This window comes from Apodemus sylvaticus, chromosome 8 (assembly GCF_947179515.1).
Source record: "Apodemus sylvaticus chromosome 8, mApoSyl1.1, whole genome shotgun sequence".
NCBI lineage: Eukaryota > Metazoa > Chordata > Mammalia > Rodentia > Muridae > Apodemus > Apodemus sylvaticus.
Genome location: NC_067479.1, coordinates 42549942 through 42694120, shown reverse-complemented (window position 1 = coordinate 42694120; position 144179 = coordinate 42549942). Strand labels below are relative to the sequence as shown.

The 144179-nt window shown below is 35.4% G+C and overlaps 1 protein-coding gene across 3 annotated transcripts; it reads left to right on the top strand.

Annotated features, from left to right (window-relative positions):
- The first annotated feature begins 37956 nt into the window (after positions 1–37956).
- On the top strand, positions 37957–132223 carry Pcdh17 (protocadherin 17). 3 transcript variants are annotated; one of them, XM_052190852.1, is made up of 5 exons: positions 37957–38471; positions 39519–43048; positions 72199–72257; positions 72391–72563; positions 127449–132223. In XM_052190852.1, exons 2-5 carry the CDS (start codon positions 40484–40486, stop codon positions 128129–128131), a joined length of 3480 nt encoding a protein of 1159 aa, XP_052046812.1. In that variant the 5' UTR covers positions 37957–38471; positions 39519–40483; the 3' UTR covers positions 128132–132223. The 3 variants fall into 3 exon arrangements, with proteins under 3 accessions (XP_052046812.1, XP_052046811.1, XP_052046810.1); XM_052190851.1 differs by having other exon boundaries at positions 39367–43048; XM_052190850.1 differs by having other exon boundaries at positions 37957–43048.
- Positions 132224–144179: the final 11956 nt, after the last annotated feature.

Sequence of the window (144179 nt, the reverse complement as noted above, 5' to 3'; positions counted from 1 at the left end):
CACAGAGGCTCACCTCTGGGTGTATCTACAAAGGCATTTAAAGGGGAGCACTGCTTAAGGGGAGAAAAGCTGCTTCTAAAGAGAGGGAGGGTCATCCCCTGGGCTGAATGTCTAGACTAAGTAAACAGTTTTCTAGAACAAGAAATACAAATGACTAGGAGACAATTTCAAAATGTTCAGCGTTCTTTGCCTTCAGGGAAATGCAGATTAATAGTAGTTTAAAATTCTGGGGTTTACTTCTTTTCCTTTTTCCCTTGCCAACAGAGTTGGTTTCAAATGAACATCACAATTGTAACATTTTATAATATTATATAATATGCCCTGCATGATGACTATTAAACTAACAGATCTCCAGTGCCATCATCATCATAATAATAATAACTAATAATAATGTGTCAAAATGCTGAAAAACTTTAATATAAATATATACAATGTTTTCTGACAATTGAAATGAATTAAGAAAAAAAATAAGTAATGGCTATATGACAAGCTATAAGACAGAAACGCTTGGAGTCCATTGGTAACCACTAAATTCTGCTATGTCAATAAACGCCATAGGAACATAAGCAAACTGGGAAATAACAGACAAGAAGTACAAGCTACTGTGGTGAGTAAACACTGGGGAGAGTAAAGCCTGTCTCCATAATGTAAACCACCTCCACAGGGGTGTCACAAATGTGGGAATGCGTACCTATAGAGAAAAGCGGATCAGTGCCCACAGAAGTAACTAATTGTATAGATACAGGTCTTTTCTATCCATTCAAAATAATTATTTAAGTGATTCAAAACTACATTTTTAAAAGTGAAATAAAGTGAATTACCTATCAGATAAAGGATCTTATAAGTTTGAACCTGTTATATGGCAGATTGAAAAACTCAATGTTCTTTTCACATGAGTATTTTCATTATAGTGTAGTTACTATACATTTATGCTTACAAAGAACATCTAAATAGCACCCTAAAAAAATATGAGCCTAAGTTAAATAAAAACAAAAAAAGCTAAAAATAAAACTAAAAATGTGAAAAGAAAAAAATGCCTAAAGCAGGACATGGAGCTAACACCTAACGAAGCTTCCAGTTCTGGGAATGGATTATATCTAATTGAGGTGTTAGCCAAGGGGCACCAGAGGTACCTCCTCCCACTCCCCCACCAAAAAAAAAAATTAAAAAAAGATACACGAGATACTGCCAAGTAAACTGGTTTTGCTTTCCAAAACCTGACAGTAAGATAAGGCCTTACTGCTAAATACACCACCTACATAACTCATTGAACATGGAAAATTCAATCAGGTGCCTGCCTAGAGTCTACACCACCTGCTGTTTCCTGTTCAGGGTACTGGCAATTCCTCTGAACTTACAAAAATAAAAGAAAGAAAGAAAAAGAAAAGAAAAGAAAACTAATGGCTATATGACAGGAAAGGAAAGAAAAAGAAAGGAAAGAAAAGATAAAAAAAGAAAAGAAAAAAGAAAAGAAAAGAAAAGAAAAGTAAACAACAAGCCTACTACAAACACTTATATCTACCACATGACCTGTCTGCAAGATCAGCCAATGCAATAGCAGACCAAAGCTTGTGGGATTAACCAACCAAATCTGATTGGATTTCAGATCTATTCAGTGAAATGAAACCCATCCTCGGCAGAGGTCAGTCAGCCAGGAACTCAATCAAAAGGAACTTAGCAATAAAGAGACTCCTAAAGGACATTCTGTTATATCCATAGGTGAGCATCTTACTCAACAAGCATCAGAGAATCTTCTTCCTGTAGTAGATAGGAACTAATACAGGTATCAACAACTACCCAATATGTAGAGAGAAACTTGGAACAATCCATCCAGAAAACTGTGCAGGAAAGGAGACAAAAAGATAAGAGACAAGATGAGATCAAGTTAACAAGGGTTTTTCTAAGCACAGGAAAATGCACATATGAGTTTACAGACTATAACAGCATGTACAGGGTCTGCATAGACTGGAAACTAATGGGGTCCCAGTACTGTAGAAGGGAGGTAAACTCAAGTCTGTATCCCCAACTCAGAAGCAATCTTAAATTGAAAACTAGCTGCAAATGAAAGATTAGTGCCCCAGGCCAGGAGTCTCAATAAATATGCAAACTTCTACATTCTAGATTTTGGATATGATCATATAAAGATGAAGAATCAAGTTTTGCCACCTAAAAATATTTACTTTCTTAAAACTTTATTAATACTTTTTGTAAACTATGTAAAATGATAGGAGAAAAACATGTTCATTTATAGAACTGCATATCAGTCAGGCCAGATCCTGCAGAGGGAATTGCTTAGCATGACCTCATAAACTATTCTCATTTAAGTTCAGACTCCATGCACAGTAGTAGTAAATTAGAAAAACAAAATAAATTCAATGGCATTTTGGGAGGTTTCTGTGTCTACAAATACTTTGCCTGGGCTTTTTTACTCTTTAGGTTTCTATCATCCAGCTCACTGACAGATATAACGTGGCTTTTGGTTACATAATCCTATGACATTTCTGCGTGTGAGAACTTGTGTGTGTCTGTGTTGAGATGTAATTCTTGAACTTTGTCATTCGCTTTATTCCTTCTGCTCATTTGCTTCTTGTGTCCTACTCTGGTAGTTATTTTTTTAATTTTATCTAATTTTATTTTATTATTATTGCATTTGGATACCAGTTTGTACTTTAATGGCAGAGGAAAAATAAGTATATAGATTTAGGTAAGTTAGGTTATGTGGATAATCTAGTTGGATTTGGTAAAGTAGAAATCATAATCAGAATATATCATTTTAAGATTATCTTTTTCAATAAAAATGTATTTCACAGAAAAAAATGAGGTTAATGCAGCCAGAAGAGAACCTATGCTGAAAACATGATTCAATAAAAATAACAAAAAGAAAATGGATGGAATATAAGAACTATCATTATATTTATATTCTTTGTATTTAGAAGGCACTACTGTAGGATCAAATATGTTAAAAACTGTGAAATGAATGAAATACTCTAATTAAATTAATGTTCACTCTTTTAACATTAACAATTAATTTTTACATAATCTGAACTGTGAATCGAAATAAAAAACTATACTCTATTCATACTCTATTTAGTTGACTTATACTGTTCTGCTTATTAGTGGAATAGGTGGTAGAGGCAGAGAGAGCACCTGGGGACAAAACTTATAAATTATATGATAAAATTTGTAAATAATATTATTTGTTAATAATATTATTAAACAAATATTAAGTGGTTTAAATTAAGTTAAAGATTCTCACCATTAAGTTATGTGTTTTTACAAAACTAAAAGTGGTGCATAAATCTGCTACAGAGGCAAATCTCTTAAAATACTACTTGAGTTAAAGTTCAGCTGACTTCTACTTTTAAATTCTGAAAAAGCAGGTAACTTTTGCCACATGAAAACAATAAGTCTGATAGGGTTTTGATTTTTCCTTATATACTATGAATATCTCCATGGTATAGTCTCTGCTCTCATAGTTAATCCAGAACACTGGATTCAAACCATGGTTCTCTATCAGTAATAATTTTATCTTTTACTATTCATCACTAAAGGGTGATGGTTTGTAAGTGTGTGTGTGTGTGTGTGTTTGTGTGTGTGTGTGTGTGATGTGTTTGTGAGTATGTGTATATGTGTGTGATCTTTATTTGAATAAGTTATAGCATGAGAAATGGGAAAGGAATATTGGAGACTAATAGTGCTAAATAAATATCACTTGTTATAACTATGTTTCTTTTAACACTCTGATCAATACTCAGGTACCTTTGAGCTACCAAGTGTCTGTCTCTCAGGCTTTACATTTATGTAGAGATAGAGTGTTTCCAAAAATAGGCATAGAATTAGACCTTTTGTTGTCTGCAAATTTGTATGGAATCATCTACACTGTGTTTACAAGATCAACTTATCAGCTAAAATATAAATTTACAAATTTACTCTTGAAAAGCATGACCTTCATTTTTCAACCAAGAGGTAAAAATAATCAATCAATATGCAAAGGGAAATACTGTGAAAATTAATGGAAGTACAGAAATGTTACTTTAAAATGTACCTCAAGCCTGTCCATATTTTATGGAAGCTCTCTCTTCTTCCAAACAAATGGACTAAAATTAAGTGTAAAAGCAAACACAGATGGACTGTTGTATCAGTTACAAAATAAATCACACTATACACAACACTATTGGGCTAAAACACGTTTAGAGTATCTTCTGGAGAAGATGGTGTATTAATGACTTTTTGTTTCATTTTCTTAGATTTAAGAACTTTGAAGTCCCTATAAAACATTTGCTCTCAATTATGTGCAAATATCAAATACCACAGTATATGTGCTGTAGTTTATCTTTATTAAATTTTATTTCTGGAGCACGGTGTAGCTGAAATCTCTTTTAAAGAAATGCTACAATAACAATTTGTTCTTTAACTACAACAGGGAAATCATAATTCTCAAGATAAATGGTTATATGGCTGGCACTGCAGTTAGTGGTTTTCCAAAAAACCTATCAAATATCCTAATACCTCCAAACAACAAAAGAACAACCAAAACAACAAAAGCTGGCTAAGAACTGAAACTCAAAGTAATCTCATTTATGTACAAATGCTATCATCCCCTGTAGTCTGCCGATGCTGGAGTTTAAGAAGCTCTGGGGCTGTCACTGTTGTAAAGTGGATGAACTGACTCAAAGCAGACTTTCTGTGCTGATTCTGCACTGCTGAATGGGGAACGGCTAGGATAAACACCATGAAGGCACAGCAGTATTTTAGTAGACAGAGTATTAATCAACCACCAGGGAACTCACCCTATATGAGACCCCCTGAGGATTCCGAATGTATTTTCAGTAGTACAATCCTAATGCCTCTGGCAGTCACAGGGTTTGGGCATGTTAAACTCAACTGCAAGTTTCATTGAGTGAGAGGAAGGGTGCTTTAAGTGAATGTGGCAATGCATAGCTGTTAGGAAGGTGTGGGCTCTCTTGGGCTTTCATACATTTATTTTATCTGACAGAATCCTTGTTATGTCAAGGGTTTTAAGGAGAGGATAAGAAGGAAATGCCTACTTCTGACAGTTCTAGAAGTGCATATTTGCAAACAGAACTTGAAATAAATGAAGAACAACCAAAGGATACAACAGTGTTCATACTACTTTGTGATAAATTGGCTTTGAACTCTATGTAATATTAGGTGACCATTATGACTGTTTTTTTTTTTTTTACTTTTATCCTCTTTTGAATTCCTTAAAAAACAAACCCTATCTTGTCATCATTTAAACTTCTGCTTCTTCACAGTCCTTCTACTATAGATGTCTTTTTCAAAATATATTGATTAAAATCTGTCTACTGAAATAAAATGCAAATCTCACAACTTGAATATTTGGCATCTCGTGCCCACCATGACTTACTGAGCAACCAAACACAGAGCAATTACTACTATCTCCTTCCTAAGCCTGGCTTTTGTTTCTCCATTTTAATCTGGTTTAGGCTTTGGAGAAAGGCGACAAGAAGGAAAAGCAGGAGAGGAAAACCTGAAAATAAAGAGGCGTCTCATTTATAAAGAAAGAAATTGCAAATAAATGAAACTATGCAAAAGAAAGTGCCTACAGGTTTGATTCTTTCCAAACCCTGCTTTCTAAAGGCTTCATAGTAAATAGGTAAAAACCAATGTACTCATAGTGAATAAGTAATTAAAAGAATATACATGTGAATTATTTTCAGGAACAAACACCTTTGCATATATGAAAAATAATAAATTAAACATAGAAATTGTTGTATGAATACTTAATGATGCAGTATCTCCTGATTAAAATAAAATCATCAATTTTAAATAAAGTTAACAATTTTGTTTGTGCAGAGGAATGTGAAAGGATTTTGGTTTGTTTATATTATCTACTGTATTGAATTCAGCTCTGAATATATAGATAGTTCTTTAACCCTTTACAGATATATTCTAAATTATAAAACATGTGAATGGGTCTTTCAGCATTGCTTTTATGGGTTATTATAGATCAAATTAGCAAGATTACCTCTAAAGAAAAGAAATGAAGCTGCTGAAGACATAGCATCAAATTATCTTTAATTCCTATTATTTTGTTCTATTTCTTTTATATGAACATGTATTGTAAGTTTAATAATTAGAAATATTTCTTGAGATGCATCCAACAACTGATGGAAACAGGTGGAGAAAACTGCAGCCACACATTAGGAATTCTGGGGAAGATGAGAAGAAAGGCTTGAAGGGGCCAGAGTGGTCAAGGCCACCACAAGATAACCAACAAAATCTAGGTCCACAGAGATGATACCAACTCCTTCCTAAACATTCTCCATTTTAATCTGTTTTAGGCTTTGGAGAAAGAGGGAAAGCAGGAAAAGCAGGAGAGGAAAATTTGGCAATGAAGAGGCTTCTCGTTTATGAAGAAAGCAATTTCAAGTGAATGAAAGTATGCAGAAGTGTAACTGCCTACATGGGGGCAATCAGGGAGTCACCATGGACCTGATAAGGCCCTCTGCATAGATGCTGCAATTGTGTAGATGGGTCTTTCTTAAATCCTAACAGAGGAAGCAAGGGCTGTCTCTGATGCTACTGCCTATTTTTGGAAGACTTTCCTCCCACAGGGTTTCCTCTTCCAGCTTTAACACGCAGGGAGGTGCTTAGCCTCATTGTAACTTAATATGCCAGGTTTGGTTGCTATCACTGACAGCCTGCCCTTTTCTGAAGGGAAAGGAAGAGGAGTGGATGGGCTGGGCTGGAGACTGGAGACGGCTGGAAGGAAAGAAGGGAGGAGAGCTGTGATTAGGGTGTAATATATGAAAAAATAAACAAAAAATATCTAAAAAAAACTTTTTCTTAAATCATTTGTCCAGTTTTCATCCAAAACCATTGATGCTTCGATGGAACTTTTCATCTTATTCTTTCTTTCCTTTTTTTTTTCTTTCTTTCTTTCTTTTTTTTTTTTTTTGGTTATTTTATTTACTTACATTTCAAATGTCCCCCTTCCTGGTTTCCCTTCCACAAACCCCCCATCCCTCTTCCCCTTTGCCTCTATGAGGGTGCTCCCCCACCCCATCCCACCCCACCCAACCCCATCCCTATCCCCACTGCTGTACCATCCCCTTACACTGAGTATCAACAAGCCTCCACAGGACCAAGGGCCTTCTCTCCCATTGATGCCCAACAAGGCCATCCTCTGCTAGAGCCATGGGTCCCTCCATGTGTACTCTTTGCTTGATGGTTTAGTCCCTGGGAGCTCTGTGGGGTCTGGTGTGTTGATATTGTTCTTCCTATGGGGTTGCAAAGCCCTTCAGCTTCTTCAGTCCTTTCCCTAACTCTTCCCGGACTCTGTCCAATGGTTGGCTGTGAGTATCCACATCTGTATTGGTCAGGCTCTGGCAGAGTGTCTCAGGAGAGTCAGAGCAGGCTCCTGTCAGCAAATTCTACTTGGCATCGACAACAGTATCTGGGTTTGGTATCACAGGTGGGATCGATCCCAAGGTGTGGCGGAGTCTGAATAGCCTCTCCTTCATTCTCTGCTACACATTTTGTCTCTCCACTTCCTGTAGATAGGAATAATTCTGGATTAAATTTTTTGAAATGGTGTTCTTATTACTTAATGACACTCTATTTTTTTAATTTTCTCAATTACCATCTTTATGTTTTCAAAGATACATCTCATACAAAAATGAGCATCTTCCTTACTAGTAAGACAAGTATGGACATGGTTGTTGTTACACTTGATTTTTTGAAGAAAGATTAATTGGGACTTATGTCAGACATTATTACAAAGGCATAAGATTGTGTGTACGTGTTTGAAAATAATACCAGTGCATTTGATAGTTTTGCACACTGAAAGACTGCTATCAACACTTAGTTTTCCTTCATGAGTCGTCTACTGGAGTTAACTATGCCACTCACCTTCTCTTTTCTGTATTTTCATTTCCTTCCTTTACTCCCCAGATCCCTTCCTTCTTCCACTCTCACTTTCCTTGTTTCCATCTTTATTTCTTAAATCCATAATTATTTTTGACCCAAATACCAAGAAATCTTTTAAAACTTCACTTTCAAGATCACCAAACCCCAGGGTGTAAGTACTGTCTTTAGTCACAGGACTACCTGGGTTTTAAACATAGAATTTTATTACAAAATAATGTGTCATTTTAAGAAAATTACCCAAATTCATATTTACTAATTTCTATAGTATCCTTACTTACAAACTAGAATAAGAGAATAAACTCGTGGATTTTGTGCTATGTAGAACAGTTCCTTAGTCACTCAACTCCTTGGTAAGATGGATAGCAATTCAAATAATAGCAGCTCCATCTTATGAAGAATTAGTACTAATGTACTAATATATATTCAGTTTATTCATTGATTTTTCTATGTTAAAAACTGAAATGATTTTATTTTCTTTCTTTGATATTGTCTATAAATACATCTGGTTCTCTCTTGATATAAAATATTATATATATGATGTATATTTACATGTATATGTACATATAATGTATATGTGTATGTAGATGTATATCCATATAATGTATAATATATGTATATATATAATAAATCAGGAAGAACATAATAAAACATTCTAACAATAGCATTTCATACTGAATTTCTTCACATTTAATAGGATATATGATATATGCTAATAATAGAATATTTTATTTTGTTCTTCCTGAAGTATTAATCAATGTTTTCTTTCTTTCAGTTTTTCTGTTCTCTATGTACTTGATAATCATTGTTTTTGTTTCTGCACATACATGCAAAAAATTCATTGTTTCTCTACTATAAAATATAATATTATAAAAGATACCAGAAGGGCAAGGGCTCAGTGAATAAATGACTTACTATGTGATCTCTCTCTCTCTCTCTCTCTCTCTCTCTCTCACACACACACACACACACAACACACACACACACACACACACACACACACACACACACACACATATACTACACCCACACACAAACATACATACGTGAGTAAATTTTAAAAAAAAAAATTAACCCACAAAAATATTACACATTTTGTAATAAACTGCCATGCTTTTTAAAACCCAGGTAGTCATGTGGGTTATTTTTTTTTAATTTAGCATATGGCTTTTTTATTTATGTAATTCTGCATCCACAGAGACCTTTTTCATTATATGTATAGTTGACAGTCAGTTAAGGTCAAGGTAAGAGACTTCTGTGCACAGTGCCTGTGAGCACAGCACAGTCACCAAGCAAACAAAACTTTACTCTTCCACTGAAGCGCTTCAGCGAAATTCTTAGCACCATTGCTAAGAATGTTTTTGGTTGTGAGCCTAGCCTTAAATGGCTGAGCCATCTCTCCATCTCCAGATTGGGGTGATATCCCATGGGCTTGCCCTTCTCTAAGGAGAATGGGAAGGGGTGATGGGGGAAAGGATTTGTAAGGTTGGAACTGGGAGGAAAGGAGGGAGGGGGCAGCACTAATGGAGATGGAAAGTGAATAAAAATAAATTACTGAAGAAAAATTAAGATTCATAGACTTGAAGAAAGGAAGGAAGGAAGACAGAAAGAAAAGAGAGAAAGAAAGAAAGAAAGAAAGAAAGAAAGAAAGAAAGAAAGAAAGAAAGAAAGAAAGAAAGAAAGAAAGAAAGAAAGAAAGAAAGAAAGAAAGAAAGAAAGAAAGAAAGAAAGAAATTTCTTTTCCTGGTTTCTAAATTAGCTTTTAGCACTTCCCATGTACTATACACTTGAGAAGTGGCTTGTAGTTCAAACTCTAAGTGCTCCTTTGTGCGTTTTCGGCAAATGGGTGAGAGGAGGGTGAACAAATCTGCCTCAGATGTTTTAATTAAAATGCTTTAATGACTTAGCTTTGAATGTTCTGTTGCATACAGTTATGGATATGAACCTAGAACTTATCTGTAAGCACTTGGGAAGGATTTTTTTTGTTTGTTTGCTCAATCTCCTAAGTCTAAATTGAGGCTTTTTTTCTATAATAAAGGATTCCTTGAGCAACAATTTTAGCACGCTCTATGCCACTTTTTCATTATTACAGATGTCGTCATTATTTGGGGATAACTAGTTTCAGTTATCAGTAAATAAAGCTATCTATGTTAATTTACTTAAAACAATGTGTTCACATAGAGAGAGAATACATGGCAAATTTTGTGTTATAAATTTTTCATCATCTGTAATTTACATGTGATGCAGCAAATATAAGTCCCTAAAATTATTATCCTTATGTTAAAAAACAAACAAAAACTTCGTTGAATTGTGAATTAACTTCATATTTCATGATGGTTGCTTGTACTATCGTAACATGGAGAATTATACAACTTGTGTAAATTTATTATGATAAATCAGAAAGCAGATTAAAATTGCAAGTATATGTCAATATTTATATTAAAAAACAAAAAGCTTTCCTCTGTTAGTCCAGAAAGAAACCTAACAAAACATAACATAGGGCTTAAAATATCTGCACTGATGATAGTAAAACTGATCATGACCAAAAATTAAGACTTAAAATAGCTTTATAAGTTTGATGTTGAATTAAATAAATTGAAGTTGAAGTTAGATTGAATATTATGTTCAGTAGTTGTAACCTATGAACACATGAATATTATGGAATGCAGAGACAATTTGCTTCAGTTTTTAGGAAATTCCAATTTGTCTGTGTACTTTTGTTCAGAAGATAGAAAAGAAATGGGAAAAAAGTCTTATTAACTAGGATCAGAGACTTATTGATTGCTTGCTTAATATTTAAACTGTTCTTACATGTACTTTGGATTAGTTCCCAATGTTGATAGGGTTATTTCTATGAATGACACCTAAACATCATAAATAATGAATTATGATTTTAGAAAGAACTGCACTATCAACATTTTTATTTGTTATTCATACAAATTATGCTAATCATTACCATAGTATATCTTAAGATATTTAATTTGAAGTTCCTTAGTATTAGGCAATAATTTTCAGATATTAACTTATGTACTAGGATATGTCATTTACAAGATAAGTGATATATAATATATAGTTAGGAAGGTTGGTTTAAATTCATAGCATTAGCATGTATTTTACATATTATTAATATTTTTATTTATTTGATGCCATTAACTTTGTGATGATTCAAAAGTGAAGAATAGACACTTTTATCTTTATCAATTTATATGACCCTAACTTACACATATTATTAAGTATTTCTCGCAAATCCTGTTTTGGCTCAATTCCAACAAACTTAGATCTATCCCTGCTACCTGGGCTGGCTTTATAATTCTTCTCATCTATATATTGGACACTGAAATAACTAGAGAGTAAGAAGTTCCTCTCAACATTCTAACTAACAAGTAGAACTGAGGAAGCTATTCACAAAGGAGTAGAGTACCCTAATTCTATTCTTATCTAATGCCCTTTGTACCACAATCTGATAGACACTGTAGTATACACAGGAATATAATGAGCATCTTTGCATCATAAATCTTAAGTTTGAGGATAGAGAAAAGTCAAATAAAACACTAATAAAAATTGTAGTGTGAAATATATATAATAAATAATTATAAGTATATTATCTATCTTGACTAAGAAAGAATATTTGTTCTATAGTAGTAGAGAAGATTCTACTACAGAATTTGGAGAGATGTTTTCAGTGGGCTTTAAAGTGATCTGAAGGGATATCATCTAAGAATGTGCTTATCAAAGTACTGGTATGCTCTTGACAGGTCAGGGTGACATCACAAAGTCATGTTAACTAAGATGGAAAATATAAAGCATGTTTAAGAAATGCCAGTGCTTTGTTCAGGCTCAAAAGAGATGTGCAATGCAGTTTATCATCTAATCAAGGTTTATTTTACCTTTTGATTCTTCATCAATCTCACCATTAGAGAGGCAAAAGCTATATAGATGCACATATTTCTTCTGAATGCAATGAAACAGCCTTCTAAAGTTAATTTACACTTATTACAATCAGTCTAAATGCAAGATCTACATTGGTAAATTACCTAATGTTCAAGACAAACTTCCATGCTGGAGAAAGATGTGATAGAGATATCTCTTTCATTCACAAATTGCAAAATTTCCTGTAAGATACAAAAAAATGGAATGATGTAAAATATCACACATAATATAGAAACTTTCCCCAATATCTGCTGTTTTAATGAAGGTCAGAATTTATTCACAGCATCTTTTTCTCTACCATACCTTCACCATTACCTAAGAGAGGATAAGAGAGGATACAAACAGGAGGTTAAGACAAGAATCAACCATCTTACTATGAGAAGTGTGTGTGTGTGTGTGTGTGTGTGTGTGTGTGTGTGTGTGTGTGTGATTTATGTGTTCTATATGACAGAGATTGCCTCTGAATATCTTCCTCTATTGGTATCCCACTCATTTGGGGGACATTTTCTGTTACTTAATTGGAACACAATGATTAGCCAGACAAACCAGCTGGTTAGTGAGTCCCTGGCATCCACCTGTCTCCACACTCTCCTACCCTCCTGCCCAAAGCTGAAGTCTCGGATGTGCACCGTCATATTTAACTTTTCATGTGCCTGCTGGGGATCTGAAGTCAAGTCCTCATGCTTTTATAATATGTACTCCATCTACTGAGCTATTTCTTAACATCCTTCCTACTGTTATTTATATAATGAGTAGAATCATGGCACCAATTAAAGATGGGGTCCTACAGGAATCTTCAAGGTGTTCAAATCCCGGGGTATACTATTTACAAAGTACCAATTATTTAAACAACTTTCATAGCAAATATATCAAACTTGTCTTTTATGGTATTTTTCCTATGCAATGAGGTCTTCTTATGAAAACATGCAATTAGTTGTTCATTATAGTGAATAGATGTAGATGATTTTTGTATATTAAGCCCTGTAAGTATGGACAAAGGTTTGATTCATTTCCTTTGTATTCATCTGTGAATTCAACCAGAATCTGTATAGATCGACCTTTACCACAGTATTTCATAGCCAAGCTGTTAGAGTCTATTTTTGTCTGGTATTTGATACTACAACGTTCTTGGTCTCTTTGCTGTGAATCAGTCATAACTAGAGCACCCATGTTGTAATTTTGTAAGGCAATATAATATACCCCTTTTTAATAATTATTCACTCTATTGTTTGTCCCCCATGGACAGTCAATACTAATACAGTTTGTACCAGACCAAAAAAGAAAAAAAAAAGAAAAAAATTAAACTTTTTGCAATGTCTGTGTATTATACATAGACTCTGGATAATGATTTGTAGATAAACTATAATTTAGGATTTAGTCATTGGATGAGAACCTTTATTGGTAAAAGTGAATGAATTTAGAGAGTTCTTTGAGAACAACATGGACCAAACATAAGTAGGCAAAGATCAGAAACTATAAACAGTACTTGATTTCATGCCAAATACCAGTCTTAGCTTAGGAGAGGTTCCTGAGGAAGGGGTATTTGTTTAGAAGCATTCAGAATCAATTATGGATGTAAGCTGGTAGCTGTGTTCTGCTTTGCTCAAAACAGCTCTGTCTTGTACACCAACGCCCACTCTTTTATTTTGCTTAAGCTACTTCCTTAGGAATTGTACATCAGTTTAACTGTTTATACCATGTTCTCTTTTGATTTTCTCATGAATCACCATTTTATGACTTTAGCTCCTTGACTATTGAGACAAGCCAGGTGGCAAAAACTGCTGAATTCTGCTTCCTGCTAGAACTGGAACATGGCCTAAAAATCCAAACTATCCTTGTTAACTGCAAACACAAACAGTAAACTTAGCTAGGTAGGATCTTGCCCTGAGATCACCACTCCCTAAATCTCTTTATCTCATTCCTTAATATTAGCTGCCTCTGTTCTTTCACATTCTTGAAGCCCATCATACAATTCATATTACATCCTTATATTTTGCATAGTTGAGAAATCTAGTAAAGAACAGTTCTTATACTGATTAATATGCTCTTGAACTCACATTTTCAGAATTCTTTCCCACAGCCTTCATGGCTATCCTGAAGGTCACAGTATTACCATTTTGTCAAGGAATACCAGACACTTTCTTGCTTTCTGGAATGATGCTGTTTCTTATTATCATGGAGTCATTAAACTTGGCAGAGTAAACATTCCTGAATAAGAAACTCAAAGTAAAAAATTTACATTATTATACGAATAAGCCTTATGCCTCCAGCTGCTATCAGCACACTAGAAGACACATGTCCTACTGGCTGGCTCTACTCCAGGGCAGGAACTATGCTACACTGTTGCTTCAGTTGCCAGTCCAGACCTGGCAAGTTCAAAGACAAACTGCATTACATCTAAGTTCTCTCTTCACAGTGAAATTAGGGGAGTGTTGATAGTGTTACACTTTATTTCTATTTTGTTAACTTTCAATGAAGAAGGATAAAACAGGAAAATAATACAATTTTGTTCCTTTAATCTAATTTTGCATTCCTGATAATCCAAAATTTTATTTTGGAGAATTCAGGAAGGGCAGACTCAAAACTCATATAAGCATGAATTACACTGTACACATCATGAAGGAGTTAAAATTACTATTCACAGGTTACACTGTGTTTAAAAAATATAAAGGTATATAACTACTTTATTCAATATGCTTTTAAATTCAGGAATATATCTCATTAAGGGCAATTAAACACCAAATCAATAATTATCATAAAAACCTTGGTTATAATACAAGTAACTAAGCCATATTTTTCCTTAGGAAATATACTTAGGAACCTTAAAAATTAAAACAGCATTGGTATTCTTTGCCTTGCTTATTTTTCTGTAGAGAGCCTATCAGTTAAAATGATGAATTTTAACCTTTTCCACTTCTCCCAGACAAGATGTAATTCATATTCTTCAGGCTTTTTGGAGCTGGCTCCTCATACTGATGAAGAAATTATTGTTTTTGTAATGTTTACTAAGGTGGAGTTACTGAACTTTCCTCAAGGACATTTACTTTACTTTTAATATGCAAAACTTTGAGAATCCTTTGGAAAAAGATTGGTGAGAAGAAAAACACATTAAATTATGGAGCAAATTGTGTAGTTTAATGAATTTGAATTAAGTCATAATATATTATATTCAATACAATGCATGTGATGAATAGGAAATAAAAAGGTCATGGTGTCTAAGAATAGTAGGATCACGAACTTGAATAATAATGGATCAAAATGTCCTGCATAAAATTGTCTTTTTTTCCTCTGTGTCCCAATTTTGTTCTTTTCAAAGAGATTATTCTCAAAACTATTCAATAAACTCTATTTATTCAACTGACTTTTTAGTCATCTGTGTCTCCCAGAAAGTACAGCATTATGCTATATGTTGAAATCTGCTATTTTCAGAAATAATTAGTTAAATAATAATGCTCTGAACATTAATTATCTGGAAATACACACAAAAGCCTGTAATTAAGAACAGCTTCTTGACTTTTTTTTTTTTACAGTGACAGGCATTGAAAGATACTTCTTAGAAAATGTTGACTCATCTGGAATGAAGTACAGCTATGAGGTGGCTATCCATGAACAAAGATATGTGTACAGTTTGTATGCTGAAGTAAGTCCATGCGATTTTTTGTAATGTCTGGTCTAAGAGGTGGAGGGAGAAATATTCCGACTGTGTTTGAATGTGAAGTGCCCCGTATATGCTTCTATGTTTGAATGATCGGTCCCCAGCTTCCTACAGTGGCTATAGGATATGTGGAAGTTTTAGGAGCTAGAGTGTTACTGGAGAAAGTGGATCTCTACTGAGGATGTAAATGTGTATAGAATGTGCCCACTTTCTATTTACAAGTGATTCTTGACTATGGATATAGCCTGGTCACCAGTCTCCCCTTCCTGCTGCCATTTGCATCACATGATAGACTGTCTCTTCTCCATTTTTCATATAAATTCATCCCTATTTCTTTCAAGTTGTTTCTTGTTAGACATTCTGTCAAAACACTAAAAGCAGTAACAGATAAAATCTTTAAAACATCTCTACCCTAGGGATTGAGTGTTTGTTATATATTTTAATTGAACCAAATGATACTGTTTGTATTATTTTCCTAAATCATCCTATTACCTCTATTACACTGTATTATTAGTGATAAAAACTAAACGTTGTTTAAAAATAACCATAGTCATAAGACATAAATAATAAATTAAATATGACTTACCAGTGAAAATTATAACTCCTAAAAATCAGTTGAGAAATTTTAAATTATTCCAACTTAAATATTAAATATTCACTATTTATGGTCAGAATATGAAAAGAGCTATGATTGAAAAACAGGATCAAAGACCCTTTTCTCCTTGCTATTGGCAAAATATGTTCATTAATTTTACAAATGAACATAAAATTTTCAATAAAATTTCCTCTCATGGTGTAAACATTAACTTTCATAAGAAATATTTATAATAGTTTATATTAGAACCTCATTAAATTTTAATTTCAATCATTTTGTCACAGATGTTTCAGAGCTAGTGATTCAAGAGAAAGACATTTTAAAAGTTTAATAGTCTTTAGGAAGTCATCCTTGAGCCAAGAGCATGTCTAGGTACACCAGGCAAGCTTCTGTTCTTTACCCATTGCACTTAACAATGTCTGTCTTTAATATGCTAGCATGTAAATGCCAGGTATAGGAGACTGCTAAAACTTATCTTTGTTTAAATATTTGGTATTTGTAAATAATGTAGCTCATGATTTGAACACCTTGAAGATTCCTGTAGGACCCCATCCTTAATTGTCCATGATTCTAATCATTATATAAATAACAGTAGGAAGGATGTTAAGAAATAGCTCAGTAGATGGAGTACATATAATAAAAGCATGAGGACTTGACTTCAGATCCCCAGCAGGCACATGAAAAGTTAAATATGACGATGCACATCCGAGACTTCAGCTTTGGGCAGGAGGGTAGGAGAGTGTGGAGACAGGTAGATGCCAGGGGCTCACTAACCAGCTGGTTTGTCTGGCTTTGTGTTCCAGTTAAGTAACAGAAAATGTCCCCCAAATGAGTGGGATACCAATAGAGGAAGATATGCAAAGGCAATCTCTGTCATATAGAACACATAAATGACACACATACAAACACAGAAAGACACACACACAATCAAAATCCCAACTCAGTTCTTCATAGAGTTAGAAAGAGCAATTCTCAAATTCATCTGGAATAGCAAAAACCCAGGATAGCTAAAACTATTCTCCACAACAAAATTCTGGGGGAATCAGTATCCCTGACCTCAAGCAATACTACAGAGCAATAGTTTCAAAAAATGCATGGTATTGGTACAGTGACAGGCAGGCGGATCAATGGAACAGGATTGAAGATCCAGAAATGAACCCACACACCTATGGCCACTTGATCCTCAACAAAGGGGCTAAAAACATCCAATAGAAAAAAGATAGCCTTTTCAACAAATGGTGCTGGTTTAACTGGAGGGCAGCAAGCAGAAGAATGCGAATTGATCCATCATTATCTCCTTGTACTAATCTCAACTCTAAATGGATCAAGGACCTCCACATAAAGCCAGACACTCTGAAGCTAATAGAAAAGAAACTGGGGAAGACCCTTGAGGACATCGGTTCAGGGAGAAAGTTCCTGAACAGAACACCAATAGCGTATGCTCTAAGATGAAGAATTGACAAATGGGACTTCATAAAATTACAAAGTTTCTGTAAGGCAAAGGACACCATCAAAAGGACAAATCAGCAACCAACAAACTGGGAAAAGATCCAATATATACAAAGAACTCAAGAAGTTAGACCCCAGAAAACCAAATAACCTTATTAAAAAATGGGGTACAGAGTTAAACAAAGAATTTTCACCTGAAGAACTTCAGATGGCTGAGAAGCATCTTAAAACATGCTCAACTTCATTAGTCATTAGGGAAATGCAAATCAAAACAACCCTGAGATTTCACCTTACACCAGTCAGAATGGCTAAGATTAAAAATTCAGGAGACAGCAGGTGTTGGAGAGGGTGTGGAGAAAGAGGAACACTCCTCCACTGCTGGTGGGGTTGCAAACTGGTACAACCACTCTGGAAATCAGTCTGGAGGTTCCTCAGAAAACTGGGCAAGTCACTTCCAAAAGATCCTGCTATACCACTCCTGGGCATAAATCCAGAGGATTCCCCACCATGTAATAAGGATGTGTGCTCCACTATGTTCACAGCAGCCCTATTTATAATAGCCAGAAGCTGGAAAGAACCCAGGTATCCCTCAAAGGAAGAATGGATGCAAAAATGTGGTATATATACACAATGGAGTACTATTCAGCCATTAGAAACCATGAATTCATGAAATTCTTAGACAAATGCATGGAGCTGGAGAACATCATACTAAGTGAAGTAACCCAGTCTCAAAAGATCAATCATGGTATGCACTCACTAATAAGTGGATATTAACCTAGAAAACTGGAATACCCAAAACATAATCCACACATTAAATGAGATACAAGAAGAACAGAGGAGTGGTCCCTGGTTCTGGAAAGACTCAGTGTAGCAGTATAGGGCAAAACCAGAACAGGGAAGTGAGAAGGGGTGGATGGGAGAACGGGGGGAGGGAAGGGGGCTTATGTGACTTTCGTTGAGTGGGGGGCCTGAAAAGGGGAAATCATTTGAAATGTAAATAAAAAATATATCGAATTAAAAAAAGAGGTCCTATAATAAAAAAAGAATAAATGATAATGTTTATAGATGGTTTTATGACTTAGTAAATGAGCTGTCATAGGTTCCCTTCCAATTTTAAAATTTATCTCATTAACCCTGACTATTTGGCTTGGTTTTCAGTACCAGGAGGTCTCCCTTTTCTAAGTCGGAATAGAATTGTTACCCACTGATAAAGATAGTATTCACCTATCATCAAAGGAATTTCTCATTGCAGCATATGAAAACCACTACAAAGTAAGCAAACAATCAAACACCACAGCCCAACACAATGTAGCATTATGGCACTTTTTCCTAATGAATACATCAAAAAAAAAAAAACCACTCTGGAATCTTTGGATCAGGAAATATTTCAAAAGATGGGGTGAAGGACTTTAAGAACCAGTTGGCCGAGAAGTTTGCTGTGAGATTGTGCTTCTAAGTAACATCAGAAGCTCTGCTCCTAATATTTTGCCGAAAAAAAAAAATGTGAGCTGAGCAAGGATGGCACCAACGAATATGTCAAACCATAGAGAAAATACCCTTGAGGCCTCAGCCCTACACAAATAACTTTAGACAATGGAAGAAAGGCAGGACAAACATAGCAATTAGTTGTCTAGCACCACATGGGCAGCCCTGAAAATATATATGCAACTAACATATTGAACAAGCTAAATTTAGGAATATGTGTGTGTGTGTGTGCGTGTGTGTGTGTGTGTGTATGTGTATTTATATGCATGATTTATAATAAGTAGTGAAAAAGAGGTCATACCATGAATTTTAAGGAAAGTGGGAGATTTAAATGGAAGTAATGGGAGAGATTATAATTAAATAATACTATTATAATTTATATTAATATATTTTTATTAATTATTTCACTATATTAATTTGTATAATCTCAAAAAGCTTTTAGAAGACATTTTGATATGATTATAGACAGCACATTTTAGCCAAATGGAGTCTACAGATGATTCAATGATGAGCAAATTAATCACAAAATGTTGCAATTTTTAGAGCTTAATATTTTTTTGTTCATAGAGTAATCAAGTACTTCTAAAGTTTATTTCTATTGCTTCTATGTTCATTCATTTAGCTCACCTGCATAGTGCGTACTGGAATGAAGTCAAAGGCATGATGACATCCATTCTCAGGCCAATTAGTTTTATTCTGTTCACAGACCATAACCCTAACCTAAGGTAAATTGTACTAAAAGTAAGTGTCTTCTATTATAAGACAGCCAGGACTTGAATATATGCGAGTCTTTCATCACAACTAAAGAGAATCTCCCTACTTGCATGTGTTTAGATCTACTGACTACAGTATCAAAGCACATTTTACATAAATGCAATACATTATTATAAAATAAACTTTATTGGTACATGGCATTATTTTTTCTCATATTATGTTTGTTTTAGAAGGATTAGTTCACTGCTATCAAAAGCAGTCTGAATCCTTTTAAAATTTGTATAAATTCTTTTATTCACAGAAATAAGTGGCAGTGTTTAACTACAGGTATGTTATCTTAATCCAGAGTTCTTACAAAGTCCTTTTAACATACATCTTATTCTCTACAAATCCACAAATGAAATTATTGTTTAAACTCCTAGGTCAACATCTTTTTAGCCTTGAATTTGATGGATGGTCTCTTGCTACCTCCATGGTGTGAGTTAGGTTTGTGATTCCCACTGGGTGTGGAGCCTTTAGAACTGTACGTACACCTTTCACCATTAGCTAGACCCTAAAAGTGCGACTGCACATGTAAAAACACCTTATAAATCATCACAATTAACAGCCTTCAAACTGTCCATCCAAAGCAACTGGCTTGACACGCCATCTGTTATTTTTCCTTCAAAACCCTCTAGTCTGTTTATCTAAGGCAGCCATTAACATTTAAAATGGTGTTCCTTTTTAAGATGTGTGATGGGCTGATGCAGTAAAGCTTTTGTTTTAATTATCAACAATTTCAATGCTGCAATATAATTTTTGTGGTACTCAGGGCCCTTTACAAATCAAAAGGAATCCAACTAAAACAGTAATTAATGTCAAATGACTAGTCACAAAAGGCCCCATTTAATTAAAAAGTTCTAATCTTTGATTACACCTCATCATATATTCTACTGATTGCAAACTCTTGTCTGAAAAAAAAGGAATAATATTGGGGACATTGTCTATTATCTCTCTAAAATGACACCTGAATATTACATGAAATGGCTCTGCTGTACTTAGAAGCTGAAAAATCATCCTAAATCTTATTTTTATTATTTATTCATTTGGCATTAAATTTAGAAACATCTGATGTATAAAATATAAAATAAAATTCACTAAAAATTAAGACTATTACTTAGAATATTGTTTTACTGTATTTCTTACAGTTGAATTTAAAGAATAATTGTACACTTACAAAATTGATAAAAATCAGTCAGAGAAAATGCATTCTCAGGCCAATTCATCATGAATATCTTGGGCTTATAATTAGAATTAATTATATGTGGCATAAGCCTTTAATCCTAGCACCCAGCACCTAGAACCCTGAGGCCAGTCTGGCCTACAGAGCAAGCAAGTACCAAGGCAACCAGAGTTACTCAGAGAAACCCTGTTTTGAGAAGAACAAACAACAACAACAATAATAATAATAATAATGATAATGATAATAATAGTAATAATTTTAAACATGACTTTTTGTTTTCAATCCTACTACTTGAGAGGCAAAAGCAGAAAGATCTCCAAGCTTGAGGCCAGCCTGGGTTCCAGGACAACCAAAGCTCCACAGAAACAACCTGTTTAGAAAATCAAACAAACTAGATAGACAGACAGACAGATAGACAGACAGACAGATAGGTATATAAATAGAATAACACATTTTCTTTAACTCTCATACTCTAATTTGTGTAGATTCTACAGCATATGGAAGCCACTATTGAGTTCCATTGTACTTATTTTATGTTATCATAAGAGTTTAATATTTAATTGCAGGAATATTAAGCTTAGCCATCAATACTCTCTTATTCTCTTAGGTTGTAAAACAAAGGTATACTCTTAAATGGACATGAAAACAGAAACTTGTATTTCTTGAAGTTTATACAGTCACGTGATGTTCTCTATTTCAGTGGATAGGATCTGATATGTTGCAATACCATGATATGATGCAATACCATGATATTATGCAATAACATGACAATCAAATGTAAATGCTACTAAAAGGAGAGTTAAAAGATCTTGTTAATTCAGTGTAGCATATTTTAGAATTATTCTTATCCATAACTGACAGATTTTAGCCTTATCTCAGTCATTGTTCAACTGTAACCTGTGTTAATCTGATCAATCTGATATATAGTATGTCCAACAAAAAGAATAAAGCACTTATTTAAGAAAAAACTAAACAAGAAATTTGGCAACATGCATTCAGAGCCTGCTGCTTCCTATGTGTGGCACTTTATCATGTACACCATTTTCCTTAATATTTCAAACATATCATTCATTGGATCATGATTTCAATGAAAAACTTAAGCAGCATATTTATAACAAAATATCGGTACAATAGAATATGTTAATATTGTGATTATACTGACTTAAACTCTATGAAGTGTAACTGAAACATTTTAACAGCAAATGTTTTTGCTTTTTATAATTTAATATTGCATAGATTGGTTTTAATACTAAGATAAAGGTAATGAATACAAGAAAAAACTGAAGGAGCTTAAGGAGTTTTTGACCCCATAGAAGAACAACAATATCAACCATCCAGACCTCCCCCCCTCCTGAGCTCCTAAGGACTAAACCACCAACTAATGAGTACACATGGAAGGACTCATGGCTCCAGTCTAATATGTAGCAGAGGATAACCACATGGGGCATCAATGGGAGAAGAGGCTCTTGGTCCTGTGAAAGCTTGATGCACCAGTGTAGGTGAATGCCAGGGTGGAGATAATGGAGTGGTTGGTTGGGTGTAGGAACAGCCTCATAGAAGCATAGGGTGGGAGCGTGGAATGGGGGGGGGGGGGGACTCTATGGGGGCTGGGTGGGTGTGGCGGGATCTAGGAAAGGGGATAACATTTGAAATGTAAAGAAAGAAAATATCTAATAAAAAAAGAAAAAATAATATTTTCTTCAGTCTTTCCTTTACACTAAGAAACATGGTTGATTATATGAGACAGCACATCTTCAAGAGTAGCATCAAGTCACTTATATATAGGACTTAGTTGTATAAAGCACTGTGCTAAAATAGGTAGAACTATTCAGTAACAAATGGAATTAACATCATGAGGATAATTGAAATAATAAAACATGTTAAGAAGAATATCATGAAATGTTCCCAACTTTTGTTTAATCATCAAAGGCATTTAAATTTTGTTATTTCATCTAGCTATGTCCTTGTATTGAATATATCCTTTTGTCATTAATACCTGACAAAGCAATAACAAAAATTTTGTATGAGGAGAGGTTTTATGGGGGTTCACCAATTGAGTTTTTGCAATTCAACAAAGACATGATGGCTAAAGCTGACTGAGAATATGGCAACAAGAACGTATGATATTTGCCTAAGAATTTCATGAATTCATTGTTTGTAACAGCTGAATAGTACTCCATTATGTAAATGTACCACATTATCTGTATCCATTCCTCTGTTGAGGGGCATCTGGGGTCTTTCCAGCTTCTCACTATTATAATAAATAAGACTGCTAGGAACATAGTGGAGCATGTGTCCTTATTACATTTTGAAGCATCTTCTGGGTATACGCCCAGGAGTGGTATAGCTGGGTCCTCAGGTAGTACTATGTCCAATTTTCTGTGGAACTAGAAAATATCATTCTGAGTGAGGTAACCCAGTCACAAAAGAACACACATGATATGCACTTGCTTATAAGTGGATATTAACCCCAAATCTCTGAATACCCAAGATACAATTCACAGACCATGCAAAGCTCAAGAAGGAGGACTAAAGTGTGGATACTTTGGTCCTTCTTAGAAGGGGGATCAAAATACACGTGGCTCACAGTCAATGGACTGAGAATAGGGTCCCCAATGGAAGAGCTAGAGAAAGGACCCAAAGAACTGAAGATGTTTGCAGCCCCACAAGAGGAACAAGAATATGTACCAACAAGTACCCACAGAGCACCCAGGGATTAAACCACCAACCAAAGAGTACACATGGAGGGACTCATGGCTCTAGCTACATATGTAGCAGAGGATGGCCTTTTCAGACATCAGTGAGAGGAGAGGCCATTGGTCCTGTGAAGGCTTGATGCCCCAGTGTAGGGGAATTCCAGGCCAGGAAAGTGGGAAGGAGGGTTGTTAAGTTGGGGAATGGGGATGGGATAGGGCATTTTTTGGAGGGGAAACGAGGAAAAGGAATAACATTTGAAATGTAAATAAGGCAAATATAATAATAATGATGATGATAATTAATAATAATAATAATAATAATAATAATAAAGAATTAAACATTTTCTACATCCCAGCTTGAAGCTATTGCAACCCTTAAGGCCACTATACCATCAAGAAGTACCTCTTGGTGATCCACTTTCTGTGAGGTTCCCAGCTCCTATTTCTTTCCATAACTTCTAAATAATTCCACCATTCTGGTACAAATTTTCAAACACATGAGATTGTGGATGACAGGCACTTCACAGCAAACAATGACTGTCCTTTGTAGTTGTACTGGCTGGTTTTGTGTCAACTTAACCCAAGTTAGAGTCATCAGAGAGGAAGAAACTTCACTTAAGGAGATGCCTCCATGGGATCCAGCTGGAAGACTTTTTCTCAATTAGTGATCAATAGGGATGGGCCCTGCCCACTGCATGTGGTGCTAGCACTGGGCAGTGGTTCTGAGTTCTCTAAGAAAGCAGGCTGAAAAAGCCACACAGAGCAAGGCAATAAGAAGCACCCTTCTTGGTCTCTGCACTGGCTCCTGAGTCCAGGTTCTTGCCCTGCTTGAGTTCCTGTCCTGACTTCCTTCAATGACAGAATATTATGTGAAAGTATAATCTGAATCAATCCTTTTCTTCCACTTTGATTTTAGGTTATGGTGCTTTGTCCGAACAATAGAAACCCTAACAGATTAGCATTTTGAAATGTATAATTCTTAGGTATTACACTCAATTTTCATCTACAGTTGTCTCTACAATTTTTAAATGTTTCCATGTTTTCTCTTTATTGTTATAAATGCCATTATACCTATTTAATAAATATGCATTTTGACATAGCCATTTAATTTCTTCCTTATAAATTTCATGAGAATACTTCTTCTAAATGCATAAATAGGTTTTCAGTTTTTAAAATTAAATATTTAAAAGTAAGACATTTCCAATAATATATATATATATATATATATATATATATATATATATATATATATATACACAAGTAAAGGAGCTAGTTAGATGTGGCAGTATGTCTATTGTCATATTTTAAGTCCTTCATTTCCATTCTAAAGAACAAGGTTCTGGCACAAAATGACATGATGGGTGTCTCACTATGGAGAAAAAGTAACATAACTTAATGTGGTTTGGTGGGCTATTACTTCTAATAAAAAGGAATGCTTAGTGTCAGGTATGATACATATGCCTTTAATCTCAGCCTTCAGGCGTAAAAGACAGGCAGATCTTTCTGTGTTCAAGAGCAATCTGGTCTATAGATGGAGTTCCAACATGGACCATATATTGACACTCTGTCAAAGAAAGCGTAAGCTATGAATGAAACACATTTTGAAAATATAATATTAATAATTTATAGCAATACATTCCAATTATATGACTAATATAAATTATTAACATTTATTTTGCATCCTAAATAATCAGGAATTGAAAAATTATAATGTATAACAACATTATCCAAAAAAATATTTTAACTTTACATTTTTAATTAAATATGACTTCTAAAACATTTCTCTCTACAAACTACAGAAAAAAACCAGTGTTCATCCATATTTTTCAATAAGTAGAATGTTTGTTACCTAGACTAATTTTGATCATGTATCTATTATGCAGTCAGAAACATGTGAATGTTAGCTGTATATGCATTGAGTAACTATTAAAATAATGTACTAAAATTACCTTTAATACCATCAGAGAAACCTGCTGCACAACACATAGAAATGCCCTGCCCATAATGAAAAGGCATGTCAATTTCTCCTGCCAAAATCATGCAATTGGCAGCAGAACATTACTGCTAATTGGTATGTTCGTTTCTCCAAGAAGTGAGAATTCTAACCTTATATTTGACAGATGTTTGTGTAAAATGTCATGTGATATTTTCAGAGTGTGCCTTTGCTCTTTATAATTTTGTTTCTGTTGTCACACACTAAGAAGGAAACAGCAAAACAAAACAAAATTGTTAGGTATTTACAATTAAACATACATATCAGAAATAAGACAGTTTCAAATACATAAAGTAATGGATGGATCAGTAAAAATATTAACCCACAAAGCATATTTCTAAACATTTAAAACACTTGTGTTTTAATGATTATCAAGATAATCAAGATCAACCACTGTAAGTAAATTGTAAAGAGAAAGCTAAGTAGTAGAGAACTCACTGATCTTTCCTGCAGCCTGGGTCTGTCCTCAGTGCTGAAAACAAAATAAACAAATAAATATTTAATATATAAATTACTGCATCTTTTACATTGTAACTTTTATGAGGATATATTTACAGCTCTTTTATGCTTGCTGTACCTGTATTTGTAATGATATAGCTATAAATGATTAATAAAATAGTTGTTTATATTTTTTGAAAATTTCCCTATTATCAGATCTTCACAAATGTGGATTGGAAAAAATGATATTTTGTTAGCATCTCTGAGAAGTGAAAAAAATATTTTTTGAGGAGTTAGTTGTCTTTAAAATTAGACAGAAGCCTATGAAATCACTATTACTCTGAACAGCTCACCTATATGTTTTCCCAAGATCATTAGAAAAATGTGGATCCTATTGTGAATGCCAGGGACTTTTAAGCTGGCAATGCTTCTCCAAGAGGCAAAGACCATTCTATAAATACTCCAACAGTAGGCATGAGAAGCTCTCTCTTTTGCATTATTGTTTTGGGTTGTCCAAGGGACTCCCAAAACATTATCAGCTATTGCTTCTGTTCTTGGTTATACTTGGGACAAGAAAAGTAAATGCCTATTGTTGAAGAAATGATGTACTTCAAACTCAGGGCGCCTGGGCCTCTGAGATGGAACTGAGATGGATATGGATGGCCTTGCTGAGGAGGAGCATTTGTCACAGTACTGCAAGGCACAATGCAAGCTTCCAAATGCGAGAAGCAATCAACAGTTCTACCCAGCTATGATTCCTATGAACTACACCAACGACCAGCATGCCACTCTAATCCTAAAGGTTCAAGGGAGCAGTGACCGGCAGCTGAGTAACTGTATTTAAGAGCTGATCAACAGGAAGGAAATCATGCTTGGTATGGAAACCTAGCCAACTCAACAGAGCTAGTGAAGTCATGAAATTTAGAAGAGAACCTCCATCCACATGCTACAAGACATGCTAAACCCAGCTGAACACCTGGCAGATAGCTTTCAATTTGACATATATGAAGATACCTGTGACAATGAATTTTTTTGGACTAAAATTCTTTTACAAGAAAAACATTGTGTAAACCGGGGGAGGTGGCACACGCCTGTAATCCCAGCACTCTGGGAGGCAGAGGCAGGCGGATTTCTGAGTTCGAGGCCAGCCTGGTCTACATAGTGAGTTCCAGGACAGCCAGGGCTACACAGAGAAACCCTGTCTCGAAAAAACCAAATCCTAATGATCCTAGGAAACTCATGAGGTATTAGACATCACAAACCAAGAAAACGCATCAATTTGTTGTATCTACAGAAATAAATATGGGAAGTTTAACAAATAACATCTTGGTCATGTTAAGCCACAACATGCTAAATCATAGTTTACACATAAATTAATTAATTCATTTATTTCTCATTACTTGCTTTCCCAACACTGTGTTTAGAGAAACATTATTCATAGGTTTATACCAAGCATGCTATTTTTCTACTCAAGGTGATGGTTTATTTACTCTCCATCTAATTGTTGGAAACAAGAAAAAGTAGGAAAAAGCAATCAGTTACTTGTGGAACTCTATAATTTCAGGGATCCAAAAAAGCTTCAGTAAAATAAAGAATTCCCTTTCCCCTACCTGTGCTGCCTTGTCTGGCGTCAGTGAGAGAGGGTGCAACTAGTCCTGCTGCAACTTGATGTACCAGGACAGGTTGGCACACATGCAAGGGTCTTCCTTTGTCTGACAAGGAGAACAAGTGACAGGGGGCGTGGGGGAAGGCAGTGAGAGGGTGGAACTGTGAGGAACGGAGGAAGGAGCCTACACTCAGGCTATAAAGGGAATACATCAAATTAATTGGGGTGGGGAGAGCAGGATGAACAAGCCATGAGGGATTAATCCAGTTAGCAGCATAGTTCTGACTTGGTCTTCATTTGTTGATGGAGGGTGACACAGAAGTCTATAATAAATAAACCGTTTCTTCTTTAAGCTTGTTTTGACCAGGGTTTTATCACACAAATTGGAGCCTAGAGTGCATACCCCACACCACCCTTGCCCCCTCCCCACCCCCCATGCCCCAGAGTGCACTCTTCTATTTGCTGCAGTACAAAGTGAAAGGCTCCTCTTTCACTGTGCCAATCCCCTTAGTGAATACATCTCTTTTCCCACATAGCCCGAATTCAGCATTTAGGTTCCTAATGCCCCTTTTCTCTTCATACAGTATGTTTGACTTTCTTTTTTTGTCTCATTTATCTTTTTCATTAATGATCTGCATAGGCATTATCAGTAATAGATGATATAGAGTCGAACTGATGCTGTCTTGAAATGTCTTCCACGAAAAAGGAAGGAGAAAAAATATAAATTTGTCAATTCATCCTTGGAAAAGTTTTAGAAAGGATAGAAAGCATACACATTCTTTTGCAAAATATCAGATGAATGGCCTCTAGTGCACCTGCTAATGAAACCTTTTGAGCTGGGCCTTCATATTTTACATTGTTTGTAGCATTACTCTCATTCAGGTTCCCATTAGAAAGTAGCATTAGTCTATGCTTAGAGCATTCAACGTCTTTTCCATTCCAAAGTTTCAAATCAACAGTTCTACCCAGCTATGATTACTATGAATTACACCAACGACCAGCATGCCACTCAAATCCTAAAGGTTCAAGGGAGGTTCTGAACCCCCGCCTAAAATAAACCCAAAAACAAAGAACAAAGAAAGAAAGAAGGAGAGAGAGAGAGAAAGAAAGAAAGAAAGAAAGAAAGAAAGAAAGAAAGAAAGAAAGAAAGGAAGGAAGGAAGGAAGGAAGGAAGGAAGGAAGGAAGGAAGGAAGGAAGGAAGGAAGGAAGGAAAGGAAGGAAGGAAGGAAGGAAGGAAGGAAGGAAGGAAGGAAGGAAAGAAAGAAAGAAAGAAAGAAAGAAAGAAAGAAAGAAAGAAAGAAAGAAAGAAAGAAAGAAAGAAAGAAAGAAAGAAAGAAAACTAACAGTAACATGATCATTTTTCTTTGCAGAGATATTTCATTTCCTGGCACTAAGTTCAATATGAATAACTTTTCTTTTGTCTGAAATAAATACCTGACTACCATGACCAAGACATTATAGGTAAGTTTATTTTGACTTAAACTTCTAGAAGTGTGAATTCACCCTCATAGGAAAGCAGAGCAATAAGAGGGAGGCATCGTGTCTGGAGCAGAGAGCTGGGAAACCTTATCTTCACCCACAGACACAAAGCAGAGAATCAACTGGAAGCAAAACCCCACTCCCACTGACCATCTTTCTCCAGTGTGGCTGCACCAGCTCTCCCAAAAACATTATCATTAAGGGACCAAGGGTTCAAATGCCCAAGCCAATGAGAGAAATTTCTCAATAAAACCCTCCACACTGGCTTTAATTTTCAGAAAGATTTATTTCTATTTCTATGTTAATTCCACCTCATTCTGACTTTTATAACCTATTTTCTGCAATGATGCATTTAACTGTACATCTTCACAAAGCAAGATTACAGCCTTCATATTTTGGTCAGATTTATCCAAAAACAAGGACACAGGCCTCTGCCATACTTTCTAAAACTACCAGGAAAATGCTCATCTTATTCGCTAAATACCAACTTCATTCCTTTCTTCTTTTTCTCTTTATAATTTCATATGTCTGTTGTCCCTCATATTCCCAGGGAAGTGTTTCTAGGGATTTAAGACTTTACACATATGCTTCCATTTGTAATCTTTATATCTATAAACTTAAACTGCCATTCTTCAAGCATGTCACCGATAATGTTATCATACTAATGGCCAGTTTTCTTTTCTTTTTGTAGCAAGGTGTGAGATGAGAAACAAAGAGTGGATATATATATTATCATATATTCAGTTTGAAATGTGGGGAAAGACTTGGATTTGATTGATGTTACATAATCTTTTCTTTATGTATAGATTGGTTTAAAGTGAAGTACTTAGGTTTCCATTTTTAAAAATTAAAAGAAGTTAATTATATTTTATGTATGTAGGTGTTCTGGGTGTATATATGTTTGTGTATCATGTGTATACATGTGTTCCCACAGGAGGCCAGAAAAGGACATTAGCCCCTGGAACTGGAATTATAGAGAGTTCTGAGCCACCATGTGGGTTCTGAGATATGAACCCCAGTCCTCTGGAGGAGAAGCCACTGTTCTTGACATCTGACCCATCTCTCTAGTTCCTTTCCTACTTACCTTGGCATCTGACCCATCTCTCTAGTTCCTTTCCTACTTACCTTAATCCGTTTGGTGTGAATTACTTTTAAAAAATTTAAAGGGCCTCATAATATGGAGACTATGTGTTAAAATGACTTCCATCTACTGAGATTTTTATGACCAATTTGGTAAATTATTTTAAAAATTAGGGACATTATGACAATGCCTTAACTGTGTTTTCACATTCAAACCCCTACAAAATGTGTATGTGGAATTTTAATCACTCAGTAGATTCCTATATGAACCCGCCAGTTAAGAATCCAGCTACATATCTCAGACTAGTGGTCATCTACATTTGTTCAAATGTCGAAACACAAAATAAATTTCTGTTGTTGAATATTTTTAATCCTAATCTGGGGTTTTTATTCTGCCTTTAAACATTTGGTTCCCAGATAAAACACACACAACCTTCATATTTATAATAAACCTTATTTAGCGCAAGAGCTGGGCAGATCCTCTATGCTATTATGTCTCTTTCCAGTCAATAATCCCATTATATAATTTGCCATGTTTCATCTGGGTTGCTCTTACTCCAATTAGTCAGCCCAAATGCTTGTTGTTTTAAGGTTTTTATCCCATGGCATCTTTTCCTTTTTTCACCTTTTCTTCCTTCGTGGTCTCCTCAGACCCCAAACCCAAGTAACCAAGACACTGCCTTTCTCTCTTCTGTCCATTAATTGGCTGTAGGCATCTTTATTCACCAATCCCAGACAATTTGAGGGACAAGGTTGCATAGATTCACTTGGGCATGTCACTGGTGTATGTACAGACTCTCTTATCCCTGAAGGCAACCAGGTCTTGGGGGCCAATATTTAGCATTACAACATAAGCAAAAGATCAAATCTCAACGAACTTCTAAATTTGATTGATTATATTCTCATCTGGGTACTCTTGTCTGTTCACCTCAGCTAGCAGCGCCCTGCATTACTAACTAAATAGAATCATGGGGTCATTCTTTCACCAGTGTGAGGAAGAAAGGTCTCTATCTCTTAACAGTCATGCTGATGCAACTACTACCTCTAAGTAGTAAGTGGAAAGCCTGCACACTAGGCAAGCTCTTACTTCACTCATGTATGTCACATAGCTGCTAATTTATTATATTCCCTACTGCTGAGGACGCTTCTGGTCCTAAGTATTGGAAAATAAAAAAAGGAATTTGTAATTCTTTGATTCATGCTTCATCTAGAGATGTGCATTGTACAAACTTTCTTCTCTTAGGACTTTGATATCAGTAGGGCAAAGATGCTACTTACTACTTATTTATTTATGCAGCCAACACTCGCCTAAAAGCCATGGTAATCTTCCTGCCGCCACCCACTTGAGGAAAGTAGGTAAAAGCCAACACAATGATTTAACGATAGTTTTAGATAATTTCCCAATTATGCTCACCAAGTATATGTGTTTCTTACAGAGTTTGTGAAACAGTTGCATAATCTAAATCATACATCTCTATCCAAATTTATTAGGAAGGGGTTCTGTAGCATCCATGGTTTCCTGAATAGGTCATTGTCACAAACATGTTTAATTACCACTGTTCTTATTGATGTGCTTTCAAAAGATTATTAATTCATTTTTGTACAATGGTCCAAGCTGTATAATAAATGTCAAAGTCTTTGATTATCATTGACTTCTCTGCTTGCTGTGCCTTCAGGAGAGGAAAAATAGATCACCCAGGCTCACTTAACTATAGTCAATATATTATTTCTAAATTTAATTTGAATTGTTTTGAGAAGAATGACCAATACAACTTTCTTCAATAAGTTTATGTTCAAACGTACAAATCTTTCTTGATTAATACTTAAATAGCAGTGTCACATACTAAGATTCTAAGCACCATTTGGATGACAGATAAAGATATCTCACTCACTTTTTTAAAATCAGAATTGGACTTAAACTCTTCAGTGCTTAATTAAAATTGGAAGTCATTCCATTTCTATCAGTATGGGTAATTTGTGGATGGATCATGCCCTTTTCCCTAGGTATTACCAACTTTTCTCATTCATAAAGGTGGGCAATCTTCAAGTATCTGAGTTCAGAAGCTCCAAAAAAAATCAATTCCACCAAGTGAATTTTAATAATGTTTCATTTCATTGATTTTTTAATTTAATATAATTTCAAAAATATCACTCAGAAAAACTCAGAGTATTTTCCTGACTGTGGACAGGGAGAAGCTGGTATAGAGGTGTTTTATTTGAAGCAAAAGTATGCTGTGTCCAGAGTAGCAGACAAAAGCTATTTGACAACAATTGGTTTATAACTGAAATGTTTCCAGCCTTTTTAAAGATGAGAGGAAATAATATGCATAGCTCACTGAAAGAGGAATTTACATAAGGAGGCCATAATTACCCAAGTAAGACCTTGTCACAGAAACTTGGGAAGGTTAACGATCATAATGATAATTAAAATGCAGAGGATTTGTAGAACACTTATTTGTTTTCTTGAGAGCTCAGCTTCTTCTAGCACATTCTTCTCATTGATCTCAGTATGATAGCTATATAACAAGCAGGTTAACTATCTTAGAATAATGGCTAGAAACGTGTGAACCGTTAGAACCACTCCTGATCATAAGCATCTGGTGTCAGTCTCACCTGAAAGGTGGGACCTCCTGTGACACAGCATTTTGAAACATCTTTTCAGGTCACCACTGTAATACTGACTCTGAGGAAAGAGTGCCACCTACTGAATCGAATTTCTCGGGTCCCCTCCGAGGGCTCATTTCCCAGCCTCAGTCAGCACTGCCCTAACATGTTTAACTCTAAAAAATAATGAGATTGCAGCACGGTGCGTGAAATCAAAATATATTTTTTCCCGGTGTCAACCAATTTAATGATCTAGCAGGAACATCTATAAATTAACTATTTCACTCATCAGTTCTGCATTTCACAATGCAATATACAAATATTAAATAAATCTAATTTTCCTAATGAAGTAAATTTTCCAAATACCCGAATGTCTATCAAACTGACCACAAGGGGGTGCTCGTATGTAACTTCTTATGGGGCAGGAGTGTTGAGATTGTGGAATTAATAGAGCGTGCTCTTTTCGGCTGGCAAGCCAAAATAAATAAATTAATATAATATTAATATGCATTTTAAAATGTAGCTTATTTTATCAGCATAAACATATCCACATTCACCTGTATTCACTTGCACATTCATAGACACACACACACACACACACACACACCACATAACTATTTCATACTAAAGAGCATTTAATTGTAAATTTTGAATAGAGAAATTTGATCATAAAATTTTAAATTAGTCTCTAAAATTCAGAATATTTCTCCTAAGATGCATTAGAGTACTTCAGTTGATCACTAATTACAAATTTATCAATATTTCTTTTTGTGTATAAATTTTAGAATTTATTGAAAATATACAGATGTTGGTTTTAAGTTTACTTCATTCATTTTGAGAGTTGTGCATGAATTCCTCACAGGTTTAGTTTTCATGTCTTTATTGAGTTAACCCTGTAGCTCCATTGTTAACATTGTACTAAGGGGAATACATATACCAGAATATGCTATCATATCGTAACATACACTAAAAGAAATATTATTTTAAAAAATTTAAATAGAGAATTTTCTGAATATTGTTTTATCATAATTTTAATAAAAATGAGACAAGTTTCATATTTAATATGCATTACTAATTTTATATATTTTAGGCACTTAGAATGTATTGTGTATGAGAGAATATTTTTAAAATATTTAAATTATAAAACATTTTTCTTGAAGCATAAAATTTACACTTAATTTACATTGCTCAATCTAATTTATATTCATCATCAAGGAAGGAGAAAGACTTGGGAGTAGTGTGGTTCCATCACTGGTTAAAAGACAATGCTTTGATTAAAGTCAGCCAAGAGTCAACAATAGCCTAAGATGGGAGCCATAGATGTCTTTGAAAAAGTAGAGGCACTAGCTATAAACACAATACTTCATGCTTTTGAGATTTCGGATTTGATATGGTTTTGGTTTCCTAGTACTTAGGCCTTATGCTATTCAATTTGGTTTGAAATGCTTCATACAAAAATCAATGTATAAAACCAGCTAGTGAAATGACAAAGACAGAAATATAAAAAGGATTTTTTTAATCATGTAAGTAACGGCTGTACAGAAAATAGCAGCTTCTTTTCCTTAAGAGTTACATATTATTAAATTTAAGATAACGTAACAGGATAAATTACAGGAGACTTATATAACAGTGATCCTGGCTTCAGGAATAAACTCTTGAAACTATATCTCTAACATGCATTTATGCATTCTTAAAGAGTGTCTCTGAGCCGAAATTACATGAATTATATAAAATTCCATGAAATCCTATTTTAAGATTCTTCCTTAATACTGTGAAGTCAATTATGAGACTGACATAGCAGTATTCGATCCTCTTTATTAGCCTGTAAAATTAACATGCAATACTTAAATTCCAACGCATCAATCAATTTACCTTTAAACTCAACTTGCCCACCATATTTTATTAATTAATCAAATGTTAAATCTTTTACAATACTTGTTCTCAGTGAGTGGTCCCACATAGATTCTAACCAAGCACACTTGATCTTCAGATGGTCAGAATAAATGAATTTACATAGAGAAGGGTAACATGTTGGGTTAGAATTGAATCTGGTTTGAAATTAGAAGTGCTAGTTCTCAACCCAGCTGTTCTTGAAACCTCTGATATTGCTTTAGTATATGCAGGTCAGGACAGACTTCTGAGCTCCTTAGCTTGGTGGCATATGTGACACAGCCTTCCCATGATACAAAGCCCTGATGCTGATGGACTACCTAATACATTTACATTGTCTTTTCTGTTACGATAGGGATCAATAGTTTTAAGATAATGAATAAGAAAATTTTAAATAAATATAATGTGAACACAAAATTTACTTGGAAGAAAGAGAAATATAGACTTTGAAAACCTTTAACGATTATTTTAAAGTTAAATATGGTTGTCACAACTGATTGGAAAGAAGCAAAACAACTGGAACTAAGCTATAAAAAACGGGTATAAATCATCGTTACAATTCGTTTCTTAGAATCCATGTCAGTATTCAACAACCAACAACCATGTTTGACACCACAGCAACATGAAATATAAGAAACATACTTGTGTTCTTTTTATTCTTGGCAGATGCCCTAAAGCATCCACTGCGTACACACAGTTCTTTCAGTAAACACTAGGGGGCGGTGTGACATAGTTACTCTGGGGAGGGGGCTTCTCAGCAAATATATGCTTCTGAGGATATATTTTTCATGTCATCAAGTCCTTTCTTAGGCATTGTGTTTCCAATGTCCCTTCAACTGCACAGCATTATGTTGAATTAAGCCTAATCAATACACCCCAGCCTTCTTTGGAATTGTTTTATTGTTTTGTTTTTGTACTATGGTGAAAGTCAAAGACATCTAATTACTATGCAGTTAAAATAAGTTTAAAATGGTCGTTTTTAAAAGGCAATTCACAATGTTTCTGAAGATCTATCTAAGAGCTACAGCTCTTGTTTAGCTTTGCAAAGTGCTGGTGTTTATCCTTAGAATTGAGAAAGTGTGATAGAGAGAAATAAAAAATAAAAATTGATAAATGAGTATGTGATTGTGTGTTTGCTATTCCTTAAGGCAGTTTCTGATTATCAAAATTACAAGCATCAAGTTCCAATGTACACGCACTGGACCAATAGTGCTAACCAGACAGACATAAAGAAAGCTATGGCTGTACAAGGTTATGTGGTTAAAGACAGCATAGCAAAGCAGTCTTTATTTTGGCAAGGCTGAGTCCTCTGTGGAGTAAAAACATATATGCTAATCAACCTACTTAGAAAAGACAAGAAAGGAACATTTTAGATTTTGAAGGTCTGACTACAAAGATCTTCTCTTTGAATTTTTGAGCTGTTGGTCTCTCAAGGGAGTGGTAAATGTGGAATGAGACCAGACTGCAAAATCGGACTATAGGTTATCTCCTTGAAGCCCTGGGAAATTAATAGCTCCTTTATCTGAATCTTTAAGCAATTATCCCCAAAACAATATTCAGAGCTTTCTTGTAATTGGTCTGGATTTGATTTTCTTTGAAATTCTGAATGATTCATGTTACATATTTTTATATTAGTCATTCACAATTTATAAATGGCAACTTAACTTCAGTATTTGTGAATTACAATCAATAGTGTAGCAATCAAAATACTCACCTTCTCTATTTCAACGGATTGTTTTCCTTTGTCCCTCTTAATGGTTTTCCAGAACTGCAAGATCAGAAGCAAAACTGCCCGTGACTTGTGGATATTTGTGAAAGCAGTTCAGGCAAAAGCAAGCTTTGAGATTCTAAAGTTGGAGATGAGAAATTGGGGGGGGGGGAGAGGAGAGAGAGAGAGAGAGAGAGAGAGAGAGAGAGAGAGAGAGAGAGAGAGGAGAGAGGAGAGAGAGACTATTTAAATAGGCATCACTGAATCTATGATTTTCTTCTGATATAAGTTCTTGCCTAAGTTCAGCTTCTATGCATAGGAGAGTTTATAGATATTATCAAAGCTATTTGACATAAAACAATATCTAATTGCTATTTGGAACTTCAGTAAAATGAACAGAGGTGAACTAGACACCAAAGCTAGGGACACTGAGGGACATGGGATTACCTTGAATGTGGGCTGTGATAGGAGATGGTTAAAAGGTAGAATTCTAAATATCGTTCAACCAGATTTCAGTTTCACGGAGCTGCAAAACATGTCTTAAGAGAGGCTTGTTCCCTCCTTCGAGACACTGCCTCGCTCTCCACACGGCGTCTGCTTTTCTTCTGAAACACTTTCATAATCAAGTGACTTTCCTTGCATGGGTGCCTGGGGACAGCGGGGATTTCTCTGAGGATGAAGAAAGTTACATATTGATTACTGTTGCTTGAGGCGGCGTGTTTGCTCCAGAGCTAGGCTAGCACAGACAGCTCTCCAACACTGCACTTTACTGGCATTAGCTGAAATATACATTGCACCGTGAGAAAACGTGTACACACACACACACACACACACATACAGACACACAGATACACAGACACACACACACATTCTCTCTCTCTTTCTCTCCCTCTCTTCCCCCCCTCTCTCGGGCACGCGCACGCATGCGCGCGCTCGCACCCACTCCACACCTCCTTCACCAGAGTGCACGAGGAGTCAGAAAACCCGCAACTCCCTTGGCCCCGTGTTTGTGTGTGTGTGTGTGTGTGTGTGTAAGCTGACTGACAATGTGTGTTGGCGTGTGGACAAGAACGCACCAGGAAGACCGCAGTTGCCTCTCTCTGCAAAGTACACCCTGATCCCCACGCCTGGCTTTCCATCTCATCCCCCACAGGGAACCAAATCACTGTCAAACTTTTCTCTTTCTAGAGGAAGCGAGCCGAGCTGCTTTCCCCCCGCTCCGTAGCTAAGGACCCGGGCGACCTCGGCTCAGCCCTGGGCACCGTGGCGGAGACTTAGCGCGGGCTCTGCGGGCCCTGATGCTCTCGCGTCGGACTCGGCTAGTCAATGACTCTAAGGCGCTGGGGCCGCTGGCCCCGCCCCCTCCTGCCTTTCTCCGCCTCCCATTGGGCGTGGGCCGAGAAGGCAGGGTCTGGCTCCGCACGCCGATTGGCTGGCAGAGAATCAGTATCAATGTTTAAGCGGCGGCGTGAGGTGAATAGAGTCAGTCAGCAAGAGACGCTGGGGAGAGAATCCGGACTGCCAGCCCGGCGGCTGCCGCAGCGGAGGAGGGCGGCTCGGAGACGCTACTCCAACTGTTGAATTGAATTTTCACCTTCCATTTCCTCCGTGTCTTGGCTGGCGGAGATGGATTTATTCGGTTTGAAACCTGCACGTCTTTCTCAGGCTTTGGGGTGATCCCGACAGGCACCGCACCAGACTGAAAGAGACCACTCGTGACAGAAAAAAAAAGGAGGAATTAAAAAAAAAAAAAACCCTCCACAACAGACTGCACAATTAGCTATGCACACCGATGCTGGACTTTGTGAACAGAGACCGTTGGGAGGAAAATCTTGAACTATGATCCTGGGCTAAGCTGTGAATCATTACTGGAAACGTGCCCCCACCCCTAAGACTGAGAGATTTAGGGGCATCTCACGCCTAAGCAAGTGGAAAGGTTTTTTAAAAACAAATAAATATCCGTTAAGCAAAGCAGACGCCTTGTTTTGCAGAGCCTCGGACTCCGGCCGAAAGAGGTAGAGTAAAAGTGCTCCTGGATTCAGTTTTGCTTTCCTCCCCCCACGCTCTTTTTCTCGTTTCCTCCCCCCACCCTCCCGACGTGAATCCGGCTTTTTTTTTGTTTTTTGTTTTTTGTTTTTTTGTTTTTTGTTTTTTTGTTTTTCCTATTGAGTGAGTCAGAGAAAGCCTTAAGAAGCCTCAACTCAGGTCTGTGTAGGGAGGACCGTGAGGGGAGAGTGAATACGATTCGTTCCGCTGCTTCTGACTCATCCCGCAGATCAGAACACCTGCATTTCTGGATGTGTCATCCCCGTATACCGAGGCTCCAGGAGAAGCGGAAATAATGTGTAGATCAAGCCGAGCCTAACCTCCCCTCGGAGGTGGAGGTAGTTTCCCCGGGTGGGCGCCCTGGCAGAACCGCTGTGTCTGCAGCTCCTCACCCTCTGCCTTTCCCAAGTCGACCAGAGACAGTGAGAGCCAGACTGCAGAATGCATCACGCCAAGCCTTGATGTATTCCATCCACCCTAGTCCCCCAATTTAAAATAATAATAATTATAATAAGGGGAAAGCCTACACTGTATTCTCTTCAAATATTCACCACTCTTGTTCCTCGCCAAGGTTTCCCTTTCTAGATGAAAAGGATTGGGCGGCTGGGCCACTGGAAGGAGGTGCTGAATAGAAGAATAGAGAGCCACTTGACAGCCCAGCCCTGTGAATGCAGAGACTGTTTCCCTTCTAGCGAGAGACAGGGCGAGTGAGTGAGTGTGTGTGTGTGTGTGTGTGTGTGTGTGTGTGTGTGCTCGGACTGGGAGGGTAGCTCCCTCCTCCTTTCTAGTCTGCCCTCCCCCCTCCCCCTTCAAATCTGCACGTCTAACCATGAGTTGCCTGTTGATTTCCTTTCGCCTGGCAAGAGAAGCAAACTGAAATTAAACTGCAGGGAGAGAAGTCTTTGCTTGCAGCAAGAGGATGGGATGGTAGTGCGGCTCCCGGCTTGGCGTAGAGACACCAGAGTGTTCTACGAACAGAGGCGGAGATAGATCTCTATATTTCCTCCTCCCAATAGGCTCTCGGCGCAAATGCTGATCAGGCTGTGGCTTTCTTGATTTTGGGGGAGAACCTTCTCCGACGAAGAGAGGGAGGAGCTTGGAAGGGGGAGGAAACTACAAATCGGGACACTTCTTTTTTCCGCTGCATTTCCTCTCCTCCCTCTGGCTGCTCGGAAAGAAGAGAGAAAAAGAAGAGAGAGAGAGAAAGAGAGAAATACTTGGCTCGGAGATGCAGTCCGCTGCCGCCGCCGCCGCCGCCGCCGCCTAAGCCAGCAATGCAAGATTAGATCTTTAAATGCAGCAATACACTGCCTGAAAGCCGACCATCCTGCAAAACGAGCAGACATTTCTCCTCCGTGCGCCAGAGCAGCCTCAAATATACATATGTATCTGTGACTCTTTCTTCGTCCCTACTCATTCCCATCAATCTCATCACCGAATACGAGTAACTAAAGGATTCCACTTTCTGATCTGCCTGGAGACACACCTCCCGAAGCCCTCCCCCACTCGATTCGAAGAGTATTCTGTAGGCTGCCTGAGGGAGTGGATTTTGCAGCGCCTAGCGGGAGTGAGGAAAACCTACCAATTCTTCGGCTCATTATCATCCCTTCCAGACTCGATTTCCTTTTTATCGCCAGCCTCATCACGCAAGTTTGAACCTCCTGAAGTCCAGGCGGGAGAGACAAAGCCTTGGGCTTGCCCTCAGCCGCAGGGAGTCGCCGCCTTGCTCCGAGCTGCTGCAGCTTCGCTACGCGGCTGCATCTCTCCCAGTGCGAATGCTGTAGATCAACAGGTTCGGGCAACTTGAGCGGAATAAGGAGAGACTGCCTGGTGCCGCAGCCCGGGTGCGGAGGCAAGGAAAGACTCACAGACTTGTGGCTCGCCCGGAGCTCTTACGCTCCGCCCCGGTTCCAGACTGGCGCGCACCCACCAGCTAGCACCTCCAGTCCGGCTGCTCCTCTTCCCACCCCACCGGTCTGGGATGTACCTTTCCATCTGTTGCTGCTTTCTTTTGTGGGCCCCTGCCCTGACACTCAAAAACCTCAATTACTCAGTGCCAGAGGAGCAAGGGGCCGGCACGGTAATAGGAAACATCGGCAAGGATGCCCGACTGCAGCCTGGGCTTCCGCCGGCTGAGCGCGGTAGCGGCAGCGGGAGGAGCAAGTCCGGCAGCTACCGGGTGCTGGAGAACTCCGCACCGCATCTGCTGGACGTGGACGCCGATAGCGGGCTCCTCTACACCAAACAGCGCATCGACCGTGAGTCCTTATGCCGCCACAATGCCAAGTGCCAGCTATCCCTAGAGGTGTTCGTTAACGACAAGGAGATTTGCATGATCAAGGTAGAGATCCAGGACATCAACGACAATGCTCCCTCTTTCCCCTCGGATCAGATAGAAATGGACATCTCAGAGAACGCGGCACCCGGCACCCGCTTCCCCCTTACGAGCGCACACGACCCAGACGCTGGCGAGAACGGGCTCCGCACCTATCTGCTCACCCGCGATGATCATGGCCTCTTTGCACTGGACGTCAAGTCCCGCGGCGATGGCACCAAGTTCCCAGAGCTGGTCATCCAAAAGGCACTGGACCGCGAGCTGCAGAACCACCACACTCTGGTGCTGACTGCCCTGGATGGCGGTGAGCCTCCACGCTCCGCCACCATGCAGATCAATGTGAAGGTGATCGATTCCAATGACAACAGTCCAGTCTTCGAGGCTCCATCATACTTGGTGGAACTGCCCGAGAACGCTCCGCTGGGTACCGTGGTCATCGATCTGAACGCCACCGATGCCGATGAAGGTCCCAACGGAGAAGTCCTCTACTCCTTCAGCAGCTATGTGCCCGACCGCGTGCGGGAGCTCTTCTCCATTGACCCTAAAACTGGCCTGATCCGTGTTAAGGGCAACCTGGACTATGAGGAGAATGGCATGCTGGAGATCGACGTGCAGGCCAGAGACCTAGGACCTAACCCGATTCCAGCCCACTGCAAGGTCACAGTCAAGCTTATCGACCGCAACGACAACGCGCCGTCCATTGGTTTCGTCTCCGTGCGCCAGGGGGCGCTGAGTGAGGCCGCCCCGCCTGGCACAGTCATCGCCCTAGTTCGGGTCACTGACCGGGACTCAGGCAAGAATGGGCAGCTTCAGTGTCGGGTTCTAGGTGGAGGAGGGACTGGAGGTGGAGGTGGCCTGGGGGGTCCCGGTTCCGTCCCCTTCAAGCTTGAAGAGAACTATGACAACTTCTACACCGTGGTGACTGACCGTCCGCTGGACCGTGAGACACAAGATGAGTACAATGTGACAATTGTGGCCCGGGACGGGGGTTCCCCTCCACTCAACTCCACCAAGTCGTTCGCTGTCAAGATTCTGGATGAGAATGACAACCCGCCTCGGTTCACCAAAGGACTGTACGTGCTCCAGGTACACGAGAACAATATTCCAGGAGAATACCTCGGGTCAGTGCTCGCCCAGGATCCCGATCTGGGACAAAATGGGACAGTGTCATACTCCATTCTTCCTTCACACATCGGTGACGTGTCCATCTACACATATGTGTCCGTGAACCCCACTAACGGGGCCATATATGCCCTGCGCTCCTTTAACTATGAACAAACGAAGGCTTTTGAATTCAAAGTGCTGGCTAAGGACTCAGGGGCGCCCGCGCACTTGGAGAGCAACGCCACGGTGAGGGTGACGGTGTTAGACGTGAATGACAACGCTCCAGTGATTGTGCTTCCCACTCTACAGAACGACACCGCTGAGCTGCAGGTCCCGCGCAATGCTGGCCTGGGGTACCTGGTAAGCACCGTGCGCGCCCTGGACAGTGACTTTGGAGAGAGCGGGCGCCTCACGTATGAGATCGTGGATGGCAATGACGACCACCTGTTTGAGATCGATCCGTCCAGCGGCGAGATCCGCACGCTGCACCCCTTCTGGGAAGATGTGACCCCCGTGGTGGAGCTTGTGGTGAAGGTGACGGATCACGGCAAGCCCACCCTGTCCGCCGTGGCCAAACTTATCATTCGCTCAGTGAGCGGTTCTCTGCCTGAAGGGGTACCGCGAGTGAATGGTGAGCAGCACCACTGGGACATGTCGCTGCCTCTCATAGTGACACTGAGTACGATTTCTATCATCCTCCTAGCGGCCATGATCACCATCGCTGTCAAGTGTAAACGGGAAAACAAGGAGATTCGCACTTACAACTGCCGCATCGCCGAGTACAGCCACCCTCAGCTAGGCGGGGGGAAGGGCAAGAAGAAGAAAATCAACAAAAACGATATCATGCTGGTGCAGAGCGAGGTGGAGGAGAGGAACGCCATGAACGTCATGAACGTGGTGAGCAGTCCCTCCCTGGCCACCTCCCCTATGTACTTCGACTACCAAACCCGCCTGCCCCTCAGCTCGCCCCGGTCAGAGGTGATGTATCTTAAGCCAGCCTCCAACAACCTGACTGTCCCGCAGGGGCACGCAGGCTGCCACACCAGCTTCACTGGACAAGGGACTAATTCGAGCGAGACCCCTGCCACTCGGATGTCCATAATTCAGGTAGGAGACTTTTGGAGTAAAGGGGACTTTACTTAAACGCTCTTGCTTGTGCTGTCTTGAGACCTTTGGTTAAGGGAAAGGCAGATGGCCAGCAACAATGTGTGTGGGGTGGGGAATAGTTAACTGAACCAGTTTGGTTCACATCTTTGACCCTGTGTGCTCACCATTTCCTGTTCAGAATCCCTCCCCCTCCCGTGTAAATAGCTAAAACACATGCTATACCTCTGTTGCATTTTTAAACATTTATTTTTTACATTTTGAAATAATAGCAACAGTCAATATTTAAACTTTATTCTATCTGAAGGACTATATTTCTTTCCAAAACAGGATCCCCAGAGTAGAACAAAAAGGAAAAAAAAAAGTTAATTTCCTTTAATGAGTTTTCTTCCATTTTAACATTTTTATGGTAATATGAAATTTACATTCCAAATCGGAGCTAACTTCTTTAGTATGGAAAAGTCATAAGGTCAGGACTCTAAAGCTGTGAATCAATTTAAACAAAATTTCACCCTCTGATAAATTAGTTTTGTATTTTGAAAGTGTTCTAGGCACATGAACCCCATTTATTCCTTAACTAAACTTTCAGCTGAAACTGTGGAAGTGTGATTCACATTCTAATGTGCTTTGTACAAGTTAGACACAGTGGCCAGGAAAGGAAAAAAAAATCTTTGAAAAGAAGTTCATTAGCTCCAGGTTTTCCTGTGAGCTTCCTGTAGTCACTAAGGGACGAAAAGCCTACACAAAGTGTCACAAGGCCATGTTTTATGCTATTGATGACAGGGAATTAAATTGCAGTGAATCCACATGTTTTTTCTTGAACAGGGTGTATTTCAGGGTATCTACAAATATTACTAAGCATAAGATGGAAACCAAACCATTGCCCACAGCATAAGCATTGATTCTTGCAAAGATGACTGTGCTGTAATGATCAAGTCACCTTATTGTTCTTTTATTCACTACTGTTCTGTCACAGGGAAAATATAATTCTTGGTTATCATAATATTTAGAACACATGTTGTTATAAATTCCTCTTGATGAGCGGGCATTGAAGTTTGCAGCTGAGCATAACCGAAAGTTACACTTGAGGGGGGAGTTTAGTTTGAGGTAAATGAAAAGCCATTGGCCATGCTACTGTGCTTTGAGAAACTTATCTCAGTAAAGTTGCTATTGTTTAGATGGAGTGTTGAAGCCCCATAGACCTGCTAATATAAAACACCCATGTCCTAACACTAAGCAGAAAACATTTTCTGTGGCAGCATATTGTCCATAGGAGCAATGTAATTTACTATGAAAGTATAAAATTCCATATTTATAGCATTCACTGTATATGAGTAATCATGTAATCACGGATTTAAAGTTTATAAGGAACATGAAAGAAATCCTCAACTCTAAAAACTCAGCTTCTAAAAATGTCTTCGTGTAATTGCATGAAACTGGTATTTATAATCACTAATATCTCTAAAGAGGGCATAATGATTAAATGTTTGTTTGTAGATGTGATGTAGTCATTTTGGAATTGCAAATATTTTGTACACCTGTCCTATATTTATGCCACTGACAAGGTTGTCACAAAAGACTAATACGTAAGCGTCTACTTTAAGGGTTGTGAATTTAATTTTCATCTAGGTTCCAGCATAAAAAAATTATAAAATCAATTTATAAAAGCAAATCTGTCTTCTTAGACAAGTGAAGAGCACTCTTGAATAAAATATGCAAAACTTTGGAAGGATGTAGTGCTTATACTATGTTAATCATATTGTCCTGAAAGCTGGTCATTGGTTGTAAATCACAGTGGTGGGTCCTCACTAATAGTGAAACCCAAGCCAAGAAAAATCACATTCTACCCCAAATTCCCACAGTTAAAGTAGTAAGTGAAAGACTGGCTTTGTATATTTTTTTTACATCAAAAAAAAAAATGTAACCCATTCCACCGAAGTACAAAATGGACTTTGGATTACGTTTGTAATTTTACCAAAGTATCTCAATTCCCTGTGCTACTTCTATCTTTACATATTCTCAACCTACGCAGTCAATGGTTTCCCATCTTCCTTCAGCCCTTTAAAAGTTGGATTCAAAAAAAAAAAAAGATGGGTTATAGAATCCAATAAATTAATAATATCCTTTGAAATATACCATATTTAGTTGCTGCCCCCTTCTCTTTCCCTCAACAATTGGGTGGCAATGCATACTGTGCTCCTGTGGGATGAAGAAAGTCTGTAGGAATTCCATGATCTTGACTCAAGCTCATTTCTTAGCATTTGCATCATTCAGCCTGCCACACAAATATGCTGCTAATTTCATGTCTCCTTCTTCGTATGTCACAAAGTCAAACTGGGTTCACACCTAGTAACTCTGCCTCCTCTTTACTGTTCAACTTCTTGCACAGTGTTTTGAAAGTACAAAGTATATCTTTATAAATGGGTTAAGAATTTTTCCTAAGTGTGTTGTAATACCCGTGTGCAATAAGGAGATATGAGACATAGGAACTTTGATGCTGTGTGGTTCACATTATAGCTAAAATTAAAAGTGGTTACAGTCTGAGAATGTTTCGATCACAGGCCCCAAGGTTCATGCTTCAAGTTTTTGTTTCATCTCAGGTGTATACTTATTAACATAGATCTGTAAAAATATTTTATTTTTGTTAAACCCTGATAATCAGGCTATTAAGTGTTTAGACAATAGATGTGTGACTGGAATATCAATAATTGCACAAGAATTATACTACTGTTTTGAAGTTACAATTACTATATTTTATTTATTTTAAGGTATAGACACAGAAACAGAAGGTAAGAATAGAAACAGATTTTGAAGTATCACATGAACGTATAAGAACACTTTTCATCAGAGACATGTATTATTTTGTGTGGTGATGTAAACTATAACATGTATGTAATTCTGAAGGATAACTGTCAATTGTGGCTTTCTAAGATCAAGTTCACACTTGTAGTATCAGTAGGAAAGGGAAGGCAGATCAGTCAGAACTTCAAAGTCACTCTTGTTTAGAGTGGCCAGCCTGAGATACATGAGCCCCTGTCTCAAGAAAACAAAACAGCAAATTAAGTTAAATCTCAGCCAACTTCTCAACAGGTGTTCTTCATGAATGCTCACTGAGAAGAAGTCCTGGGACTCCCTGATGACAGGACTTCTTGATTTTGATTTGCTTTGTTTATTTTTCAAAATACCTGTATTCTCCCACAGTACCTATTCTCCCACAGTACCTACTGTAGTTTTAATATGTCCTGATTGATGAAAGTGCATTGACCCAACAAAAAGATTTCCTAAAATAAAGTTCAAAAAATACATATATTTTACAAATCTGCTTTAAAAAAGCATCTTTATTCACTTCGAAGTCTTGATGAAAAACAATAAAATTCTCTTTAAATAAGTTCATGAGGTTTATAACATAAATTTGCCAAATACAAGTCAAGCACGTTCTTGTAAATATAAATGAAGTTACTAAGGATATGGTGGGTACCTAGAGCAAACAAAACACAGATGAGATTGAACTGTAGAGGAGTAAGATATCATGTACAAAGAGTGAAATGTATTTAAAAAGAAAGAAAGCTGAAGTGTCTTTAATAATGGTGTTATCCGCTATATGTCTTTATTCTCATTTCTCTAACACAGGAGTTTCTTGACTCTACATAGCTGTTCAAATGAGTTCCCAAGACCTCAAATGATTGCTCAATAGTCTATAGTCCTTTAAATTAATAATTTCAACCACAGGTGTAGAGTATAAATACACTTTGGAGTCACTGCAAGTTGTGGAGGTATTTTGCTACGCTGTTTATGCTAAAAAGATGCCACTTGATTGGTCTCATGCACTCATCTTCCTTCACAAAAGCCTTTACTTATGAGGATTATGTTGAATTGAGCAAGAAAGGGATGACCCTGATGTCTCCTGTGGCGCTCTGCCCTTTGCTTTTCTTTTTATCTTTGCAAAGATTATACAAAACATAGGAGGATTCATTTCTACTTTAGTGTAATGACTATACACTATCAACTTTTATTTTAGTGTGGATTGAAATTACTTGAAGTATTACACAATCAAAATTCTGGTGGAGGTTCTAAATTTATTTTTTAAAGTTCCAAACTTATTGTTCCTATTAAAATAATAATATTATTGATAGTTAGATGTGCTTTTGTGGAGCACATCTGATGTAAGCTTGTGAGCATTTCTTTATTTGATATCGAAGGAAAAAATACTATAAAATTAAAAGCCACAGAATTTTATTTTTAATATAGGTGACAAGTAAATTCTTAATGGTTTATGAAGTTTCTTATCCACTAGCCTCCCAATTTCAGTAAAATTTCCAATATGACAGCCAGGTCTTGATCATCCTCACATTGATATGAAAATTATTTAGGTTTCTGAATATAGAAACAATGCAATTTTTAAAATTTTACTTCACCTGTATGAAAGAGTTATAGTATTTCAATACAAAATATGATATTTTCATTTACATCAAGGATTTTTAAACCACATTCTCAGCATCTTTTTTTATAAAAAATTGTATGTGATCAGATAAAAAATGTCCTAAAATTCTTATCTCAAACACTTAAACTTAGTTACAAAATAGTTTTCCTTAAACATAAAATAACCACTGCTTACATCGACAGAAAGTTCTGTCTAGGAAGTCAGTGTTATAATAGATGTGTATCATTCACATTCACACAATGCCTAGAAATAGCTTTATATGTAAATTTAAAATAATTACCTAAAATAACCCCCAAATGTTATCTCAGCTAAAGAATTACAGAGTTTACATATTTAATGAGAAGACATTCAATATTTGGGGTGAAGTTTTACTGCTGTGTTTAAGTGCTGTATCTTACTATAGTATGAGACATCACTATTGTCCAGAATGAGATCTCAAATTTCTCACTGTGAGTGCTGCTTATATAATATAATGTAACAGAGAAGCATACAGAAGCATAGGTGTAAACACTAAGAAAAATAGCTTAAGATTTCTAAAAGAATAGTAGAAATGTACTTGCAATCAGTAAAGTTGGCTCTGCCTATGCTTATTAGAATATAAAGAAATAAACTTTTTGGAAAATGTAGTTACGTAGTCACCTGTATATTGATCTATAAATATGAATATTTTCAGTACCAAATATGTACGTAAATGTACAAGCCCAGATATCCCATTTTACAAATTTCAACTCACAGCAAGCCACTTTTTGAAGAAAAACAGAATTTCCTTTGAAACTATATTAAACATTATAATGTACACCTTACACGGATTAAGGAAAATAAAAACAAATGTTAAGCAAACATTTGGTACTTCGGGGACTGGTGGGAGGGCTGGAAACAGTAAAAACATATGGTGTAAGGTTGATGATGAAAGAGCAAGAGGAGGAAGCTTCTACAGCTGGGCTCAGGCCTGTGAGGAAATGAAACTTAACTCCCTGATGCAGAGAAGTCTTGCAATACACTCAATAGTGGGTACATTCTTACAAATGCACTCACTAATTACTATATTAGTCATTGCTCTAGAATGTATTCCCCTAGGCAATATGTCTGTTTAATAAATCCCACAGGGCATTACCTTAAAGTCATATTTTAGTAAAGCATTAGTGAAGTGATTTCTTTGGATTAAATTCCTTCAACCAATGATGTATAATTGTTAGAGAAGAACACACAGTTCATTTTTTTTTTTTTACTTATCATTTTGAAGATAGCGTGACTTCTGCCACCCACTCACAAGACACTTTCGAAGTTCATCAGACCTACACTAATCTATTGTCAGCCTACTTTAGTAAAGGAGACTTTGACATGAATTCCCCTCAATGGCAGCATACAGTATTTTACAGCAAGTCATAGCTTTCACCGCTAGCTTTGACAGTGATGTATTGCTATCCTTTGGTCTCTGGAAATAAATCATCTATAATAAAGAAGTCCTTAATGGCATCAACATTCTCGCTGTGACTAAGCAGAAATATGCTCCTGCTTCATTGCTACTGCAGAGGAATCAGCTCAGTATTTTTAAGTGTAGTATAAAGGAAAAACTCATAGCAATATATAAATGCAAGTTGTGATTTTATGGGAGGCACGTTTCACTTACATGTATTTTGATAGACTATGAAATTGGTTTTCAGGCAGTGCTTGAGAGAATCTGTTGGCATACATGTGACACAGTATTGTTTGTCTCTTCTGGTCATAGTGACATTCTGATTACTGGTATTTGTAGGCCTTGAACTGGATCTATTCCAGGCAATTTTATTGTAGTGAAATGATTCTTACTGGGTCATTGCACATCTAGCATAACTATGCTGAAGACAATTGGCAGGTTCGCATTTATTTATTCAAAAAATAAGGCAGTTAAACAGTATAATTATGAGAAAATGAATCATGACAATAAAAGATTATTTGAGTTAGCAAGCTTTGTGATCCAATGATAAATACAGGTTGGAGAAATGAAACTTTATATGTAACTAATCTACATGAATATATGTTGGTTTGATTAGAGGAATGAAATATATTAAAACACTTAAATAGTGTTAGAAATTCATTTTACTCAGTCATTTTAAGATATTTCAATATCCATGTTATCTTATTTTCTTTATATTCTAATTCTCAGAAGTAGTCTCATCCACCATATTAATGCTATAGGAAATTGGCATGCCAAAGATAATATAATTTCAAAGATCCTACTTTGTCTCAAAATATACTCTGCCTAAACAACATTTAATTCTTTTTAAATTTGTAATGTTTATTGATTTTTAATTACTGAAACACATTAAAGGGATCATTTAAATGACAATTTCTTGTTTACTTCCTTTATCAGCTAAAAGCAGTCTTTGTTGGGTTTAAAAGCCAAAGCTGTTAAAATGAATTTCAAGTTTGACAGTACACATTTACAATTGTTGGGTGGGCATTTACTGCTATTTGCAAACATCAGTTTTGTGCTTATAAATTATGTTAATACATATGTAGATGATAATTTTACATTTTGAAAGGTCCCTGTGCTATTTTAGAGGCGTTAACACGTAGAGGCAACTGAACCTGAGAACTGACTGAATAACTCCCATCCTTACATATCTTTGATGTTTTATACATATTTCTTTCATTTTTATATTTATACATCTTAAAACATAGCTTATATATAAGACATAAAACATGCATTCATAGTATTTCCTAATGAACTCTTAATAGTGATATGAATACATAAATTTTTAGTATCTTTCAGTGAAATTCAGCCCAAAGTTAAAGTTTGATTATATCCTAAATTTTGCGCTTTTTTGTTTGTATACATGTACAAAATGAAAACATACTGTTATTTTACATTTAAAAGGTTTCAGGGATTAAAAGGATTACAGTCTTTTACATTTCCAAACCTATATTGTTTAAAGGAAATTCCTAAATCTACTTTTCCATGGTAAATATTCTCATCTATTTTCAAGTCTTGACACGATAAGATCTAACTTTGTTTTCAAATCGCAGTCCTAAATATCACCTTTGCTAGAACTGTTTAGTTTTCATACACTACACTAAGATTATTGTATGATTGAATAATCTACATGTTATTTTATTTTTTTCTGCAGTAGAAAAGTTGGATGTAGAGTTGAGTTTCTTACAGAAAATGAATAATTTAACTACACGTACAAATTGGCACTGTGTGCTTTTTACCGGCACTTTTATTTCAGCAGATGACATAAGATAACAAGAAGAAAGTAGAATATTTAAGAAAGCAGTTACCTATAAAATTATCAACAATTTACTAAAATAAATATTTTCACTTCCCCATATTAGAAGAGAAGGGAACTGTTTTTTATTAAAGGAGATATTTTCTAACTCAAACCTGACATTCCTTAATGGTACATATTTTCAAAACTATTAATCACACAAATCTTCAGACAACTTTTTAAATGGGTTGCTTTGATTGTTATAGTTAGATTGTGAAACATAGAATAAAATATTATCTAAATTCTAGTGGTCTCTTTCACGGGACTCTTTCTCTGGACATACTTGTCTTGCTGTCTAGTCTATCTTGCAATTTTTCATGTATTTTAGGAACATTTTCCCAAGATAAGTAATTTGCACCAACAACAAACATAAGAGGAATCATAACACACCTGAAAAATGGTAAATCAACCGTCTATCTTTTTATCATTTTTATTGTGGCTGATTGAATGGTCACAAAGAAAATCATCACATAGATTCAAGCGAAAGTATTTGGTTTCTTAGCTTTATTATTACTTGAATTTTTACATAGCCTTAAGTTTTTGTAATAACTGCCACCATTTTTTTGTAAGCCACCCTCATAAAGAAATCTGACTTTATTTTTAAAGTCTGTGATTAAAGAACTCAAGTTTGGATATACTTATAAAATTGAGTTTCACTGCACTTAAGAAACATGAAATTCCTCTGCAAAAGCAGAAAACAGTCAAAGTAGTCTATGGAGTTATCTCATAGTAATACGTAGGATTGTTGAGGGCAGATATATATGAAAATAGCATACAGTTCAGTATCAATTCATAGACTGACGTAAACATCTCTAACCTTGCATATTATGATACCACATCATGGTTAGTAATTATTAGCTGTGCTTAAGTTTTGATCTTTGGAGGAAATCTATTATTTTTCCATAGATGATAATAAGTTTGGAAAGAAGACAACGATCCTTTTAAGCAAACCAACACACAATACAATTTTTGAAAGTTACTACCTGAGGTCTGTTCTGAGATGTCGTCTAGATTCCAAATGCCTAAGTAGTGAAAAACAAGAAAAAATATGAAGAATACACTTAATAATTTCTCTTCTGATTTTGAGCAATAGACTTTCCATAATTTTTTTGTATAATGAAGACTATTACACAGTAATTTGGGTTAGACTGCATGCCCAGTTCCCCATCTCAAAACCCAATTTGTTACCACCTGTGGCTATTTCTATTAAAAAAAAAAAAGAAACATAATTACTATGAGTCTCAGCAGTCTTAGAGTAAATTTTTGCAATTACAATACCTCCCTTGGGCAGAAGTGTGAAAATGGTAGATTAATTCCTGCCAGGATTTTTCTCTTCCTTGTGCGTTGTTAGGTTTGGTGTCTCCTTATTAGAGAGTGTTTGCTCTGGGTAAAGGTTATGTCAGTGTTTCTGTAGTAAATCTTCAGAAATAAAGATCCACAAATCAGCCATTAAATTTTGCTGTAGGCACAAAACTGACATGTAACAACTCACCGAAGGCGTGGATAATATTTTCCATTACTGTCCTCCGTGGCCTGAGTTAAGTTTGAAGTAAAACAGTAAGAATATTCTGTTGCTGTGAGAAACAGGAAAAACAGCTATCTAAGTAAGTAGAAGCTGTAGGAATAATTCTATTTTCTGCTTGGTCCCAAAGCATAAGCATTTAAAAGACAGATAATAAAGATTAGGACGCGAGAATGAACAACTTCTCCTTTCAGTCCATCTCTTTTCTGTTGAAGTGGTGGTGCTATGTAAATGCTCTTCTTGATGAATAGCTAATCGATCTACACACAGCAAGTAGATTCTTTCGATTCTTTCAGTTTTCAACAGTGTTAAACATCTGGATGAGTGATTCAACTATATAATATTAAGATTCAGTTAATTTATCTTGTCTGCATTAAAATAGTTGAAGATAAGTAGCACATCTCTATTTGTATAGTTTATACTTGGTACCTTTTAGACCAGAGCATTAAGAATTCCTGTTTTTTTTTGTTTTTTTTTTTCTGATATGCTGCAAGTTCATAGAGAAAATACATGCTCAAGGACTGCAGTTTTTATTAGCATCAAGCTTTCTCAGTATTACTCCATACTATATATAGTTTACATTCATACACATGCATATGTATATAGCATTCAAAGAGACAATACTGTTGATTGTCATTTATTTAAATGCTTTTTATTTTTTACTGTGACTGACACAGTATTACAATTATGTCATTCAGTTGTCACATACATTTTACAAAGCTGTCTCATCCAATTTTAAGAAATCAATAATTTGCCACAATCATTTTGTTAATATTTTGAGATGCTTACATGAAAGTACTTCCTTAAATAATTTTTAATAAGATGAAGCAATGGTTAACATATAAATATCTGTTTCTATTTGTTGAGGTATAGTTTTAAGGTTTATTACATTGGTAAATGCTATTGGTCATATGATAATATTGATAGAAAATTATATTGCCAATATAAAATATATATAAAATAAGCTCACACATTTGTTCACAAAATTCAGAATCTGTTTAGGCTATGTAGGTGCTAATGTAACTTTTGTTTCTACACTAAAAGAAAGCATTTTGAGGGATATCATGCTGCCTAATTCCCTACTAATATTTAATATATAGTCAACCCACAGTTATTTGATTCAAAATCATTAATCTAATGAATAAATAGTAAAAACTTAAAATTAAATTAGCTACTTTTATGCTATTTTGAAACAAGTATTATCTACCTGAATTTTATTTGCAAGATTCATTCATTTCTAAGGATAGAGGGGCTTTACAGAACAAAAGTTGCAAGAAAATAAAAATTTTAAAACATATTAAAAGTTCATTCAGGGATGAAGGTGAATTTTGGTGGTATAACAGTTTTGTACTATGCAAGTCCCTGGGTATCACCCCTAAGAATGAAGAAAAAAATGTCATGCATTTCTACTTAACCAGAGCATGCAGGATATAAAGTAAATAAATAATCTATAAAGGAACAGAAATTATAATTTTTAAATGTTTATGATTCATTTACCTTTTATGGAAAACACACACTTCTTGAAAGATTAAATTTAATAGTGTTGAATACTGCATGAGATGAGCCTTCAGATAGTGAACTGTCCCTGCTGGTCTCTGTGTCCCCACTCATTGTAAACAATGTGATTGTAGTCTATCTATTAGCTTACATTTTCACATTGGTGTTCTGAAAGAGAGGCACACTGACAGCTGAATGTGGACCATGCAGCTATGGTATATGTGGTAGCAACCAGACGAATGCTTTGTTTGTTTGATGGGCACTGAAGTAGGTGTTCTGTCAAACACTACTGACCAGACACTGGGCCTGTCATAAACTCTTGATGTTTTACTCATTCCTCTCCTCTACATCTTTTCCTTGAGACATTTACGTGTATGTGTATGCTCTTTTTGAAACACTATTGCCAAAGCATTTTCTTTATCTGTAAATTCTAAATGATGTTAAGAGCCTTGAAGATTTTGCAAGAACACAAGTTTTCAAGCATTTGTGAATCATTTCACAAGATCTATAATTTCAATTTTTTTCATTTGCTTAACAACAGTGAAGACTTTTTCAAATGTTTGAAATGTGTCTTTTAAAACACTTATGAGGAGCACACCTGTGATCTCATTACTTGGAAGTCATAGACAAGCAGAGCACAAAAGTAAGCTAGGCTGAATTATGTAATCAGAGTATGTCTCAGGAAGTCAATGCTTGGACATATCCTTCATTGGTACAGCAGATTCCTACTGTGTCCAAGACCTGACGTCCAATTCCTAACATAATGGAAAAAAGTAGATAATAGTGAGATATATTTGAGGAAGCATTGCTTTTATCTTATCCTGAACTCTCAAAAATCACTTTTATCTATGCCATGTTGGTCCTTTTTTTTCTTTGTCTTTCCAGTGGAAAGTATGTGTTAATGTATATATTAAAGTTACTTGTATATTTATTCTTCAGGAGTGAGTTCTACTTAAAAGTCAGATATATGTGGTGAGAAAACTTGGTGATATATATGGGCAAATTAACTGAATTAGGTTTATATCTAGGACTCACATAGTTGACTTTTCAGTGTAGTGACAAACACATATTGATTGCATTAAATAGCTTCATGTATTTTGTTTTGAAATTAAACTTGAGTAGACAAGAAAATTTGGATTATTAGCTAAAATAAACAATTTCTTCAATTATTTTAAGTTATAGAAATGAGTATATATTTTAAAAATAAACACGTTGATTTTTTTGTATGAAAGAAATAAAAAGAAACTTTGCAATATGAGTCCTTTGTTTTGTCTTTCAGTGGCAGAAATGTCCACTAAAAGATACAGTGAAGAAACCCCCCTCACCTGCCACATCTAAAATATTAAACAGTGTTATTCAATCGTGGTTCTTAGTAAACGTTTCTGTTTACAGCTCTGCATCTTGCAACTAGACCAGCATATTTACTTGTCACATAACAAAAGAAAGTTCATTTAAAATTTAGTTAAATATTCCTCTTGGTTTTTTTTTTAACTTGAAATTTCCCATTGAGTTTTAGTATGCATAAGTTTGATGTTTTGATAAATATTTAGTATGCTATGGCAGAAATAAAATTTCCAAGGAGATATCCATTATTTAGAATATTGCAGTTTGGGTTTAGGATTTCAGGATGGAGAATGGCAGGTTGAAGGTGGGAGAAGGAAAGGGCCGCTGGGTCCGTGTGCCCCTGGAAAGCACATTGGTTTAGAAAGTGGAGTATCATTTCACTTGGTTAATTGCAATAACCCATCATCTTGTTAGGAAATTAAGCTACAATCAACATGGTACATGAAAGCATTGAACATCCAATCTATAGCTTCCATTTCACCCATCTCCTCTCAGGAAATGTCATTAGAAATTTGAGCCTATGACCTTTAGCTTCCATTTTTGACTAGAGAGTCAAAGCTGGTGTTTTCACATTGAGTGTTTTAAGATAATTTGGTGAGTGCTCTACTCTGCACATTTCTAACCTAATTATTCTTTTAAAAAAAAGAAAAGAAAGGAAAAGGAAGAAAAACTAACTAAAATCAAGCTTAATGGGCTGGTGTGTACTTGACAAAGAGAACACAGTTGTTCAATCTTGAGTCTGGTGAAAAGCAGCTGATTTTCTACATCATTAAGGTTTCTATAAACTAGGAGCACTGCCCAAGTTGCTACTTTATGACAGGCCTCTGTTTCTTATTAATTACTCTCGGCCTCCATGGCATCCTAAATTTATGCTTAAGATACCTAATTACGATACTTCTGGAGAACCCCGCTATACCACACCCAGAGGATTCCCCAGCATGTAATAAAGATACATGCTCCACTATGTTCATAGCAGCCCTATTTATAATAGCCAGAAGCTGGAAAGAACCCAGATGTCCCTCAACAGAGGAATGGATACAGAAAATGTGGTTTATATACACAATGGAGTACTATTCAGCCATTAGAAACAATGAATTCATGAAATTCTTAGACAAATGGATGGAACTGGAGAACATCGTCCTAAGTAAATTAACCCAGTCTGAAAAGAACACTTGTGGTATCCACTGGAATACCCAAGACACAATTCACATATCAAATGACGCCCAAGAAGAAGGAAGGAGTGGCCCCCAGTTCTGGAAAGGCTCAGTGTAGCAGTGTAGGGGAATACCAGGACAGGGAAGTGGGAAGGGATGGATTGGGGAAAAGGGGAAGGGAAGAGGGCTTATGGGACTTTCAGGGAGTGGGGACCCAGAAAAAGGGAAATCATTTGAAATGTAAATAACGAATATATCAAATTTTAAAAAAGATATCTAACTACACTGAAATTGCATGCTAAAGTCCACGGAAAAGAATGGGGTACATATTTAGTTCACGTTTTTGTGAGTGTTTTAAACAACTTTGGCAGTTTTTTGCCAACATAAGCATGATAGTAGAGAAACATTCTAGAATTCTTTTGTATGTTCACTTAGAAGAGAGGAGCATGATAAAAAAAAAAAAATAGGGGCTTAGCACAAGAAGTGAATTATGCAAATCGGTGAAAATTTCTTGTCAACATCCATGCACTCTTCTGCTCAGTGAAGTTCATGTATCTTGGAAAAGACTCATGATTAGACAGGTGTTTCTTCAGCCCATGAGATCACGTTTCTGAAATATTTATATAGTGGCTAACCAGATGTACACAGTTTAACCTTGTAATCCTATTTCACAGCCTTTCTAAATACTTAGAAACTTGTTAAGTTAGAGGCTGATTGTTTTGGCAGCCTATTCCCATTAATAGGATTCAGATATTCCTTATTTACAAGCCTGTGCTGTTAATATAATCCAGTACATTAAATCACATGGAAACGGGAGATTCTATCCAAGGGCTAATTGACATGGAAGCTTTTTCTAAAGCTTTTTAATTTGGTTTTTATTGACTGCATAATATCAAGAAAACACAGTACAAATGAAAGATATAAATGTTTGGATGCTATGCTGCTACCATTTTAGTGTGAAGTAGTTATTGCTCACATATCTTGTTCTCCTATCATAATCTTGATATAAGCCACATAAGACTAGGCATCTACTCTTTAAAATATTCCTCTCAGCGTCCTCTCAATTGCGAAGCTTACTGTCAGTTGACATGTGGAAATATTTTAAAAGCACTCATCTGGGTTTTTTTAAATGAATAGAGGCGATGCAGAGTAATGTAATAATGTGTCATGATTTTCATTATGCTTATTTATTGGTTCTGCAATAATGGAAAACAAGCTTATTGTTATGCTTTTAGCTTGAGCTATTATGCACTGTGGTTCTCATGCTCCATTTTGTATTTGTGCTATCCTGTCCCCTCAAGAAAATGTGTATCAGGATTCTTAAACTTAATTAGATTACAGAATGAGCTTCGTTCTTTTCTGGATTTTCTATATTAAATGTACAGCACTTATAAACTGATTATCCTTGGAACAACACATGAACTTGCAGGGAGAGGAAAACCTTATTTTTCAGCCTGTAAATGCCAAGTCCAAAAATCTCTATTTTGAAGAAAAGTAAGGTGAATGTATAAATTTTGGTGTTTTATTTTAGGGAAAATTATATAAATTGTGTTGTGAATTTTTTCCTAAAGATGTCTAATATACTTCTAAGAAACTAACAAACTAAACAAACGAACAAACAAAAAGGAATGACTGGTTTGTAAATCCACTGAGGATTGTGAAGAAGTGGGGATGAGACCTATATATTATGGGGTTTCAGGCTCCAGCTTTCTGGAGGATGATATATCTCTTCTGCTCAGAATTTCTGCTTCCAGAGCTACATAGTTCAGTCTCAGGTGCTAACAGTCTTACATGCTTAGATTTCAGCTACTTTGTCATCGGACTTGGTTCTATAATTACTCTCAAGGAATTAACCTCCTACTTGTGATTCCAAGACTGTCTTCCTTCTCTGCCCAGGATTTGATTGAGATTTTTGAAAGTTTTCTATCCAAAGAAAGTTTCTTTAGGGAACAAAATGTTACCTTTCACAAAGCCCAGATATGAAAACTCCATGAAATAATTTTCTGAGGATTCATGACATGATTGTTGACTGAAAATAGAACATATTTCATTTATATTTTTAATTACCTATAATTTACCTATCAGACATGGTCATTGCTAATCTTTCATTGTATAAACCTACAATTTATTTTCAGTTACAAAAATCCAAATGACTCAAGTATAAGCATATTAAATTTTTTGTAAATTGTATTGATTGTGTTTATTTTGAATTGGTATTTTCCCTGTTGAGAGATTAATACATTCATTATTGAGATGCTATACCAGTCCTTTCTGGGATGAAAACATGCATAGCTATTCTTCCAAATACACAAAATGTAAAGGAGTTTTAGTGCTTACTTATGGGCCTAATGAAAAGATTTAGGCAAGGAATTTACATTGATCATGTGTATGTATATAACTTCTTTTTAAATACATGATCTAAACATATTAAACTGTGTTTCTCTTATAGTTATGAGTATTCCAGACACATCTTTCAATGTTGATAATGCAGTTTAATGTTGTTTCTAAAAGGGGGAATTCTGGGTCAGTAAACGGATATAATTCACTTCATCAGTTACTCTCCATAGACAGATTGTTTACAATGAAGGTCTATTCCCATGATTCCTGCTTAAAATATAACAGACAAACCTTCTCAGTCCAGACATAGGTGCTTTCTTGCTTTTGATTTATTTTTCTGTTTTCTTGTAGAATATATCAACATTTTTATTCTTATGGTAGATATAGCAGTTGAAATTAAATATGATAACTCATCGTAAAACACATATTTAATATTAACTACATACTAAATTAAATATTTACACGTATCATTCTGGTTCTTCTTCAAAATGACAAAGCCTTTTGGAGCACCTAAACCTCAAGAAAGTATTTTGTAGACATCATTGATTCATACAAACCTGATTTTCCAGTTTTCAAATTTTAGCATCATGTAAGAAAGAATCAATAGTGCATCATATAAGAATTTTATTTCAGAATATTCATGATGATTGAATTAATTTTACTAAAATAATGTATTGGCTTTCAAGTTGTCATTTTACATTCTCTAAGTTATGCTTTGTCTTTTGTTTTGTTTTTAAGTAGACATCTTAAGAAAGTTGGTTTTTTTTTTTTTTTAGAATACGTTGCTAAATTTGGATTCCAGATATTTTCAGTTTTTAAAATTAACAAATGAAATTTTTAAGTGAAAGGATGTGCATTTTCTTTATACACTATTTTTCTCTTTTTAAACAGGGAAGTATTGAGAGAATTCAGTGCACGACATGTCAAAATAATTATAAAAATAATAACATCATAAATATTTGCCCTAGGGTTAGAAAATTGCTCAGTGTATAAAATCCTTGCTGCCTAGCCTATAGACTGGGTTCAGATCCCCAGTAACTACGTAGTATTCCAGGTGTGACATTTAATGCATACCTGAAATTCGACTGCTATTCAGACTGACATGGGATTTCTCTTAGTGATTGCTCCAAAGTTAAATCCAGCTAAATCATGGAGCTCCAGGTTCAGTGAATGAAGTTGTCTGGAAATATAAAACTGAGAATTTTTGAGGAAGACAACTAGGTTAGCAGTCTATCTTCAACCCACAGATATACACGCACTTGCGCAAACAAATGAGTATACATTCACTCAAGAATCAAATTTAAAAATAAATACAAATACACACCATTGCAATTGAAGTCATCCATACCGATTTGCTTACATATAAATTGGAGTCTGAAGGTTTTACCTACATCTATACAGGAAGTTCATCTGATATAACATTCAGAGTTCTTATGCTACTTACTATAGTCCGTTGAAAAGCAGATTTGATCAAAATGCCACACAGTGTGGATAATTGGTGCTATGAAGTTCCCTAATCCCTGCACCTCAGATCAATTTGGAGGAAAATTCTTTAAATCATCTACATACTGTACGTTGAACATTTGTCAGAACCCGTATGGAATACAGGTCCTTGGCTTCTTTCTCTAGCTTTGCCTTGTATAATAGAAATATTTCCAAATGTAAAGAATCCACAAGCAGTCTGTGCTTCTTATACTCATTAATCACAGGAAATTTTTATGATTCTTTTATTCTTACCGAAACTAGTTTTTATATGTCCGTGTTTTCATCTGTGCTTATTCAAAGCATAGCTATCAGAGGAGCAAAGCCATTGGACACCCTGTAGCCTGGCACTGGAAAAGAGGGAATACTTGATTAACAAGTATTATTTGAATAAGACTCCTGAGTTCATAAAATACAAATAGCAATGTGAAATAGGAACGAATGGAATACAATAGTGAGTGCAGCACACATAAAAGTCACATGTCATGTATGGCATGAGTAGAAATTTTGACTCAAAAGAAAATGGATTCACATTGTTTGTCATCTATTTTCCCCTTCCAAAAAAAAAATAATGATCGTGTTCCTATTGGCTTCCTAGGTTAGAAGGAAATATTGGACTGGGATGGATTGCCTTACAGTAGTATGTATGATCACCTTGTCAAGCAGGGAAGGAAACACAGCCTCAAAATAACACCATGGATAGGAGACAGTGAGTTCTTCGAAGTAATAGAGCTGAGAGCAGTGTCACTGTGGGGAAAATTACGAAAACCCAGTTACTTACTCTCATCATAAGAGTTCTCTAGAGGAATTTGTAATATACTTCAGGAAGCCTTGTGTGTGTCTAAGTGTATTTCATTTTCAGGTGTTCCCAAGGTGGTACTGTTTGTGCAGTTTTAAGTACTTTGGAATTGAACATAAACATGGGCTCCACTTTTCAAAAGTATGAGCATTTTTTTTTCAGTCAAGTGCTTTACAAATGTACATTGACTATGATCAATGTCTATGTGCTATAGAGAAAAAGAAGGTGACTTATTTTTGCGTTTCTAGGTTATAACCTAATTAAAAATAGTTCAAATAAAAGCATTTCTTATTTTCAAGTACAGAACGAAACGGTGAATGTTTTAATCATGTCGTTAAACATTAAGATGAATTTAAAACATGTTTTTCTCTAAAGGCTAGTTGATTAACACTTTAGGGTGTGTGATTAATAAAGTCTTTCTGTAGTAACTCTCAGTTCTGGGCCTGAAACACAAAGATAGCCATCGGCAGCTTGGTAATATGGAAAGGGCAAGATTCAAATAGAATTTTCTTTTAACTATGGAAAGAACCATGGCCAAAGGCTTAGGTAAGGCAGTAATGACTCAGGAGGGTTGGGGGGTTGTTTGTTTGTTTTTAGTTATGTGTGTGTGAATAAATTATGCCATATCAGTTCCAAACAGTTTCCAAAACGGCGAAAATAGCTGCTTACAATTGCAAATTGGCATTTGAAGGATATGAGCTACTGTTTCCTTAAGAGACTGTCATCATGTCAGCGTAGCTCTTTCCTTAGTGGAAGAAATTTCTTAGAATTAAAATCACCAATCCAAGTAAAACGCACTCACTCTCAGGACTCGACATTCAAGTGACACTGTGATAAAGAGGAGAGATATTAAAATTCACTTTTGTTCCTTAGTTAAGAACATCAACATTATTAAAGGGCCTTTGTTTGATTTTAATTTCATATATGACTACCAAACAAAAGAAGACTATTCCCTTTGAATCATACATATTGAATTTTATATTTACTATTATACTTCATAAAAAATCATATCCTAGTAATCTAAGTGTTCATGAATACTTAGCAGTGTGTTCAAATCTGGAAATATTCCTTGTCTTGTCATATTCCTTTCTGAGCAACAGTCCACCATCACTTTTCACAATTGGATTTTAAATTACTTTTGTTTTAAAACAGGAATCTGACTTTTGGATTGACTTCTTGGAAATGCAAAATTCTGTATCATATGTGGGACCTTTAAATCCCATTTGAAAAGTTGAGTACATGAGAGTACTCCTAAAAGTTTTTTAGCAATGATAAAATGCATTGGCTAATGATGGGTTGGCTAACTTGTTTGTACTTAGTAATAATTTATTCCTCATGCCTATATTAAAAATGGTAATCTACATACCAATTTCACATTGAGTCCCATCACTTTCTTTTCTTTTTTATTTAAGTAAGAGTTTGAACTGACCTGTGATGGTGATAACATGAGTTAGTCATTCAAAATCACAAAAAAATAGATTTTTTCCTCTTACTTTTTGCTCTTGTCTACAAAATGTATCCACATCAAAGCAGTAAATAATGCTTTCTTTTGAATGATGATTTTGTATTATAAGTCATAAGACCACTGAAATGTATTTAATAGAAAATCATTACATTCTTAGCACTTTTAACTTCAGTACTGTCACAAAATGAGCTGATGAAATTGGCTCTCCTTTTCAATTATGTTTTTGCTTAGGAATGTAATGATTGGTTAAATATAACGTTTTAAGGTTCTCTTGTATCTATAAGGTAAGTACTTACAAGTGTCTGTTTGGCAATTTATTTCAGTATAATGCTGATAAGTAATCATATGTTTAAAACTAATAAATGCATTTGGGTATTTGGGAATATATGCTCATTTTAATTCTTTTGTGTCACAGGGGAATCTAGTTATTAGAAATTATATGTGTTTATGTACATATATATGTATATATTCATTATTTAAGATAATTTAACATGTAAGTATAGAAAGATAAAAGCATAGGCACTCTGAACACTTTTTAGGGATAATAATCATTGTAATTTGCTTAGTATATAATAGTAATTTTGAAAAGCCCTTTAAGGCAAGTTCCATTAATTTCTCATTAACTTATTTCTAAAAATATTGAAATATCAAATATTATTTTCCATTCTGATCTGAGAGAGGCAGCACAGAACCGGGTAGCCATGAGAAGTGCTTGCCAAGTGTCACTGCTTAGAAATGAATTGGGTAGATGATAGGCAACTTAGTGAACTTAGTGGCAGTCCCTTAGCAGCATGTTCTCTGTTTAAAATGAATGTGGACAATAACTCTAGTGTGTCTATGCTGGCAACTGAGATGAATGAATAATAAACAGTCAATAATACTATTTCCTAGATTGTAACACAAGTCAGAGCACTCCTAATCCACCAATGCCCAATGTATAAAAGTACTCCAGAAACAGGCGTTCAAATTCAGTGACATGGGATTTCAAACCATCACCACAATGCCTAGGTGAATTAGACTTCTAAAAGCTGAGTTGAATCTATAATTTACTTCATAAGAATGTTTCCTGCCAAATTCCTTAAAATTAATAATTTCTGATGACAAGGGAATGCATCTATCAGAAGATTCAGTGTTCATGGTGGTGATAAGAAAAACAGTATTACTAGCTTATCTCCCTCGCTTCTCTCTTCCTGTCTACACGCACTGATGAGCAGGAAAGAAACATTTTCAGAACTGTAGTGGCTTCCTACTGGCTATATATAAGGTTTGAGTTCTTGGGTATCACTTCCAGAGGAAATCATCCTCTAGAACTCTTTATAGAGATGGAGAAAAAGCAGACAGGAAAGAAACCAGTCTCTGGAGACAAAAAGTCTGCCAGAGACATAACAAAAGGTAGAAAAGAAAGAACTCAGAGATTCCAGTGCCACCTGTACAGCAACTTAAAAGGAAGATTGGCTTTAGAGACTGGGTGTATTGAATGGAAATGGGAGGGTTAGAAAAGCAACTGCTAAATATGATTCTATTTTTCTCATAAGACATCCAGTAATAGCAGATGCTACACCACTTTAAAGAGGCAAGCATATCTAACGTTTAGGGACATGTTGATTTCCCTAGGTTTCACAACTTAACACGGCAAACACATTCATGGACTTGAATGTGAACTCTGCATTGTGTATCTCATTAGAAAACAAAATAACACTTAGCTTTTGATTGTCTCAATTTTTCCCTTGTCAAGGATGATTTCCTTAAAGATTTATGAATTGCATAATTAAATTCTGGCACCTTAGTTACTAAAGTTATCAGTGTCATTTATAGAACAGTTAACATTTGTAGAAGATTTTAACATAGCACCATATTACCTTAAGGTACTCTAACTCACACTCATTGAGCATTAAATGAATTATTTTTATTTTCAGTGTGTATCAATTCCTGCTTTCTTATGTTAACCTCGAGGAACACAGGCTTCTTCTCAACATGGCAAGAATATTCAGTGTTTTATCATTTGTTTTGTAAGAGAACACAAATGTCTAGTATACCATACTTGTATAAAATGTATTATTCTGAAAACCAGCGATAAATGTAGTTATTGCCATACTTCATGCACTTTAGAAATTCCAAAGCCATAGGTGCTGTCATATAACTTTATAAGTAGTAGCTTAAAATGTCGTTGCCTACTTCAGCAAAGTAAAAAGAACCAAACCATATATTCTGTTGAAGGCAAAACTATCAGATGAAAAGTCTGTTTGAAACGGCTAAAAATGAATTATTTCCCTCTTAACATTCCCTGGTGTTTAGTCTGCTGCAAAAAGAATGCTTGTTAGAAGTGTGGAAAGCAGCACCTTTGCATTAAAGGAAGCACCCAACTTGTTTTGTTTTGAAATCCCTGACATCAATGTGTACAATCAACCTCATGTCCCCAGTTCAAAGAAATTTTTTGTCTTCCTTTGTGTCTGAATTCTGAGTATTTAAATCGACTATACCAGCAGCAGGATTTAGCAGTTTACAAGAGCCAGAGGCTTTTAGACAAATGATTGCTGTGTTCTCCCTCTACCCGCCCAATTAGTTTATGAAATAAGTTGATATATTTATCATGTTTACAACATAAAGACCTACTCTCCTTTTCATTCAATACATCCTTCCTCTTCTTTATCCAGAGATCAAAATGGGCGGTCATCTCCCATGGATGGATCAGAACACAGAAGGCAGTAGAGATGTTAGTACTTCCCAGTAATCAATCAATAAAACCCAATTCCATTCAATTTGTAGAAGGAGTCCCTGTGCATACGAACATGGTCATTTTTAAAATTTATACAGGAACACACTTGAACTAGATTAGCTAAATCAACTTCATAAAAGAAGCCTTGAGTTGGAGTCACACTGCTGCATAGAAGGCGTACAAATCAGAACACTGTAGCATTATCCTAAGAATGGAAACAAAGATCAATGGAGCAAAAGAAACTGATAAAAAGTCAGCCTGCACAAATACGGAAAATTGATTTTTGGCAAAAATGAAAAATCAATTCAATAGTAAATCAGTGGAAATGAACTATGATCAACACTTCACAGTTTATACACAAACATGCACATTTACACACATGTACACATATGCCTGCATGCCTGCTTGTGAGTGCTGCACACGCACGCTCCATGGTGAATGATTACACAATTGTACACTTTTGAGTAAATATTATCTTTATAAGCATATTCTCTTTGTAAGTTACAACATCTTCTCTTGCTCTTTCTCTCTCTCTCTCTACTTGTGTGTGAATCATTATCTATATGCAAAGCACAAAACTATAAAGATTTAGAAAAAAAATTGGAAAACTTTGTCGATTGTTACTAGGTAGAACTTTCATACAGAGCCACAAAGCAAGATACAGAGAAAATTAAAATAATGTCAAATTATAATTGTTAGTCTTGGTAATTAACAGTTGGCAAGATTTAAAGATAGTCCATTCCTTAGGGAAATACTTTGTATTACAATGGACTATCAAAATTAAAATGACAAGATAACAAAAAGATTTGCATAATTCATTCATCATATTGCATTAGTGACCTGTACTCACAGGAAAAAGTATACACTCTAATTAGCAATGAAGCACTCATTGATCATTACTACATGCCCGCTTTATTAAGCAAAACATTTAACTATAATAATACCATGGATATGTGAGAAATATATTTTACACCTTTTTTGAGGATATAAAAATGTATAGCTATTCTGGAGAAAATGGCAATGTCTTATGAAGTTAAATACATGTTTTTATGTGTCACAATTTTTTCTTCCAGATTTTCCCCTCAAAGATTAATACTATTGTCAGAAAAAAAATTGAATGTGAATATTTCTATAAATTCTTCTTCCCAAACAGAAGTCAGTCTAGATATCATGCAGACAAATAAAAAGCTAGATATATGTAAGATGCACATAGACAAGTTTGTATTTGTGTTGTAATAAGGGGACAAATTGCAGGAATGCATTCTTTTCTTTTTCTATGTTTGCCCTAAGAACTCATATTATAGCCAGCTATTTTACCTGAGCTATCTTACTGTGAAAAATATTTTTTAAGTGATAAATGTACTACTAAAACAATAACTTAGGTTAAAATAAAAATCTAGTTTTCCCGAACTGAGAATGATTTATTCCAATTGTAAGATGTTTCAGTTATATATAGTATATAATTGTAACAGAGGAGAAATCAGTAGCTGTCACGTGTTAAAGGTTAGTAGTGGTTACCAGAGAGAATGAGAGGAAATTAAACTGATTCACAGCTTGCTATATACTGCTTGTTGCATCGAACTCCAGATGCTAAAGAATAGAACTCTATGGTCCTTCAAATATTCATATTACTGTATACTAAGTAAAAACTAAGTGACAATAGCCAAAGCATGTGTAGCATAATCATCTGGATATAGTGTGTGCCGAGGTCTTTTCTGTCTCCACAGCAAGTAATTATACAATTGCACATTATCTGAGTAAGTATTCTCAGTGCAGAGTGCTTTCTCATTTGTCTTTTATAAAGATACTGAGCCAAATACTAAAATATATGAGGAAAAGTTTATATTCATTTGAGCAGAAGACAAGTGTGAGAAAAAATATTTATTTAACAATATCAGCAAACTCAACAGCTCTACGATACTCAGCTCAAGTCCCAGTCAATGGGCAGCACCCATCTTAAAGTGGCAAACAAAAATGGCTAAACATGAAATACTGGGAGCCATTTTAGGAAAGAGTACATTGCTCCAGGTGAAAAATACCATATAATGTTCTTCCTATTTTGTGAAATAATTTAATATTGTATGGTTGTAAAGATTTAGATGTTTATTTATGTAAATGTTCACCATTTGAGGTATGTTGTGCATTGAGAATATTGTTAAAATAATTTGCAAGTTTGACAGTAGATTCTGGATAATACTGTCTAGAATCATGGTTCAACATTTCCACTGTAACTTTTGATAATTTTAAATCCCATTTGAAACATAGCAATGATTGGGAAACAATACTAATAATACAATAATGAAATTCGCATAAAATTTTAAATTATTCTTGTATTTCCATAAAATACTTGTAGGATTAGAAAAATATAGATCTCACCATTAGACTAGCTTGTAGTCTATGTTTAAAAAATGTCAGGATACTAGTCTTCAGGTATGTCCCTGCAAAAGAAAGAGAAATTATGTGAGCTTTGGCAAGCTGGATTCTACAGAAAGCTTTTCACCAACGTGCAAGCCACTATAGCAAATGTTGCTGGAATGAAATCTGTGATTATTGTAATCACACCCTGGTGATTAAATATAAAACAATATTTGCTATGCTTCATTAGCTATTGTACCACCTGCTAGGAGTCAGTCTTTTAGAAGGGGTGGTTTTGACAGACCAGAGAGCCCAATCATGTCTAAGAATCTCTTGAAGGGATATAGTTGACATGGATTGGAAACTACTGGTATTTATTAATGTCCTTCCTCTTCTAGATGGAAGACCTGTGAACCTATTTCTATCCCTCATATCAGAGGATAAGTTCATGTCACTAGTATATATTTATCTCAGATCAGAGGTTGTACAAAAATCTAGCTTTCAACAACCTATGGAAAACATTACCCAAAATTGGAGAAAGAATTTCATAGTTATAATGTACACGGAAAATAAAACTAATATTGAGCCAAATATCAAATAATTTAATAAGAACCTTATAAAATGTAAAAATACTTACAAAGGATGCAAAAATCATAATTAAACTGAGTTTCTGCATAAGTTTTCATTTTTATCTTCCATTCCCCACCTGAAGGAGCAAACGAGATACAAAGAGAATTCAATGGGATATTATAATATGATCTTTTTTTTAAGTTAAAAATCACCTCTTTGGGATCTGGAAAGATTCCTTAGTAGTTAAATAAACTATTGGCCCTTAAAGAGGACCCAGATTTGGTACTCAACACCCATGTTCTGACTCATTACCATCTGTAACTACAGGTTTAGGGAACACAATGCTGTCCTCTGACCTGTATGGGCACCAGGTATGTAAATAGTGCCCAGACATGCATGTAGGCAAAACACTCATATACCTAATGTTGTGTAAACACATGAAAAGGGATCCCATTGTAGATTTTTGCTTATTTGTCCAGGTAGATCTGGGATTTAGATGATCACATTTTATCCATTTACAAGTTGTCATTTATTCATTTCATGTTCCTAACTGAACTTGGTAGGACTTCTAGTCCAGTGGCAAAGAGGAGATGTGAAATTGGGTCTCCTTGCCTGGGAGAAAGCCTTGAACGTTCTCACCATTTTATATGTGTGTGTATATATAATATGTGATATATTCATAAATAATATCCACATTAAGAATACAGCATATATTTGTTATTTCAATATTTTATTGCAATACATTGATAAGTTTATAAATTTATATTATACAATTATATATTTGTTAACTCATGTATTCATAAGATTATTATTAATTTGATAATACATTATATTTTTATGCTTGCTCAATTAACACTATTGAGCAATTTATTTCACATTTACTGAAAATTTCTAGAGTTGATGTAGATAATTTGGCATCTTCAGAATATCCATTTACTCTATTTTGATAACAAAATCTTGTCTCCCTAATTTTATGATAGACCTAATGTTCACATCTAAGGTGCATATAAATGGCATAGCATATTTATTTCACAAATACAGTTTAATCATTTTAGTCAACATGATTTAATCTTACTGTATACATCTTTTAATCTTCTCAGTTATGTGTTTTGTTTTCAACTTATGATTTGAACTTCACAATTTTACTAGAATAACATGTCTCAGAAAGTGATATATCTTGGGAATAGCTTAGTATTTATTGTATTTATATATGTATTTATAAATACTGTAATGAATATGATTTACTAATGCTTTGTGCTTTGGTGAGTGTTGTTGAAGAACTAAAGGTAGAATATTATCAAAGAAGAATATTATAGTATTCAAAAGTTAATCAACTTAAGTGTTTACTTGTTTATGTATGTTGGTCTGTTTGCCTGTGCCAAAAAAATAAAAAAATAAAAGAAGATGAATTTTGAAATGTTGATTGACTCTAACAAATAAAATATAATATATATTTATATATATTATATATAATATATATATAATATATATTATATATAATACAAAACAAAACAAAAAGAGAAAATCTTTTGTATAATACAAAACAAAAAAAAAAACAAAACGAAAATCACATTTCGATCTGTTCTTGTTTAATGAGAAAATATATGCTCTACAGAAAGCTAAAGAGTTGTAAAGGTCTGAACCCATATTTTATTCTCTTCCAAGATTTAAAACTTAAGCATCCTCCCTGTACAAGCTAAAACTCAAATTTTAAAGTACAGTCCTGTAAATTATCTGAAAACCCTTCTAAATCTAGTGTTAATAAATGATGCCAATAGTTCTGAATTTCTTTTATATTTTTTCTTTTCCACGGAAATAGTATTGTTTCATAATTGGATAATGTTAAATGAATTTTCAGACATCCCTGAGCACAGATAATTAGAATTTTGCTGTCTATTATTAAAACTGTATACTTTTTAGAGTGAGTTAGTTGTGTGTTCATAAAAAGCCAAATGGCTGCTCTGCACTAATTACACAGAAACCAGTCTCTTGCTTTCCAAGCAACTTTAATCAATAAATACAGGCATTCTTAAACTTTGACACTGTGTTACTGATAAAATGGTAAGCTTTTACTATTTGCAGTTTTTAAAGTTCTTGGATCATAAACCATACATTCTTTGACTGTGTTTCTCTACACTCCCTCTATCTTCTTTTTCATAGATATTTTGTTTCCAATTTTCTTTCCTCTGCATTTTTCTCTAGCTTGACTTTCTGTTTTTAACTTTCTTCATGATCTTGGCAAATAACTATCTCTTCCCTTTCTTTTGTTTCTCTACCTTCCTCTAAACAATTGTAGGTAACAGTACTGATGTGATGTTCAAAATTCTGGATGCATGTATTTTACACACATCTTCTTTTATAATCCTTTATTCAAAGGGAGAATGTATTTTACTAATATGCATGAATTTCCAGAAACTGTTCTTAGGATGAGAGGAGAAAAGTTTCTTCAGTCCTTCTCATATGCCTGACTGAACACAATACTTAAGAAGTCTCAACTAATACCATTGAAGGCATAATACTATTTAGAGTGACTCTGATGTTTTCTGTCTTTCAATTTTTTTCTGAACTTGTCCAAAATATTTATATATGGCTCTTCATTCAGACTTTTAACCACTTTATATAACAAGATATATTTTATCAAGTTTGCAGAATTGCTAAATTTGTAGATACTTATGAATTAACCAGGACTTTTGCAACATTTGTGACATCTATTTAGTTTGGCAATAATCATTTCACTGAGAGTCAAAGTTTTCTTTGAAGTTGTTAGTTTGTCATTATGGGAATAAAAAGAAGAAGCTATACCAAATTCAAATTCAAGTTGAGGTACACAGGATGCTTCACTGAATCCAGCCTCAGGTGCATGATGATGAAAATACAGGCTACCAATTGTTGAATACAATTTGCATAAAACTTGAGTTAAAAATACTTGAATTTATACTGCTCAGCTAACCTTGCATGTGCCTTCTTAAAAGTCATTACATCTACATAAAAAGAAATAAAAGTTTGCAGATAAAAAAATCTATTTTTATCATCTCAGCCTTGTAATAGACAAGGATAATATTTTCAATATGTTTTCAATTTACTTTGTCAATACATTTTCAATATTTCAAAATACTTTCAATATTTTTCTGAACCCATTTTTATTTTTTCCAGAAACACTTCACAAAGCCAAATAAATGTAATTGTTACATAGAAAGAAACAAAAAACAATGTTTTAAAAAACCACACATTTTACTGCAATGAGCCTTACCTTGGCCTGCTTTTTCCACGGGTTCCTTCCACGGGTTCCATGCTCCTCCGCCTGTCTGATACTTGTATGCTGCATGGTCTTGTACCTCCCCATTGCTGCTCCAGTGCATAATAGCGTGACATGAAGGAATGCAGAAAACAAGAGAAGCATTGTCACCGAGTCAGCTGCGCGAAGAAGTAACGTGTGTGTCAATGTGCAGTACAGGGAGATCTATGAAAGATCCAGTCTACTGCTCCCAAAAGACTCTGTTCCATGATACAAGGAGAATTCAGTTCTTGTTGGCAGAACTCCATGTCAGTTTGGAAGCAGTAAAAACGACAAGGCTCGCTTTTTAATGTCTTTACTCTTAATACTTAAGTTAACTTTCAAAATTTTTATTTTGCTTCGGAAAGGATTGCCCATTAGGTTGTTTAATAGTAGGTTTGATAGTTAGAGTGTAGTTTAGAATTAATTTAAAGTAATCCAACCAATTATGATTTGCTTGTATTCCTAGTAACATTTTGAGGAAAGTCCATCTATCTTTTAATGGAGTAGAAGACGTTACATGATATTACATGAGAAAGGGCAGAGAATCCCAGTAGATGATGCAATTATGTATAAAAATTAGTGCTTTTATATAGTGCACACTTTAATATGAAGAAATTAGGTCATTTTCCCACTCCTCCCACAAATATTCAACCTTAATATCTGTGTAAAGAAACAACATTGATAGCGTTATCCATCCTGGTACTAATGGATAATGCCAGTTTTGACAGGTTCATTGTTTACTTTAACAGGTAATTTGTGGACCGGAATCATTTAATTGTTCTGAGTACATAATTACATGTCAGCAATTTCCAATTTAATTAAAATCTGAAGATTAAGACAATTTTTGAATTATTAATCATTTTTCCACTAGGAAATCTTGTTGCTCTGCAGGAGATTTGTCCAGTGTACAACTATACGTATTTTTTTTCCTTCTCTTTCACAGACAGACAATTTTCCCGCAGAGCCCAATTACATGGGCAGCAGGCAGCAGTTTGTTCAAAGGTAAGGCCTATTAAATAACTTTCTCGGCTTCCCCATTTGCATTCGTGTCAAAATTGCTTTGCAAGAGACTACACTCCAGGTTTAAACTGGTAGAGACAACACTCTCTCCTCTTTTTCTTCATATGTATTTCAGTAGCTCCACGTTTAAGGACCCAGAAAGAGCCAGCCTGAGAGACAGTGGGCACGGGGACAGCGATCAGGCGGACAGTGACCAAGACACTAACAAAGGCTCCTGCTGTGACATGTCTGTTAGGGAGGCACTCAAGATGAAAACTACTTCAACTAAAAGTCAGCCACTTGAACAAGGTGAGTGACGTTCTCCAGTGCTTACTGTGTGGAAAGTCATATCCATAAGCCTAGCAGGACTACCAACGCTCTTTGCGCATCGGGCTAGACCGTTGATAATATATCAGAGAAAGGGTAAAGCTCACCATAATCCTAGACAACAAAAGCTTTTCTGTATCACACCCATAACTGACAATGACCTTGAAGCTTCTTAAAATGGGAACTTGATTCGACTCTAGAGGTTCTGATTTTATGGAAAGTTTCCTAATCTTGCATAATTTAGGTTTGACTACAAGGAAAATTTCGCATGCTTGACATTTAAGAACATTGTGCTATCATTTATATTATATTAAAAAATTGGAAAACAATTTTAGATGAAAACCTTGATATAGATTTTATATTTCTTATCCATGATGGTTTATTTTTAGCTTTTATTATAGTGTCAAAATGGATTTTTACATTTGCAATCATCGCTAAGATAGATTCTGGAATTGCATCTGTGTGTTCTCATAGATACCAAATAAACATCAATTTCTTTACAGTGATACGTGAAAAAGAAATATAAGGTACTGTGCATGGATTACCTTTCTGAAAGTATATTTTTAGTACATTCGGTAAAACTTCATAATACTTTTGATGTTTTAGTTATTTCAGTCACTCTGAGTTCACTAATGATTTCTTCAGAGACAGCTAAGATTCTTTCCAGTGTAACACAATGAAGAGATTTTAATGCTGTTTTACAGAAAAATAAAAAGAAATTTTACATCAATCAAATTTTATCAACAAATATATGCTAATTAGATTACTCAAATATTAGTCTTCAGTATATCAAGAGTATATATGCATATATAACATATACTCTTATAGATTCCTTCCAATGAAAGGTAACATTTAAACTAAGAGCATGTAGCTTCTCGGTCAGTTAGTGATGGTTCTAAAATACATTTTGCTGCTTTGGAGTAGATGACCTTAGGGAGTTTTCAAATCATATTGAAACTTCACTAGAAACATGCATTCACCTACATGTCAAAATGTCTATGCCTATATATTAAATGTATTCCAAACAAAAGGAACTTTATATTCATCTTTGAACAATAAACATATGTTCACATTATATTTTCTATTATATTTAAGGATAACTTTATATAAATCTTTGTTTGCATAATATGGTTTATACAAATGACCCTTTCTATATTTTACCATAAAAGCTTTCTGGGTAGTGAAACAACTCTGTTTTAACTTATTCTCAATGGAAACAAATGGAATACTTCTCCAGTATGCACATTTCCTGCAGCCTAGAATCATTACTTGAAGAGACTTAAAAATGGTCATGGGAAAGTGTTGCTATGATTGATATAAGCCTTTTAGGCACATTTTATTACTGGATCTCATTTTATGAATACACAGCACAAAACTGGCCCTTTTATGAGAGTTTGTTAGATAAGGAGACCAAGAGTTAACAAATTGAATATAGTTTATAAAGCATATATAATCAACAAAGTTTGTATATATGTTGTGACATCTTTATAGTGTATTTTTGAAAATAATAAATCACAGCAAAAAAACCCCTAAGATCTTCTCTAAACATTCACTGCAATACTACAACTCCTTTCTTTATATTAAGCTATAGCCATAGTATATTTGCATATTTTCTTCTGTAGAAAAGGAAATGTCTATCTGATTGTGCTTGAAAATATAAATTATAGTAAAACACTGTATCTTCAATTTCTATGTCAAAAGATATCATCTTACGAAAATGAATATCTGTCTTAAAAGGTCAAAGTTATTGCATATTTCAGCTAGCATTACTCATGAAAAAAATTGCTAACTTATAGGTGAGGTTCCCAATAGAAATGCCTCCTGGAAAATAAGTAATTTATATACATTAGTGTGAAATAAACAGCAGGTGCCTTGTGAAGCTGAAAGGCACACTGAGTGGATCTCTGGTTCATACCAAGAAGAGCGAGAACTTCCTTTTTAAAAAAGAAAGAAAGATTAGCTATAACATTTCCTTTATTTGTGGATCAATTCACTTTGTTTATTGATTACTTTGGTGATATTCACTTTAATATGTAAGGATTGTTGAATGCTTTGGAGACATCAAATTAAATTGGACCTGAATGGTGACTTTACACAACCACACGGAATTAGTACAGTTGGCATTTCTTTTTCTTCTCTCTCATCTCTACTCCACCTTATCTGTCTGTCTGTCTTTCTTCTGTACATCTATTTTTCTTTCTGGCCATCTACATCCACAGAAGAGAAGTAGAATTTGCTAGGTTCTTACTACTAAGTAAAAGAGAGGAAACTTTATTAGAACATTAACCAATCTAACCTGAGATATCTAAAAATTCTCATAACATGAGAAAGTAAAGATTATTAAAATGTATTAAATTTTTGACAGGCTGAAATTTAATAGTAGAAATATACCTGAGCTAAATGTGCATTTTATATAAATTTTGTCTCTAAATGGGAGGATTTGTTCCTGTGGCCATTTCAGTTCACGCTGATTGCTGTGATGAAATATCAAGGCACCATTAATGAGTAAGTTAATACCCGAGTTGATGCTTGCCAAGCTAGGGAAGAAAATTGACATACCTGCTCTGCACCAATCAAGCACGAATCACTCACTGTTCTTAGCTAAGTGTTATTCATTTAATCCCAAGCATTTAACTTTTAAAGCATTTATAAATAGGTAAGCGTCATTACTCTCACATTTAATAGAGGTTTTATACTTTTAATGCATGCCAGTCAGAAGTAGTGAAGGCAGTACTTGAAATAAAATAGTATAGAAATAAGCAACATTGAAAATAGACTTTCAAATCCTGCTGTTCAGTCCATGTTTTATACAATGTACATGATGAGCAGTTCATTCAGACGTCATTAAATGTATTGAGCATGTATATAGCAAATTGTGGTCAATATATTCTGATAATTTGTGTGAGAAGCAACATGATAGGAAGTGCCATGCATATGAGTGAGCATGTGTAGAAGACAACTTTCTTTACTGCTGATGACAGCCATGAACAAGTGATGATGTCATGTAGAGTTTAAGTTCAAAATCCTAATTTTCAGTACATCCAACAACTTCCAAAGAAAACAAGAATAGAAATGAGATAAAAAGAACTTATTCGCCTATTTGTTTTACAAAATTTATGATAATACTTCATGTGATTTTAGTTAAAAACAAAGTCAGCACCATATTTCATTTTATATTTTTTGTGTCATTTCCTTTGGGTTGTATTTCTGTTTAAATGATGTCTTTCTACAAAAGTAATGTGTTTTCCTCAATTATAGTATTTCAAATTCATAAGCAAATAGCAATTCCAAAAACTTCTTAATACTTCCAAAAAATTCTATACAAAATAATTCTTAATACTTAATATTACAAAAAAATTCTTAATACTTCCAAATAGAATTTGCTATGATAAGAAAGTTCTTTTTGAGGAAACAAAAACACCATGAGATTTTTGTTTTTTGTTTAAATGCCACTTTTTTCCTCTACTTTGGTATTGTTATTTTTTTGTTCATTTGTTCTGCTTCTGGTAGTTCTGCATTTTTGCTTCCATCAGCTTAATAATACCAAACACAGAGCACTGGTATGCATTGCCCATTATTTTAGCAAAAAAATATTTGAAAGGATTCAGCAGCTAATTGAAGGTGTGATGTACTGTACTGCAGCTGAAGATAGCTTTAAGGATTTTATGTTAATAAAACCTCTAGGAGAAATAAACAATTTTAGTTTCTTTTACTGTGTTGAAAAAAATCCTAAAGATTGTACTTAAGTTCATTTTATTTTGACTGTATTTTGTAGCCTCTTTCTGAATTTGTTAAATATATTTCCAACATGCCCCTTTTAACCTTTATCAAATGATACAGGCCCACGATTGGATGCGTGCATAAGCAGATGACAGACAGATGATAATTAGAAAGCCATACAAACTGAACTTGAATAAATTAAATAGCATACATATGTTGTAAGAAAAGTAAATATTTTTATAATATTCAATCAACCATTTTACGAAGAACGGCCAGAAATTGATCAAAACACATTTTGATCCATTTTACTTTTATTGATTAATGTTTTAGATAATAAATGACTTACATCAAGAGTTAGCAAAATACACACAATGCTTTTTTATGTTATTTCTTGCATAAAGAAAAACACAAATGGTTTTATTAGAATAAAGCTCTGTTAAGAGCTGTTAAGAGCTTTTGAAACCTACTTAGATTTATGGTTCAGGATATTATTCATACTTCAACGTCTTTATTTTCTTTTACTTTTGGATTTATTTTCAGTAGGCATTCTATAAATGACTTTAATGTTAACAATAAGTTTATCATCACAAATGATTTATAAATATTACCTAGAAGAGTCATTTTGTTCTATTTCTAAGTAGTAAATGGATGCCCTTGTTGCCACTTGCCAGCTACCTGCCTGTCTGATGCAAGGTTTGAATTTTCCAGTGAAAGAGAGTCCTTATGATTTCTCCATGATTTTCTGAAGTCATAGAAGCTAATAGAATACAGTTTTACGTTGGAATATTCCTGGCAGTCTCCAGGAGAGGTATCAGTAAGCCAGGCTGCCTGCAGCATCTACTGAGTACAGGTTAAACTCTCACTGACACACAAATTCTGGCAAGAAGACATCACATGTGTGAAACTGTAGGTGTTTTGAAGAGGTGTGTTACAATTGAGGTTTGGGTGAGGGTTTGGAAAGAGAGTTAAGACTTTCTTCTCTAAGACCAGCTATCTCATCTCCCCAATTTTACCAGGTCTAGGGTGACAAGAGATAGTGAGAATCTGCATTCATCTGTGGTCCTGGCCACTAGGAGACTGTGGGTGGGCAGTCGTGAGAGAAGTTCCTGGAATTACAGTGATCACTTTACATAGATCCTGGCAGAAATTAGGTAGATGAAAAGCAAACAGGCTCCCCCCATTCTAAGAGTAAGGTACCGGTGCCAGATGAGAAGGAAGCCACAGGCAGGCACGGGCTCAGTGGCAGAAGTCATCCATTCTATACCATGTTTCTCCTTCAAACTTACTTTTCCATTTAATTGTACTAATATTTAGGGAAAGTATAATTGGAACCTGGGTCATGAGAACATCAAACTAGATTTTAAAATGAGAGGGTGACCCTTGACCTTCTCTGTGAGCTACAGAACCTCATCTAAAATGAAACAGTTGACTCTACGCCCTACGGGCAGATGTATGTATATATGCTCCTTTTCTGGTGATAACGCATGTGGGGACTCTGGAGACTTACTTAGTAATGTCTGGAAGTAGAATTCATCATTTCTAAAACACATTACAAGGCCTGAATTAGTGTTTTGTTTTGTTTTTTTATCCTGGGGCCATGAATAGAGGTATTTGAGGGATAGAAACTGGGCAACTAAGCAAGTTTCCAAACTTGAAAACACCAGCAGCTTCTCCAGCAGCCTGCACAGGAACATTTGGCAGATGACTGAGCCATAGGATTGATAAGGAGTGGAACATGTACTTGACCTACTTTAAAAATTCCCTGTAACTGGAACTGCAGTCAGTCTAGCACTTCTGCTGGTCTGCTCTATGTTACCATTTCTGTAGTCTGACTCACAACAAAAGCCCTTCCCCTTCCCAGTTCTTCCCATGGGGGCAAAAGAAAATGTACTTCCACACAACAAGAGGAGGTGATGACCTAGTCCTGTCTCTCAGCAGACGTTTTCCAGTCTATGATGCTAATAAAAAAACCTCATTAACAACAAATTTATCTTAGGAAGGAAATTGAAAACTTTTTTTCTTAGAAGAATGAAAAGGAGCTGTTGAATATTTAATGTTAAAAAAAGTCACGTACAAAATATAAAAGTCATTACTTCCTCATAATTCACCTAAGTGACTTTTTCAAAATCATATTGTCTGTGCAGTCTTGTGAGAACTTCGTAGCCATGTAATATTTTCTGAAACCATTTTTAACCAGCATCATGTCAGTAGCCCTAAACTCCTTAGATGCCTTCCAGAGATTTCAGAACTCACCTTGTCTTCTTTGTACAGGAACATATCATTCAGCAAGTTGTGCATATTACAGTTGGTTTTTGCCTCTTTACTGTTATAGTTGTGCTTTAGTTCAGATAAGTTTCAGTGAATCTCCTCTCTTCAATGCAGACATCTGCTTTCACTGTCCAGCAGCTGATATTATACAAACATATTTTATCCTTTGTGTTCGTTGCTTATTCTAAACACTAGTATAAATATTGCAATGATTTATAATAGATTCAATATCATTTTGAGAATTTCTTTCTTTAGTTATGATAGAAATGGATTTCCTTGAACAATTCACTCACAAATTTTTATTCACTTAGATTTATCCAAAGCAAAAAGTAAAGAATTAAATTTCTCCAAATTGAAATTGAGTTTCTCCTAATCCAAAATGATTACAATTCCCAAATATCTCCCAAAAAGCAACAATATTCTAGATACAGCCTTTGACATTCCTGTAACATTTATCACCAAACACTGAGATTGTGTGCATTTCCTCACTGTTTACAACTTTTATAGTTCTTTTCCCAACTGTTGGTCCCTCATAGTTAGGAACAGAGAGGAATGCTGGATGCAGAGGAATTGTCATGTATTTGGTTACTTGCTCATCCTGTTAATAAAGAATAACTCTGCCAATGGGTATCAAGATGTATTAATGTGTGGACTGTGTCTTCAAAAGCTTTTGCTAGTGAAGAGAAATTGGCACATTAGATATTAGAGAAGTAAGTTTTATGTCCACATGAATAACGTTATTTTGGAAGGAAAACCTAGCCCAGATTAAAGTTCCTGAAGATTTCTGTGAAGTAGGAGACATCTGAGCAAATCGTTCTGCTAAGCTGGTGGAGTGAAGGTGGAGGGAGGAGGTGACAGGACACTCTCGGTAGCACAGATGAAATCAAGAAATGTGTGAGAAGACACTTTTAGGAGCAGGCGGGTGGGGAAGTGTGCGTTGGAATGGCAGGTGAGACTGGAGGACTGGCTGGAAGCTCAGTGACGTGAAGTATGGTGGATGATTCCTGGATCGTCAGAAGGTAATAGCTCAAAAGTTTATTTTAGAGGAAAACGTTCTACCATTGGTTTGGGAGACAGAAGGACAGCTAGAATGGAAGGGAAAAGTGATGTTGGGGCAGAAGGAGGTAGCAGGGATGGCCACAGCACATAAGTTTGGGTACCTGCATTAGAGCCATAGCAAATTATTACTTCATTATTATGTGAACTGAAGGTACAGACAGCAAAGGTTTCTGTGTTACTTTTCTCTAAATAATCAGTGTTTTATAGAAATGAGTAAAGAGTTAATTAATAGAGATTAACAAACTAAGCCTAAACTTGGTTTGAAAAATATTGCTCAGCATCCCTAGACTAATGGTCACTCATCACACTCTTGAAAACAGAGACAGTCGTTGAAATACTACATTCTGAATTTGTAACAACTCTTTGTGTAGTGTGCACCATGCCTCAGAAACTACTGTAGCTGCCATGGTGACTCCTTGTAGAGCACCATGATTGTCTGGTGTGTGACAGACACTGTTCCAAGCAGGAAGGATTGAGAATATGGAGCGAGTATTTTGGTTGACACAGAATCTTCTATCCAGTGAAGATGATATTTCTTTGATTATTCTCTGAAGTTATGGTACCTATAGTCTAAAGATAGGAATAGATCATTCTTTTAACAGAAAGTGAAAAATAAAGTATTTTTTGAGTTTCAGTTCAGTATTATAAGGCTTGCAAACTTAGAGCACATAACATTAATAATTGTTTAATGGATAATTCAAAAGTGATAAAAATCTGGGCTGGAACTTAATAGACGAACATGACTTTTGCTCTGAGAGGTAATATATCCTCCAGGAGTAGCATAAATACATTCAATGGATATGCAAAATATATCCAACCTTTATGGATGAATAGTTTGATGTATTCAAAGGAGAATGGGCAGGAAGGAGAAATTATCAATCACAACAGTGGAAAAAAATGTCACTAAGGAAAAAGGGGGGACTAGGAAGCCCCATTGTCACAGTAGCTAAAAATAGCCAGGAAGAAACAATGTGAAACACTAGGAAACTCCTGCAAAATAAGGCTCAGAGATTAGCTTTGTCTCTGGAAACCACAGGTCACATTTAATTTCCATAACAGCAGCTGTGACAGAGTCATTAAAAAATGTTACATCAAAAGTATGTACTATGAAAATGTGGCTAGAAATCAGAGCTAGAAAGTCTGCCCTTTTGAGACACAGACAATATTAGCCAAAAAAAGGGACAGCAGATAAGGAAAGGAAAACAACTAGGGAAGAAATCCAGTGATGGAGACTTGGTTCTTCAGAGGGACTGAAACTATGTAATGATATAAGAGTTGAAACCCTAAATTAGAGAAAAGATACTCCCCCAAATATAAATGAGGTATGAAAGAAACTCTTTGTCTTTAACGGAAAGGAGAAATAAATTCGGCAAGATGAATGTGGAATGAAAAAAATCACTTATAATAGTTGTTTCTAAATATTCCCTATAAGACCTAAGTCAAAGTTGATCTTATTTCTTTCTACCCCATAAAACATTTGTTATATAAATGACAATGAGATATGTAGAAGCACATAAATAATCAGGAAATTACAATATAGTCAATCATGAAGCAGTCATCTTTTGAAACAGGTAGACTATTAGTGTTGTATATATATACTTGATGAAAGAGAAAAGATTGGAACCTTTAATGCATCAAATCAAATAGTCTTGGGAAATATAATTTTTTTATAATTTTGAAAACGATAGATTTCCTTCACACATTATCAAACATCTAGACTACAGCCTACGCAGCTTCCTAACTCAAACTCAGTGGTTTCTAGTGAAAAGGCCAAATATTCACATTAAATGTGGTAAACAACAGAACTATTAACACTACTCTCTTTAAGTACATTTTCATCACACAGAAGTAGTTTTAAATCATTGTTAAGGAATATATACATTTGTAGTGAATTTGTATATTACAGCCATTTCTTCCTTTAATTCTTGAAAATCCTTTACAATAGCAAGAACACAAATGTCAATATAGTGAAAAAAATTATCTTCCCCAGAGAAATTATTATGTTAGTTGTCCATGAAATTATAGTAAACTATACAGTTAATGTCCTTTAATAAACTTGATAAAGAAAAAATAATCTTTAACATAGTCAATATCTGTCTCTGGTTAAACAGATGCGATCAAACAGAATTAACCATCAATGTGGTGTAAGCATAAGATCATTTGGCGTAGCCTACAAGCCAGTAACAGGAGCACTTCCATGGGAATTATTTTTATAAACAAAATTTATTTTGTGGAAATTAATTTCTCTCCTCTTGTTTTTTGAAATTCAATCTTAAATTTTATTTGTCTTGGTCCTAAGTCACCGCCTTCCTAATTTTAACTTTTGTACTTATTTATTATACAGTACATGGTACTCTTTATACAGACACTTGAACTTTTACTTCTACATGTTAACAATGTCTAAGGCTTAAGGGCTGATGGCATGAAAATACCTGGAAAATTTTAAGGTATTTTACAGAACAGTTTGGTGAGACATTTATTATTTCCTACTATTAGATAACAACATAAAGTAGACAAGGTTAAGGAAATTTCAACCAGAGAAATTTTAGGTAGTCCTATGAGGTTATATATGAACTTTGCTAAGGATAGATCTCATGAATTTTAATTAAATTAACGTAGTACACAATACAGTAGAAACTGTGTAGATGATATACTGAGATTCTATCAATAAAGTTCTTAGTCTTCAAGGATAGCAAGCTACCATTTGCTTATATCTTTTCATATATATATATGTGTGTGTGTGTGTGTGTGTATGAAAAATGATACTTATATTTAAGGTATATTAGTGTATATTATGTATGTATATTATGTTATGCAAATATAAAAAGTATCTTTTGTGGAAATGAATATCTTTAGAGAAATAAATGGCTTTTAATAGGGTCTTCAGTGTGGACTATGACAATGCAATAAAAAGTTATTTAAAATCTGCACGTCTACAAGTAGAATAATCATACCGTCAAAGGACTGGACATGTGGCCAACACTAGTATAGCCTAGAAATGGCAAATAAGCAGATAGGCTTACACAAACCGTGGAGTGCAGAAACAAGATTAGAACAAAGGAGCTGTTTGTATCCTGACTGCAGAGCAGCCTGATTGCCTGATTGTGGAGCGTAAACCTGATTTTATTGGTATTTAAAAACTTTATTTTGAGTTGAGTTACTTAAACAGTAGTCTTAGAATTGATTTGCTTGCTAATGGTAGACCAGAACAGATGGTTGGAATGGAAAACAGTCCATAGCCAATAAGATCATACATTAGGTTACAAAAGTACAGAGCTATCATTATTTCTTCCTTATTTTTTTTAAACTTGTGTGTACAACAGTTTTATTCTGAATAAACAGTATATTTTCTAAAACATAATGAATAACCCAATTGTATTTATTTCAGTTGATAACACTCAAAGTTAATTTTCTTTATTTCATTTTTTTTCTCATAAGAGAGATGATGCTACTACCTTAAATATATATTCTTTAGTGTAAACCAGGCTAGCCTAGTAAATGACGCACTTGCCTCTCCTTCTTTCGTACTAGGATTAAAACATTGCACCACCATGCCCACCCTAGATATAATATTGACGAAACTTATGAAGGATTATAAGTGAATAATACTGTAAACCTAATCAGATAAGAGAACAGAACATATATTGGGCATCTACTGTAAAATGCCATAGCAAGTTCTTTTAACTCAATGCATCCTGTAACAACTGCTGCCACAGGCCTTTGTAGATTAAAATCCTGAGGACAAGGAAACCTTGCCTGAATCATTGCCCATAGCAGAGCCTCATGTGTGACAAGAAGCCTCCATTCTCTCCATTTGCCCTACTTACTTACTCACTGATTTCAATAATAGCATGAAAGGCAAGTTTGGAAGTCAGGAAGAGTAGTAATTCCAAGTTAAAAATAGTCTATGGCACTTTAAAAAATACATCTGATTTCAATCACCACAGAGAATTGTGAAGATATTTTTTCAGTATTACCTATAGTCATCTGATTTACCTGTTTATCAGAATCATCAGTCGTTGATTTATTTAAATTAGTTCAAAGCACAAAGTTTCAAGTCTGTGTTTTTTCTTTTGGCTGTTTTTGTTGTAGGTACTGTTTTCACATGCAGAACCAGTTACAATAACCTGGATGGGAATCTGCTATTGTGAAGGAGAGAAATAGAATCTGTTTTAGAAATAGCATATGTATTAGGTTTCACCATTAATGGCACGATTAAGACAAATTAGCTACTTACAAATATATTGTGTAAATCAATTTTACTGCCCTTGTTTGAAAATTGACTTCAGTACATTGTACTCTACATGTATTTTAAAAAAAGTTCAGCCAGTGAATAAAGAGGTCATGAATTTGCAAGAGAGCAGATATTAGAGAGTTTGAAAGCAGGAAAGGGAAGGGAGAAGTGATTTATCAGAATCTCAAAAACAGATGAAAACATGTCAGAATGAAAAGAGGAAAGTTCAAGTTCAAAAACCTTCAAGTTCATGTTCAGTTCCATAGCATCGGAAATGCAGCAAAAGGACAAATTAGAATCCTGTCGAGATTTTTTTTGTTTTTTGCCCACCCCAACCCTGGAAGTGCCACAGTTTTATTTCCAACAGAAATTTCCAATCTGCTCCAGCCAACTCTTTATAGTTTTCAAATACCTTGGCCTTCCAGTTAGTGACAAACAGGAAGCCTCTTTTCCTCTTTTCTTTTCTCATCTCCTCATCCACCCTACAGCAGGTGGTTAGCCCCACTGAATGCTGTAGGGACCGCCTACCATTTCTGAGCCTGCAGTGACACAATGCCCACTTTCTCCTCAGTCAGCTGTCTCCTCGGGTGGGCTCATTGTCTCTGTAGTCTAAGAAGCAACCATTAGCAAGACAATTGTCTACCTCCTTGAGATGCAGATTACTTTATTCTCTCCTCAAGTTAACTACCGAAGTCTTTGAAAACCCAAGACAAATAATTCAAATTTTAAAAACCTATCAACCATATAGTCGGACCACTCTCTGTTCTTCACTTTATAGTAAGTGTAAAGAACACTTATTCACCAATTCTCCAGCTTAAGCTCTTTCCCCCATATTCTTCCTCTTTCTCCTCGGTCCTCCTTTCACCACCTTCTACTTCCCACTCTCTCGCCCTCCCTCTCTGCCTCAGTTTTTCTCTATGAAGGTTTCTAAGGATGAGTCAATTTTGCATTGATTTAGTCTTCACAGTATTCTGAATATACTATGTTGTTAGGGTCATTTTTCTGATCCTACAGTATATTGTCCATATTAGTAAAATAGCAGGAGGAAACAAGAAGAAACAAAACCAGCTACATATCAAGAATAAAGCATTGGGCAGTACCCAATTATAGAACACTTGAGGTTAATTGGTAAATGGTAGATGATCTTGATTTTGTAAAGAGATGATATTTATTCATCGTTCATCTTCAGGGAAGTCAGTTCACATAGAACTAATATGTAAGAGGGTTTTCAAAGAACTAAATTATGTACACTTTCCTATTTTCCATATTATTTATATATATTATAAAATATTTTATATATATTATGCATTATATATACATATTATACATATGTATGTATATTTATATATGTATATATATACACATATATACATGTATTTATATATGTATATATATACACAATGTCATAAAATAGGCATTGCTGTGTTCATTTCAAAGAGAAAAACTAACCAGTCACTGAGATTTTAAGAATAAAATTACAAAATTATAAAAGGATATCTAATTCTAATTTCATGGGTCTTCTATATATCACAGTGCCTGTAGCTTATATGAGAAATAGTGAAGTTGAAGATAGCCACCTTGTAATATAATAACTTGGGTAAAGGGAAACTGAGGCAGAAGGATTCTGATGTCAACTCCAACATGAGATACATATTCAGAAATGGTCTAAAAAAAGTAAGCAAAAGAAGTAAGTACATCAAAACAATAAAAGAGAACAAATGAAAAAAGAAAGAAAAATAGAAAATAAAGACATAATGTTCTAATCATTTCCCAAAGAATCAGAGAAATTATCATATATTTTAATGATATTGTTAGAATATGATATTGATGATATAATAGGAATGGATCATAACAACAACAACAAAAAAGAAATGCAGAAATGTGCACAGCCTATTACTGAAGCATGTGCCTGCCTTTAAGAAATGTAACTGTAAAGCCAGGCAGTGGCAGGGCACACCTTTAATCCCAGCCCGTGGGAAGCACAGGCAGGCAGATTTCTGACTTTGAGGCCAGCCTGATCTACAGAGTGAATTCCAGGACAGCCAGGGACAGCTGTCCAGAGAAACCCTGTCTTGAAAAACCAAAATAAATGAATAAATAAATAAATAAGAAATGTGACTGTACATCCTCAGGATATAATGAGTTATTTTACATTTGAGAGTTTGTCTAGTATTTTATAAAAGTACATACAACAAATATATACACAAAAGAGCAAGTAGAAAAATGACCTATTTGGAAGAACTGATGATCAAACTGATACTGAAAAGAGGAGACAAATCAGCAAGAGAAAAGCTCACACAGGAAATTAACAACAATTTAAAACTCTCAACATGAGTCTGGTACACTTGCCACAGGACTCAGCAGTAGGACTTCATATTGCTAGACCTGGAAGCCTTATATGAAATGAAATAATCAGAATTTTGAATAGCCAGATATGAGTATACATTTATTTGTGATAAATACAACTGATACACTATATCAAATGTATATACTGATTTTAAAATCCACCAGTTTAGATGTATTCATCTAGACCACTAGAGATGTAGTATAAATAAATAATGGTGGGGAAAAAGAAGTGACAAAAATAGCAGAAAAGTCTATATTGAGTGAATATTTCCTAAAGAGTAGAGTAAGTGTACCTCTTCAGGGCTTGACATGAGATCCCCGTGAGATTAAGGAGAATATGTACGTTAAATAAAAAGGATAAAATCTATCTCTCCTGAGGCTAGAATTTTTCAGATTTCTGCCTTGAAATTTACTGAACACAGCAGCATGTTCTGTGAGAAATTTCTTTGGTAGTATATTGTTATTTTCCTAAAAACAAGCCTTTCCAAGCTCCAGTTGTTAGAATATAAGTCTTCTCTTGCTTTTGCTTATTTGACATGTGATTTTAATTTTTGGCATATTTAATTATGAAGCATATGCCCTGTCTTATGCTCATCAAATATGCTTATTATTTTTGATATATTTATGTTTGTCATTATTATTTGAATACCAAACACTTTAAAAACTTTTGTAATTTTAAAATTATCCAGGATTCACAGAGTAGAATTGTCTCAAATACATTGTGATATGCATGGACCATGTTTCATATCATTGGAAAACTTGTTCTTGAAACTACAAAATATATAAACAAATATAGAATAATGGATTTTCACAGAAACCTCCTGCCAAGAGACTATTCAAATACATTGTTGATCATCTTAATTATTTTGCAGTCACATGCTAATATTTTATTAAACACTGTTTTATAACTATAAATGAAAATTTAAAAATTAAGAGAAAAAACAACTCTCTTAAAGCTATAGGACAAGTAAGTTATTTTATGTCATGGGTAGGTATGCTTTTTCAAAAAGAATTTAAGTAATTTCCTTAATTAGGTTTAGAAATGTCCATTTATAAGTAAAAACATATGCTTTTATTTCAGTAAGTTGGTTACTTATCCATCCCGAATTCATTTGAAAATTGGGAATGTTTGTTAGTGTTTTCCGTTTTTGAACAGATAGCTCTTGGTTTCTTCAGAGAAAATGAAGCTTTGCCTGATGTCGGTTCAATCATGTCAAACCATTCAGACTCACTTTAATGATACAACAATGTCATGAACACTACCTGGAGGGGACTTCAGCTGCATCATGAGTGATTTTAACAAGAAATCAAATTATTACATGCTTTAATTCAATGTCACAATGAAAGTCAACTTGAGTTACTACTATGTTACTAAAAATCCTTACGATTGTCAAAGACAAATAGTTAGCAGTTAATACACTTTATTTACTTAGCAGACTACTTTGTTTTCTTCATGGTAGAAATGATGAAAATGATTAGAATAATAGAAATGATAAAATGATAGAATGATTGTGTTTTAAATGCATGATCTATTTAAATAGTGAACAGGAGAAAAGTATCTAGAAATAACTGTATTATGTCTGAAAGGAAGTTTTTCTGATTTTTCCTGTATATCAGAGTTTATTTATTCCTATCTTCTCAAGGGTGGTTTGCATTGAGGCATTCCACAGCAATGTTTTGACGAACAGGTTACAGGCAATAGAGATAATAGTAATGCAAATAAGCCTAATCTCTGCCCTTTTCTGCCCATTTTCCTCATTTGGTATGTTTGATGTTCAAAGGTATTACAAGATAGTGGTTGGTTTCACACTGTTTTTAAAAATATAAAACATGCAAAACATGAACACATCAGACCATTTATGTGATCCCAGAGAGGGAAGAAAGTTGATAGTAAACCCCCGAGGAGGAGGAGGAGGACAGGGGGCTTAGAAGGACTACCAGGATGGGGAGGGTGCAGGGTTTGCAAATTTCAAGAGTATCTCCTCCATTTTCTGTAGATAAAACTTTTATCAAAAATTATGTTGAAAACCATAACAAAATATATTGAAACCAAACTGCTTAGAACTTTGCTTTTAACTTAAGAGTCTGAACATTTTAATAATCAGGAGAAAATTACTGAAAATCTTCGGCAGACATAACACAATTAAAGCTCCCACTTCTGAAGATGTGTTCAACAACTACACAGATAAATTTAGGAGGCAAATCCATTTTAAAGGGACCACTGTAAGTTAGCAACTCTTATATAAATATTTGAAGACCAGAGATTATGTGGCAGCTATTGTGAACAGGAGGAAACACTAAAAATTGGTCCTAAATAACTAACAATGATGCAGGTGTGTGGAGGCAGCGTTGACAGTTCATCAAAGAAACTGAGAAGGCATTCTAGGTATGGGATAGGGTCTTAGAAAATCAACAGCCACGGAAGCCAGTTGTCTAGTGATGTCAAAATCCTTTTATCTTGAACTTGAGGAATTAACTTGACATGGGGAGTGAGTTTTTAAAAGAAGGAATTCATCATAGATTCACAGGTGAGAGCTTGAAGCAGTCAGTCCAGCTGTCCCACCAAGGAGCAGGTGTCACATGCAGTATTTACCCCATCGTGGTCATTTCCAGATTACTGTGCTTTTGGACTGTTAGCAGGACAGCCGACCTGGAGGCAGAACAACTAAACACATCCAGTCTTTTTGGTTTCCTGCCAAGACAAAACCAAGGACATTTCCAGATTTTGGCCCAGGACAAGAATCAGAACGGCTCATGTTGGAGGTCACTGTCACTAAAATTGCCTCTCTGGTTTTTATCTCCTGTTCTCATCAACAATATTTGACAAGCCTCTGGTTATGAACTTACAGGAGAAAAATATCTGGGTAATTTAGAGAGGAAATTTGGGACATGATGAACTGGATTCGGAATGGGGAAATAGCATATGATCTTCAGCTCAGAATATACAGTTGCTGATTGGTTTAAACAAGATAGGCTAAAAGAAGATGCATTTGGATTTGTGAGGTTAAAGGAACATTAACTTCCTACAAGGATATTCTGTGATTAGATGATTTGAAACGTCTTCAGAAGTGATCAAGAAATCCTGGGATTTTGGACCTGGCTATCACTGCTCTACAGCCTTTTTTGTTATGATGATGAGACTATTACTTAAAACAATATTTTCTTAGGAATGCATAGTAAGCCATTTCCACTCAACACTAGGCTATGAACCCACCAGAAATCTGTCTGTCAAATACTATTTATTATAATAATCTAAAGTAAAATACGTTTAAATTTTGGGTTGATGGGAAACAATGAAGTGTCAGGGAATCAACTTTTATTTTACTTTTATTAGTAGTTTTACTTCTTTATTATTACAAGCAGTTTTGAGTTTTGTATTTCATAGGTGGAAAATTAGATACTTTAGAACCCATTGAAGAAACTTCAATGACTGTAATGTTGAATTAGGAAGTGACTCCCAAAAAAGGCAAACCTTGACTTTGGAGAGGGAGCTGACATGATTCGCATGTGTGAAACAATCCATGAAACAGGGATTTGAAATGTTCTGATTAAAAGCTCATCCAAAATGAAACCTCAGTTAGAATTAGAATTTCAGTTTATAACCTTGCTAGGTCCTTGTGATTATTCCTTTTCATCTTTATTTCCTTAATGGATAGACAAAATGTGCTCATGTATAGGAAGTACCATACAATATGTTTTGATATCTGCCATATAACATACTGTTAAAATAATAATATCTATTATATATCTCCTGAAAATATTAGTGTGTGTGTTTGCAATTCTATTACTTTTTTTTACATATTTTGTGAAACATACAGAATATTAACATTACCAGTATTTATTCTAGTTGGTAGAATTCCACAGCATATTCTATCTATCAAAGTTACTACCCACTAACCTATCTATCTACCTATACCCTCAGCATGCCGACTTCCAATCACTGTTTTTCTGCTATCATGGTTCATTAAGGAAGATGACACTTCGTTTAAAAAAACCCAACTGCAGTGTCAGAACAGTAAATGTGAAGAAATGTCTTTGCAAAACAGAGTTAAAAAATAGACTTCCATTTCAATAGTGTAGGCCTCTATCATGTCTTCCATCCAGATATGATACAACTTACACCATCAGAACTACAATTTCAAAACTACAATATATACCATTGTTGCTGAAATGGAGAAGTGAGTTAGTGCACAGCACTCCTCAGTAAGAATGAATTGTCCCCTTTTCACTCTATGACAAAATCATCTAAGGTAGAACAGGATATGGGCTCAAATCTAGGCTTGGGTGCTCAGATGAACCAGATGTTGGTCCTTCTAGCACCTGCAAGAATTTCATGATATTGGGTATTTATCAAACAAACTGCACAGATTGGGTTAATTTAAATCATTAATGCTATAGTTTGATATAAGCTATTTTGAAACTCTTTTCTGATTTAAAAAAATATGAATATATAATAGAAGTATTCCTCCATACTCATTGCAGATTCTACAACATTTTGAGATAGGGGGAGTCCACTTGTATAAGCATAGCATCAATAACCCTAGACCAGCCTATGTATGCTCTTTGGTATTTTGCTTAGCCTCTGGGAGCTCTGAGAGGTCCAGGTTAGTTGATACTGTTTTTCCTCCTAGTGGGTTGCAATCCCTTTTGGTTCCTTCAGTCCTTCCTTCCCCTAATTCTTCCAGAGTGGCTCCCGGATCAGTCCAATGGTTGGCTGTGAGTATCTGCATGTTTTAATCAGGTGCTGGCAGAGCCTGTCAGAGGATAGCCATGCTAGGCTCCTGTCTGCAAGCCCATCTTGGAATCAGTATTACTGTTGGAGGGAGTTTGGTGCTTGTGCATGGGATGGAGCCCAAGCCTCTTCATGAAGTTTCTGCTCCATTTTTGTCTGTATTTCCTTTGCACAGGAACAATTTTGCGTCAAGAATCTTGATAATGGGTGGATGGCCCCAGGTCCCAAATGCAGGCCATGTCTATGTATTGAAGATGGTCTCTTTAGGTTCCATCTCCTCCCTGTTGGGCTAATCTAGTTATAATTTGCAAATAATACACTGCTAAAGATATATTTTACAATAGCATCTCTTTTTGTTTCTGCTATATTAGATATTTTGAAAAAATGCTATTTGAAACTATTAATATTTTAGTTCTTGATAAAATCAAAAACTACTCAGGAACCTAAAACAAATTAAATTCCTCAAAATAGGCCAGTAAGATAAAAGGAATTAGGAAATAAATATAATTTGAATTCATAAATCATGTATTAAAACAAGTATTTTAGCATGAAATACTTATCCTATTCAGCTTCAACCTTTACATTGTTTTCATTATTTGGAAAAAAGGGTTTTTTTTTAATTAAAAATTCATCCGAGGGATTCCTATACACTTCACTGCAATGAAAAGTTCAGAGGATTCGGACAAGATGTCTTTTATCTTACAAGAATAATAACAGCTCATTTAATACGTTTGAGATTTGGATATGACAGTTAAAATATTCTTAAAACGATGACAATAATATTCTTAAGCATAAATTTATTTTGTCAAATTATATTAACTGAAATCAAACCAAAGCAGACAAAGTTTAACAAAATTATGAATTTCTAACATGTGAAAGTGTTTAGTGTGTATCGGTGGCCAGAGGTTATGACATCTGACAAAGAACTGAAAATGCTCATGGCAAGAACGATAGCACAATGACTCATAAACACAGACCTTTTATTATAGCACTTATATTTGTGATATTAATCATGTTTCCTTTAGCTATGCCTTAAACCCTTTCCACTGTGATCCAAGCACAATGTGTATACTAATTGCATTATAGCAGCTTTATGCGTGCCCTTCATTTGACACAATAACTGCATAACCTTTAAAAATTGTGTCCCGTGTGGCTTTTAAATGCAGTATCAACATTTGGGCAAAAGCATTTTGCAGACACTTAACTTAAACGCATTTGAGTTAAAAATTACATCCTCAGAAAACTGGTGCAGTATATGTTCTCGTCTGCTTTCGCACTGGGTGTCTCATTATCTCACAAATCTTGGCTTATTTACTTCTCAATCCATTAGTCATTTGATCTCCAGAAAGTGTGTATAGAACGATGAAAATAAGATATTTAACTATTTCAACCAAATAATATTACCCGATGAGAAACGAGTCAAGTACTTACTCATCTGAATGAATTTCACATATTAATCTTTAGCTTTTCATCTCTGAGAGGAGGATGGTCATGTGCACTTTATTATCCCAACAGTGCATTTTTGATGGTGAAGAGAATATTTTTAATAACTTACTGTAGCTTATTTTTCAAGACAAACCCAAACTTACTGTCACCCTAAGACATAAATGGGGTAATTAGTAACTTCATGGTTAAGCCTAACTACAGCAGAAAAATAAGGCACAAGCTGAAAAGAAAAAGTCTTCTGTTTTGTTCACCAGTGATTGTTTTTATTCTCCATTTTATTCTATTTTTAAAATAATACATGTCACATTTATTATACATAGATTTAATATGTGCACAATCAACTAAAGTTTGAATAGCTTTATATAAATACATAATACATATAGCATTATGTATTTTCCTTCTGAAGGAAGTAAAAGTGAGAAAGATCAAAGAGAATCTATATGAAAGAAGATCACTTAATTTAAAACCCAGTCTTATAAGGTCTATTTAGAGCAAATATCTGCTACATATAGGAAAGTATATTGTTGCTAGATATTTTGGTTTTCCTCAATCATTATAATAATGTGTCATAACCTGATAAAGGCATGTGAGTCTTTTAATTCAAAGCAAACCTAGATTTGACTGTATATAAAACTGCATCTTCTATTTTGGAAGTACAGTTGAGCTTATTAAATTTTAATACCAGTAAACCAATTTAAGATGACTTATGGTTTAATAAATGCCAATGAGAACAGGAAGTTAAAAGGCTTATAAAAATCAGGAAGATAATTTTAACTTGATACTGTTTCATGGTGTGGACTGACAACATTTTCTCTTTATCATCAGTTCTCAGTAGGCAGACATTGATATTTAGCATTGTTATGCACTAAATAACAATTTTATGCCTATCACTAAATTGTGTAATGGAGAAGGAAATGAGGAATATTAATTTTTCAGCCATTCTCAGAAAGCATTCTAATGATTTTAAGTGATCTCTGTTTAAGTTGATACCTTTTCTGATACCTTTTCATTCTTTCAATAGTATAATATTCTCAGGTTAAGTCAGATGACAGTACTGACCTATTCTCACTGAAATAAGGCATAGGAAATAAAGCTTTCCTATGAAGGTGAATTAAGGTAACTAAAAACCAGCTCAGCTACTTTTGTAGTAATTTAAGTGTTTTTATATATAAAAGTTACATCTACATCATAGAATTTTAAAATGTATTTCACATCTTTATTGTGACACATCTTTAAATACAATATGGAAAGGCACAATGTTAAGTGCAGAACAGAAGATGAAACAGAAGTTAATTTGCATTTAACAATCTTTCATTTACTTTAAATCAATTACAGCTGTTTTTCTCTTTTTCCTGCCTTCAGGATCCTTTTCAAGCACTTTTATTTAAAAGGGAGGAAGAAATTTCTCATACAATATACCCAAGCATAGGTTAGAAAACTAAATCTCATTGTCAAATTTACTCTTTAACCCAAAACAAATTATATGCACATGTAATGCTCATTTACTAATAGCATCTATATAATGTATTTTGAATTGATATTTATTTGAGTTTGTGTTATGATCAAATGATTTTACATTCATTTCTCTCATAAACAGAAACACCAATGGGAAGGTTAAGGATTTCTTCTGTCGAAAATAATGACATAAATCTCTCAGCCATTTAGTCTAGAGGATTCTGTGATGAAGTTCAACTATGGTTATGATTCTAGACCACTGAACTGAAGAGTGGCAAAATTATGAACATTTCCACTTTCAGGTCTCCAGTTTTTGAATACTAAGAACATTTGTGTTATAGAAAAGTAGACATTCCAATGCATTTTTCATAAACAATAATTATATCCCATTATAAGATGAATTAGTATATGATGTAGAAAACCTTATAAAGAAAATTATATATTCCATGAATTTTAATAGGCACATTGATTAGGAAGATCCCATATGATTTCCCTAACATAATTGTTCAATTTTGGAAATCCATATATTTTCATGTATTATTTTTAAGATTCAATATATTTTAAGGGGAATTACACATGGATCAGAGTGATGACAAATTATATATACACACATATATATAATTTGCATTGATTAGTGAAATAAAATTACATGGGAACTTATTATTTGAAATGAATAAGATGATAAGAGGAGTTGAATATTTATTCAGCATTTTATTTCAATGAAATATTTTCTTAAACTTAGTTTTTTGACTTATTTTTCTCTCGTATATATAATTTGTTCTTTTGAAGTGTGTGTGTGTGTGTGTGTGTGTATAATTTTTTTGGAGTATGTGTATTTCCTGAAAAAAGCAAATTTAGCTATGTTATCTTAATCTTTTGAACTTTAAGTTTGGGAACTGTAATTCTTCCAGTATAACAATGCAAATTATGTCTTCATAAACTATAGGGAAATGGATAAGGATGCATATAAGTAAGGATACATATAGGTAAGGATACTTCCAATTCACAAGTTGTGGAATTCACAAGTTGTGGGTGCATAACAATCAGAGACAGCTTTGTAACACTAGATGAGGTACCTTTTAGATAAGCTGCATTAAGAAGTGCATGTAAGAAACTTTGAAAAATACAGGTTGAATATTTGCATCCCAAGTATATATATATACATATATATACATATATATATATGTATATATATGTATATATATATAGTAGCATATATACACATATATGGACTACAAAATAAACATCACACACATATTTATATAAATATATAGGTTAATACAGTATAGTGATAATATGGAGTATATAGAGAGAGACACCAATATTAGGCAGGATGAGATGTTTCCTAGATTGAAATAAATGTGGGCCTATGTCATCTTCCAGTCTAAACTTTCCAAGGAGCTGAGCCTGTAGGCATCTGATGTTGTGCCTTGCCTTGATATTTATATTTCTATCTAGATTCAGTTATGTATAAGACAAAATTAGTTCTATCTTTATACTGAAAAAGGTGAACCCTCGTCAAGATGTAATCAACCAGCAACAAGTAAATTACTTCATGCATGAGAATGTTAAGCTGTTCTCTTGGCCAAAGATAGTGTTCGGTTTTCGTTTTTTGCTAAAATACTTTATCTTTGCAATACTTTTTAGGGATACGATAATCACTACCACAGCAAACTCATCTGTAACCATTATGTCAGCAATATCTTGAATACATATAAACAGAATGGCATAAATCCCAGGATTATTGAATGTGCAATGATATTTTGAGACTATAAACTTTCTGCCTATTATTATTATACATAGAAGTTTCTTCTATTAGTTAAATGCCCAGAAACTAAAGAAAATCAGAGGTTAATGTTAGCTTCAAAATATAATCTGTGTGAATTCATTTAATACTCTTCTCAGTTTTCAAAATACAAAATCCAATGCTAATATATTGTATATAAATACATATTATTTATATATGTAATATATATTTCCTCTTCTCTGTAAGTAGAACCTTTACTTCTGAAGCAATCATTTTACTTATTTTTTTTTTTTTTTGAATTTCAAGCTTTCCTTTTCTGTTTTCATGCAAACTATAAAAACAGTTATAGTATGTCATAATGTGACTGTTTCAATTTGATGGTCTATTTTTTCCTCAGAGAGGTCCTATGTAGGCCCTTGCCTGTTGTACAGATATATCTTTATGGAGTGTATTAATCAAGGATCTCCGTCCTGTGACAACTCTTATGTGCCCAAGAAGCTGGGTCAATACGGTTTCATAAGTCCCTGATTAATCCTAGCACGATAATTGTCTTTTGTGCTTATAGACCGTAATGTTTTGTGTTTCGCTAACCTTTTCCCTGCTGAAGTATGGCTTCTAAATTAGACATTCGTGTTTTTATAGTAAGTGAAAAAGTCTCAGTATACTAGAATTTTTGGAAGTCTTCTACAACCCCGCCCCCCAAAGAAAAGCAAAAGTTGTATTTCTTCTTGTAAATAATTTAAACTAAAGCATGCAGAAGGAAAGTCTGGGTTTTTCTTTTTCATACTACAGAAAATATGCTATCAACCTGTGATTTCAAGTAGGCTGTTAATGAACACTACATAAATATTTGTAAAAAGGACAAAAAAACACCCGCATAGTCCTTTAAATTGTCACCTCTCATGCAGCATTTTGAGCTGAAATCCTTGGGTTTGAGGTGGTTCCAAAAGTTAGAATTTCATAGAAATCCAATATTTGTAAAACTAAGATCAAATACAATTATAAGAATGAAAACAGAACATAAGAAGAGAATGGGGAGAAATGGAAAGGAAAGCAGAGGAGGAAGGAAAGGAATTTTTCTAAAGATAACTTGTCTTCATTGTGTGCCAGGGTGGGGTGGGGGATGGGAGTTGGGGGCGGTGGTCCACATGGTGGAATTAGAGAAAAGACTGAAGGAGCTGTAGTCGTTTGCAACCCCATAGGAAGAACAGCTATATGACCCAACCCAACCAAACCACCCTCCCCCGCCCAGAGCTCCCAGGGTCTAAGCCACCAACCAAGGAGTACTCATGGCTCTGGCTGCATATGTAGCAGAGAACACATATGTCAGACATGAATGGAAGGAGAGGTCCTTGTTCCTATGAAGGTTTGATAGATGTCCCAGTGTAAGGGAATAAAGGGTGGGAAGGTGGGAGTGGGTGGGTTGGTGGAGGAAAACCCTCATAGAAGGAGGGAGAGGAAGAATAGGAGAGAGGGTATCCAGGAAAGAGGGAAACTGGGTAAGAGGATAACACTTGAAATGTAAATAAATTAAAATAAAATTAAAGTTAAAAAAGAAAAATTTAATAGTAGTTTAGTTTTATTTTAGAGGATATCAATATTTTAATTTATTTTGTAGTAATAGTCAATGCTTTCCTCAAAAAACAAACCCATTTTGAATTAGACAGTTGTGATGAATGTAAACCAATGAACTCTGGGGTATAAAATAATATCATGTTTCCCAAGTGTCTATTTCCTAGCAGGTATAAAGCCTGCTATAGTACCAATGCTCCTACCTGCTCATAAAGAGATCGGGTGCAATGGGCATTCTCAAAATGCAGTCTGTGCTGGGATTTTGGTTTTGTAAGAAGAGTAGATAATGGAGCAGAAAACCCAAATCCTCTGAGCCCACGATATGCTGATGCATAGGATGGGATTTTACCTATTTAGACTTGGGATCTTTTTTGAAATCCAGACCTAATATCAGTTGCTCTCTCCTTCAAGATGAAGTTCAAATCTATTGACATATAGGAAAGCAATAATAAACTCTATAATTCTATTAAGTTGATGCTGATATAAGAATTTTTGCTGATGAGAAATAAAGGCAGCTAAATTGTATTTGCTCCACAGCTCATAGCTTGGTGTTTAGACAACACACAATAGACAACAAATAGAAATAAATTATTCTATTCTTTATTTATTAAAAACTTAAAAATCTCTATAAATTATATTTTAGATATAACACTTAAAGAAAAATTACTGTGTAAGAAGCACAGAAAAAAGGATTTTCTTTAACAGAGAATGGTAGTTATTTCTAATAGGAATGCAGATTTATAAATTTTGCAAACAACAATTTGAAGGAAATTACTATCCTAGTTGAAATTCCTTTTAGTTAATATTTTGAACCCTATCTAAAAGTTTATTCTGGAAACGTTTATGTGTTTCACAGCGTTAACAGTGAATTAAGCATATTTTATCATTAACACCAGATAAAAGATGTTAATAATTCTCTTTTAAGCAAGACACATGATTTTACACATCTTGGATATTGACAATAGAAATTATAAGAGTATTATACATTGAAAAAGCCATAATGAATAGAAAGCACTCTCTCCTCTCCTTTAAATAACAGCACTGCTGCTGAAGCATTTGTCTGTTAGAAGTAGGGAGTCAGTCAGGAATGGCACAGCAGCAAGAATCTGCACTTAAGTCCCTCCCACAGCCAGTTGACTGGCACCCAGCAAACTGATAAATTTCCACTTGGTTTGTTTTAAGTAATTTTTAGATTATTTTTTATTTTGAAGGAGATGAGGTGGTTACTAAGAAACTATTGCTTCAAGTGTCATCATACGCTTTTCCTAATGCAGGATTTTGAGATTTAGAGACAATCTATGCATATTTATGTCTGCTGGGACTTTTTAATGCCTCTGTACTCTCTTAATTGCACTGACAAATAAGGGGAGAGTTTATGTGTTCAGTTAAGTTTCAACTCTTTGTAGTTCATGGTTGCAAGGAATATGTCTTATTTCCTGAGGAACTGAATGATTTTTGTACAATTAGCAATATAAGAGGGCTTGAATTAGAAAATATTCACATAATCACCTTACAATAGAACCTTAAAATGAATTTTTCTTCTCTCTGGCACACTAGAATGGTTTAGCATGTTATTTTAAGCGTTATAGTAATATATTTTATATCTGATTTCAAAACCCACATATAAGACTGGGTTGATTTTGCCCAAAAAGCAAAATATGCTCACTATTAAGAAGACTATATATAAGACTATATATGAATAGTTCTCTAGCCACACTGTTTACTAATTTAGCTTGTATTGTGAAGTTTCTAATAAAAGCTAACTGTAATACCCCTGGTACCAGGTTATGCTTCCTGATTCACAAAGCCTCAATTTAAATGGTTTACATAGAATACAAAAGTAAATATATAATCACGTTTATGTGAAAGGCAGTTATTCCTGAGGAAAAAAACAGGATGCAAATATTGAAATGCATTACAATCCTTTAGTATCTTGCAGCTCTGAGGAAAAAATGACTATGTTAAGTGTTACAAAAAAAGTTGGAATGAGGCAAAAGAAGATTTCACAGAGCTCCTATTCTGGTGACAATGTGTTACATAAATTTAAATGGCATCTATTGTCAGAATTCTAATTCCTGTTATTTTTTCAAAAACATTAAGACATATTTCAGCAATGTAGTTATTCTTTAGTAACCTCTGTAGGACACCATACTACACAGTGAGGATATGGATGCCTTTGGAGCTGTGATAAAATAGTAAGAAATTTAAGTGTGATACTACATAGTTATTTTATCAAACATTATTTTTCCTAAAATTTTCACACTTCTTATTGTCCTTAAAAATATGGTACATACACACACTAAGTCATACACTCACAAGCACCTACTCACAGACACACACACACATACACACACACACACACACACACACACACACCTGACAATGCTATTTTGAAGTATCTAGAGAATGTAAAGATTTTGTTATTAGCTAAAGATTTACTCTTCTTGTGCTGACTTTAAGTAACATTACTAGAAAATATTCTAGAAGTCAAACTGTCCTCTTGACCTATGGGAAAAGTGATACAAAGGAATCCATTACAATACTTTCAGATTAAAGCAAACTCAGACATCAAACCCCAGTTATCAGAATCATACTGATTTTTTTTTTATTTTCTTGGGAAATTGATAATGTGTGGACTATCGACACCTTTTTTTTTGTTTCTGAACAACACAAAAGACACATTATATTTTTCATAATTTCACTTACCCGGGTTGTAAAGTGAATTTAGCTATTATGCAGAAATCATTGACCAATGAAACCCACTCAGAATTTACACATTTACTTTACCCCACTCTAAAGTGGCTTCACTCCAGTCATAGATTGATGAAACTCAGGGAGTATATTATGCACTCAGATAAAGCAGGCTTTGGAGCTGAACATTCACAAATGAACAGTCACAAATCCACATCACGATAAAATAAAATAAAACTTTAGCATTGCGTAGAACATGAGGATAAACTATCAGTGAACTATTACACATTTAAAGTTAAAAGAAAAAATAGATAATTATAGTAGCCTTGGCATCTCCCCCCTTGTCCTCAATGCGATTTAGTTACATGTAAATGGAGCTCCATCCTGACAACTGTTTAGCTCCAGGCACAGATCTGAAGTATTAGAGATAATGGCAGAATTATTAGATTAGCTGTTGCCAGGATCTCTCAGTGTCCTAGATAATTACTAGCTGTGGTAAATCTGAATGACTTCAGTCTGTGTTACTTTTATGTGTGTGCATTCCCTTTAAGGCATTGATGTTGTGTCAAAGAGACATTTGGATGTTTATGTAAACTTCTGTTATGTTCCATTGATTTGTGTTTTTAAAGTTTGTGCCTATAAAACAATCCATACCTCCACTGTCTCTTTTTAAATTAGGGGTGGGGAAGATGGAGGAATCTAATAATTTCCTGCCTTTAAGAGCATGTTCTCTTAGTTCTTTCTGTAGTTTCTATTATTGATTTGTCTTTCTTTGGTTAATTGGTGTGTGCCAAAGGAATTCTTTCTCCATTTGCACATTGTATTTTCCTTTTCATTTCAAGTGTGCAATTTCAGTCTATTTGCATATTTAATATTTTTATTCTGTACCTGAGCCTTTTTCTAAGCTTTAATATGTGCTACACTTAACTTGCTTATCTATTGATTAGCTTTTTGAGTCGGTTTAATTGCTATGTCTTGTAGTTTTCAATTTATTTTAAAATATATCATTAGCTTAATATTTTATATGTCTATTTCTACCATTGCACAGATTTTGTTTATATTGGTTGTCCATGTTACTCAAAAAGTCAACAGAGATTTTCTTTCTCTTTTTTTCTATGTACCTAGACAGCAACACTTGTCAAGACATTTGTAATTGTTTTCATGTTAGAAGATAAAATTTCATTTTATTTTCCATGAAAAGAAATGTTGAGATTATGTCTCAAATGAAACTTTTGTTTCTTTTAAATGACATTATCGTGTTAAGGTAAGTTTGCTAATAAGATCTATCTTTGATAGAGCTATCATGTATTACAGTAGCCTTAGAAAAACTCTGTACCTGTTGTCCAGGCATGACATTTCAAATATCTAAGTTCTGAAATTTTACTGGTTTGGATAGAACCCCATGGACTCAACTTGCTCTAGATGATTGCATTAAGCAGAGAAAATAGGGCCATGCAGAGTTGAAGGTGATCAGGGAAGAAAAGATTCCAGAAAACAAGTTTTGTTTCCTCACTAGCTGAGCTGAACTAAATATTCTAATCTGAAAAACAAAAATTCTATTCTATCAAAAGTCACCTCTTCTCATTGAAACATGAACAATCGTACATTCCCTTTGAGATAAACAAAAGCAGTAGCTTCAAGGTAAAGAGACTTAGATAGATAAATTTGTTTTGAGAGACTGAAAACTCTAGACAGTAGACATGAATATGTTTGCTCCTTTCTTAGTTGTTAACATTACGTGTAGATAAATATAAAATAAATCTATAGTTATTAATATCATTCTCAGTGTGTTAAATTCACTGTGTTCAAGGAAAGTTGAATTGGATAAACTAAAAAAAGCTCAGTGCAAACAATTCTGAAGACAGGAGCTGAAGCACAAAATTCAATTAAGAGTAAATAATATGTCCTTTTTGTTTTACCATTTCATCGAGTTTTAATAAATAACATGCAGATGATGGATATTAGCTAAAGCCAAAATACACCTTCATAAATCTCTTTCAAAGCTAAGGTCTGGTGGATTTTTTTTTAAATACTACTATCTTCTAATAAAACAGTAGTTAGAAAAACAATAGCTAGCGTCAACTTTACCACTTCACCAAATTTCACTGTCAGCATCTTGTATCCTCTTTTACTCATCCTTAGTTTCTGACTGATATGTTATAGAGGGAGAAAAGAACCAACATCTCATAGCAAAAAGTGACACGCATTCTAAACTTCAATTCTAGAGGTTGGATGCTCCTTGTCAAATCCACTTGCCCTTCTTGGAACTTTCTCATTAGCTTTCCTGTCAAACATTTACAATTAGGAGAAATCACATCATTCTTTCAATGATTTTATGAAAGATAAAATACAAACAATACATCTCAGTAAATAGTCTGGTGTCAGAAAATTATGAGGACTGGAGAGATGACTCAATAGTTAAGAGAATTTGCTGCTCTTTCAGTTCAATTCCTAGCACCTATGTGGTATCTCACAACCACCTGTAATCTCAGTTCTTGGGGAAACTGTTCTCCTTTCGTGGACCCCAAATGCACCAGGCAACTCCATGGTGCACTGCCATATATTTAATCACTCAAATATACAGAATTGACACAAAGTGTTTTTGGAAAAGAAAACAGGAAATCATGATGACATATGATCAATGACATTCTATTTCCAAGTCCATGCATTACAGATATGACATATAGGTCATGAGAGTCACATAAATATTCTGATTACCTTAGTTGTAAATTAACCAACACCCAAACCTCATGGGAATTGTGCATTGTATACTTACATAAGGGGACAGTATACTATTAATCATATTAGAAAATAACATCACAAATGACCCCATTCAGCTATGGTTTCTACTGTATTGCATTGATAAAACCAACCTTGAAATAGCACAGTAGATATCACTAATTTCCGACCTGAGGGCTTTGCAAAAATGAGTTCATTTTTTCTTCAAGATGAGCAAATGAGAATGAATTTATCCATTTTATGGACACAAAAATGAAACAATATAGAGCTCTCAGGATTCCATCAAGAACACATGTAGTAAAAATTTACACCTACTTAAATTCCACCTGCTTTTCTCTAGTGCTACTGCTCAATTTTATTTATTCAGAATTGTAAAAATCTGAGACCCAGTACTGAGCATTTGAGCTGAAACAGAGATAGTGATTAAAGCCCTAAAGACACCTCTTTGCATAGCACAAGATGTCAGCAGCATTCATTGCGTATGCGTGTGAGAGTACAAGCATCCTTGACTTTCAGGTGACCCGTACTTGAAATAAAAAGAACTATATGGTCCAAATACGAATGACTGAGATGAATCAAATGTACATGACACTCATGGACCAGATACGTAAATGATCCATGTGAACCAAATATAAATGGCCCACATGTACCAAATTTAAATAACCTGTATGAACCAAATGTATAGACTCATGTGCACCAAATGTCAGTGCAGCATCTGCATTAAGTACTAATGAAGCACCTGAATCCATAAAGAATGCTCATCTGCTTTATTTACCCATTCCACATCCCAAACTGTTTTTGCTGGCAGGGAGTTCGCAGTATGGGAAGAAGGCAACTCTGTTGGAAATGGACCAGAGAGGGATACTACAGGCTCCCAAAAAATGGCGGCCTTTTGCCACTTTCCCTACAGAAGTGTGTGAGAAAGTGTGCATGAAGATACATGGTTTGCCTTGTCTCCATCTTTCCATCTCCAGTTTACTTCTCCACAGTTTCAAAAAGGAAGAGTCAACCCACTTTTGAGAAGGTCACCCTTTTAAAGGACATATATTAGTTGGCCAAAAAGTTTATTTGAGAGTTCACGGAAGGTGGATTCTCTCAGTGATAGGGCTACCAACACTTAAAATAATGATTTGATTTAATCAGTGTCTATTTACTTCCAGCAGTAGAGTAGCTATGTGCTGCTTGACTGGAAATAAACTCTTTTGCTTTTGATTAATCGTTTTATTTGTTTACATTTCAAATGTTATCCCCTTTCCCAGTCTCCCCTTCACGAACCTCCCACCCATCCCCATCCTCTTTGCCTCTAAGTGCTCTCCCACTCATCCACTCCCACCTCACCCCTCTATCATCCTCCTTCTCTGGGGCATCAAGCCTCCACAGGATTAAGCTCTTCCCCTCCCACCGATGCTTGCTGAGGCCTTCCTCTGCTACATATGTAGCCAGAGCCATAGACAGGCCCATGAATACTCTTTGGTTGGTGGTTTAGTCCCTGGGAGTTCTGAGGGGCTCAATTAATTGATACTGTTGTTTTTCCTATGGGGTTGCAATCCCCTTCAGCTCCTTCAGCCTTTCCCCTAACATTGGGGGTCCCAGACCTCAAGTCCAATGGTTGCCTGTGAGTATCTGCATCTGATTTAGTCTGGTACTGGCAGAGCCTCTCAGAGGACAGCCATACCAGACTTCTGGTAGCAGCACATCTTGGCATCAGCAATATTGTCATGGTTTGTTGTCTGCTGATGAAATGGATTGCACTGTGGGGCATTAAAATGTTTTAGATAGGTGGGTGGCCTTCACCCTCCACTGGGGACCATGTCTATTTACTGGAGGTGGTCTCGTCAGGTTCTAGCTCCCTGCTGTTGAGCATTTTGGAGAATAACATCCCTATTGGGTCCTTGGAGCCTCTCACATCCCTGGGGTCTGGGACATTTTTTAGTGGTTCCCCAAGTTCTCCACCCCCCACACTGCTATTTATTTGTATTCATTCTCCTGGCCCTATGGACTCCTCTCCTATTTTTTCCTATACCTGAACCTACCCTGCCTTTTTGTCTCTTCCTTTCTTCTCCCACCCAGGTCCCTTCCACCCTGTGCTTCCCATGATTATTTGGTTTCCAAAGTAATTAAGGACAAAAATGTACAGATGAAGACTGTTCTTTGGAGGAATAAGATTTGGAGAGGAATGGAGATTAGAGTTGAAGAAAGGTGTTTCACATGCTGTCAACGAATCCTGTGTAATTCTGGTAAAAGAGGATTCAGTAGTGTTCCACCTGATCTCCTATTGTATTTTATATCTGTGTTCCTAGGGCTCACTTAATTATCTTGAGCTAGTTAGAATACTGTATTTAGTACTCTAATTTAACCACAGTCTGAACATAGCATGCTTTGTAATCTAATCTGCAGGCCTATTTAAAATTCAATTTTTACATAGTAAAATCGCTTTTATTATGTAGTAAAATACATTCAAATTACAAAGGAGAAATAGTGAACAATATCCAGAAAACAATTTTTGTAATTGTGGGAAGCCTATGAATTCTCTAGGTTTGACTATGAAACTGAGCAGTTTACTTCTGTCTTATTATAAATGCAGTTGTCTATTTTTCACTTTTAGTTATTACTGTTGTTATACAGTTAGAGAAACTTACATAGAAAACTTCAGATAAGATTAGTTTCTGACCTTGATAGATACATTTATACCCACAAATACCTGATCTCTGACTTCAAGACTAACTGAATGAAAATTTAGTTACATATGTTTGTAATATCTGAAATTTAATCACAGCCCAATCTGAACTTATCAATATGACATTTTGTTTTGACATAAAATTGAAAATATTTTAGTGATTTCTTCCTACATTGCAGCCATTGTAAAGGACAATAATCAATGTATGGCTTCATATGTCTTTGTAAACATGCTTTCTTTATTATTATTATTATTATTATTATTATTATTATTTATTTATTATTATCTTAGTCAGGGTTTCTATTCCTGCCCAAACATCATGATCAAGAAGCAAGTTGGGGAGGAAAGGATTTATTCAGCTTACACTTCCACACAGCTGCTCAACACCAAAGAAAGTCAGGACTCAAGCAGGTCAGGAATCAAGTGCTGATGCAGAAGCCATGGGGAGGGGAATGTTACTTACTGGCTTGCTTTCCCTGGCTTGTTCAGCTTGCTTTCTTATAGAACCCAAGACCACCATCCCAGGGATGGCACCGCCCACAAGGGTCTAAGCCCTTGCCCCTTGATCACTAATTGAGAAAGTGCCCCACAGCTGGATCTCATGGAGGCACTTCCCCAACTGAATCTCCTTTCTCTGTGATAGCCCCAGCCTGTGTTAAGTTGACCCACAAAACCAGCCAATACAATTATCATCATTATTACGCATTTTATTCATTTACATTTCAAATTATAACCCCCTTCCTAGTTACCCCTCCTCAAATCCCCATCCTATCTCTTCTTGCCCCCTTCCCTTTGCCTCTATGAGGGTGCTCCTCCACCCACCCCACTCACTCATTCCCTCCTTACTGTTCTAGCATCACCCCACACTGGGGCATGAGTCTTCACAAGATCAAGGGCCTCCCATTGACGTTAGACAAGGCCATCCTCTGCTAAGTATGTATCTAGAGCCAGGGCTCCCTCCTTGTGTACACTATGGTTGGTAGTTTAGTCCTTGAGAGCTCTGGCTGGTCCAGTTAGTTGATACTGTTCTTCCTATGGGGTTACAATCCCCTTCAGTTCCTTCAGTCCTTCATCTAGCTCTTCCTTAGGGGTGTCTGGGTTTAGTTCCACGGTTGGCAGTGAGTATCTACTCCTGTATTAGTCAGGTGCTGGTAGAACTTCCCAGGGACAGCCATACCAGGCTCCTGTCATCAAGCGCTTTGTAGCATCAACAATAGTTTGGGGTTTGGTATCTTCAGATGGGATGGATCCCCATGTGGGATAGTCTATGGATGGCCTTTCTTTCTTTCAGTCTCTGTTCCATTTTTTTTTTTTTTTTTTTTTTTTTGTCTCTGACGTTCCTTTGGACAGGAACATTTTTGGGTTAACAATTTTGAGATGGATGGGTGACCCCATCCCTCAACTGGGAGTCATGCTTATATACTGAAGGTAGTCGTTACTGGTTGATTCTCTCAGCTTTGTTGGGTATTTCCACTAAAGTCACTGCCACTGTGCTTCCCTGGAGTCTGGGGCTAGCCTAGACATGCTTTCTAGAAAGGATTTCAAATAAAATCTGCTCACTAACGCAGCCTTTGGGCAAGAGAAATTCTGTAGAAAACCAGACACTTAGCAATGCATTTTTTTTAAAACCTCACCTTTTATTATATTTCTGGGCCATCGAAATAGTTAATAGTCAAAAATTAGGAATAACTTTAATAGTGATTTTCTATTGTAAAACCTGAGCCCAATGAGTCAAACCTCTATTCATAAGCTACTGAAAAAAATAAAAGATAAGGACAGAGGCCTCAGAAAACATTATTTGAAGTGAATTTGCATAGTTATCTTACTATTCTAAAATAAAGAGGGCTTTTATTTATCACATAAGGGAACTTATTTTGTTGTAGATACATTTTAGTGTAAACAGTATCGTTAATCAGAAAGAAAAATTTTATTGCATCCATGTATTAAATACTATTTGGGTTTGCTATAAATTAATTAGAAGCTAAGAAAACTTACAGCTGTTCCAGAGGGCCAGGGTTCGATTCACAGCACCTAAAGGGTGCCTCAGAATTGCATGTAACTAGAAAGTGAAGAATTCTGATACCCTAATTTGGCCTCTGTGTGCTCCTGTTGGGTCATGATGTACATATGGATACAAGCATACATACAAGCACATCCACACACACTTAAAAAATAATGAAAAATATCTATACCTATATTAAATACTGTTGTGACATTTAAAACACCGCTGGGTTCAATCACTTTGAGAAGTATTGTGTAACTTGTTGTATTAGATCGATAATAGATTCTTACTCAAGGTTTGCACTTACCAGGACAGGTGAATACTGTTATTAGTTATAAATACTGAAATTAGTTATAAAATAATATGCTTTATTAGAGTTCACAACAGACTGGAAAGAATTAACTCAATTTAAAAGTTATGTGTATTCCTTGACAAACTCATACATGTGTGCAATATATTCTGTTTATAGTCACCCACACTCTCTCCTTTTCAGCCTCCCACATTTGGCATCACCATCTTTACAAATCCCCATCCAGCTTTCCTACAACTTCATTTTATTTAAAAAAAAAAAAAACGTTATTTTTTAAACATTTCATCGTCTTTCTCTCCACAGAATCTATCCAAGTGCAGTATGCTTGAGAAAAGTCTATGGTGGTATATTTGAATATAAACTTGAAAAGAAATAGTATAGATTATAAATAAGCTTGTGTAAGATCCAGGGTTATTGTATCAATTTAGGGAAACAGCAGAGTGAGTGCCCATGACTTGCTCAAGCTCAAGCCAGACAACGCCACAGCATAGAGAGAGAGAAGTGGATACAGAGAACCATGCCTAGTCAAGCAGCTCTCTGTGATTTATATATGCGTGGAGTGGGAAAAACACCCTTATAATAAAGTGACACTGAATGTATCAACATTCCAGGCCACGTGCCACCCTCAGGAGTAGCTAGCCAATAGATTCGACATTTTTTTGTTGTTGTTGTTGCTTTTCTCTATTCTGTTTCTCTTTTTCTTTTTTAAAAGTTGGGTGGGTTGAGGGGCAGAACCTGGAGGAGTTAAGGAATAGAAAGAACATGCCAAATATATACTGTATAAATCCTTAAAGGCATTTTTGTCATTGTAATTGTTAATAAAAATATGCAAACACGGGTATGCAGGTACCTTTAACAAAGTTTCTTTAATAACAATGGACAATGAAGCAGCTTAAGTAAAAGTTGCCCCATTCATTTTTATTCTACATTTTTATTAGATATATTCTTTATTTACATTTCAAATGTTGTCCCCTTTCTTAGTCTGCCCACCCCTGAAAACCCTGTAAGCCTCCCCCCTTCCCCATGCTCACCAATCCTCCCACTCCTGCTTCCCTCTCCTGGCATTCCCCTACACTGGGCATCCAGCCTTTGGTCCTTCTTATGGAACTAGGAATGTCCAGTACTGTCCAGAAATTTCAAACACAGTAGCACATGGAAAGAAAATCCTCAGCCATCTTAGGAAACAGCAAAGGCAGCTAATAGTTTGGAGACTTTTTCACAAAGTATCCTACAGAACCTCTGGGACTTTCTGTGGGGTTGTACCTGCTGAATCCACTCTAAAGTTGAAAATAGCTTACTATGTGAACACATTAATTTAATTCACCCGACCTACTGTTTGTCCATGTAAAGCAGCATTCTCTTGATTGCTACCATGGATTTACCCTATAATCAAGTAGCTGATGGGATCTGTTAGTTCTCAAGAGAACACGAGAACCCTTATCGTTTCCCAAAGAAGATGAAAATGAGAAACATTATTTTTGACTGGATTCATGTTCTTTTATCATTATCATAAGTTCAAACACTCTTAAATTGACTGACCATAATTTCATGACTATGTCTAATTCAAGGTGTTTTGTGTTTTTTTTTTTTTAAAAGATTAATTTCCTTTATGGTCTGGCAGGTCGTCAATGTCATCGATTTTCAGCAGCATGTAGTTTTAACTCTTTGGCCAAAGGATTTAGGAATCATTGCATGGAAAAAAAACCCTTAATTTTAACTTGTCATGTTTTAATTTTGTAGAATTTTTTCTATTGGTGCCTAATTGTCCCAATTTTCTTACTATAGATATGTTTTTCTTTTTATTTCTTTTATGACTTGATGTTTCTTTCTTGATAGGCAGTATTAGTTGGCAAGAAGGTGCTGTTGGTGTTCTGTGCCTTAAAGCTACAGCTTGTAAGACCTCCCAGATATAGAAACCTTATCTACAAAATTAAGGCGATAGCTGTGTCATGCTTTCAGACATGCTTTCTTGTTTTTTCCTAGTTTCAAGTGACTATCAGCAATATCAGATCCACTTCTGATGTCTGTTACCCTGGTCCCTTTGAGATCTTCCTGCCCATTTCTATGTCTGCTTTGTCTTCTTACAATAATCTTTGTATTAGAGCAAATGTAATCCAGTATGACGTTATCTTAGGGTATTTCTTTTTTTTTCCAGCTCTTTTTCCTTTTTATTAATTAATTAAATTATTTTTATACTCCATATTTTATTCCCCCCACCCCTGAATACCCTTAGACTTCCACATCCAATACCTCCTCCCAACCCCCTGCCTCCACATGGATGTCCCCACTCCCACCCCACTTGACCTCTAAATGCCCTGGGGCCTCCAGGCACTTGAGGGTTAGGTGCATCATCTCTGAATGAGTAGAGACACCCCCCGCAGTCCTCTAATATATGAGTCTTAGGGGCCTCATATCAGCTGGTGTATGCTTTCTCTTTGGAAAGATGCCAGGGGTCCCGATTAAATGAGATTGCTGGTCCTTCTACAGATTTGTCCTTCTCCTCAGCTTCTTGCAACCTTCCCTAATTCAGCAACAGGGGTCAGTTGCTTCTATCCATTGGTTGGGTACAAATATCTGGATCTGACTTTTTCAGCTGCTTGTTGGGTCTTCTGGAGTGCAGTCATGCTTGGTCCCTTTTTATGAGCACTCCATAGCCTCAGTAATAGTGTCAGGCGTTAGGACCTCCTCTTGAGCTGGATCCCTTGGGTCTTCAGCTGGACCTTCTCTTTGTCAGACTCCTCTCCTCTTCCATCATTGTAATTCTCACATCAGATAGAGGGCTAATATCCAAGATATACGAAGAACTCAAGAAGTTAGACCCCAGAAAACCAAATAACCCTATTAAAAATGGGGTACAGAGTTAAACAAAGAATTCTCACCTGAAGAACTTTGGATGGCGGAGAAACATCTTAAAAAATGCTCAACTTCACTAGTAATCAGGGAAATGCAAATCAAAACAACCCTGAGATTTCACCTTACACCAGTCAGAATGGCTAAGATTAAAAACTCAGGAGACAGCAGGTGTTGGCAAGGATGTGGAGAAAGAGGAACACTTCTCCACTGCTGGTGGGTTGCAAATTAGTACAACCACTCTGGAAATCAGTCTGGAAGTCCCTCACAAAACTGGGCATGTCACTTCTGAACGATCCTGCTATACCACTCCTGGGCATATACCCAGAGTATTCCCCAGCATGTAATAAGGATACATGTTCCACTATGTTCATAGCAGCCCTATTTATAATAGCTAGAAGCTGGAAAGAACACAGGTCTCCCTCAACAGAAGAATGGATACAAAAAATGTGGTATATCTACACAATGGAGTACTATTCAGCCATTAGAAACAATGAATTCATGAAATTCTTAGGCAAATGGATGGAGCTGGAGAACATCATACTAAGTGAGGTAACCCAGTCTCAAAAGATCAATCATGGTATGCACTCACTAATAAGTGGATATTAGCTTGGGAAACTGGAATATGCAAAACATAATCCACACTTCAAATGAGGTACAAGAAGAATGGAGGAGTGGCCCCTAGTTCTGGAAAGACTCAGTGTAGCAGTATAAGACAAAACCAGAACAGGGAAGTGGGAAGAGATGGGTGGGAGAACAGAGGGAGGGAAGGGGGCTTATGTCACTTTCAGGGAGTGGGGAACCAGAAAAGGGGAAATCATTTGAAATGTAAATAAAAATTATATCAAATAAAATTTAAAAAAAAGAAGAAAAAAAAAAGAATGAGGAAATCCTGAATTTTTCAGGCAAATGGGTGGAACTTGAAAATATCATCCTGAGTGAGGTAACTCAGATCCAAAAGGACATTCATGTAATGTACTCAGCAATAAATGAATATTAGCCAAAAAAAAGAGTACAGAATATGCCAGATACAGACTACAGAACTCAAAACGGTCCACAAGTTAAACTGTCCAAGTGAGGACACCTCAGTCCCACTTTGGAGAGAACAAAGCAATCACAAATGGGGAGGGAGGAAGAGACCTGGTGGGGAGAGGTGGGAAGAGGGGAACCTAATCTGGTACTGGGTGAAAGAAAAGGACTGAAACCCTGAGGGCCAGCAGAAAGAATGGAAACACAAAACCTCAGGAGATGGGAGACTGGGGAGACCCTCCAGAATGCACCAGAGACCTGGGAGACTCTTAGGGTATTTCATCCTCAAACTTATTTCTAAATAAGTTCCTCTGCTTTAGTACTGGATGGAAATAAATTCAGTTTCAATTCAGTCTACAGCAATAAATTCACTGAATTTTGCTAATTAAAGACTGTCTATACCATATATGGCTCTATCTATGTTATGATCCAACCATACAGCAGTTTAGCTGTATTTAAAATGCATTATATATTGACTGGTGATCCATTAGTTAGAAACAGAGGTTTAATCATCTGTTGGTGGGACAAAAATATAAGGAACGTGAATCATATACAGAAATACAATGGATAATAACAATTAAAATTAATCAATATCACAGGTTATATACATTTCCCTCTATCTCTACCATAAGAATGAATCCTAATATCCTTTTATAATTTTCAGATGACCGCTGTAATAAGAGTATTTTGAGATTTTTCTGAATTGTGTAGATTCTGTGTATATTCTATTGTGATGAATATCACATTTATACATGTAATCGAGGCAGACCTTTTCAGGAGTTCCTCCTGTTACTGGAGTTTTGCTTTAAGAGTAGAAGGAAAAACACACACATTCAACAGGAAACTGATGGGGGTTGTAGAAGAGAAGGAAATACATATAGGACAACAGTGAGAAAATGTTTGCACTCTTAGTAACTACGCAGCCTGCTTTAGTGTAGAGTCTGCATATTCTCGTTCCAAGGGAGGGGCACAACAGATGTGGAGTTAGTCACAGAGCTAAGGAAAGGAAATTGCTTTAAAAATGAAAATACCTTTGCTCACCAGCAGGCATTTGTCTTTTCAATTTTGTTTCTGGCAGTACTTTTAGGCAGCAATTGATTCCACATATTCATTGCACATTTCAGTAATACAAATGCAAAACAAAATGTTCTGTCTTTTTTTTTCTTTATTCTAGGAAGTAGATCAATTATACATGCCCATGATATCATGATATACCCAAGTCAGAGGCTCATGAAGTGAAAACCAAAAATACCAAAAGAAAAATGCATTGTATTTCAAAATTTGTATTGTTACTGTTTTCACACTTAACTAAAAAGTTACATTTAAAATTTATACATATGTAATTTACTATAATATTATATAGTGTTAGAATGTATATCTTGGCTGAAAGAGATACTCATTGCAATATGAAAATGTATAGTTGGTGCTATACATAAAAATATATTTGAGAACAAAGATTGATATATTGATTTATTACCATTACTAAAGTAAATACATTCTTAATATTGATTGGCCCCTTAAGAGATAAATTATATATAATATATTGTTTGAACTTTAGATAATCTACATTGTGTAACCAATATTTAAAATGCACTGAACATTTTGAATAAGCCATTATCTCTGGGTGTATTATAGAATAGCTTTGAACTTAAATTTTAGTTATTCACTGTTTTACGTCTTCTGTTTATCTGAATAAACGGACATATCATCATACTGATAAAAGTTTCTATTGACTGGAGTTACTGGCAGTAACATATTTTTTCCATCTCATTGAAATGACAATCTCACTTAAAGTAATTTTTCATGGGAAGCTTACATCTTATGTAACTGAGGAATTGTCAATGCCCGTAGCTTTTAGGAATTGATTATTCTCTGGAATTTAATTTAAAAAAAACAAATTGATAAGGAAGGATTCATGATTCAATTGGCCCTTTTTGTCTCCCTTGGTCTTTCTATTTGTTAACTAAAAATATTTTATTTTTCAAGCATTCCCGACTTTGCTTTCCTTTGCTATCCTCACCCTACACACCATCACTACCAGACTTCAGTCTGTTGATCCGCTTCCTCCAGGTGAGCAATTTCTTCATCTGCTAGCTTTCTTCTCTGTGATCCGAATTTTACTTGTAAGATGGCATTCATATGACTGTGCATTTGCCATGCGGAAATGTGGACCTTATTTCTTTAAAGGGAAAACAGTAGAGATTTGCTGCTAATTCTTCAGGAAGAGCTGTGTGTGTAGAGGCGAGAAAATAAATGTGTGAAGTCAGGGATTCTGTTGTTTATTATATTTAAATGAGCTTAGTGGGCCATTGGCCATCATTTCCTTTGTATCGTCTACCTGTTGTACTAGTTTCATATTGTATACAGGATAAGTTTGGCCATGGAGAGATTGATATACCGAGTGGCTTATACAGGAAAGAGAGATGTGAGGGTTCTGTGTATTGTTGGTGTCAAGCAATGTATTTCACTGTCACAGTCATAAGAACTCTGTTCATTAGGTCCCCAAATTATTCTGTTTTTTGAACAACCAGTTGCAGGTCATCTGCATTCTTTATGGGAGCTTACTAGTGGCTCTTAGTGCACTATGTTTAAAAAAAATCTTTAGATATCACTCCAATTTGAATTCCTAGAGGTAGGGCAGAATCTAGTTCACATGAATTTTAATAGCTGCTGGAGCACAACATCACTATCCTCTGAAGTGGATGCAATTTGTCAACATATTCTAACCTCAATGCATGCTCTGCATCTGATGTAGACAATCTGAGCACACTGAGGGTTAATATAGCTGGTCCAGCTGGGTGGAAAGCAGGAAGAAGGAGAAGAAGACTTAGCTATTCACTACATATATATTCTGGATTTGTATACTCTCAGTTACTGAATCATTTGAATGTATTTCAGAGATTTCATTGTCCTCCGAGAGCTGTAATCTCTCCATGCAGAAAAGCCTCGTCATTGGAGAAAATGATTATGTTAGGTGGCTGCTATGTTGAAAAAAACATAAAAGCATATTCTGGCAATCTACAAATCACTGTTACATTTATTGGTGTTGCTTAACTTAAGCCAGAAATGGACAAAAAGGTTGTTTTACTTCCTGTGTGGAAATGAATGGATACTGGAGATAAAATATAATGGGGAAATATAGCCTTAAATGAATAACGTCAGAGTGTGAAAAAATATTCTTGTCTCTCATTTGGAGATTTTAAGTTAAAGTTTAAGACTTCAGGTTTGTGTACATGCCCATATAAACATGCACAATCTATATAAAATCTTTCTTTTTCTCTTAAATAATTGGGATTAATTTTAGCCAGCTGAAAAAGAGAGTTTTATTTTTCAATGCAGTACAAATTAATTTAAAGGGTAATATATGTCAAATATATTTTTAGCTTTCAGAATACAAATCTCTGTAGTTTGTTCCCTATTTTCTTATACACATTTCTGTCTTGATCTTATATTTACTTTCTTCTCAAGTGCATATCCTATGTGTGCTAACAGGTACACAACTACATGTTCAAAGATATACAGGCCCTTTGCATGGCCACTGATTAGTATGAATTTCTGAGCTGTGACTGAGCACCAAGAACCTCAAAGCTGTGGTTAGCTTTGGGGTTAAAAAAATTATTTTTTTATCCACTGGATAGTTCTAGACTTTTGCCTTTAGGCACAACTCTTCCATTCATTTCCAGCCAGAATAGGAATTTTGTCATGTTTACAGGGAGTGCATACATGAGTATATGTTTGCCTTATATTTAGTAGGATTTATTTAGTGATAATAATGTAGCAAATTTGAAGTTATTTCATTTCCTATACTTGTATTTGGTTGCTGGTATTATAATGGTAATGAACATAGTGAAGCTTGCAAATATCCTCCACAGATATAAAAGTTCAGTTTAGAGCACTGTTGTGGAGTTCTACTGAATATAATACTTTCTTAACATCTGTATGTTTGTATCTATCACAACAAATATATCATATATGTCATAATAATTGATTTAACATTCTAAAATAATTAAAATAAAAGCACTTTGCTGTTAAAACATCTATTATCATATAAATAATAAAGCATGTATGTAGTAGATATGACTGGCCACCTGTATTAAAAGGTTATAGAGAACTAGTCAACCACTGTCAGGTAAAATAATTTCTGAACAAAATTGTAACTGAGTTGAATATGCACTTTTTTCTTGTCATTATTAATTACAAAAATAAGTGTCAATATATACATAACATATACAGGGTCTTAGATGCTTGAAGTAATCTGGAGATCATTAAAGTATGCAGGAGGATGTGTATAAGTTTTATCTGAAATGACCACATTTTATATAAGAAACTGAGAAATCAGTATTTTACATGTCTATATAACATGCCAGACCCTCCTATGTATACCAAACAATAAATCTAACACTTTCTCTGCTTCACAGGGAATAAGGATATAAGTTACGCACGTAAAAAAATTAAAGGCAAAATATTATATTGCTTATTTTAGAATGTATATGAAAAATATTTATTTTTAGTAATAAAATATGCTTACTCAATAAAGCAAAGAAAATGGGCAGAAAGTTTCCATCTACTAACTACCTTTAGCATAATACTATTTTCAGATTTTAGTAATAGTACTAATACCTAGATTTGTCTTTTGTGCTCATACACATTTTTATAAATGCGATAAATCAAAACTAAACAGTTTAATAGAACACTAGCAAATATAATAGTTAAAATTGTTTTCCATTTCTAGGTGGGCCTAGGGCTTTTATTTGGGACAATTATAAGCTAAGAAATATACATACCTGCACTTTATAATGTAATGCTTGAATCGATTTTAGTTGAAAGTAGATTACTATTCATAGTAAATATTTTAGTCTCTTTTAAGCAGAAACTTAGTGAGATTCCATCTTTGTATTCATTATTTTTCCATAATTTGATTCTGTATTATTATTTCTAAACTAATTTTAGGCCTTAGTTAAGAAATTGCTGCAGTTTTATGACAAGGCAAGGAGATTTGCTTGATTAGGAGATTAAAGCAGTATGTTTGGGACTTCCTAGTCTACTGTGTACCATGAAATAGATCTTGTTTCTACTAGAGAATAGAGTCAGGGAGAGAGGGAAGGAGGGAGGAAGAGAGACTGAGACAGAAGCAGACACACACACACACACACACACACACACACACATACACACGTGTATAGAGAGAGAGAAGAGAGAGAGAGAGAGAGAGAGAGAGAGGGGGGGGAATTTTAACATGTAGGAACTTCTTTTCTTGTGCTTCAAGCTTAATATACAACTGATTATGGAACACTTTAAACTCTGAGTACTTAAAATGGCCTTTCAGTGAATACCGGGAACAGGGAAATTTAAATAGATAGATAGATAGATAGATAGATAGATAGATAGATAGATAGATAACAGCTACTTGATATTAATTTGGGTAGCAAGACAGGTCTCTCTTAAGATTGAGCATACAGTTTTAGTACAGTCAAACCTCAATCCAATGTGCTTCAGTTAACAAAGAACGTCCTAATGAATTCTGCCTGTGAAATCAATATTACTTTTTTTTTAAATTAGATTTGGATTACAAGTCTGAAATTTAAGTATGTTCTCGTGTCATTTTGAATTTGTTTTCCTGGTACTACTGCTCGGGGGAAATATGTTTCCTTTTAATCTTCTCTTCTTTGTTCTGGATGTGGTTGGTTACCAATTAAGTCAGAGGAATTGCTCTCTAAGATAAGGAAGTGTTTAAAACCCCATTGCAGCAAACTTCTGATGTGTGGGCTGCGATATGTACGTGACTGTCTTGAGTAGAGGTTTTGGCCCTTCGTTGGCTACACAGCAGCCTAGCCCACTGGGACACATCTCTTTGCTTTCTGAGTCTCCTGGCTTTTGTTTCTTGGACTCTTCATCTCTTCAGTATGTTTTAATGATTACAGAATATTAAAGCTGTTACTAGCAAAATGTCTTGTCCTTGCCAGTAAAATCCATTACAAGAAACATTTCAGTATATTTACTCTAGAACATGGAAATTGAATCTATTGATTTTGCTTAAATTTTCATTCTCGGGGTGACCCAACGTTGCATGATAAAAACATCTGTTTCCAATAAACCTGTAGCGGATTTACAGGTACTAACAACAGATGAGTTCAGGAAAAATATACCAACAGCACAGGAAAGTCCTATGAATCTCTCCTTTCTTATAGTTCTTTCAGTTTTTGTATGTGATTCCACTGGCATTGCTAATGGTGGTGTCTGCTGGCGCAGGATATATCTCTTGTTTTAATGAAATTTAGTTGACGTTATTGACATTCAAACTTCCCATATGTCACTGTGAGGTAACCTTTACATACTACCTGGTTTGATGCTGTCATATAAAGGTTTCCCTTAAAGACAATGCATATTTAACACAAACATGAGTTCCTTATGATTTGCATATGTTGTGTGAGTGACATGCACATGGAAACACACTTAAGATGCATGCTTCATTGTGTTTTTATCTTTGGTAGAGAATAATTATTATTATAGGAACTGATTCTCCAAAGATACACTGATACACTTTCATATATTTCTTGCTTCACACACACACACACACACACACACACACACACACACACACACACACACATCTATCTATCTATCTATCTATCTATCTATCTATATACATATTATACATATATATTCTATACATACATAATGTACATATGTCATATACATACACATATATGAAATACTGAAAGTGAGCAGGACATTTCTCTGCTCATTTGGAATTTTATGTAATTTGGCCTCTGAAACCTTATTTGTGTCTGTCTCTTTTAGGACATTATTAAAAATTAAAAAATAAGCTAAGCAATTAAAACCTTCCTTAAAACTTCATCCTATAAAACAGCCATATTTCATTGAAAGGTGTTGATTGATTCCTAAATAATAAGCAGAAGATTAGCTATCTGTGACTTAACTCTTTTTCTATGAATGCTAAAAATGACATTGATTCTGTTTACTTGTTTCTAGCAACTAAAGACAAAGAAGTGCTAGAAATGAGCTGAACAACAGGATTTAAATTGGTAAATAGATGTACCTCCCTAAAGAAATCAGATAGCAGGCATGAGAGAGACACTAATAAGACTATCTTGCTTGCTTCTTACAGAGTTCGGCTTAATAGGCATGTTTTTATTGACCTTCCTTACAGGATTACCACTTTGCTAGGAAGATGACTTGAATCTTAAGTGTATTCATCCATGTCATCTAAAATAGTGCCATTATCAGAGATAGGGTTAGCTTACAGAGGCAATAAAGGCATAAGGAAAGCATCCTCTGGAAAGATAAAGAATAGTAGCAAATTTACATAGTCTCTGGTCTGGAGTTCACACAATTATTTAAGTTGCTAGAATTTAAATTTGTCCTTGTAAACTAAACAGCTTTTGTGAACTATTGCATACCAGAACATAGGTTTTACACTGCATATGAATTAGGCTCTTCTGAAAGCTTCTTAACCCTTTGAACACACCACAATTATGAAGACATTCATTTATATGTAGATGGAAGCATTCAGATAAAGTGTGAAATACAAAGGCAGCTAAGTTCAAACTCAAAAGAAGCTAGCCCAATTTACACAGCACTGCCACAAGAGATAGAAGAATAAAAAGGCAGTCAGAAATTGCTAGGAAAGAAAAAAAGAAACCTATACATGCTGAAGTGTGGGTCATAGGATCACTCATACCCAGATACTCAGTAATTTGCTAATAAAACATGCTGATTATTTAAATATAGGTTTTGATTTCAATAGCAATGTCACTGATTATAATTTTTTAAAGGGAAAGTATTCAGACATACAAATTTGAGTGAAATAATATTGCCAGACAAGATTTCCTTGTTTTATCATTTAAGATGATATCTTTAGAAGCTAGGATTTTTTATACAAGCATGGTATTTAACAAGTAGATCTGATGTTGCTTTAAGCATTGCATATATCATAGAAATAGAGTTCCTATGTAAAACTTGTAGCTTCTGTGTCAGTGTGAAAACTGACATTATGAGATCAAAAGTGAATAGTTTTAAATTATGTAAAGTAATGGTTTACATAATTTAACATTCCTTTCTATTACATTGTCTTGCTCTCATTTGTGTGATACCTTCTTCCTCAAAGACCATAATCATTTCTGAAGATAAACAGAGTAACCATAATAAATATTTGGGGAGGATGAGGAAGGAAGCATGAAAATCATTCGGAAAATCATGATATTTTCACCATCTCATTCTGAAATGCTTATTCTGGAAAAAATAGGACCTGTTAAAAATTATTCCTGTTGATTTAAATTATCTGCATGTTGGAAAAACTTCTAAGATTCATACTCTATTTTATTTAAGTTTATTCTTTCTCTCGTTGAGTTGTTGTTGTTTACAAAAATGTTTCACTACTTCACCTATGTGGTCACATATGCCAAAGATGGTTTATGATTTTGGAACATTAGAGAATAGAAGAAGCATTTATCTGATGCAAAATCACAATCTGTATTGGATCTATGCTGCGAAAATTTAAAAAAAAAACATCATTTGACCCTAAAGACTTTAAGACTGTCTTTCAGATAGGAGTTGATAAAGTAAAATGGAATTTGAGTAGCGAAGACTTGGGCGGAGAATGACCATGCCTGAGAATAGCTTTGGGAATAGGGAAGTAGGCTACTGTTAGAAAGAAGTGAGATGCAAGAATTCTGAAAACCATGCTGATTTTGATACTATTTTCTCTTTAGTACATCTACGTATTGTATGACATAATACTTTTGAATTTCTTCCCCATTCAAGGCTCAGGTAATATAGGAATTGTACAAGACATTATAAGAGCGATTAACAGCTCGATCACCTTTGTGCAACATTGCCCGCTGTACTGAGGTTTTTTGTTGTTGTTGTTGCTTTGTTTTGTTTTTTTGTTTTTTTGTTTGTTTTATTTAAATCTCATTCAGAATTTTCCTATGCAGTTTTTAGATGCTAGTTAATTTTGCCCAAACAGTTATTTTATTTATTTTTTGTTAATGTTCGGAGATGCACTGATAAAGCCAATCTCTCATAGATCTGTGAATTGTGTGTTTGGATCTGGTTGTTGTATTTGTTTCTACTCTTACCTGAAGCCATTTTCCCTAAACTCCATTACAGTTTTTGAAATGAAGGTCCAGTAGCACCTTTTGTAATGATTCCTTCATGATATTATCACATACATCATTCTACAGAGTTCTGTGCCTTGACATTACTATGACACAGTTCAAAATGTAGTTGTTCATGCATTGTTTCCTTTATGTAGAATTCAAATCTACTGTATGCCCTCTCAAAATTTAAGCCTTGGGGATGAGCAAGGATTTCACAAACTTGTGAATTTGAAAGTCACTATTTTACCATAAATCACTACCTGTTGTAATACTAGATAACAAAAACCAGTTGCTTAATACACTGATAAATAATGAATTGCTAGACATAGTATCTTTACATATATTGAAGAAGCACACACCATTCACACCCATTCAACCTCTCTCTTGGAACACTGGGATTATATTGTTTTGCATGTGAAGGTTCTGCAATAGTCCTTTTCTCAAAGCAAATGTAAACCTATATCACTGTAATACTAAGTCTGAGAGGCAGTTGTCCTAAGGGTGCCTGTTAGGAAATAGAAAGCCCCATTTAGCTGTGCCTTCACTTCCAAGCATCTGCTACTGCCCTGGGTGATAGCTGTGTCTATATAACAAAGCTTGGGGAGGAGGGCAACTAAATTTTAAATGATAATCTCAGAGAAGTGTGCTGTGGGACACACTTACATTTGTGCTCTAAGTTTCCATGATGTGGTTTAGTATCTTATTATTTGATATACCAAGTATTTTCATATCATATTTCCTTCTATTGTTTTGCACTTGTTCTGTAACATAAATTTTATTTCAAATTGTCTCAGGCTTTTCTTCATCTCTGGACACTATCTGTATGTTATCAATATATATTCAACCATTCCACTCCGATAGGCATTTTATTATTATATCCAAGAGGTCACACACACTTAAAACCATCCCTGAAGGTGAGCAGGTGCATTGAATAGTAAGTACTACGGCTCCAAGCAGCTCCAAATACCCAGCTGCAATTGGATTCACTTGAATGATATAGGCCAGTGGTTTCTGGTGCCTGAATGCAGCCGTGGCAATACGTTTAGAAGCATTGTGCAATGCAGGTGCACGCTTGAGGATTGGTACTTCAATGTTGCCACGGTTTGACTATTTGATGATATTATAATAACCCCCTCTTCAAAATGTGCTCTTTGCCTATCTGAAGCAGATAGAACAGCGTCCCACACCTAAAATAAAGTCTGGAAGCAGGATTGTTTGTGCATTAAAATGAAGTACAAGTGCATCTTTGGTTGTATTTTGGTTCTGTGAATTATGTTTCCAAAGGTTTATTATTTATGAATGATTACTATAAAATAATTAAATTCATTGTCCCTAATATGAAGGATTATTTTCCCATTAAATCAAGGATGTGTGAACAGGTACCTTCAGTAAAGAATATATTGTAACAAGATATTTTACTTCATGCATTAAAGCTAAAAGACAAGATAATACCTCTCTTCCATCTATCAGTTGTGGTATTTGATGAGTAAACAGCATAGCTTCTTCCTTTGCTCAAATGAGAAATACAGGGATACAAAGCACCGATGAGAGATTGCTTCGATACTAAGTGATTGTTCTTCCCCATCACAATTTTCCATTCTCATTCTCCATTTCTCTTACATAATACACAGACCACACTTATTAAACGGTGTCTAAAATAAAGCTCCCCAGTTGTGTGAGTCCTTGTTAAGCAAAACCCTACTTCTAATACAACTGTGCTATCAGACTACTCATTTTTTATACTGAAAGAAAACAGAATAGTTTTTGAGGCAAAATAATTTGGCTTTACATTCTTCAGAATCATACTGAAAGTGGAATCTGTATTCCAGTCATAGGAAGAAAGAGTGAAACCAGGTTTATTTTTTTTATCAAATATTCAAGTAAATAGGGACTCAAAAGTTATAACTGGAATTAAATTGCATGGATATAGATTATTATGATCCCCGTTCCCTGGAATGACACACATCATCACCACAACCTCTCGGAGTTTACAGAATGGCAAAGGGAAGTTAATGAATAATAATGAATAAATAATAATGAAAGGAAGTTAATGAATAATATAGCCAAAAAAGGAAAAAAAAACCCACTGTTTATGTTAGAGTGTCATTTCACAGCATGTGCAAGTCATGCCAACTTAGTGAAAGAAACCTGCTTTACTAGGTTTGTTGAACTGTTTTCTGACAAGATTCTGCAGATCAGAGTGATTGTTTCGCCTGATATAGAATATACTTGAAGAAAGTGGAATTTGCTTTGCTCCTAGAGAAGCATGCATATATGCCCTTATATGTACAGTTATATGCATACATTGAAGATTACAAAAAGAGCAACAGCAGACTTGCATAGGAAGCTGTATGTTCTAATCTATGGTGAAAGGTCTGGTTTTGTCAAAATATGCACGTAGATGAGAATCTGAGACGTATACTGTGCTTAGATACTATAGAATTAATTTAAAAGGTACTGTGATAGCTGGAAATAGAGGTCAGTGCCTATCCCACTTTTCCAGACAGCTAATGGGTGTTATGAAAGCTTATATTGGTGAAAAGGGTGAATTAGAAATAAAAATAAAATAAAATGAGAATAAAAAGGGACTTCTATTTATACAGCAATCTTCTTGGAAACAACTCTAATTTTACAACATTATAAGACACACTACCAAGCAATACTTTAATAGAAAAGCTCTATGCCTATTTAAAGCTGTTTACAAAACAGAAATAAAAACATCTTGTTGGTAGTCACAAAGCACAGAAGAGTTCCAAATACCTTTCCCCACGGCTGCTGCACTGCAGAACTTCCTCATTGACACCCTGATTTATAGACAGACTTGCAAACATCTGTGTCACAGATATTATTACTTCATAGTATATATTTCTAAGTAGATCAAGTGGAATACTGAACACATATGTATATCTGATGCTGGAAACTCTCTGCTCTTTCTGGAAACATTGTTTTCTGAGGTATAAAAATATGTAAAATTTGGAGGTAGCATGCAAATCTGAAACTAAGGGGAGGGAATTCTGTGATGTCTTCTCTAACTTCCCCAAGCAGTGACGAGTTAGCTGCCCAGTATTTTTCCTCAGGTATTTTGTAGTTTTTCCTCAGGTGTTTTATAGCGCTTTGAAGAAAAGAGAATAGGTTTAAACTTATGATTTGTGATAAGATTCGGTCTGAGAGCAAGGGAAAAAAAGAAAAAATTCACTCTGAATTAAGATACTTGCAGTTATTTACCAATAGTTTTTTTTTTTTATAGTAGACATTCACACACACACAAACACATACACACACATGTGGCACTTTAAGGAATCACCTGAATTTTACAAAACTACCTATATTTGACAAAGTTTCACTTTTCTTTGCTAACCTTGCCTGGCTTCGATGTCTTGGCCTTTCATTCTAATGTTCACAGTAGTTGAGGACACTCTTCACTGAGTATCAGAATGGCTATGCGTGTCTAAGGATGGAGTGATGTTCTAGGATTAAACTCTCAATATAATGGCTAAGTAATACATAGCCTTTCACTAAGACTGCTAAAAGTACAATTATTTAAATGTTTAATTATGAAAATTTAAAGTTAAATATAGTTAAGTTGTTGACCAAATCTCTGGTTTCATACTCATCGTAATACAATGAAGATGATAATTAAAATGTCATGTATTGAGTTTCTTTACATTTATATCTTTCTTTCTTTTTTATCCTCCTTGTTTTTTAAAGACAAAATGTTACTATATGGCCCAGGCTGAACTGGCTGACCTGCAACCTTAGCTTGTTTCATGAGTGCTGGTTTTATGTGTATTTATGTATGTGTATGTATATCTATATGTATATATACTCCTTCAAGTCATAATGATATAGACATGTGCTACCACATTCAGCCAAGAAATAACAAGGAAATGGCTGAAGGTTCTTGGTTGTTAAGATACTTGAATTAGATACTTAAGAGTTCAGACTCTGTAACCTCTATTTGTTGATGTTCAGAATTTTTTTAATTCAACAGTTTCTGTTACATGTATGCCTTTAGGGCCCTACTGTCTTTCCAGGAAGGATCATATTTTTTGAAAGGATGACCATGTTTTCTTGAAGCAAGGATGACAATAAATGAGAATTATTTCTAGGTAATCTCAAATTAGAAGATAAATTGGATCAGAACAACTCTGCTGTAAGCGCTAAGGCCTAGGGCCTCTCTACTTATTTAAGAAAAGCATCAAATCTATGCCCACGTGCTCTGCCTTTTGCAATTTTACTATTTCTACTCACCCATTCTTTTGAAGACATGGAGAACAACTGATTGTATTCTTTGATACCTGTAATGCCTAATTGAATATTTTGCTTTATCTTTATTACATACACTTACCTTAAGATTTTCAAATATCACATAGATGTTGTACATATGGCCTCTTATCCTCCTAAGTAGATGTAACCATGTTTTAAGTGTTCACCTTCATAACCACCCTTTCTCTTTCTATTCCTCTATCTTTACCTCACTTCTTTCCTTCTTCTGCACTCCTTCCTTCTATTCTTTTTACTATTCTTTCTCACTTTCAATTGTTTCATTTTGCCTAATATGTTTTTTTCCAGCTAATTATTTCCTAAATAGAACCATGTCTCTTTTTGTACCCACCTACTTGCCTCTTTATTTAAGTTCTTTCCTTGAGTCTCTACTCATTAATTCTTACTTGAACTTTTGCAGTTACAGTTAACTTTATGCTCATAGTTTCTGCTGTTTATACAAAAATGCCATTCGATTTTCCTCACTGTGAACTGCTGGCGTCAAAATTACAGTGTAATCACAAGCTGAAGAGCTTGTAATGTATCATAATCAATACGTAAAATTTGCTTCCCTGGATGTGACAGAAAAGAATAAAGTAAAAAAATCTGGGGAAGTGCAGCAGTGAAGCACAAACACTTGTGTGATGTTGGTGGTTTCAAATTCACGGTCGATTCACATTTTTAAAAATCTACATTAGTCTGTCTCTTTCTCTGACCCTAAATCCATGTTGAGTTCATTCAGTGCTGGTTATGTAAATAGCTGAAATGGAAGTTCAGTCAATAATGAAACTTGAAACCATGTTGGCATGTTTCAGAAAGAGTGTATTGGTTGTAAATCATTTAAGGTAAAATGCTTGGCTCTGAAGGATACAAAACATTAACAAAGCCATATGGTGCTATTCAGACCAGACAGCCTAAAGAAAATACCCCATACCATACAGTTAAGACATTAAAAATAAATTTTAATCTGGGTTCTAGGTTCTTCTCTAGTAGTTCATGTCCCACTTAACAGGTTTCCAGACAAAGTCTGTATTACGCTATTGATGCATAATTCAGACTACCTCTCAAGAGTCTTTCCTGCTTTACATAATAAATTTAAGAAGGAATGCTTCACTTTTCCAAGGAAAATATTTCTTTAAAATGGTAAGTTAACATATGTGCAAAAGCAACCTAAATACTTTTAAAAATTCACAAGTGTAAATGATATATGCTATGACATTTCACAATATTTTGTCTTGTCAAGGTACCACTCTGGCACCTCATAAAATAATATTTATTTCATGGCTCACATTTCTCCTGGTAAAGCAGCTGTGGGTATACTTGGTTGGTGATTGATGACAAATTTCCTATGTGCTTTAAATATAAAATCAAATGTCTCTTGTGACTTTGAAACGTTATCATACAAATAATTTTAAATTTGTTGTTTCCTTTGACAAATGCATTGTTTGTAGACTTCTCATTCCTTGCAGAGTGTACCATATAGTATAGGGATCATCTAGCGTCAATTAAAAAGCAAGCCCTTAGGGCTTCCAAATGTACAGGGAATTCTATTCCCAGCACATGGAGGTAAATTGTAAATATCCTCTTCTCCAAGTAGTACTCCATGATCTAAAATGCATCATTAAACAAAAGGGAAGCATCCATTCACAGAGGAAAGCAACTACTGAGTAGATGCAATTCAAAAACATGGCTGAAAATATTGGGGCCAATAGGGAGTTCACAGCTACCATCACAGCAATGGCATCTTACTTCACGTTTCCTCACCACCATTTTTAAAATAAGAATCATTAAATAATACTTTATATAGATTCTCTGTATGTCTACTGACAAAGAAGGAAGTACAAGTTCTCACAAAAACCATTATTGTTTCGAGCCGGAAATTATGAAATGTCATTATGCTCAACAATACCTGTTGAGTAAACCATTTTCACCCACTTACACCAAAAACCAAAAACTGAAAGTGAAGGGAATTGATTACAAGTTCCACATGCATATATAATAAAACAGAAAAGCGCCCTTTTGACAAGCTTATTCGTAATACATTGTGATAGGAAATTCCATTTGCCACTCTCAGTAGGGAAAAAGTCAGCTATGAAAGGGACCCTTTTATTTCATGACTGTCACCAAAATAACAATTGCAAATAAAGTAAGGATCAAATATTTTTAATGTATCTTAGAGCTTATTATAAAAATCTGTGATCCACTCTTTACCCTGTTATTTGATTTAGCAAAATGAATCCTGACCATCCTCTTTGAAGCTCTCTGTCTCCAGGATGGGTTACATAGAACAAAGACTAAATTCCCCAGGGCATCTGGTTACAGTGATGCCTGTATTCCACAGAGAATCACTCTCCCGTGACCACGTTTTGCTTCTTTCCAGGCTATGGGAATTCGTTAATATCTAGAGAATAGACTTAAATAAGACCATTGTCTCAACCAGCAGGTTTATGCAACCATCCTGAAATGTTTTAATTATTGTTTTCTTTTCCTTTTTAATTAAGAGAGCAGAGGTCAAGCAAGCCCACTGAGAGCTGATCACAGCCTCAAGTAGAAATGGCAAGGAAACTCTAATGATCGGATTGTTGTTTTCTCTTTTGTTTTGCAGAACCAGAAGAGTGCATTAATTGCACAGATGAATGCCGAGTGCTTGGTCATTCTGATAGGTGTTGGATGCCACAGTTCCCTGCAGCCAATCAGGCTGAAAATGCAGATTACCGCACAAATCTCTTTGTACCCACCGTTGAAGCTAACGTTGAGACTGAGACTTATGAAACTGTGAATCCCACTGGGAAAAAGACTTTTTGTACATTTGGAAAAGACAAGCGAGAGCACACTATTCTCATTGCCAATGTGAAACCTTATTTAAAAGCCAAACGTGCCCTGAGCCCTCTCCTCCAAGAGGTCCCCTCAGCATCTAACAGCCCAACCAAGGCATGCATTGAGCCTTGCGCCTCAACGAAAGGCTCCCTGGATGGCTGTGAAGCAAAACCGGGGGCCTTAGCAGAAGCAAGCAGCTCCTACCTGCCCACTGACAGTCAGTACCCGTCACCCAGTAAGCAACCAAGAGACCCTTCGTTCATGGCTTCTGATCAGATGGCAAGGGTCTTTGCGGATGTGCATTCCAGAGCCGGTAGGGATTCCAACGAGATGGGAGCGGTGCTGGAGCAGCTTGATCACGCCAACAGAGATCTGGGCAGAGAGTCGGTGGATGCCGAAGAAGTTGTGAGAGAGATTGATAAGCTCTTACAGGACTGCCGGGGAAATGACCCTGTGGCTGTGAGGAAGTGAGGGGGAAAAGGCATTGGTGTTTTCTTGTCTCTTCTGTTGATTTGAAAATGATCACTCCCGGTGAAAACCCACTTTACAGGGATGGCAAAGGACCAGTGCTGCTTTAAGGCTTTTAGTGAACATCTGAAGTGCCCACAAGTATGTTCTTTTCACTGCTGTTTCTTTTACAGAAATAACAATGGTTTTGACCAAACTTATATTAGGACAGAATTAATGATGCTTAAGGAGAAAGGAGAAAAGAGAGAAGAAGTTGGAAAGACGAAAAAGGAGGATGAGACAAGTTACCTTTTGACAATCTGTTAGGAAGGTATTCAGTGTGAGACTTAACGTATTTCTGATCACTCTAAGACTGTCCTCCCACGAGATCGATGCTGACTTAACTGTTTACCTATAAACCCATACAAAGCAGGGTCATATTTGTTATCTGTGGTGGACTACTAGCTGACATCACAGACTTCTACTGAAAGTCCCGAAAAGACCTTGCAGTAGTCCAAGGTACACCAAACATTAACACACATTTGTGGTAAACATTTCTGTATAAAGTATCTGCCAAGCATAGAAACACAAAGACCATTCCATACCATTAGTCAGAAAGCAAAAGAAAAAATATGTAATAATAACAAAACAGAAAAAAAAAAAAGATAAAACAACAAAACCCTTGGTCATTTGTAAGACACCTCATGTCATATAAAAGTTCAATGTAAAAAGATATAGTCTGTGTTGTCCTGAACACATGTAGACCTATTCACTTCATTAAAGAAGAAAATTTTGAAAACTTAAAAATGTCTATTTAGCATTTTAGTGTCCAACAAAGATACAGATAACAGTGAGTTTGTTTTACATTTGAACAGTTCTGAATTATGGCTTACCACTGAGTAGTAATACTGAGAAAAAATTAACATAACTAAAATGTTTTACTCATTTTTGGACACTAAAATAGCTCAGGAAAGTGAAAAAAAAGTCTTAGACATAACAAATCACATGACCATTTAAATGTGCAGATGTAAGAAGATTCAATGTGTTTACATCAAATGACATATTTTTATTGATTTATTGCAGATTCCGTGCATATGAGCCAAATTGTTGAGTGTATAAGAGCTATATTGTGTATTTTATTAAATTAATATATAGTTGTGTTGCAAAACTATTTGGGCTTATATTGTAAATGGCAAGTGTTGCCTCGGTAGCTGTCGAACTCTATGAGTTTTGTTTTCTTCCTGCTTCCTCTTCCCCACAGAGCGTGGGGAGCAGGGCCTCAGAGCAAAGTCTCTCGTTTAATGTGTGGTCTACCAAGTATGCAGTACACAATTCTGTTCAAAATGTGTTTGAGTGAGCTGATGGAGCTAACTGAAAGGTCAGAAAAATACATCTGTCAGTCATAGTTCTGTGCAAGTCCTTGTAGAAAGCTTTGATTAAAGTCATGCTAAATCACAAGAATTACATTTGTACCAATACCTGGACGTTTACCCCCTCCTCCCCGCCTTGTTTTCAATGAAGCTTTTGCCTATGTAGATATCATGATCATGACATCGGTTGGTTCTCAAAGTATCTTTAGTGGTTCAGGTGTGTGCACACATCATATTCGTAAATGTAGGAAATGTCCTAATGCATGTGTAGTACCAGTGCTGGTTACATGCATTGGGTACTGTGTGTGTCAAGAGGTCTGGGTCTTCAACAAAATGTGTTTCCCTTTATCTCCATGCTCTTCTGCCTGTTTTTATTCTTGTTATGAGAACAATACCTATTATTCCATCACTGGGTTGTACCTTTTCTTGTGGCATTTAGCATTAGCAAGTTTCCAACTTCCTTATGAAGCTAAGACAACTCTAATTTCAGGAATTGGGAAAAATAAAATTAGCACTCACAGAAGTAGTAGCAGATGGGGAAATGCCTTGATTGACATTTTCCTTCAGCATTTAATTTTTTTTTTTTTTTTTTTGCATTTAACAGTTTCATGGCAAACAGTTTGAGCCCATACCTTGGAAAATGTGGTGCTGAGTTCAATAAAGGCTGTTTGTGCTCTGGAGCAGGAAAAACAATTACTATTTGCAAACTGGGAGGGATTTCTGTGCCTTCTTTTCTGGCCACCAAGCCAGTGTAGAAACAGTATAAATGTCAAAAAAAATAATAACCTTATACTAAAAACAAACAGAAAAGCAAAACAAACTTTGAACTAAATTAAGTTTTATAATTAATAAAGAAAATCTGCTGGAAATATTTCCATCATTTCAGGAAAGATTTAGATTGTACCTCACTTGCAAAATTGCTTTGGGGTTAAGAATGGATGACTCTCCTCAGCGTTATTCTCTTGAGAACTGCATTGGGTCCTTGGTAAGAGTCTTTCTACAGCTCTACTCCTGCTTTTTGTTATCCATCCTTGTTTAAATTGGAAAAGAGGGGATCTTGTACATGTGAAACCCAACTGACACTATATTTTGGACCAATTCTGTATCTATAATATGCGTCTCTGTTCTATGATGTTGCTTTTACCAGGAGACTATAAATTGATTTAGCTCGATAGATAGTTGAAAGTTGCTGAAAAACTGTTTCCATTTAGTCATTCTGAGCTTTGCCTCTCTCTCACTATTCAGATAACCACTTTGGTGACATCTAAAGCAGTGTGCAAATAAATTCAACACAAACAATAGGTTTATTTTTTGAAACTTCTTCATTCTCAGTAACCAGCTGTTCAATGTATTGTTAAGTATCTGAAACATTGAAACGCCATACAAGTCTCAGAATTGGTTGTGCCAACATGTGATGGATTGACTCTAAGCTGTCACCAGTGGTCTGCTAGTGTTAGCTGTTTAATACATTATCTGTACTTAGTAGTGATTATTTATTTACAAGTTGGTGGTAGTTCAAGTCAGGACTCTGAACTTTTATAGTTGAAGGAATCTTGTTTTTATTCATCTCCCTGGGACCTGCCTTTAACACAGAACTCTGGTGCTTAGCTTCTAAGGAAGCCTTTGCGATGCCAAAATCATACCTTTGGGGAAACAATGGCTGTAATGGATAGTACATAATTGGGGAGAGTTGAGGGAGTTTCTGCAATTTAGAATGCTTTACACACACACACACACACACACACACACACACACACACACATACACACACACACACACACACACACACACACACACACACAGGATGAAAAAAAAAGTCCTTTAATTCTTTAGAGGTATTTAAGCAGAGGAAAACTATTCATTTTGGGCAATTTTAGTAAGAGACACAAAATGTAAAAATAAAAAAAAAAAAAAAGCATAGTGGTGAACTAAAGACAAAAGACCAGTAATGAAATCTTTTCCCCATTTGCTAATGATGAAAATGTTTTCATCAAAGTTCAACATAGTAAGAAAATCTGCTATGCTATATCAAAGTAAACACTGAAGAGACATACATAATCTCAAAGAAGATTGTCACATTGTTTCTTTACCAGACAAACTTATCCTTATGGCACACAACACAAAATACTAGAGCTTGTTCCATCGATTCACTGAATTACCAGGAGAGAAATTGATTGTTGCTTTCTCGAAATTACCTAGGCTCTTGTAAAACATGACTTTCCTTTTAAGGTTGTAGGCACTGCTCAAATAAATAAAAAAAAGCACCATAAAAAAAAATGACCATGTAGTAATGAGCAGTATGGTTTATGAGAACCAGGTTAAAAGCTGTTTGTTGTCTAATGGCTTGGAATCTGCTGGGGTCATCCAATAGACCAAGGACTGGCATACTATATGCTTACTCATTATTGTCTAATTATATTCTTTTGACAAGAGGCAGCATTTACCAGAGCATCAGTTCCATTGGAGTTTTGGCTATCAAGATGTGTTGATTTGAAACATAATTGAATGAGGCCTGATTAAAGTCTGACTCTCCTGTCCCCAGTGTTTTTTGCAGGTTAGCTGTGTGCATTTATCAGTTCCATCGTTTCATGAGGTTCTCCGCTGCACCAAGCGATTGGTGAACAACGGTGACAACAACAAAAGCAGCATACATTGTATGGATTTATCTCAACGCTATTGTTTAATGGCTGTGTTTCATGTGACCTGTCTGGAAAATGAGGACTCCGAATAAAAGCTATTACTAATAGTGGTGTTGCCTTCCCTTGATTCATTAATGCAGAAGTGATGCATTCTCCTGCACTCCACAAAGACGACTGCAACTATAATTATTTTGGAAAAGCAAATATGGTATCACAACTGTCTTTACTAATTGTCTGCTTTGCTAAAAAAATGAGATTTTAGAAATTACTTAATCATAAATCAATAGTTTCTAATAGAAGTGAACACTCAAATATATGGGATAAATGAACTACTCTTGGATAAATGAACATAGAAACTATGATCTATAAATTCTTATACCTTGAATTCTTTACATTGAGTGTAAAGAAAAACCTCTCCTCCCATTTTAGTAATCATTTGTTAAATCCATGTCATGTGTTTGCCTACCTACCTAATATACACCCAAAATATACTGTGAATGCAGAGTGCTGCCTGGGTTGCAGTCAGGTGGCAAAACTAACTGGACAAGTTTTAATCCACCCAGCTCTTCATATGATTACTCTCGGTTTTCCTTAGTTATCCCATTTTGGCTTATTCACAACAAATGTCAGGCTTTGCAATTCACCATCACATAATAGTTGGCCTCACAGGAAGTTTGTTTTAATTTTTATTACATGATCAACACTGTGTGCCACATTAGACTCATTAGCACAGATTGAATACTTTTACCTGTCTTCACTTTGGTTCATCTCTGTGTTGAGCTCTTTGTTTCATTGAGCATTAGCTAGACTCCAGTATACAGAAGAATTCGACAGTACAAAGAGGCACAAAGACAATTATATTTTGTATGTAGAATTGTTACAATTTATAGCTTGCCAATACCTGTGAACACAAGAATTGTCCTATTCTTTCATAAGAGTAGCACATGCTATTTGTCTGTTCTGCTGTCCACTGTTTTACAATGTAAAGGTAGATCAAGACACTGTTAATTCAGTCGTGAGAATCATGTAACCAAGTTTGAGGGAGAATGGACCTCAACCATTTAAGTGAAGAGCCCTATATGGATGTGACAAAATTAGGAGAAGATTATGAACTCAGTTAAGTAAAGCTTTGGGATATGTCAGTGAAATCTCAAAGTGTAGGAATTATACTATTTTCATATAGATATGACCAAAGGTACAATTACAAGACAATAATTAAGAAAATAACTACCCACTTATAGTGCCACTATGACATATTGAAGTACAATACCCAGTAAATAGATTATCTTCAAATTCTTCATTACTGTAGATTCTATAGGCTAACACAGCACCTATTAACTTAAAGAAATATGTTCCTATTGTGTATTTATTTTTTGTCTTCTGAACAGGGTATTTCACACTGAGAGGAACAAATTCTTATTTCATCTACTTCCTTTTTCATATAAGTATTAAATTATCTTTGAGTCTAATAACTTAATTTTCATTACGATTTATTTCAGGTTCATAGCTTTCTAAAGTCATATAACTTGCACAAATTTTTAAAGTGTTTTTAAAAAGAAGTTCAATACAAATTTTGTACCTTGTTCAAGTTTTCATAGCTTGTCATATTTTGTTTAAGCAATTGGCACTTGGGGGAGTTTATGTGAGAATTAATCTTACTTCTTTCATGGTTTACTGTGACACTCATATCACCAATCACAGATCTTATTTGACATGGGTAAATTCTGGCTCTAAAACACTTCTTATGGTGTAAAGCTTTATAGAATTAGGGCTTCCCAATTCTCAGGAGCAAGAGTGTGCATCCTGGGACAGCTGTCTAGGATGCCTGGCTCTCCCTACAAGCAGATCTCTAATTTGATGGCCCAGTCCAAATTCCATTACCTTGCTTTACTGTCCATCTTTTCTGCAGTGTTCAATTTATCATCAAAAAGCAATTTTTCAAATTATGCAGCTAATAAGAATACTCTTTTAAATCTCCTATATTTCTACTATGTTGATGGTTCCCATATTTTAATGAATAAATCAGAAAGCAGAAAAGTTCTTTTCAGTCTCCAAGAAAATACAAATAGAATGGGTATCTTGAGAATTGTAGTCATCATGCTCACCGTGATCTCTCTCAGTGTGGTGGTACCTGTCTGTCATCCCAGTCCTCAGGAAGCTGAGGAAGTAGGCTCCTGACTTCCCAGCAGTTCTAAAGTGTGTGTGTGTGTGTGTGTTAGTGTTCGATGGTAGAGCATTAAAATGTGTATGCCTTTACATTACCTGCTTCCTTTCAATCTCATCCCCATTTTCCCAAGATCTATATTATAGCTACACAATGGAATTTACAGGACCAAAGGAGCATGTTCTTCTAAAATTTCAGAACATAGTTGTAGAAGACTTCAGAACTGATATTGCTCGTAATTGGTTAATTATCATCTTTAAAAGGGTTATAAAACTTTGATGTTATTATCATCTCTCCCCAACCCCAAATGATAGAAAATCAGTTTTCTGGTGAATTTAGTATGCGCTCACTTGGAAACAATCATGCAGATGTTCATTTAATTTTGTTAAATCGTGAATTTTGTACATGTTTAACTAATAGGATCATTAATTGATTTCTTAGGAATGATTCTATACACTCTAGTAGTATTAAAACTATATATACATATGTATAAGTGGATGATAATCTGATAATTTCAAAAGATACCAATATAAAATAAAGAACTGTAAGTCAAATAAATGTGACATAGCTAACAGGCACTTAACAAATTTTGTCTTCCCTGGCCTCTTTAAATCTGGTACACTTTGCATCTTTTCAGCATTCAAATGGAAAGACAACAATATTATCAAAGTTGATTCCATTGTACTCCATTGAAAATGAATTTGATTTGATTCTAATTAGTAAACTTAAATTAATCAAATTTTAATTTACTATATTTCTACACATCTCACAGAAACCACGTCATAATCTCAAGAAGACCAATTATGCTAATGCACATTTCATGTTGATTTATTACTATATATTTTTGAAATCTATAATAAAATGGATAAGATGTGATATTCATTAACTTCACTAGTCATTTAAATAGCTTAGTACTAATTATCCAAGAATTCCTAAATTATATATGAATGCTTATTGTTTTATTCCTATGTTTTAAAGTATATCAAATCTAAAAATTTATGGTAAGGGAGTTTTCATATTGTAATTTTTTTCCTTTGAAAATCTAATTCATACCAATTGCATTTTGTGATAAAGTAAATGAACATCTGGTAACATTTGTGAGCTTTCTTTAAGTGATTATCTTATTTTCATCTTCATTTCATAGCTTTCTCTAAGTATTCACTGAATGCACTTTTTATCATCTATTTATTAAAATAACTTTAGTAAGTCCATATGATTCAAGTTGACATGGAGTTACTAAGGGCTTACCATACACTAAGAAGTGGAAATGTTCCAGTCGAACTTTCTAGGCCTCTACGAAAACAAGCAACCATTTTCAAACACCCACATGGAGTGTTAAGATTGACAAATGCATAATGATTTCTAACGTTAAGTATGCAAACTGAAAATAGGTCAGGCATAGGGATTTTTAGTAAAAAATATGTAGGAGTTCTTGGTACTTCATGGCGAGACTGAGTAATCAATTGGAAAATGAAGGATCGTACTGTATTATCACCCATTCCTATGTATTAAGAGAGCCTCATCATGTTAAAAGATTGGCATTGATTGAAGAGAAGTAACGAACCTAGGAGACTATTATGATTGCTCATCCTACACATCTCCCTTAAACATCTTCATAGTTCAAACATTATATCTACTACATATCCTTCAATTTCATAAAAGTGCAAAAGCTCTCTGCTCATAAGCCAGAGGAGAAAAGGAAATGAATGGGTGGGTTTAAAATGGCTTCTCAGTTTGGAGAATGCAGCATTCCCAACTTAGTTCAACACTTTATCTGTGGAGCATGCTTGTATACTTTGGCAGAATAGATAGACGCACATGAAATAAATGTCATTTCTGCTTTTATACAATTGCAATAGACTGATAAATTAATGTGTTTATAACATTTAAAGTGTACTGGACACTATTTGAGAAATGTTAAGTTCTAGAGGCTTAGAAAAGAGAGACATTGCAATGGAAATATTTTCAGCTAAAGAACCTTAAGGAAGAAGGAGCAGCCACAGCTTCCTGGAAACAGCTGCATTTGAATTGAGCATTGACGGAAGGATGGGATTTGGGCAGCAGAGCTGAATAGACAATGCATTTTGGACAAAGAGGCAGGTGTATCCAAAGACTTGAAAGTACAGTCAGGACATTTTCTAATATGGAAAGTAGAAAGGGTTGGAGAGGCATGCTAAAGTTAGGATGATGCAAATGATCTAATGCCACAGCAATGTTTATTGTAAAGGTGAAGAGATGTAAGGGAACCTGAATTAGCATTGCTGGCTGAAGACTTCTGCCGAAGCCCTGCCAAACTGACTATGAATTCAGGAAAATTACCCTAGGACAGCTTGCTGCTGCCTGGTGATCCATTCTTTATAAGATGCTGCCTAATAGCACCTTGTACTTGGGTCTGGTCCAGCTATAGTGAGAGTGCCAGCTCTTTTGAATCTTGAATTTCTCAGCTCCAACCCATAAGCAGAGTTTTTATGTATGTTTCCAACTTCCCAGAAATAATTCTTCCTTTAAAATTTTCAATCATATTTGATGCTTTGGAAATTGAGATGAAGGTGAAAATCAAGGATATGGATAGTTTCCATCCCTGGAATGGTGACTTTTTAATATTCCTGGATTCTCAAAGTACCTCCTGGAATGTTCTGCATGGATTCTGCTAGTAGAATAATTCCAATAATTGTTCATGTTGCTATTCCAGCCTTTTCAGGCTGGCAGAAAAGTCCTATCACAGTGTGTCTCCAATAGTCCACAAATATACTAACATACATATTTCAGGCCCTAATATAGAGCATCAATTAATTTACATTGGTGATTTCAAATGGAACAATTCCCCCCCCCCAATGATATCTGACACTAACAACATTTTGTATTAAGTCACAGTGGTATATAGCTTTTTGGGTTCTGGCATCTAGGAGATATAATCCTAATGGATTGTTAAACATTCTACTATGTGCTTGGTGGCTATCTACACACAGAAAAAAATGAACAAACAAACAAACCAAATTGAGAATTTCTGTATATGATATAAAATGATGTGGTTTAAAACACGAGAGCATGCAGCTCTAGGGTATAATATCTGATCTTGAATATTAATTGGATAGGTGAGTCTTCATCCAGAGTTTAGACAGGAGTCTTGGACATTCTAAATTCCAAAGCAGGAAGGAATTGTCTGCACTGTCTTCTTTGGCAATTGACAGGGGCAATGTCTTTCTCCAACTGACAGTCTTAACTCTGGTTCTAATCAGGGCCAATGGTCCATGGAATGAAAAAGCTGTTGCTTTTCCTGTTTCTAATCCTGCTAAAGGAGTTTAGAGCACATACCCTAAGGCGGAAGAGAATTCCCCAACTCCCAAAGGCGAGGAGTGGAATCCACATTGGGGAGTGTCTCAAAGGTCTAATCTAGGTCAGTGGTTGTGACCCACTTTTATCCTCAGGACTAAGTCACTTCGTGTGTGTGTGTGTGTGTGTGTGTGTGTGTGTGTTTGAGTGTTGACTCCTCCTCAGGTACCATCAGAGTTGGCACCATCAGCCGATGATATGACCATGTATAAGCCGGATGCCACAGAATGGATGGGTTTATTGATCTTCTAGGCGTCTTCTAACCACAAGTACTGATTTTAGTTCTTTCAAAGTAATACTTGAAAAGCCAAAAAAAAAAAATTATGTCAGATTGACATTCAAAATGAGGTGAGGGGAAGGTGAATGCAAACAGTTTCTTAAAAGTTTTATTTCTCTTGACACACACTCTGTTTTACCCATCTGTAATGCATGGTAGGCGGTTCCAATGCACATTTTATGAATTTGAACTTGAAATGACTCTAGTTTTAAAATAATAATGGTAATGTGTTAAAAGGGTGACAAGGAACTCTGGTGGCAAAGTTGAAAGTCTATGCATTGACAGGCCAATTAATATAAATAGTAATTACCATAGCCAATGCACATCGGAAATTCCACTTACCTTGGATAAATATGAACTAAGTACATTAAAAGATAAACGTGTAGTCTTCCCTGGGATGAATTCTGGCTTTTCCTACAGACTAGCACTGCTCTCACAGTTAGAGGTTTTTGACTAAGAGCCTGAAGAGAGAAGCAAAACCAGAGCTCTAAAGTTGATCTTTCTGGTGGACCTGCTGCCATTCACAAAGTCTTGCGTGCATTTTCCCTAGTTAAATATTGCTGTATTACAAAGCAATGCAATTGTGATACACTACTACTGTTCAAGCTAATTTACTTTCTAATGGTCTATTTGCATAGTGGAATTTGCATTTTATTTCACAGCAAATGTTATGATGCCACCTGCCCCATTTTAGTTAGAACACCAAAACTAAGAAAAGAGAAGCAGTTGGAGCTGTGAATGAATATTAGGAGCATTGTGCCCACCCATCGTTACTTGGCCGCACTGGATCTAGCACACAGGAAATAGCTTCAAACACACAGAACAAAAACTGATAATTCTTGCCCTCACCTACAAGTTCACAATTTTTATTTCAGTTTTTACTCCTTCCCTTTGTCACCCATTTATTCTTTCACTTCAATGAAGGTAATTTGCCTAAGCCATACCAAGTTCATTGAGAGGGTGAATTTATTTTGGGAAATGTTACAGACAGGTGAGACATGCAAAAGTTGCAATAACCTAACAACTTTTAATACCACTGATCCTATTTGACTTTTTTTTTGACCATAGCAGACACCTGTAGGTGACAGCCTAATATGGCAAAATATTACTATCAGACTTCCTTCTGTTACCAAGAGCATAAAATATGTGAATGTGTGTTCCCTTTCTTGTAGCACTGCCTACCTATCTGCCTAATTTTTTTTTTCTGTTTCAAGGTTTAAATCCTACAGGTGACAGCTGCCATTTTAACATGACTCATTATAATCATCTGGAGTCCCCTAACACATGGGTAGAACTTGCTTTCCCAGAGACCCCCGATATGTTACAGTTCGTAACAAGATTTTCATCTTACCCATATCTGTCAACTACATTATTCAGTAAAATTACAAATATGGCTAGCTGAGAGTTTTAAAAAGTGACAAATAAGAAAAAGGTTCACAAAGCATTTTTATGGAATGATGATTTTTAAAAAAATTCCTTTAAAAAAGTATCTAAAAGTTTATTCTTCAAAACCATTCTCACCACTAAAAGGTATTCATAGGGGATTTTACATATGAAAATATATTAGTTACACAATTAGGAAATCTAGAATACAAACAAAAGTATTAAAAGTTAGTAATTAACCAGATTCACTTCGTCTTTGTAAATTTTGTCACAGTATTGCACAGGTGTTTAGAGGATCAGAACTGTATTTCAGGTTGTATTTAGGGAGGGAGAGAAGAGGATATTAGTTGCTACCATGAGAGCTGCACCTGACCTGCTGAAGGGAAAGACTGACTCTAGCTTACTTGACAGCACCCACGCTGCCGGGTACCAAGTATTTGGCTTAGGCCTGGGAGATTGACAGAAAACACAGAGGCGGGTCATTCTGTAAGGAGAACGCCAAAACTTTACTGAGGGACAAGCAATTTGTACTTGAGGCTGGGTGAAAAGAATAGGAAAAAACAATCAAAGCCATAGGGCAGGCACCTGGGAAGTCCCTACCACACTGGGAGGGCAGGAAAACAGGAATCAAGCTAAGCCGGGTGTTTTCTTCTCAGGAAATGTGTGCAAATAGGTCAGCTGGGGGCTTCGAGCTAAGCGCACCAGTGCCCAACACTTACTACTCTCCAGTCATGTGACCTTTTATCAGGGTGGGCCAAATACAGTCCTTGGGCCTAGTCCTTCAGTTTGCAAGTGGCTGGCCAGTGTGCAACTGGCTTATACCTAGATATTTACCTAGATTTTGGGCCGCTTTCCAAGTAAAAAACTGAAAAGTTAAGAAAAACCTGTATGTTTTATAAAACCAAAAGTAATATTTAATCTTAGGCAGAAGATATTAGCTGAGCACTTCTGAATCATCTGCTACCTACTCAGGTCTCCTTAGTTATAAATCATGAATAAGATCAATTTTTATAGTAAATGTATGGAGCAAATGGGATAGTTGATAGAAATCTTAAACTCGTGTGGACATTTTGCAAGCTCTCAATGAATACTTTAGATTTTCACAATTAGATCATGTCAATAACATAAATCTATCAGCCTATGACCAACAGGACATGACTTCAAACTACTATTGAAAATCTTTTTAAGAGTGATTATTCTAAACTAGTGGACCTCAACCTTCCTAATGCTTTGACCCTTTAATATAGTTCCTCAAGTTGTAGTAAACCCCAACCATAAAATTATTTTTATTGCTACTTCTTCACAACTGTACTTTTGCTATTGTTATGAAATATAATGCAAATATGTATTTTCTGATGATCTTACGTGACCCATGTTTTTCAAACCTGAAAGCGGCGTCAATCCCCAGGTTGAGAACCACTGTTCTAAAACAAGACCCCCAACAAAAAAAAGCAATAATAGAAAAATAACTGTCATTTCACACTTTAAGTCTATGCTCAGTTTACGATTCTTTCTTAGCTGATTCTAGTGACTGTGTCTGTTAAAAATTAATAGCCTATAAGTCATTTAAGCATTGGCTTGCTGCCATTTTACCAGAACCCTGTAGGCCTTTACCTTGTTTGCCACTAGCTTGTGGAAGTAGGTACTCCATGGTCAAATGCTTCTCAGTAAAGTTAAACAAGTGGCAGCTGGCACCATACAGCTCTGTTATAATGGAAACACGAGGTGGCTGCCATTACACAGTCCTGCACTAATGAGAACAGTAGGAGGCCAGCATCACAATGATCTAATGAAAACAGGAAATGGCTGGCATTAAATTGGTATAATAAAACCAGGAGGTGGCTAGCATTACACTGGTGGAATAAATAAATTAAGAGATGTCAGACTTCCTCAATCTCATCTCCATTATGTATGACCACACAATACTCACGATTTGGATAGGACCCATTCCTAGTCATATGAGTATACATGGATGAAAGAAAGCACATGCTTTTCTTTTGCCTCCAAGAGTTTCTTCTTCTCCCGTATCTGTCCCATAAGTAATCCCAAGGAAGTTATAAAACAACAGTATAATTTGTGCTTAATTATTGTATCCGTTAATTTCAAACAATAAAATTAAAAATAAAATTACAAAAAGCAGCACCATATTTGGTAAGATGATGGATATAGAATAAAAGACATCGATGCAATCAGTTTCTAATTCAGTCCTGACATTTACTCTCCTCTATTGCAGTACTGTCTAAATTATATAAAACACACAAGAGCTGCACAGAAAGAAGAATGCTACATAGAGGAAAAAATAAAGATACACAAAAAATTGATCGCTTAACTAAGGATACTCATAAGTAAGTTTTCCCACCACCCCCCGACTTAATTGTTAGTATATCTAGAGAATCCTTTCATATAACATCCAGAGAATAGATTTACAAGAATCCTTTGCTTTATTAGAGCTCACAGGGACAGGGACAGGGACAGCTGATTAATCCAATCATTCTTTTCTTTTTAATCTGGGCTGCAGGTTGAGCAAGCTGGCACAGGGTCAGGTAAGCATATTAGACCAGCACATTAGTCTTGCTATTCAGTAGCTCTAACTCTTACTTAAAAATTCTGTATTACCCATCTCATTCTTCTTTAATTTCAAATGAATATATGGCTTTACAATAGATATCCAAATGAGGACAGCAACAGTAGGGCCTGAGTGGTGCTGGACGCTGAGGGAATAGGATCCCAAGAAGAAAGAAGGAAGCAAGTCTGGTAAGGCATCCCGGTCAAAAAACAAAGACAGGATTAAGAGCACATAAAAAAATAATAGACAGGCATTTAGTTTTCTTTCCTCCTTAATTTCTATTAGTCTTTTTAAAACTCACTTACTGAAGAACTATATATTTGTAATATATACTAAAATAGCAAACAAATAGGAAAAATAACCTTATATTGTTCTTGCCTCATTTATAAACTTAAGACTAGTTCTTTCTGAAGCCCTATGATAATCACTCACAAAAATTAATATGAATATAAAGGAAAATAAATAATAATAGCAAGACAATTAAATCCTGGTTGTTTATTTTCACAGATGTAGAAGCTGTGACATACAAGAAGTAATTTCGATTACACATTTAAATACATTTAAATCAAGGATACATTGAACATTAATACATGTGTTTCATAAGACCCAATACTGTGCTGGCGTGGGACTCACAGACATGGCTTAATCGAGACACAAAGTGATGTGTGCCATGCATTCAAAATTAGCATCTGGCCTGGGGCCACTGAATTTGGCATCCAAAGAACTGATCCTATCCTCTGCCAAGTTTCTGCAGGGACTAGACTTGCTGAATTCTGAATCATAGACACATTTTCCCTTCAACAGAATCTCTTTGAATTGTGTATCCTGAGAAACTTGCAAGTGAACATAAGAATCAAATGTGAAATACAGAACTTGCCAAAGAGTAAGATAGTGTATTAAAGATATATATAGACATTAAATATTTCCAATTAGTTCATTGTCATATGGGCTGCTTACAAACCTGCACAGCCTAGCCAATCAGTTCATTTCTTGCTAAGTACACTCTGTAAGTTGAACATGCCACCCAACACCAATAATACTTCCTAAGCATTTACAGATTGTGTCTATTATATGTTCATTGAGTATATGTCATGACATTTTATTAGCTAGTTTTGGACACGAGATAGACTTTCCCTTAGCTTTCCTATGTTATTATTTTTTGTCATTGTCTCTTATCCTTTTTACATTATTAGATACAGCAATCAATGCCATGTGGTATAATTGAATCTTGCTATATAATGTAATTGCTAAAAATATCAATCCAAAAATAAAGAAAAGCATATCATATCAATGAAATTATACACACACTTACACACACACACACACACACACACACACACACACACATTCACCCTCACACATACATTTCTTTTTTTTTTAATTGAATATCATTTTCATTTACACTGGCATGGTAAAACCTTTCCCAGTTTCCCCCTTCCCAAAGACACCGAACCCCTCCTCCCTCCCCCTGCCTCCATGTATATGCCCCTCCACCTGACACACTCTCACCTCCCCACTTTGGTTTCCCTTTGTTGGGGCCTCTGTTGAGCCTTTATTTGACCAAGGATCATTCCTCCCACTGATGTCCAACAAGGCCTTCCTCCGACACATTTTTGGCTGGAACCATGTGTGCCCCTTGGTTGATGATTCAGTCCTTAGGAGTCTTGGTATGTCAGGGTGGCTGAAATCATTGTTCTTCCCATGGGGCTGTAAGCCCCTTCAGCTCTTCTGGACCACCCTCCAGCTCCTCCATTGGGGACCCCATGCCCAGTCCAATAGTTGGTTGCTAGCATCTGCCTCTCTGTATTTGTCAGTCTCTGGCAGGGACCTCTGGAGACAACCATTGCATGTTCCTTTTGGTATACACTTCTTGTCTTCCTACGTAGTGTCAGGGTTTGTTTACTATTTATAAGATGACACACATTTCTTATTTAGAATCAAGGATTAACCTTTCCTCATGGTTCACACACAATTGTTCAGAACAGTGCTGCACTGAGAGCAAGTATGCTACGCATTTGGCAATTAATAGTTTGTAGTGAGGGTAGATATGGAATCCACTACCCCACAGTATGTCTGAACTAAAGCAGATCCCAACAGAGCTAGTGACAAAATGACGGAGTAACTTGAATGCTTGCATCTGAGAAGTGCAGAAAGGAGAAAGGCTTAGGAGGGAGAAGATGGATGGCTACCTAAGGTAGTCCTTTGACTCAAATGACTTTTCAAAAGCCTGTAGGAAATACCATTTCCTACAGGGTAACACAAACCTATGTAAAAATGCGTTGCAAACTGTCCTCTGACCTCCTAGTGCAAACTGTGGCAAGTATGTGCCCCACTCACAAT

Coding starts and splice junctions, on each gene's coding strand:
- Pcdh17 (XM_052190852.1), top strand. CDS start 40,484: ATGTACCTTTCCATCTGTTGCTGCTTTCTTTTGTGGGCCCCTGCCCTG. Junction 72,258..72,390: donor AGGCAGCAGTTTGTTCAAAG/GTAAGGCCTATT, acceptor TATGTATTTCAG/TAGCTCCACGTTTAAGGACC. Junction 72,564..127,448: donor AAGTCAGCCACTTGAACAAG/GTGAGTGACGTT, acceptor TTTGTTTTGCAG/AACCAGAAGAGTGCATTAAT.